This window comes from Grampus griseus, assembly GCF_964374135.1.
Source record: "Grampus griseus genome assembly, chromosome: 11".
NCBI lineage: Eukaryota > Metazoa > Chordata > Mammalia > Artiodactyla > Delphinidae > Grampus > Grampus griseus.
In genome coordinates, this window is record NC_139005.1 from 91272214 (window position 1) to 91399404 (window position 127191).

A 127191-nucleotide genomic window follows, 5' to 3' on the forward strand; every position below is an offset into this window, starting at 1 on the left:
CACATAGTAGGTACTCAGTAACTGAAAGGAACCAAGATTTATGAGACACTCTTAGCATCCTTGAATCTGGCCAGCCTGCCTTTCTGCGTGACTGTCACTCCCTACTGGAGCCTGTGCCCCAGCTGAGCTGCATTCCTGGAAGCTTCCAGAAATTGCACAAAGTAGGTGCCTGCTGCAGAAGCAAAGCACAGTCCCTTCTAGGTGGTCCAGGTACAGTCCCTTCTAGGTGGCCCAGGTACAGTCCCTTCTAGGTGGCCCAGGTACAGTCCCTTCTAGGCCACCTGCTCCGGCGCAGAGACACCCCAGACACATGGCTCGTAGCACAAGGTTGTCTTTATTGTGATGCTCAGTGGAAAACATCTGTAAACCAGCTCACTGTAGTGGTGGCGGCTGCAACCATGCTAAGGCACTTCCATTATATAAAAAAAGGGCAGGGGTGGGAGTTCTGTTCACTCCTTTGTGACAGCAACTGGGACCTGAATTCAGAGCTTTTTAGGCATATGTAGCTTTTATATATCTTCATGATTTCTTGAGAGTTTGTTTCCTTAAAAAAAAAAAATGCCTTTTTTGCCATAAGTAAGTCTAAATGCAGCATATACAGAACAGTTAGGAATACGGGGATCAGCCACCAGTGTAGACCAGTGTAGGACAAGCTACTCTCTTCTAGACGTGGTTCCAAAGGAAAGGCAGTGATAAAGACTTGGAATTTTACCATTTATTACAGTTAGAGGGAGAAAAGACAACTGTTTTCTTCTTTTAAAAATATCTGTGCAGATGGCAGAGTCTTGAATTATACTGAGTCAACGGTGCAGGTCAGCTACCCTCGGGCCCCAGTCCTGGAGTAGGTTCGAGATCACCTGGCCCTTTCCACTGCTCTGGCTGTCAGGCTCGGGACAAGTCCCTTAACCATTAAACATATTTGGTCCCCAAGAGTGTTGGAAGAGGCCACGGCTGGCCTCTCCAGCTTGGCCCCTGGGCCCTGTCTTCTCAGCCCAGAAGCCCTGCTGCAGCAGGGGTGGGCTGCCCTCGGCAAAGGAGGGAAAGGGGTCATCATTGCACTTGAGACATTTCAGAATCAGGAAGGTGGTGGTGGCGCTGCCCGGCAGGGGTGGGGAGGAACGCCCCTCCTTCCCCGCGCCAGCTTCCCGTGCCCTGCACAGAAGTGGACCCCCTGGGCCTGCTCATGCCGGACCACCCAGAGCCCACGGGAGTGGGGGGCCGCTGGGGCAGAGGGTGTGAGGTCACCGCGTGTGATTGCCAACAGCAAAGAAGGGAGAGGGTGGCGGAGGCGGGGGAAGGTGACAACTCTTCTGGGGCGTCGGGCTAGCAAAACTCCTTAGTCTGAAGAAAAATAGATTCGTAGAAAACTCTCTTGCCCATCCCCGGAGGCCCGCCCTCCTCACCTCACCATCTTGTGCCTTTCGGCAAGGGAAGGGGTGGGGGGATACTGCTGGTCGCTCTGTTCCTGGGCCAGGGCCCAGGACCCTGACTCTTTGGTATTAGATTCCGGGGGGCGGGGGGGGGGAGGGGAGCAGGCTGCAGCAGAGGAAGCCGGAAGCCCTTCAAGGAGGCCTGGCGGGATGGGTGGGGAGGTGAGGCCTGAGGTCCCCTGGCCTGGGGGGACGAGGTGGGGTCACGGTCACAGCAGTCCCAGGAGGGAGGAGGGGTGCTGCAGGGCTGGGAAGGGGAAGTGGAGTCGGTGCTGTCGTCCGTCTCGGGCAGCAGAAGAAGAAGAGGTTGTTACTCGGCAGCTTTGGCCTCAGCCGCGTCGGCTTTGCCGTCCACCTCCTCGTCCGAGCAGTCGCCGGCACCTTTCCGGGCCATTCGGCGGGGCACGACAAACGGCAGGTCCCCACGCCTGGGGGCAGAGGCAGCGGTCAGCAGTGCTGGCCAGGCGGCCGCAGTACAGCTCATGTGTTTCAAAGTGATCTTTAGAGGAAACTAGCTCCTGACATCCCACGGGGAGAAGCAACGGTGGGAGGGGGGCCTCCGGGGACACAGCCTCCAGCGGGGACAGGAGGGCTGTCCCCTCCTGCCCCCCCGGCCTGAAGCTTCCCACTTTCACCCAAAACACTAGCAAAAATCCGTCAGGTAATGGGGGCTGATTCAAAGCGGGGAGGCACAAGAGCAGATGAAGCTGCCCCTGCAAAATGCCACCCTCTGACCACACTGAGTACCAAACAGGCGAAACCAAGAGACACACAATGACTGTGTACAGTGCACAAAGACAGGCGTCTCCTTCCGGTCTCCGCTAAGAAAAGCGGTATCACACACTGACCAGACTGTCTGCTCTTGTTGCTTTTATGCTTTAAAAAACGATCCCTGGGAAAAGGAGGGAAGCAGTGAGAATCTCGACCAAGAAGACCCTCTGCCTCAACCATTTCATGCTGCCTGAATGTGACGTTCCTTTGAGAATTGCCAAGCAGCCCTTTCCATTGTTTCAGAGTTAGAAGATGCCCGTATTCACCCGGCGCCTAAAGCTGCGCCAGGGACCGGCCGGTTGCCTCAAGCAACTTCCAGTTGACAAAACCTGAAAATGTTCTCATCAGGTTTAGCGCTGCGACAGGAACAGACTCTTCAGGCAGGACGGGAAGAAATCACCTGGAGAGTTTATTTAAAAGGCAAGGCTAGGACCTCCCTGGTGGCACAGTGGTTGAGAATCCACCTACCAATGTAGGGGACACGGGTTCGATCCCTGGTCCGGGAAGATCCCACAGGCCGCGGAGCAACTAAGCCCGTGCGCCACAACTACTGAGCCCACGTGCCACAACTACTGAGCCCACGTGCCTAGAGCCCGTGCTCTGCAACAAGAGAAGCCACCGCAATGAAAAGCCCGCGCACCACAACTAGAGAAAGCCCGCGCACAGCAACAAAGACCCGGCACAGCCATAAATAAATAAATAAGTAAGTTTAAGAAAAAAAAAAAAAAGGCCGGGCTACAGCCCAGGAGGCAAGGAGAACGAGGAAGGGCTCTCTGACCGGCACTTTCTCGGCGTCATTAAGCACCTCGCTCGTTGACATCTAGCTGAGAAAGGTGACTGAGTTTATAGGAGCCTCATTTTCCAAATTCTGCTCTTCAGGACAAACTAACTTTTTGAAGGAGAAAGGGTCCTGTGAAGGGGCGGGTGGGGCCGGCGGGGCTCACCTGAGCTTGTTCTTGAGGGAGCTGACCTCGCGGTTCATGGCATCCGCGGTCTCCGTGGCATCCTCCAGCTCACGCTGCAGTTTCCGGCGGGAGGCATTAGCCCGCTGGGCCTCTTCCTCGGCCTCCTCCAGCTGCCGCTTGAGCTGCTTCAGGCGGGTAGACGCCTTGTCCGCCTGCGGAGACGCGTGGCCAGGGGCCCCGGTCACGACCCCACATGCCTGTGGCCCTCCCCGCCCTCAGCCGCCAAGGGGCAGGGCCCCGCTCCGCCGCCAACACACCTGGTCCTTGTACTGCTCGGCGCTTCTCCGCTCATCATCCACCTGCAGCAACACATCCTTCAGCTTCTTCTCGGCCCGACGCACCTGCTTGGAAGCCGCCTGGCGCTCCCTGAAAGGCATGAACACAGAGGCTCAGGGGGGCACCCTCTTTCGGAAGGTCTGGCCGACAAATCCACAGGCCGGGCCACCCATTCCCGGGCCTCACTGGTACTTCCCTTGATGCTAAGGTAGACTGCCTTTACTGAACACTCTTATGAAGGCACTGGGCTTAGCCCCATTTCACAGATAAGGAAACTGAGGTTCAGGGAAGGGAACTGACACATCTCAGAGAGCACATATAAAGCGAGGAAAAAGAGGACTTCCCTGGCGATCCAGTGGTTAAAGACTCTGAATTTCCAGTGCAGGGGGCACGGGTTCAATCCCTGGTCAAGGGAACTAAGATCGCACATGCTACCCAGTGCAGCCAAAGAAAAAGCAAAAAGGAAGACTGACCCCCATTACCCCCAAAGAAGTCTCCGTTTTGTTGAGCCCACAGATGGGCTGCCCAGGTGGGTGGGAACCCCACCTCTCGGATTCAGCCCTCAGAGAGTCATCAGGCTCCCCAACTTTAGAAGTGGGCTGTGGGTCCTATTCAAACTCCACAAGCCCCGGCAAAAGGCCCCAGGGAAAGGGATGAGAGCCCCGTCAGGATGGGGGGAAACAGTCTCAGGGATGGGCACACAGAGGAGCCGGCAGATGGTGCCAGGTGACGGGCGAGGGGCACCCACTTGGTCTCGTTGTCCAGCTGCTCCTCCAGCTGTGCGATCTTGGCCTCGAGGGCGGTGATGGAGGCCTTGTACTTGGACTTGACAGTGCCCTCCATCTCCTGCAGCTTGACCTTGAGCTCCTTGTTCTGGCGCTCCAGCTGCTGCCGCGCGTTCTCGTTCTTCTGGGCGTGACTGCGCTCCAGGTTCAGGTCGGTGTTGATCTGGTCGATCTGTGGGAAGAAGGGCTGGTGACCTTGAGGAAGGCGGGGATCCCGGCCGGGGGCAGAGGAGGGGCAGCTGGACCCTGCAGGGCCCCCGATCACTAGGCCTTCCCACAAGAGGGAGCTGCCCAGCATAAAGGGTCCAGAAGCAGCTCAGTGCCCGAGAGAGAGGAACCAAGGAGCCAGTGCAGGCACCAGGACATCGTCCCCTAAGCATCAGGGGGCGGCCGCCTCTGCCTCTGCCACTGGGGAGGCCCACCCGCGTCACCGAGGGGGCCCTGGTGCGCAGAGAGCCCCGCCGCTCACCTGCAGGTTGGCCTTCTTCAGCCTGTCGTTCACCAGCTCTGTGTTGCCCTGCTCCTCCTCCAGCTCCTCCTCCAGCTGTGCGATGCGGGCCTCCAGGCGCCGCTTCTCCTCCAGCGCCAGGGCACTGGGGAGTGGGGGGGGGGGAGGTGAGAGGGGCCGAACCAGAGCGGGGAACCCCGCACCCGCTCGCGCTCGCGCCGGCTCACCCTTTGCCGCTGCTGTTGGCCATCTCGTCGGCCAGCTCGTCCCGCTCCTGCTGGGCCTGGCGCTTGGCGCGCTCGGCAGCTGCCAGGTCCTGCCACGGGAACCCGAATGTGACCCGCCGGGGCCGCCCGCAGCCAACAGCCCTCCTCTGTGTCCGGCACTCTGAGCCCCTGGCCCCCTCTTCCCAAACCCCTTCCCAGGCCTGCCTCCTCCACGAAGCCCGTTCCCAGGAGCCCCTCTGAGGCCACAGCTGAGGCGCCGTATGATCACACAGCCCCATACCTAAGCGCTAAGAACTAAGCCAGGGCTTCCCTGGTGGCGCAGTGGTTAAGAATCCGCCTGCCAATGCAGGGGACACGGGTTCGAGCCCTGGTCTGGGAGGATCCCACATGCCGCGGAGCAGGTAAGCCCGTGCGCCACAGGTACTGAGCCTGCAGTCAAGAGCCCGCGAGCCACAACTACTGAGCCCGCGCGCCGCAACTACTGAGTCCGCGCGCCGCAACTACTGAAGCCCGCGCACCTAGAGCCCGTGCTTCGCAACAAGAGAAGCCACCGCAATGAGAAGCCCGTGCACCGCAACGAGGAGTAGCCCCGGCTCGCCGCAACTAGAGAAACGCCTGCGCACAGCCACAAAGATCCAACGCAGCCAAAAATAAAAATAAATAAATAAATAAATAAAATAAAAACTAAGCCAGGTGCCGGGGATGTTGCAATAAACAGGAAATCATCCTGGCCTGACGGGATGCTGGTCCCTCTACCTTCCAGGCAGACAGGAAGCAGGGGCGACAGGACAAAGACGTGAGTTAAGGCCACAGTGTGGGGCTCTGAAAGCCGGCGGGGGCAAGGGCTTCACCCTGAGGGTGAGGCGGCCTCACCAGAGACCCACGTGTGCAGGAGGGCACAGCCGGTCTGGGCAGGGCAGACGAGGAGAGCCTGGATGTCTGGCCCAGCTAGGAGCAACTGGGTAGCCAGCATCATCAAGGCAGAAGGCTGCCTAGAGCCTGGGGACGCTTTCCCGACCTGCCTCGTGTGAGGACAAGGCGCCGTAAGCCTCTGGGAGGGACCCCTCCTCGCCAGGCAGGAAGTCACCACAGGTGGTGGTGATTCACGCGAGGGAGCCGGCCCCAGGAGGTGACGAGTTAATTCACACACACACACACACACACACACACACACGTTCTAATCACACCAGGGAGCCTTGCTACTTCATGAAACCCCGAGGGGCAATTCTTTCAGAAAGCAAGAACCACACCGGCCCATCGCTGGAGCTTGGCCGTTCTTCCAGCTCTGCCCGGGTGGCCCCGGCAGGTGGGTGGAGGCCCCGAGCGCCCTGCTCCGGCCCGGCCCACCTCCTGCAGCTGGATCATCTCGGCCTCCATGCTCTTCAGCTTCTTCTCGTTCTCCTTGGCCTGCGCCAGGATCTCCTCGCGGGAGGCGCGCGTGTCCTCCAGCTCCCGCACGCAGTCCTTCATCTGGGCCTGAGGGCGGGGAGGAGAGACTTGGTGCCACTGTCCCACCGCTCCCGTGTGCCCACACAGTGCCCGCCGACAGGGACCGACGGCTGGGCCTCAGCCTGTGGCCACATTCAACCAACATGGCTATAAAAGGGCAAAAGAGGAAAGACACAGCTTCCCTTTATTCTATACCATCTTTACACGCTTTTAACTGTCAGGATCTACAAAGCACACCTGCGGCAGCGTTAGTCCCCGGGTGGGTATTAGTCCAGCTATGTTTTTGTTTACTTTCTACCGCCTCCTGTTGACTTGGATCCCGCACTCTGGGGCCATCCCCACTGCTCCAGGTCAACGGCCACCTGCCAGGTTAGTCCCGGCAACATGGCGCAGTCACGTGTCCTTTGTTCACTGGTGATTCGTTTTAACTCTGAAGATCTTGGGAAATAGTTGTGTTTTTTTCCCTTTTGGAGATAAATCCCAAATTGGGATTCCCCAGGCCAAAGGATACAACCCTTGCTGGGCAAGGCCAAGTGGTACCAGGTAGAGTGGCCACCGCAATGAGAGCACCTATGCCCTACGACCTCGCAAACACCAGTGTTTACACTCGTTCTTATTGTTGCCGGTTTGCTGGATATGATGTGGCATCTCAGAGCTGGTTTTTTAAACTTATTATTCTTTCATTACTGATGAGGCCAAGTATGTGTTCTGTGCTCCGAGCTGCTTCTCTGAACCATCAGCTTGGAAACTTCCACCATTGTCCGTTAAGGCTGGGATGGGCCACGTCTGGTTTATTCTAGAAATCTGCCACTAAGTGACTATAACGCCATTGCATTTCTAGGTTTACACTTGTTTGTTTCACTCAAAGACAACAATCTTACTGCAAGTTTGCTTCTGACTAGTTTGTTTCTGCTCAGCTTCTGGGTCTCCATCTGGGAGATGGAGCTAAAGGCACCCAAGACCTTCCTCGGGGAGGGCAACGCGGCACTTCCCAGCATTCACCGGCCACCCCACTAGTGTCCCAGCCCCGTGCTGAGCCCAGCGCTGCCATGTGCGGCCGGATCTGGTTGGGTCCAGCCTGAGCTCACCTGCAGCTTCCGCAGCTGTTTGATGGCTTCGTCCCGGTTCTTGTTGGCCGAGTCGATGTGGGCCTCCAGGTCCTTCAGGTCCATCTCCAGCTTCTTCCGAGCAGCTACGGCCATCGAGCGCTGCTTCCTCTCATCCTCCAGCTCAGTTTCCATCTCCCGCACCTGGGGCGATGCCAACGGCTCAGGAAACCGGACGTACCCACAGACCCTGCCTCAGCTCACGGCCCGGGTGGGCTTGGTCCAGTCCCGTGGCATCCACGGGGCGTCCAGGGACAGGGAGGACTCCTGACCATAAAACCCTAGTAGAGGGGGTCACTGACCTCCAGGCAGAGGATTGGAATGTGAGGACGTGGAGGGCGTAATCAGGGGACTCCCCCAGTCCCGGTGGAAGGAGAAAGGAGCCCCCAGAACCCGGGGCTCCCTGCCCGCCTCTGCCCAGGGGAGCGGGAGGGCCGTCCGCACCTGTCTGACCAGCTGCTTCTTCTTCTCCTCGCTCTGCTCGTCGCGGCCCTGCAGGTCCCGCTCGAACTGGGCCTTCATGGCCTGCAGGTTCACCTCCAGCCGCAGCTTGGCGTCCTCGGTGGCCTGCAGCTCGTCCTCCAGCTCCTCGAGCTGGGTCTTCATCTCCTCCACCTGCTGCTCCAGGGCCCGCTTGGACTTCTCCAGCTCGTGGACCTGCCGCCGAGGGGATGCGGTCAGGAACAGAGGGGTGCAAGGCCCCCAGGTCCCCAGCCTCAGTGTCCGTGAGCCCCTAATCCTTCGCGTCCTGAGGCCATCTCCCCACCCCCACCCCCGCCCCAGTGCCGGCCGTGGGCTCGGGGACTCACGCTCTTGCCGACGTCGTCCTTGGAGCTCATGAGGTCCTCCATCTCCGCACGGAATTGCTTGTTGAGCCGCTCCAGCTCCGCCTTCTGCTCCACGGCCTCCTCCAGAGCCCGGGCCAGAGACAGCGCCTTGGTCTCCTTCTCCCGGGCCTCGGCCTCTGCCCGGTCGCGCTCCTCTGCGTACTTGGCGGAGATGGTCTTCTCCTCGGCCAGGAGCTGGGAGACAGAAGGGCACCATGAGGCTCGAGCAACCGGCTCTCAGAAAGAGCTCAGGGCCTGCTGGCCTCTGGCAGGTAAAGCATCTGGGCCCGAACTCCCTGGGGAAGGAGGGTCCCAGGGGCCAGGACTGGGGGAGGGGGACCAAGGAGAGCAGCGAGCCGCTGCTTCCGATTGTGACACGTGCTGTGCAGCGTGTCCTCATAAGCAGACGGAGGTGGAGGTGGCCTCTGCCACAACCCATTGAGTCTGTGTAACTTTTATCACTTAGTAACCGAGGTTCTTTATGATACTCAGTGCCCCTTCCGGGAGAACCCACAGGAAGTAAATATTTCACCCTCAGGACCCGGAAAGCCCCTGGTTTTCCTGAATGACTGGTTGGTGTTTACCTTGAAAAGAAAGCAAATCTGGCTGCGCGGAGGCGCGAATCCCTTGTGGCCCCCCTCCAAGGACGTGCGGCATCTTTTCCCTGCGCTGGCCCACCCTGACCGTATCATCTTATTTTCCCCCCTCCCCCTTCCCTTTGCTGCAGCACCTCTTTATTCCATGGACTTATTTCTTAAATGGGAAACGCTTTAGACTGCACGACTCCATTTTTCTATCCCACCCCACTGCCTGCGTCTCGGTAAGCCGCCTCAGAGCTCCTGGAGTAAGCAAGAGTTGTGAACGTATAAAGAAAAATTCTAATTAGAGAAGATTCGAAAAACATAAAAAACCAAGAAAGGGGAAAAGTTGCTCCCAAACCTATCGTGAGCGCTTTCTTTCCAGGCGCCTCAACGAGCTGGAATCCGGGAGGGCCCTCTGAGCGCCTGCCCCTCAGGGCCCCCTCCTGAGCTGGTGACGGTGACCCCGGGCTGGGCTGACGGACAGAGGCCCCTGCCCGAGGCAGGGTGTCTGCAGAGGGGAGGACGTGAGGCGGTGGCAGCACCAACACCACCCACCTGGTCGAACTTCTTCTGCTTCTTCTCCAGGTTGGAGACGCTCTGCCGCTGGTGGTCCAGGTCCACGAGCAGGTCGTCCAGCTCCTGCTGCAGACGCGTCTTAGTCTTCTCCAGCTTGTCGTAAGCGGCCACCTTCTCCTCGTAGCGCTGGCTCAGCCCCTCCAGGTCCTTCTGGAGCTTCCTCTTGGCCTCCTCGGCCGTCTCCAGGCACCCCACGCCGTCCTCCACCTTCTTCCTCATGTCGGTGACCTGGGCGGGAGCAAGGGGTCAGAAGGCACCCAGCACGGCACCTGCTCGGGTAACGTGGCCACACCCGGGACAGCTGGGAGCTGGCCTGCCACCCGCCAGCGGAGGAATGGGGCACCAACCCAGTTACGGAGACGGCTCCCCCAGCCACTTCCCGCTCCCTCTGGGGCCAGGGGAATGGAGCTTCCGCAGAGGGCATAGCGCATAGAGCCCAGGGGGGGCGGACACCACAGGTCAGCTCGGCAAGGCCTCTCAGTCGTGACCCGCACCAGCCGCTCGTACCAAGACGGAGGCCTACAGTGGGAAGCCTCCTCCCCTCCCCCAGGCAGCAGCCTAGTGCCCCCTGCCTGCAGGCGTCCGTCTCGCAGCCCCCTCCTCGCATCTGGACACACAGCTGCCACCGTGCCCACACTCCCTACCGCCATCCAGGTACCCTGTACCCTCCCCGACCTGGTGCAGATCTTCTGGCACGTTTAAGTCCTAAGACAGGATCCGGAAGAGGGCCCTTGGTCTATCTTTGGCCCCGGACCCTTTCAGAGTCTAGAGAAGACTCTGACCTCCTTCTCATAACGAGGTTTGAACGTGCATAAAGCAAAATACGCAGGATTACCAAGAAACCAATATAGAAAAGTGCAGGTGTCGGGTATTTTTTAAGACTGTGGTTCAGTAACCATCGTGCTTCTTTATCAGCACAGCAGAGAGCAGGCTCCTGAGTGGCTAGGAGCACGATGACCTTCCCAAGGCCTGCCCTCAGCTCGGACACGATGACCGGTGGTTTCTACTGAACAGGCCACCGGCACTGCGAGGGCCACGGCTTGTTGCCTACATTCGTAACAGAAGAAAACGCCGAAGGCCAGCTGGAGATTGGTGAAATGACGATGTACGTCTCCTCCACCCAAGTTCATGGGTTCCTAAATTCTCCTTGGGGACCCCAGGCATGAGCCCTGGTCTGGGGAGGGCAGGAGCTCCCCCAGGGGAAGGTGTCCAGCTCGGGGAGGCCTGGGTGGACCCAGCGGCAGGGCTGTGCCCTGGAGTCCAGGTGGGCGCCCCGCCAGAAGCTCCCCAGCCTGCAGGCTCCAGCCCACAGTTCCCAGGGGTGTCTTGCAGGGAGCCAGCTCCGGACCTGGGCGTGGAGGGTGGCGATCTGCTTCTCGAGGTTCCGCTTGGCCTCCTCCTCCTCCTCCAGCTGCTCCTTTAAGGAGTTCTTCTCGTCCTCCACCTGCTTCAGCTTGGTGCTCAGACTCAGCTTCTGCCGGTTCTCCTCCTGCAGGAGCTCCTACTCCGAGAACAAGGAGGGCAGGGGCTCAGGACCCGCAGCGTCAGGGCCTCGCGGTCCCCATACCCTTGGTGGAAGAGGGGAGCAGTCCCTCGGATTCAGGGGGCAGCCTGGCAAGGAGCCGGGAGGACGCAGAGAGCCGCTGATGCAGGGGAGGACGCAGAGAGCCGCAGATGCAGGGGAGGACGCTCTGAGACAAAGACCCAGAAGCCTGGCAGCTAATGCCGTGCGGGCACAGGAGCCGTCCCGCCCTTACCTGCGTGTCCTGCAGCTGTGACTCCAGAGTGGAGAAGTCCTTGGTGAGCTTGCTGGACTTGCTGTCCGACTGGGTGAGAAGACCCGTCACATTGTCCAGCTCGACCTGCGCACGGATGGGAGACAAAGCCCCGTGAGCTCGACCACGACTGCTTGGGTCCCACCTCGGCTCTCTCGGCCATGCTGGACCTGAGTCACAGGCTGAACCCCAGAGGCCTCGCAGATTGAGCCAGGTTGCAGAGACAGAGACAGAGAGAGAGAGAGAGAGAGAGAGAGAGAGAGAGAGACAAGAGCGGGAGCCCTGGCGATGTGGGCCAGGACCCAGGAGGTCCAGCAGAGGCCTCACCTGCAGCTTGGAGACCTTGTCGGCCAGCTCCGTGCGCACGCGCTCCCCCTCGGTGAACTTGACCTGCAGCTCCTGAAGCTGGGCCTCCACCTTCTTGCGCTTGTGCTCGGAGTCCCCCTTGCCCTGAAGTAGCACCTTCACCTCGTTGGCCAGCTCCCCTCGCTCATTCTCCAGGGTCTGCTTGGCCTTCTCGAGGTTGGCTTTCACCTGGCAGCGGGGAGAAAAGCGAAGACGTGAAAGGGGGCACCTGTGACGTGAGGCTGGTCTTTCTAACATCATCGAAGATCCGGCGGGTCCAGACCCAGAATTGGCTGCCTTTGCAGCAAAAACGACACTGGGCAAGTCTGGGGGATGACGAGCTGGCAAGGATCCCAGACTCGGAAGGCTTGGGCCTGATGTGAACTCAGCACCCAGCTGGGGCCGGACACCCGGCACGTGGGCTCCCCCAGCTCTCACACCATCCCTGCCCGGCCTCCCGCACCAGCTTCAGGGAGCGTCCAAGGGCAAGATGCCATCATTGCAGATGTTAAGATTTTAGCTGTTCTTATAGGATGATGGAAATTATAATTGTTCGTAGGTAGACTTCCAGAAAAGCCTCTTGAAAATTTGATGTTCAAAGTAACACAGTGATGTTCTTCCAAACAACATAAAAGCCGAGTTTACAGAATAAACACGACAATCCCAATCTAGTCCGTACCGAGCCGGTCACAGCATCACGGGCAAGGTCAAGGGTAAACCGGACCCAGCGTGAATGCAAAGTCACTTTGGGTGAAAACAGCTAAAGGACCAGGCAAGGCTTCAACCTGCCCGGAACCAGGTGGAAATTGAAGGTAGACAGGTAGACAAGGCAGGTTTCTGAAAATATTGTACAGGTTGCCGTGTGGAAGAGCCTCTGCCTTCTCGGGCTGCCACCAAGGGTGGCCGTGAGCTGGAGGCCACCGGATGCAGGACTGGTCTTGTTCAGGAACTGCCCGGCCACAGCCGAGAAACCATCTGGGGTCAACGTCCCCAGGGTTCTCCCACGAAGACTCCAACTGACCACCTGTTGGGGGTGTTCTAGAGAAGGGACGGGCTTCAGAAAAGGGGACCCCGATGGCCCTCTGAAACTCAGAGTCGCTCCAATTCCATGAAATCTTCTGGTCTGGCAGGTTGATGAACAAGGTAATAATGAGAATAAATGATTCTTGAACAACTTACCGAGCCCTTACTATCCAAGTGCCTCACATGTTACCGACTCCAACTCTCACATTAATTGTAGGAGACGGGCTATCATCAGCCTCCCTTACAGATGGGGAAACTGAGGCACAGAGGGACCTACATCCCCAAGTAACACAGCCACGAGGGGCTGGAGCCTAGACCCTGCAAGGGCCCCCTGACCGTGGCAGAGCCTCACGGAGCCAGTCCTGGGGAGGCCCACGCACCCGCTTCGTCTGCTCCAGCTGCTCTGCCAGCTCCTCCACAGCCTGCGAGTGCTTCTGTCTCATCTCCTGGATCTGGGCCTCGTGGGTCTTTGCCTCCTCCTCAAGGGTCTTCTTCAGGATGTTCACTTCCTGTTCACGTTTGGACCTGGACAGAGAAACGCCCTCAGGAGGGAGGCCAGGGATCCAGGAGCGGTGCTGCCCTGGGGCTCTTCTGTGGCAGCAGAGAGCACCCGGCAACGGGCACTGGCCACCCCAGGAAGCTTTCTGCCCGCTGGCCTCTCTCCATGGCCATGCATCCTACAGCCCAGGCTCACAGACACACTTTTTTTTTTTTAAATGTACTGTAGGCCTTTTATGTAAGGAATTGGATTTTATTCTAAATACGAGGAGCCAGGAGTGCGTTATAAGCAGATTAATTAAATTAATTAATTTATTTATTTGGCCGCGGCACGCAGGATCTTCGCTTCCCAACCAGGGATGGAACTCGTGCCCCCTGCAGTGGGAGCGCAGCGTCCCAACCGCCGGACTGCAAGGGAATTCCCCACAGACACACTTGGTAGAGGCATCTGTAGCCTTTCAGCTTTAAAGCCCACCCTTGCCTCACCCCAACTCCAAGCCAAGCTCTTCTACTCTAGGGAGAAGCTGCTGACGAACCATCAGCTTCCGAGCTCTCTGCTCCATGACAATTGGCCACTGTGTGTATGCAGAGACTTGGGGTCCATCCCTCCCAGGCCACAGCCTCCCCTTCCCTGCACCACCACCCCTATCCCTCAGTGACTTGGGTGGTCGGTCCCAAGACACACCTGAGCTCCTGCTGGGCAGCCGTGGAGTCCAGAGTGTCCTCCAGCTCCGTTTTTAGAGCCTCCAGCTCCTCCCCGAGGTCTCGTTTCTGCTTCTCAGCTTTATTCCTAGCAGCACGCTCAGACTCCAGGTCTTCTTGGAGTTCGGAAATCTGAGATTCCAGCTCCCGGATCTTCTTTAGGGCCATGTTCTTCTGGGCGGCTTCTTCTTCCACTCTGCCAAAGAGAGCAACAACATCAGGACGAGGTCACTGTCACCTACGGAGAGCAGAGTCTGCGGAAAAGGCTTCAGAGAGGTGCAGCCAAAGCCACTTCTGGCAGTCATAATCATGGCCCTTAGGAGCTCTTCTCAGCGAAAACATCTGACGCATCCAGAAGACTGAGCGCTATTCCACTTTGAGAATTCAAAAACCTACAGAAGAATCATTTCATTTTCCAAATTAAGATTCAGTCCTTTAAACATTAAAAAAAAATGAAATGTTAACTGAAAAAAAAAAGGAAATAAAATGCTACAGTCCATGATTACAGCAACTAAGTAGAATTACAAATGTGCTCCGACTTTGGGTGATAATGACGTGTCAGTGCACATTCATGATTGTAACAAATGTATCACTCTTGCGGGGGAGGTTGCTAATGAGGGAGGCTGTTCACGTGGGGACTTGGGAATTCGCTGTAACTTCTGCTCAATTTTGTTATGAATCTAAATATGCCTGGAAAAATAAAATCTATTTTTTAAAAGCATGCCTGTAGCCATGAAATTTTAAAAAGGAAAGGAAAGAATTGCTATGATTGGATGACTAGGGTTGTGGATGAATTTTTGGGGGGATTACAAATGACAGAGAAGCCTTAGACTGCACTTTTAGTGAACAGAAAATGTTTTGTCATTAATTGGCTTCCAAGACAACAGCGGAGCGCGTGCCCGCAGTTCACTGGTGCACCGAGAGCCACAGCAGGGAGCACGCTGAGAGTGCGGGCACTGGCTGATGCTCTGGCCCTCACCTGGCCAGGGCAGCCTGGAGCTCCTCCTCTTTCTTGGCCAGCTGCATCTTGAGCTCAGCAATCTGAGCCTGCAGCTCGGCGATCTGGTCACTGAGGTCCGTGGAGTCTCCTTCTAGCTTCCGGCGGGTCTTCTCCAGCTCCTGACGCTGCTTCTCCTCTCTTCGCAGGCGCTCTGAGAAGGAAGAATGGAGAGATGCGAACAGACCCCTCAGTGGCTACAGATCTGTCTTTGTCTTCAAATCTTACATAAAATGCCAAATATTTGTTACAAAACATCCGTGCTGTTTAAATGATCATGATTCACACTCATACCCAACTCCTGGATGAAGGGCAAGAACGTCACCATAAGCTTCCAAGTCCTTGTCTCTCCAACCCCACCCACTGACCCTTCCCACCAAGGGAACTATTCCCCCAAAGTTCATGTTTACAGTTCCCTCGTTTCCCTTTGAGGCTCCACCATGTCTGCCTCCCTAAAAATTATAACATTTAGTCCTGCATGAATCTGAACTTACATTAGGGATCTGTCCTATATAAATTCTATGGAGACGGTACAGCGGGACCAGAGTCCAATGGGCTTTACGACTCCTGTTATGACGTCACCTAGGTGATGTCCTTAACTTTCTGTGCCTCATCTGAGTAGTAAGGCTATAAGACAAGCTACTTCCTTAGGCTGCTGGGAGGCTCAGATGCGTTGGTATCTGAAAGCACCTGGAACCGTGCCTGCCCATAGAGTGCGCAGTAAGGGCTGGCGACTCTTATTCCTCGTCTTACCTTGGTCGCTCAACATTAAAATCTTGACATTTAGCAACTTAAGTGTCACTGTAATCGACCCATTTGGACTTCTGTCTGTGTGTTCCACCATGTGAACACACCACAACTTACCTGTCTATCCTACAGCTGATGGGCACTTGTAGGATGGGCACAGCCTACAGCTGTGTGCCCTCCTGAGCCACGAAGCCGTGAGCATTCTTGCCCATGACTCCCAAGGCACATGGACAAGAGGGATGGGTTGCAGGCAAAGCTTCAACCTCACTAGCCACTGGCAGACTGTCCTCCGAAACTGTCTACCAAGTTATACTCCCACTGGCAGCGCGTGTGTGTTCTGACTGTTCTACATCTTTGGCAAGACTTGTTAGCGTCAAACTTTCACGTCTGCCAATCCAGCCGGCCTGCTGCCCCAAGACCTCCTGGATGATGGAGTCTTTCAGACTATTCCCAGGTGAAGAGATCTCTGTGTCAGGACGTCTCTTCCCCTTCATGGTCTGAACACCTTCACCCAGGAGGGGCCAAGAAACCAAGCTGGGAAAATTCTCCTAGCGACCAGCCCAGATGGTTTCAGCCCTACGTCCACTGGGCACTGACAACTGCCCTGCGCACCGGGCTGCCCCACGTCTCCCCAGAGGGAGCAGTGGTTTCTGGCTGGAGCTCAGAGCCCCCCCGGTGGTCTGGGCTCCCCTTGCCCCCTGTACCACTCCTCTCAAGGGGCAGGGGGACAAGGGGTCCCCAGATAGCACAGACCTGGGCTTGTGCCAACCTCCGAGCCACCACGGATCCCAGGGCACAGGGAGACGGAGGCAAGACTTGTCTCCCTGCCCCACGTGAAGCAACGGCCTCTCGCGATACCTGCCCGGCATCTTACAACACACACAGCACGTCCATGCGCATTATTTAGTTCATTCCTCACACTCACCCTTTCGCTGTGTCCCCTTAGAGGTAAGAGAAACTCAAGCTCACGGAGATTAATAGGTACAAGATGACACAGTTAGTAAGTGGCAGAGTCGCAGTCAAACCTAGACGCTCCTAGGAAGTCTCAGAAGCTTGGGAAACGCACGGTGCGCGACATGAGAGAAACGCCAGAGCTCAATTCTCAACACTCGTCACTTGGGGGAGCGTCCCTACCAACCAGTGCCTGGAGGTCCAGACTCCACAGGGAGCGGGCGCTGACCCCCATGTCTCGAGGGCAGCGGCCGGATACCACAGACCCCAGCCTCGCCCGCACACAGCGAGCGGGAGACCCGGCCGGCACTCCAGCTCCTGGCAGCAAGGCCCAGGCTGGGCCCCCGAGCAGGGGACACTCGAGCGATCCCGAGTCCGACCATTGCTGCCGCCACCCCCTTACCCTCCAGGTCGGTGATCATCGCCTCGTGCTTGTTCTTGAGCTTGGCCAGGCTCTTAGATTTCTCCTCCTCTTCCGTGAGGTTGGTGGTGAACTCGGCTATTCTGTCTTCCAGCAGCTTCTTCTCCTGGGGGGCGAGGGTGAGTCAGAGCTTAAAGTCAGTTGAGCGCAGAACACGTCAGCTCTCCTCAAGGCACGGCTCACCCCGACACTGAGGACTGAATGGCGGGGCAGGGCCTTAAACACCTGGTCAAGTTCATTAGGATTTCCTGGATCAAAGGAGTCATTCGGAAAGGTCACTAGCTCCCCTGCAATAGCTGGGCCTGCGTCACCCCTTTCTGCTCAGGTGAGAAGAGCCGCCAGGTGACAGTGAGCGTCAGCGAGGGAATTCAGGGCAGGCGGGATGACGCCACCTCCTGCATGCCTTCGACCTCCCCCGTCCTCACCCCCCAAAGTGCCCCTGCCCTTCTCACTTTCTGCTCTGTGTGGCCACCAGTGGAGTCCTAATCCCACAGTGGCGGCCACACAGCCAGCGTAACTCCCCACATCACAGGGTCCCGGGCAGCCGCCCTGCCCTGTCAACCTGGCCACCCCCATCCTCTGGAGATGGAGGTCAGCATCCTGACCTTGTCCCTCCTTCTCCTCTAACTTGATTCCCAGCTGTTATCTGTCGCCAGGCGGACGCTGACAGGGACCCAGCCGCAGCCCCGAGCCTGGAGCCGCTGCCCCAGCCGCTCGCCCCCGTGCCCCGGCTGCCGGGCTGCCGCCCCACCTTGGCCAGCTTGCAGTTCTGGTCCTCCAGGATGATCTGGCCCTCCTCCAGCTTCTTCAGCTTGGCCTCAGTGGTCACCTTCTCCAGCTGAAGCTTCTGCCGGGCGCTCTCCTCTTCCTCCAGCTGTTCCTCCAGTTCCTAACGGGAAGCCGGGGCGACGCCTGAGCAACTTGGATGCGGCCCGGCCCCCACGTGTGCGGTCATGTATTTAAAACCAGGGTGCGGGGACAAGAACCCCAGTCCAATCGCGGGGTCACGTGTTCCGAGGGGCCTCGTCCAGCAAGCATCCGCCCTCCGCTCCTCAGACCAGCCAGAGCCAGGACGGAGGAGGGGAATTAAATTGGCTTCGACGCTCAGTGGGGCAGGCATCTGACACGTCAGAAATAACCACCCAGGGAATTCCCAGGTGCTCCAGTGGTTCAGACTCCGAGCTCTCACTGCCGATGGGCCCGGGTTCAATCCCCGGTCAGGGAACTAAGATCCTACAAGCCGCGCGGCACGGCCGTAAAAAAAAAAAAAAAAAAATCCCCAAAGAGAACACGTCTCCAAGGCTGCCCCCGGGACAAAGGCTGTCCTCCCATGGCACTCGTGGCACCCCTGCTCCCCACGCAGCCCACCCCCCGCCCCATGCCTGAGGTCCGGCCCTGCCCCTCCTCTGGGCACCTGGATGTTCTGCTGCATCTTCCTCTTCTCAGCCTGCAGGTGCTGGCAGCGGTCTTCCTCCTCCTCCACCCTGGCCTCCAGGTCATGGCAGATCTCTTCGAGCTCCTGCTTCTTGGCGGTCAGGCGGGCCCGGAGCTCCTCGGCCTCAGCACACAGTTCCGTTTCTGCCTGGAGCTGCTCCTGCAGCTGCAACTTCTCAGCCATGAGCTGCGAGAACACGTGGGAAATGTGAGCGCTTACGGCCGCCTCGGGCCACTTGTACCCACAGGAGAACTGGTCTCCAGTGCAGGCTCCTGCAGGGAGAACCCTGCTGATGAGAGCAGCTCCCATCTGAGGACGCTTAAGCTGCCCCGCATGTTTAAACATCACGTCCACCGTCCCTCACCACCGCTCCGTGAGCTGTACGTCAAGATCCCGAGGAAACAGGCTCAGACAGGGGCTGGGCCTTGAACCCAACACTCATGAGCTTCCCATCCCATGGGGTAGCCTTCCTACATCACGAAACCCCGAACAGGGTCTGCAGAGAAATTAACCAGGCATGCCTCGCCTACTGGTTGCCAGCAGGTGGCAGCACTGCCTGGGCAGAGCCTGCAGACACCCACCTGGGACTGGAGGGTCTCCATCTCTGAGAGCCTGCTCTCAGCGGCCAGCTGCTTCTCCCGCACCTTCACCAGCTCCTCCTCCTTGGCCATCATCTCCTCCTCCTGCCGGCTCACCTGCAGCAGCGGCTTGACCTAGGAGAGGAGATTGAGGAGGAAACGTGCTCAGGGGAAGATGCCTGTCCAGGCTGAGAGCCGTGGCGCCTTCCCCTCACCTGTGGAAGCGCAAGCTCATGAGAGTGAGGGGCAGGTAGGACGCAGGGCAGAGGAGGTGCAAATGGGTACAATCTTTCTGGAAATCAATTTGGTACTGCGTGCCATAGGCCTCTGACCCACTAACTACGTTTCGGGGAAACTACCCCTATGTGTACGTGAAGATGTTCAGGACAGCGTTGTTTATAACAGTGAAAATTTCAGAGAGATAAACATCCACTGCTGGAAAAATAGTCAGATAAATTATGAAACAGCTCTAGGGAACAGTATGCTGACTTTTAAAAAATGATGCTCACAAAGGAATTTTAGATGCAAAATGCAAAGTACATGACTGTTTATACAAGTCAAAGCTCAGCTACGTAAGAACGTGTGTGGTTTACACAGCAGAGATTTACTGGGAGTGAAAAAAAAATTTTTTAAAAGCAGACTAAACATGGAAACATCTATTCAATATTGACGTTGGCACAAGGATGAAGGGATTATAGGTGAATTTTTATTTTCTTGTTTACCCTTGTGGTTAGTCTAACTTTTCGCAATTACCACAGATTACTTATCATAAACAAAAGCAGCCTGAACAACTTTACTAATGAACGAATTTTTTGTAAAGGCTAGGGAGGACCCATCCAGCGGGCGCAGATTCTGACCTGCCCGTGGTTTCTGGGTGGGCAGCTCTGTCTCCACGTGGAGCCGTGGTGGGCGGGCTGGGCCCTGACATCCCAGGAGCCGCCCTAGCCCAGCCCGATAGCACCGTGGCCGTCCACGCCGGACACGTGCCCCGGCTCACACCCCTCTAGACCCCATGGGCAGGATCATCCAGGGCTCCTGTGCTGAGCACAGGGACGCAAAGACAAAGTACCAGCCCCAGGGCCTGAGCCCTGCAGGAGGCCAGCGTGAGGCCTGCCCGTCCCCCGTGTCACGCGGAGGCCCTTCCAGACCCACCTTGGTGAAGAGCCGCCACCACTGCCAGTTGCGCAGCTTGAGGTAGGCGGCACAGTTCCTCTGCAGGACTTTCATGGCCGTCAGCTGCTGCTGCCTCTTGGCGAAGGCCCTGTGGGGCGAGGGTCACAGTCAGCCCTCCAGGTGGGGGACGGCACACCTCCCTCCCGACAGTCCTGACCTCACTTGTGGAGGCTTTTCCGGAGGGACCGACCCCTGCCGGGGGCACCACGAAACAGACGTGGCGGGAAGGAGGTCGGCTTCGGGTACAATCCTGTGGGTGACCTCACAGAGGGTGCCTGGGGCCGAGGTCACCACAGATCCGAGTCAAGTGTGAGCCCTGGTCATCAAGTCCGTCTATCGACCGCAGCTCCCCACCCTGGTACCACCCACGATCTTGTGGCTTTGGTTTAGAGGGAGAACGTCCGCAGCTGATGACCTACACAGGTCCATTTGTCCAAACTCCACAAACTCATGCTGCGTTCCCCAGCGCTCAGATCTCAGGCTGGAACAGATACCCCTGAGCACAGACACGGAGGGCTCAGGGGACAGATGTGCAGCTGCCCCATCCACCTTCCCGCAGCAAGTCAGCCCCTGACCCCCACAGGAGCTGCTCGGCTGGCCTCCTCCTCTGGGAGCACGGCGTCCTCTGGGGACAGCCAGCTCTGGGTGTCATCCTTACGTGAGGGACACAGGAAGGAATAGTGGTGGTAGGAGCTTTCGTGACGAGCAAATCCAAGCGCAGTCACCCCTCCCACCAGCTCACTTTAAACCTCAGGCAGAAATCCAGGAAGTAGGGGGGCAGGGAAGGCCACGGGGGCCTCCCGGGGCGACACCTGACTGGCACTAGGGCGCCCAGGCCACCGCTTCCTCAGTGTCCTCTGCTACAGGAGAGCTGGGAGGGCCCGAGCGCGGAGCAGGCTGGGTGGGGTGGGCGTCCCAGGACTCACTTTCTGGCCAGGTAGCCCCTGCAGCAGGCCTGGAAGCCGATGATGACGTCCGTGATCTTCAGGTCCCGTTCCTCCTCCAGGTGAGCCAGCACGCCGGCCCGGAAGAAGACCTTGCTCTGGCCGATGCGGTACAGGTTGCTGTCGAGCTCCAGGGCTTTGATCTAGACGGAGGCGAGTTGGCCACTTACCCCTTGCCACCCCTGCGGAGCCCTGGAGCAAGGCCAAGGACGGGGGAGGGGCCTGGAGCCTGGGTCAGGCCTGCTCTGTGGGCAGCCTTCTCCAGGTGCAGGGAAAGTGCGGCCGGGGGCACGCTGGGGAGCAGGCAGGTGGGGGCCGGCATGGGGCAGGTAACGAGTCAGACTTGCAGAGAAGCACAGAATCTCGGCCCTGAAGGGAGCCTGGAGGTCTCCTCTTCCTTCCCTGTGCCGCCCCGCACACTGCAGTCACGCTCTACAAATGCCCAGTCAAGTCTCCCTCCAAGCAGAGGTGGCCAAGCATCATTGTTTGGTCCAAGCCCAGCAGAGACTCCAGCTCAGGCCAGGATCAAATACTCACTAGATGACCCTAGGCCTTGACCTCCGTGAGCCCATATTTCCTCAGCTGTATAATGGGAATAACGGTTTCTTTAATTAAAAGAACAGTTAACAGACAAAGCAAATAAGAGCACCTCCTTTCTAGGCGAGCCGTGGGAGTCAAACAAGAGAACGCACAGCAAGCACCTAGCACAGGGTCAAGCGTGTGACCAGTGCCGAACGGGCTTCAGCCGTCACTACCATTACCGGGCTGTTCTGGTACAGGAACCAGGCTCTTTTACTAAGCCCACGGGCAAGGGTCTGTCTGTCCAACTGTCTGCCTGGGAGAGAAGAGATTTAGAACAAGCTCCAAGAGGCAGAGCCTTGAATAGGGTAAGTGGGATCGGGGGGCCTTGGTGTCCACGAACGACCCGGCAGAGGCCCTGTGAAGAGGGAAGCCCAGGGCAGGTGGAGCCACTGAGGGCATCCCCCGGCCACGCGCCCCACCTCCCTCCCGGCATGAAGAGCCCAAGCTGCCCATCTTCCCTGCAGGGCTGGACGGAGGGGACCTGCTTATGCCAGAAGTGGGGACACCCCTCACTGGCCAGCAGCTAACTCAGCCTCCGGAGAAACAGCGGCCCAGACACGAGCTGGAGGCACACCCTTCTTCCTTCACGCCTCCTCTCTGCCAGGTGACAAGCATCGGAGAGCAGGGAGCTGTGTCTTCTCCCTCCTTTTCTAGCCCCCATCTCCCTGTCCCTTAATGTGCTGCTTTGCACAGAGCAGGTGTTGAATTTTTCTTCCCTCTTCTCTTTCCTCCCCCACCCCCAAGCCCGGCCTATCCTCGGCTGACTCTTTGGAAAGGACGCGAAGTAAAGCAAGCAGGAGGTGGCGGCTACTGACTCTGGACACGTCAGGCCCAGCGGGACGCCTGCCTGCAAAGCAGAAAAACGACTGAGTGGGTACAGCCTCAGCGCGGCCACTGGGTCACCACAGGGCCTTCATTCGCTATGCAGAATCCAGTGCCCACTGCCCGTCAGGCACTGGTTCAGAGCTGGGGGAAAGAGCGGAAAGGTCCAGAAACTCAGACACCGGCAGCTTTGGGCTGGTCGTGGCGCCCTGGTGGCAAGCTGCCCCGCCGACCACACCGCATGTGAAGACCGGAGGAGACGTGCGCAAGAAAGAACCAGAACGTGCCCAAAAGGAAGAGGCCGTCTCACACCACAGCCTTGCCACGCCGCGGCTCTGGCCTCCTCCCTCCCACCTGGCTCCCACACGCTGTCCTGACCCCACCAAGGGCTAAGGGGGCTGCCGCTCAGGGCACCTGGCAGAGTCAGAACCGGCTTGTTGGAGGAACAAGAGAGCACGGTGCCAATGGATGCAAAGGACCCTGTCCAGTCACAGGGGCGCTGGCCACACGGATGCCCAGCAGGCCACGGGTCACCCAACACAGGAGGCGGGGCCAGCAGCTCGACTCACCATGAGCACACACGCCTGCTTCCCATCCATGAAGCCCTTAGGAATGGAATTTGGTGTCAGGATCTCGTATCTGAGGAAGAGAAGAGAAGGACAGCCAGGTCAGGTTAGCCCTCGCTTGGATTCCACGTGGCCTGGAACATACGTGAGAGATTAGGGTCGTCCCTGTGGTGTAGCAGATGTAGAATTCTTTCCACAGAGTCTCCTAAGGAAAGGGGATATTTGGTGAACCCCGCCCTGCTCTTTCCTTAGGCCAAATGGCACGAGGAAGGCCTGGTGCTTTCCAGAAAGCGAATGGAAACTCATGTCGGGCTGTTTCATTCACTCAAGGGTGAGTTTTGCAGTGGGCTTACTAACTGCTAATCACCCAGCATCCGCATCTGTAACCCCAGAAGGCCACGCCCACCTCTTCACTGAGACGCTGCAGGGAACCACCAATCAACGGGGTGGTCCAAGAAATTAAACCCAGGGCTGCATCAAGACGGCAACTGGCGCTAAACACAGTCATTAAGCAAAGAAGTCGGTGTCACTACTGTCCCCCTCTGCACACATAGCAGACTTCCATTTCCATCAAGTTCCTTTAATACCCAAGGCTCCAGCTGATCCTCCTTTAATTTCTTTCCAGAGCTCCTCTAACTGTAGCAAACAGCGCCAGGCTCCCAAAGTGACTAGGAGTGAAAGCCAATGAGATAACTTTTGTTTCAGAAACAAAACAGAGAAATCCCTCCTCCCGCAGACGGTGGCACAGAGAACCGTGTGAGGAGCCGGCCGGAACTCAACTCCATGTGGACGAGGAAACGGCTCCCCTACCGGAGGCCCCTGCTGGGATGCAGCCGGCCCAGGGCCCTGCTCACCTCTGCCGGAACTCCTGGAAGACCACGCGGTTGGGGAAGCCCTGGCGGCAGATTCGGATGCCCTCGAGAACCCCGTTGCAGCGCAGCTGGTCCAGCACCAGATGGGGGTCCAGCTTGCCAGCCTAGGGAGGAAAATACACGCACCTGCTCTTACTTCTGCACCCAGGAACTGATGGAGAGAGGGGCAGCCCCCTCTGCATGAAACAGGGCAAAAGCCCCCAAGGGAGTTGGGAGTCGCTGCCGCCCACAGGTTTTGACAGCCCAGTTAATTACGTGATCCAGGTCCGGGAGAGGCAGAAACACAGGCTACGAAGGCAGCTTAGCCCCTAAGGGTGCCTGAGCCACCCCGCCGGGGAACTTAACCGAGGCCACTGTGTGCGGCGGGGGACAGAGCTTCTGCACAGGGAGACAGACAAGAGTGGAGTGGCCCGCATGTGTGCCCGCCCACACCTTCTTCTCGTGGTTGGGGATGATGCAGCGGACGAAGTTGGGGTTGGTGTTCCTCAGTGTGGCCATGAGCTTGACCAGCTGCTCCTTGTACAGCTGTCCCACCGTGCGAAACATGCCCTTGCGTGTCTTGAAGGCCCCTGGCAGCGCCGTCTCCGACATGCCAGCCACCTGGTCCAGGCCGATGATGCGGTCCACTGCAGAGAGCACGCAGAAGCACTTGAGTACCCGGCGGTCCAGGTGAGGGCGGAGGGGTGGGAAAGACAGACAGACAATCTGGACAGAAAGAGAGGAGACTACGGAACAGCAGACTGTTTCTACTTGGAGTCTACACAGCAGGCTAAAGTCATCTCCAAATGTTGAGCGAAGGTGGCCTTGTGAGCAAGGAGCAGAAAGCAGGAAGCACTCTTTGGAAAGGGTGCAGAGCCACTGAGGGGAGCAGCGCACCTGTGAAGGCTAACTCCACATCCACGGCGCTCATCTCAGCCACCCTGGAAAGCTCCTAACCCAGAGACACAACAGAGCTAACACTGGGAGATTAGGATTGACGTTTATACACTACCATGTGTAAAACAGATAGCTAGTGGGAACCTGGAAGCACAGGAAGTTCAGCTCAGTGCTCTGTGACGACCTAGATGGGGGGGATGTGTGTGTGTTGAGGGTGGAGGATGGGGGTGGGAGGGAGGACATATAGGTGTACATATAGCTAATTCACTTCATTGTACAGCAGAAACTAACACAACATTGTAAAGCAATTATACTCCAAAACAAAACAAAACAAAACAGAATCCCCTTTCACACTAGCTGCGATTCAGATAAGTTGATAGGAGCTGTGTAGCCTTTTGGTGAGTGTTGTGATGGCTGGTAAATAACAACTCTTTGCTATGAGAATAACTGTAAAAAGAAAACAGACCTAATAACGCATTTTGGAGCGGCGAGCCAAGCTCGTCCACTTGCCTGGCTCCGAGGAGGTATTCAACTTGACTTACAGGAACCCTGTAGTCCTCGGATCCCAGATGAAATGAAAAACTCAGCACCCTGAATTCACGTTGACCTTTACCCGAGAGCACTGGGCTAGGAGTCAGAAGGCAGGAGCTCTAAAGCGACTCTGCCGTCGCCTGCAGGACTCTGGACGAGCCCCTCTCTGTCTGCAGCGGCCCCACGCAGGGCTCTCTACATCAGGGACCTAGCGCAGCAGGAATGGTGTCGGAGCAGAGAGTTCCAGACAACCACTTCTGCCAGTGACGACCCCTTCTCCCTCTCGTCTCCCCTGGTCTCCAAGCTCAGGGGTCTTTATCATCTAAGCCCACCCTCCAAGGAAGAAGCCCTCATCACCATGGCTCCCACCCAGAACAATGAAATGAACTGCTTCCTCCCAGGAGGAAACAAAACAACGAACAAACCCAACCTAAGTGGCCGGCAATTTGAGGCCAGTCTTAAGCAAGAGCCAATGTTAAATTTGAAAGCTTCCATTGCTGGCTACAAAAGTTAAGAATTCTGTGACAAAGTCGGTTTCCTATTCCTCTGCGGCCAGATCTCTTATTTTTTTGAAGGCAACACAAAGGACTGTTGCTCAAGAGGGAAGCTGGGAGTGAGGATGGACCCGATGAACCCTCTCAATTAAAACGGGAGGCATCTGGACCTCATGCAGCCACCGCAGGGCCCCTCTGGCCACCAAAGGTGTCCTGGGAGTGGGTGGCTTGTGACGGCCACTCAGGTTGCCCAGCGTGAGGTCAAACACGCCCCGTAACAACTCGCCGTTTCATGTAAGTGTGCCCTGCCCCCGGAAGGCCTGGCCCGGGAGGAGCAGGTGACTGCTGCGTACACACACAGGTGCACGCACGCACAGACACACGAACGTGTAACAGCAGTGCGCACAGCACCTCGTGCTGAGACACGGCATCCATGCAATCAATGAGACACCGCCTTCACGGGCGGGAGTTCTGAAGGGGATATAGATTGTAAAATGATTTTTTTTCCTTTTAAGATCTAACAAGAAGTGTCAATATCAAAACACGGCCCTGATGTGCCTGGTTTTCCACTGGAGGCCTGGAGGCGATGGGGAGGGGGAAGGGCCCTCCCCACAAGCCCGGGGCCGAGACCAGGGAAGGGGCACAGTCAGGCAGCAGCAGCCACGGCAGAGAACGCTGAGCAGAAGCTCTCGTCACGCAGCCCTGGGTGCACCACACACGGACGGACGCCGCACCGGGCAGCCAGTCACCTGGTTCTAGGAGGAGGAGGGTAGGAAAGCGCTGATAGAAATGGGCTCTCTGGGTGCTCTGCGTCTCTGCAACAGAGAGGTTAAAGCAACACCCAGGCAGAAGGGAGGAGAGACCAGCAGAGACAAGGAAAAGAACGACTTCCGGAGCTACCAGCTACCGGGGAGAGGCAGGGAGGCAGTAAGGAGTGGGACGGGAACCTGGGCGCCGGGCCATCACGCGACCCCCCCCACCCCCCGCGCTAGAAAGGGCTTGTCTGTGGCCGCGGAGCCCAGGGAAGCCTCTGCCCAAGAGCAAGTGGCTGCGCAGCATGTTCAAGGATGCTCGGGGCTCAAGGACAGGGTGACCGTAAGGGTCGGAGGATCCCAGGCTCCCGGGTGCTAAGCGGTCCACGTCCTGGGCTCGGCCCGCTGCCGTGGAGGGAAGAGGCCCAGCCGGGGGCACCGGGAGGCGGGGTGAGGGCCAAGGGCGTACCATCCTTCCACAGCTCTGAGACGAACTTGTCGGAGGACTGGTGCAGCAGCGTGGCGATGTTGTCGTTCAGCGGGTCCATATTCTTCATCAGCCACTCGTCAGCTTTGTAATCCACCTGCAAGACGGGACCCCAGGTTACGGGCTGCTTGGGGGACTTCGGCGCACGCAGCCTCTCCGATGACCAGCCGACCCCACAGGCGGAAACATTAAAAACTGTGAACCCCCGGCCCGGCATTTGCATCCCCAAGAAGGAAATGATGAGTGGCCAGGGCGGAGCCTCCATGAGATGTTCTCTGCGGAATCACGCAGAAAGCAAAAAATTTAAGCCACGCGAACCCCAAGCAAATGGTTATAGTTACACCACGGAATGTTCTGTTTTTAATTTTTTTAAGGTAACGTGAACATAAAGAAAAAATCCTGAAAGGACATTAACCAAAATGTGGTAATATTTCTTTTTAGTAACAGGCAAGTAAGTTTTACTTTTTCTTTGTCATTTCAGGATACCCAGGTTTTCCTGGATATGTGTTATTCTTATCTTTTTTTCTGTTTTAATTAATTTATTTTAGTTTTGGCTGAGTTGGGTCTTTGTTGCTGTGCGCGGGCTTTCTCTAGTTGCGGCGCACCAGCTTCTCATTGCGGTGGCTTCTCTTGTTGCGGGGCACGGGCTCTAGGCACGCGGGCTTCAGTAGTTGCAGCACGTGGGCTCAGTAGTTGTGGCTCCCGGGCTCAGTAGTTGTGGCGCACGGGCTTAGCTGCTCTGCAGCATGTGGGATATTCCCAGATCAGGGCTCGAACCCGTGTTCCCTGCATTGGCAGGCAGATTCTTAACCACTGTGCCACCAGGGAAGCCCCCTATTCTTATCTTTTTTGAAATATGTCCTTAATAACAAGAGTGGTACAACATTATGTATTCTAACAATACAAACAGAGCGGGAAGCTGCTGCAACTCCCGCCCTAAACCACATAGCAGTAACCGCCGCTCTCAGCCGGTGGTCCCCTCCTGGCCCCTCTCGACAGGTTTCCGCACACGTACTGCTATTGATGACAAGGTACAGGATGGTGGCTTCTTTCTCCCTAGGGGCAGAGTTACCTCCTGGGAGACGACAAACCCTGGAGCTGAGTGTCTCGGCCATCTGTCCCCCGGGCACAGGCAGCATCCTTGTCCTTTTAGCTGCTGTGGTGCAGCGCAGGCGAGGATGCACACGGTCAGTCTCACCGTTCAGGCCCCTCGGGGGCTTTTGGGTGTTCCCAGTTTCCGCATCACAGACAACAGTGCAACAAAAGCCCTGCTACATTTCTAACAGGGGTGGAAGCGGAAATGGGGCTTTAGGTGCCATTACCTTAGGTAACGAGAAAACAGAGGTTTTTTAAACAGGGAGTTTGTGGGAATTCCCTGGTGGTCCACTGGTTAGGACTCGGCACTTTCGCTGCTGTGGGCCCGGGTTCGATCCCTGGTTGGTGAATTTAGATCCTGCAAGCCGCACGGCACAGCCCCCCAAAATAAATAAATCTCATCACACACCCGAGTGTAACCAATAGTTAGATACTCCATGCAAGCAACACAGTTTGCTGAGAAAACCCAGCTTTAGTCTAAGCACGGACCTCTGCAGACTCGGGACATCCCTGTTCAGTTAGGTTCAAGCCCCAGGAACAAGCCAGCTGGTGTGAAGGCAGCTCTGCCACTTACTGGCCGGTGGCCTTGGCAATAACAAAGCCATCATCTACGGGTGTGTCTCACCCAGAGGACTGTGCCACCCCCATGTGGCAGATGTTCTGGGATGTCTGGAGACATTTCTGGTTTGGCAAGTAGGGAGGGTGCTGCTGACCTCTGGTGGGGAGAAGCCAGAGACACTGACAAACATCCTATAACACACAGGACGGGCCCCGACCACAGACTGACCCGGCCCCCGAGTGGGCAGTGTGGAGGCTGAGAGGCCCTGCCCCAGAGCACCGACCGCCGACTCTGGGCTCACAAGCTCCTTTAATCCCTGTTACCCAGTTCAGTGGTGGTCACCCCCACTTTCCATGTGACTCAACCAAGGCTCAGAGAAGTGAGGGAACCAGCCCAAAGTCACACAGGGGCAGAGCTCTAACACAGACTCCACGGCCTGCGTCTTTAGCACAAATCTCATTTCCGCGCCTGGAAAATGCACCTAATGATAACACACAACAGGACACCAGCCTGAGCACCTCACAGGATTGCTGCAAGCTTCTAACAAAACGGAACACGTGATGGTGCTTGGCGAGGTGGGGGAGTCCCGTGAATGCTGAAGGCACCAGGCACATTATCGGACGAGTCACGGGACAAGGATACTGCGCCCCGCCCCACACCTCGGGGCTCCCGGTCTTAGAATTGCCTCTAAGTCTCCTACGCAGGTCCGGCCGACACCTTCCTGTGCATGTGCGCCTCACCTTGCCAGCGTAGTGGATGATGCAGAAATCCGCTTTGTCCTTCAGCTGCTTGGGCTTCTGGAACTTGGGGTGGGTGCCCTGCTCCTGCACCACCTTCTCCACGAAACTCTTGTCCGTGGCTTTGGGGAACCAGCACTCCTCGTCCAGCAGGGCCAGGATGCCTGGGGGGCCTGCCTGGAGGAAGCACAGCGTCGCACGGGTGAGCTCGACCTGGAAACCCACCCATTCCTGCCCTCGTAAGAAGCCCAAGCCCAGAATCTCTCCAGAAGGTAGGCAGTGCTTCCCCGCAGGGAGGGAAAAAAAAACAGAAGAAGAAGAAGAAGAGGAAGAAGAAGCAGCAGCACTGCCGAAAGCACTCAATTTAAGAGCTCTAGCTCAAAAGAAACTGCTGGGGTCTAGGCTACAGCTGCATCAGAAGGGCTCTCCAATGAGTGCACTGGAAATCCCTTGGCGGGCTTGATGGGCCAAGCAGACCCCCGGCCCACGTCCAGAGGCTGCCCCCAGCAGATGCCCCGTTCCCCGAGTCCCTCCGCATCCCCTCCCCCGCCCTCCATATCCACACAGCTACATGGTGACAGGTGACACTTAGGACAAGCCCCCCGAGGAGGAGGAAGCACCCCAGAGCCCCAAAAGCCTTCCGTACACTGAGTTTATAAAACAAGAGAGCAGACTCGGACATCGTGGGGACTGGCTGACAGGCCTGGGAGCCACATGGGTTCTTGTTTGTTAGAAGATGCAACAGATGAAAAAAAAACTCATCGCAAAAGCAAATCGTTTCATGTCAGAATTCTGGGTAGTTCCAGCCCCAGAAGGGCAGAGCGGAGAGGGCGGGGGTGAAGCCCCCCCAGGTGTGGCTCTTACTGGCTTCTCGATGAGGTCGATGCAGGGCTGCAGGTCGAGGCCGAAGTCGATGAAGTTCCACTCGATGCCCTCGCGCTGGTACTCCTCCTGCTCCAGGATGAACATCGTGTGGTTGAAGAGCTGCTGCAGCTTCTCGTTGGTGTAGTTGATGCACAGCTGCTCGAAGGAGTTCAGCTGCAAGAGGGAGACAGGGTCACGGACGTGCCACCCTCCCGCTACACGGCCTGCAAGTCCCTTGGCAAGAACCTCCTGGGGCCCACGGACCTCGCCAGCAGCCTGTAAAGTCCCTTATCTCAGGATAAAGTTTTTAAACGCATAAAATAGATTCTAAAAGAAAGAAGTTATGCTGAAATGTAATTATCAAAATATTGTGACAGGAATACACGGTGCTCCTTCATTAAAAGGCACGAGCCACGGGCTTAACAACTTCCAGAATTTTGAAGGAGACGAACGTAACTGATACTATATCTCTTCAATGACTGCTGTGACGTGAAAACGTCTGATTTCTAGTGGTGACACATCCAACCACTGTTAATGCAACTGAGGTCTGCACACTCTGTTCAAGCCACAATTCAAAACACTGCATCATTTCAATGAAAAGTTAGTAAAAATAAAGAGGTGATTTTTTTTCCCCACCCACGTTCATGGTTCCTCTGAAATCTGCCATGGACCCCAGGATAAGAACCTCTGCTGATCTACTTTATCAGTTTTTCCTACCTGATGTCTTTATGGGCAGGGACCATATCTTGTCACAACGCTCATAATATTTGAGAATACATAAACAATGAATCAACAGAAAGCCCCTGTCCATGAGGCCTCCTGGAACCCCATCCAGAAGGTATCATTCTTGCCAGCTTTTCTGGTTGGCAAAGGGCATCTTTTCTTTTTTTTTTTTAAGTTTTGAATTTTATTTTATTTATTTTTTTATACAGCAGGTTCTTATTAGTTATCCACTTTATACATATTAGTGTATATATGTCAATCCCAATCTCCCAATTCACCCCACCGGGCATCTTGTTTAAGCTAAAAATACACCCAACCGGCGTCTTGTGTCTCCACACAAGCAAGGAGGTGGCCAGCTCGCTTTGCTGTGGGGCTATGGGAGAAAGGACCCCAGTCCCAGGAGAAGGCAGCCCAGAGGCTCAGGAGGCGGGAGGGGGCAAAAGGGAGAAGCTCACATCGAAGATCTCGAAGCCGGCGATGTCCAGGATCCCGATGAACGAGGCGCCCTGCCTCTTGGTCTTGTCCAGAGCCTTGTTGATGCGCAGGACCAGCCAGCGGAACATGCGCTCGTAGGTGGCCTTGGCCAAGGCCTCAATGGCAAAGTCAGCCTGGTGCAGGGGACACCCGGGGGGGCGGGGAGTCAGATACAGGAAGCCTTCAAGTCCTCATTCCCTCTGCCCCAGTAATGTCCCCTGTGGACCGCCCCCCCCACCAAGAGAAACAGCCCTAAGGATGGAAAAAAAGCTTCATGCACAAACACGTTCACTGTGGTGTTGTCTACAATGAAGGAAGCTGCAGTAACCTAAATATCCAACAATACAGGCAGAGTGAACTTAGACATCTGCAAAGACCTTTTTAAAATAAATGGAGATGAACTGAAGTATCTACAGAAGAAATGACAAGATGTCCGAGATTTGCTTCAAGTTACACAGTTAGGGGTGCAGGGCGACCAGATGAACCAGGAACCAAGCTTGGCCTTGAGTCAGTGACTCCTGAAGACGCCTGTGTGATGGGCACATGGGCTCCCTGCGCTATTCTCCACTTTACTGTGCAAATGTTCAAGAAGTTCCGTAATGAAAAGCCAAGGTGACAACTACGTTTAAAAAGGAAAAAAAGGGGGCTTCCCTGGTGGCACAGTGCTTACGAATCCGCCTGCCAATGCAGGGGACACGGGTTTGAGCCCTGGTCCGGGAAGATCCTATACACCACGGAGCAACTAAGCCTGTGCGCCACAACTACTGAGCCTGTGCTCTACGGCCCGTGAGCCACAACTACTGAAGCCCGCGTAGCTAGAGCCAGTGCTCTGCAACAAGAGAAGCCACCGCAATGAGAAGCCCGCGCGTGAAACGAAGAGTAGCCCCCGCTCGCCGCATCTAGAGAAAGGCCGCGCACAGCAATGAAGACCCAATGCAGCCAAAAAATAAATAAATAAGTAAATTTAAAAAAAAAAGAGTAGTTTAAAAAAGAAGAAAGAAGGAAAAGGCCTTGCAGGAAGGAAAAAGCTGCCCAGTAAGCATCACTGGGTAGGACTGGGGCAATTTTTTTCCATCTCTAGACTTCTTTGATTTTTCTGAATCTTAAGTGTTCATGTAGTATTTTCATAATGAAAAAATTAAGCTTCTTTAATTATCAGGGAAATGGACAGTTGGTCATGATCATGCCCGCTGCCTTCTGAAAACAGCTTTGGAGGGAGGGCTTTGCCCAGAACCAGCTGTCAGCCGCCAGCGGGAGGCCCAGTGGGCGGCACCCTTTGGAAAAAGAACTCAGCAACGTGAATTCAAAGAAATTTTGAGAGACGGGAGGAGCAGCGGCCTAAAACCACCCAGCGCCAGGGCCGTGAGAGAAACTAGAAACCACCCACAGAGGCCCTGCGGGCAGGGACTCGGGTCCTGGGCGGCGGGCACGTGCGAGCAGCACAGACCCCTGCCCGGCTCTCGCCACGTGCAGCAGGACAGCACGTGGGGGACAGACAGCCCTGAGGCCTGGGCTCCAAGAATGGCGGGTGCCGCCGCCCTGGCACCAGGATGAGTTGTGCTACAGGAACGCTCTGGGCTTGCCTCGCTTTATCCTGGAACAGGATACCCCTGCATCCTCGCCCATCCATCAGCTCAACATCGACTCCAGGGAACAGGCACATGGCAGCCCAGAGTTCCCACCGAGGGCGGCGCTTCCTAGGCGGGGGCCTTGGCCATGTTCCTGGACCCTGGGCCCAGCTTCCTTGTGCTCTCAGTGGGGGTAACACCACCTGCTCTCCGAGGTGCTGTGAGGACCCAGTGAGGAACCCAGGTGACAGTACCGAACACCGAGGATGCTGCAGCGCAGGCCTCAACCTGGCCACTGCAGCGGCCCTTGCAAAGGAGGCGGCCCGACCCCAGCCAGAGGGCTTACCTGCTCCTTCGTCTGAGCCTTCTGGACGTAATCCCGTCCCACCTTGATGCGAGGGGTGAGGATTCCTCTGGTGAAATCGGTCACGTTGATACCCAACAGGTGGGACACTTTTTGGGCAGCTGATGATTTTCAAAGGGTAAGGAGGGAACGGGTAAAAGGCTTGAATTAAACCCAAGAGAATGGGTCCCTCTGCTCACCCTGGGAAAGTTGTGGTTACTGGGCGATCGTTACCGGACAACCAGCCCGGGCCCCGGCCCTTCCCCCACGGCACACGGAACAGCCAGCTCTCCCCTCGGACAGGCCGGCAGCACGGGTCCTAACCGGGGGCCTGGCGTCCGTACCTCCGCACACCCCTGGCCATGTCCTGAGTGTGAAAGAGGGTCCTACCCACAAACAGGACTGACTTGAGGCAGCGCTGCCCCAGACACAGGGGACGGAACAGGGCAATCCACACGCGCGTGGGTCAAATTTTTTCAAGAGCCCCTAAGAAGCTAAGGGTAACGTAAGCCCCTAAGAAGCGCATGTGAAGGCTAACATAAGCGAGTCAGCTGCAACGACCCAAGGGACTAGCAGTGACCGAGGAGCTGGGGTGACGACACTGCTTCACGTCCTCGCGAGTTCACGTGCAAGGCAAGTGACAGCAGAAATGACTGTTTTACAGAGACAACCGGTCTGGTCTCAGAACAAATGAGGGGAAATGCTGGGCCATAGGATCATGGCTTTTCGAACTCATTCTGATGCTTACTCTGTGAAGCAGCAGCAGGGTCGTGTTCATGTGTGTTTCACAAAAAGTACAGAGTGACGGGCAGCCACAAACACACACGCAACAGAAAAGACAGGAGTGTGTGCAATTTCTCCAAGACTCTTTCTCCTAAGCCAGTGCAAGCCCAGGCACCTGCCCCTCTACCTCAGGTGAGGGGCCCATGCGGTCACCTGTGTTGTCGGGCATGGATGCCTGGTCGGTGTTACGCTCCTTCTTGAAGACGATGTTGCCGAGCTGGAGGACCCCTGAGATGACCCGCAGCAAGCCTTCAGGTGCAATCGAAGGCAGGTCAGAACCAGGCGGGGGGTGGAATAAGCCCCTGAGTGGGGTGTCTCCCCCCAGAGGCCCTCAGGCAAGACGAGCCACGTGGGGGGCGCCAGGCCTCGGCCTAAAGCATGTCTCCAGGGCCTCTGGCTGACCTCAGCTTAGATACAAGCTCTGTTAACATTCCCAACATCTCCAAGTCCGGACCAAGGATGCGCCTCTACCCAGGGGCACGTGGTCTATTTTTATAAAGTTTTATTGGGACACAGCCACGCCCATCCATTCACATGCTATCTGTGGAGCTAAGGTGACTGACCCTAACGCTAGAGAATGGAAGTCTCCCAATCTTCCTAAAATAAAGCCTTCAGGCCCTCCTCACCCTCCCTCTAGAGAAACGAGAAGACACAGGCAAGCCGCACACTGTGTTCACTCTGAGCTCCGCCAGCGCGGAGACCCCAGCCAAGCCCCTTCCACGCTCGCCCTGGACAAAGCAGGACTAGCCCACTTTTAGCAAATGGCAAGAGCACGAGTGGTGGACCCAGACCCTGGGCACTTAGTAGCCTGTCCTCTGTTCCCCTATGTCCCCAGGCAATACGACCGGGAAGAAATAATCCTGAGCCTCCAATCTGAGGGACCGTCTACCACACACTCAGGGCCCTCCTCCCGGCCGTCACAGACTCCCTAAGGGCCGGCGCCAGCAGGAAGTGCTCCCCAGGCTGCCCCGGGAGGAGCGGCCCTCACCCATCTGCTCCTCCTCTGGGATGCCCATAATCCGCATGGCCTCCATGGTCTCCTGGAACATGTCCTTGTCCTGCTGCCCGGGGATGGTGACGTGCCCGTTGGACAGGAAGCGGTATTTGCTGTACGGCTCCAGCAGGAGATCAGCTGTGGGGGGCAGAGGGCAAGGTTTCGTGAAGGTCAGGAGGTGCTGGAACCAGAGGCTCCAGTCAACACCGTGACCACAAAGGTGTGGGAGACCGGGGAGCGTCCTGAAATACCCCAGAAACCGCGGAGTGGCTGGAAAGGCCGACTCTCCCCAGCGTGTGAGAGGGGCACGCACGTAGACCCCCCCCGCCTGAGAGCACTGGGGCCCCGAGGTCCGCAGCTGCACAGGGACCTGCCAGGCGTTCCTCTGGCGTGGTCGGAAACAGGCCAAGCCGTCAGCCGGCCCAGGGACGGAAGTCACGCCCCTCTCTGGCCCACCCAAAGGCCGAGATTTCATTTCCTAACTGCAGTGTGTGGCCCGACAGCAGGGGGAGCCCCCGTGTCAGGCTGTGGGCCCACCACTCACTCTTGAGATGCTCCCCAGCCCCAGACAGCAGGTAGTAGAAGATGTGGAAGGTCCGCTCTTCCTTGGCTTGGCGGATGGCACGAGATTTCTCCAGGAGGTCTTTGCAAACATTAAGGAATCGTGCTCGCTGGAGAGGGGGCAGCCAGCCCTCCACATGCCCCCAGCCCTGTCCAAAGCCACGGAACTTCACCAGCAGAAAGTGGCAAAACAAGACAAAGGCCAACTACCTTGGCCCTACCCTCCACGGGTGTAGCCTGTGCGGCAGCAGCCCTCACACTTGGGAGCCTTATCTGTTTAAAGGGCCCCCTCCTCACAAGAGAACAGAGCTCAGAACACTCTCACCAGCACAGGCTCTAACACCAGGGAGAGACAAAGTAGCGTCCACCCAGTTCCACTCTCTGGGACCCACACTGGATGATCTTCCGTGGTTCCATCCCATTCTAAGCTGAACTTTTTCCCGCCCGTAAAGAGAAACCTGAGCTCTGAGCTGAGTTCTCAGTGAGCTTAATCCCGGTCCTCTTCCGGGCGGCACAGACAAGGTGTCATAACAGGCCCGGAGAGGGGAAACTGCTGGAATCAGGAAGCAGCTTCTTCTCCATCAAGGTCACATCTCTCCCCCCCAGACCCAGAACACTTGTTACAATTAACCACAAGGATACAAGTCTCAATGTTGGCTCCCACAATGTAGCCATTGACATCAAAGTTGATGCGAATGAACTTGCCCTAAGGAAAGACGGATGAAGAGATCAGAGGCCCCATCCTCCAGTCCCACCTCCAGTGGTACAGTCTGGAGGCAGAAAGCCAAGAGACTGAGCCTGTGTCCCCGGCCAGGGGCCCCGCACCCCAACGGCATGGGTGCTCGGGACTCAGAAGGGCCACACGGCTAAGCCTGAGCCGGACCCAGCTCCAGCGGTGCCCGAGTTCCGCCACAGAGGGGAAGAGGGGAGGAGGGAAGAAGTCATCTGGAGGTGTTCCTCCTGCCTGGTCTGGCCCTGCGTTCTAACCGGCTGCCGGTTACAGCAGGACAAGCAGGGCACCGGCAGGGACTCCCCACCGCCTCGCTGGCTTTACCACCTGAGCCGAGCAGGCTCCTTATACAGGTGCATGATCCAGCCTACTGCACGCGACAGGCCGGGAAGCGCCAAGTCCGACCCTCCTCCGCGTCTGGGGCGCGAGCAGCCGGTGGGGAAGGCGCCCGTGAGCGCCAGCACTCACAAATCTAGAGGAGTTGTCGTTCTTGACGGTCTTGGCGTTCCCGAAGGCCTCCAGGATGGGGTTGGCCTGCAGCAGCTGTCGCTCCAGCTCACCCTGGAAAGGAACCCAGAGGGGCAGTGTGGGCCAGGCAGCGGCGTGGGCTGGCAGACCTGCCCCGCCAGGTGGAGGGGAGGTGGCAGAGCTGTGTCCACACATCCGACCTGCCAGGGACTGGGGCTTCCGGATGGGCTCTGGCCACGCCGGTCTTGGCAGTCCCCGTGTCACTCCAGAGTGACCTTCCCGCCAGGCATCTGGAAACCCTGCTTGGTTTGAACTTACTTCCCTGGGCTAACCGACCAGGGATCGAAAAGGAAAGCAGGCGGCTCACCCAGCTAGCTCTGGGGACCTGGCCCAGTGGCCTGGATCAACCCTGGAGGATGCGTCGCGAAGTAGCACGTGAGCCAAAAAGAGACACGAAGGCGCCATTCCTTCCCCTGGACAGTTTCCTTCCCAGGTAGGCTGGCCTCCCTCTGTCCTCCTTGCCTCTAGGCCCCACCTGACAGACCGCAAAAAAATTTTTTTTTCCCACAGGACAAGGAGGGAGGGAACCAGATCCACAGAAGACACCAGCTCGTCTCGTCCGTGTCCGAATAAACTCTGCATTCCCCTTGCCGGTCCCCTGTCCTCCACTCCCCCCGCCCCGAAACCTGCTCCCAGCAGCTCAGGCATCTGAGCATGGGATCAACAAGGCCCACGTTGCGCTCTGAATCACTTGTCGAGAACACCAGTAAACCCGACTTGGGGTCTCATGACACCTGGTGGTTGACAACATGCCCCCTTATTTATGCCTTCTTAACCCTGGATTCTCACGATACTTAGGGTAGGAAAGACAGAATAGCCCCATTTCAGAGAAGAGAAGACAGAGGTTGAGGGAGGGGGAATGATTTGCCCAAGGTCATCCAGCCATCAACCAGCAAAGTAGGTCATCGAATTCAAGGTTTCTACCTCACACCTGTCAGTCACTGCCCTGTCTCCCCTGCATCCCCGGCCCCACCTGGGGGCTCTACCCTGTCAGGTGGGCAGGCCTTTCATCCTGCCAGCAGGCCAGGTAATAACTAACACTGCCTGAGGAAAATACGGCTCTTGTTCACCTGCATAGCCGGGCACCCTCTAGGGAGAGAGGACACCACGCAAGGGCCAGGTGGGGTTTTATATTTATCAGCGGGGCTGGAGTCAAGCCAGGACTTTCCGGAAATAAAGGCTGCCTGTAATTTGTGACGAAGGGCAGAACGGGTAGTAGCCGGGGCTCCCGGGAGAGCCGTGAACTACAGCCTCCCAGGCACACCTGCCACAGACGAGACCTGTCGGCAGAGCACCCAGGATGCTCTGGGGTCGGGCCGAGCCCACCAGAGACCAGAAGGGGCCCCGGCAGACGCTCCTCTTCCCACAGCCAGCCCCGGTCAGGGCTCCTCCCAGGGCTGGGGAGTCTTGTTTTCGGACCGCACAGATTAAGTGGAGGAGGGTCAGTGGAGCCACAGGCGGGCTCTACGGGAGTGCTTGGCACCAGCGGTCATAGGACACTGGGCCTCCATCCCCCGGGCTCAGGCGGGCCTGGGAAGGCGGCCAAGGCAGCCCATGGAGCCAGATTTGGATGCGCTCTGCTCACCCACCCGCTACAACATCCTCTCAAAGCACAGGCCAGGCTGCCAGGCTGGCCGAGCCACTCCCGTTCCCGCAGTCAGATGGGAGCTTGGCCCCTACCGGAGCCTGCCGCCAGCCTGGACGCAAAGCTAAGGCCTCTGTCGGGGACACGGGCTGCTACCGTGGAACGTGGGACCACCAGGCCAACCCAGGAGCGACCACCTCGGATTCCCAAGCCGAGCTCTCTGCTGACAATGGTGGCAGCTAACCTATGGGTTTCTCTTCATTGAGAACAGAAGAGACCTTTATTTTTCAATGAAATCCACATACTGTGAAATTACAAGGTAGGCAGTGCGTACTCACGAGGTTTGGAATTACCCACCCGGTTCCTGAAGGGCTTCACTGGGTGGAGTTTCTGCCCGGGGCTCTAACTAGCACACAGAAAACAGAGCGAGGAAGAGGAAGAGCGTGAAAGGCCACTGTTCAGCCTCTGGAAGCCCACCTGGAGAGTCCCTTCACCAAGCTCTGCTTTGCCAACCTGCTGTCTGGCCAAAGCCCGGTCCCCCACAAGGTAAGGTGTGGGGTGTCCCGACGGGCGGTCTTGGGATGAGCACCTGGGTCACGGAGGGGAGCGCACGCCCCCAAAGTATGCTGCGACAGGCCCAGAACACAAGGGCGCAGACCAAGTTCAAGAGTGCCTCGTGGCCCAGCTGTGTGTGGGCAATCCCTTCACAGCTTCAGGCAAGGAAATCAACCACACTGGTCAATGGCCTTCACAACTGAGGACCTGAGCAGTCACGGGAAGCCAGGGGCAGCCTATTCGATCGCTCGAGTTGAACTTGGAGCCGGAGACAGGGTGCCCGCCACAAAAAGTGACCTGAGAAAGGGGACGTGACAAGTGTGCCCCTGCATGTCACAGCCCTCACCTGCCGTCCTGAGTGCTGGGGGCCTGCCTTCCCCCCTGCAGCTGGAGCAGCCCATGACGGAAGGCGCGTGGAGCCCTGTTCTCTAACTGTGGTACCGCCTCCCATCCCGCAGGGCAGGGACTCCAAGGCCACCCTCCAGAAATCCAGGCACATACTAGGCATTCAATGAATAGTTGGGCAATGGATTTTACTGCAAATCCAGAGATGGAAAACCACAGCTAGAGAACTCCTAACCTCACAGCCCTGTTTTAAAAATAGGTCCCCTAACAAGAATGGAAAATGGGGGAGGGAGGTGGGTAGAGAGAGGGAGCAAAAGAAAACTGGATTCGTTTCAAAATATAACTCTTGGAGAAAGACTCAGAATGCCTTGCGAAGTTGGACACATGAAAAGTTACTTTTGGTTCGATTCCAGAAGACTGTGCTCTAGGACATTCTGCAGGACACACCCCAGATCCACATGCAAAGAGACACACACCACTACTTACTCATACAGGCTGCGCACGGCGCCCCAGGAAGCGGGGGGCACCCAGACGGCACAGTTCCCCCTGATGGCTTGAGGGGACACCACTGGCACTTAGATTTCACGGGGAAGTTTAAGAGTGTGTGCTTGAGAGAAAGAGAGCACCACACGGGCATGCTTCCGACTGACCACACCTCACTCTGGGGAAGCCTTGTGCGCGGCCTTCCCAGCACTGCTTCGGGCTGGCACTGTGGTGGCAGGCGGGAGCCACCCATCTCCATCTGGTCCAGAACACTGAGCGTGTGAGGGTCCAGGAGGGCAGATGACCACTCCGCTGTGCCTCGGTCAGGGTTCTGCACGGGGCCTTCCATGCCGTGTGCCCGTGGGAACTCTGGGCCTGACTGGAGCATCTGAGAACAGCTAGGTGGTGAGGCCTGTCCCCATTCTGCAGGAGCTGTCATTTCAGAGTGCACGCGAGGTCACCGTGTGTCACAACCCAGCCCCTCCTCCCAAGACAGTCAGTGAGCCGAGCCTACAAGAAGAGGTCTAGACGCAGAGAGTGACAATGGTGTGGGGTGAAAAGCTGCTTAGAAAAAAAAATCGTAATTCAAGGGCACACGATGGACAGAACACGCATTCCTGGTGTAGAACGTGCAGTAAACGTGCAGCTCACCTAGCGAGGACACTGCTGGGTTCGACCACAATCCACCAAGAGGGAGAGGGGAAAAAAAGGGAAGTGAGATGTCTTTCCAGCTGCCCGTTCTCTCTTCGCTGGGGGCTGTCCACCCAGAGACACTTCAACAGCAGGCAACAGAAGCAGGGGTTCCAGTGCAGGCCTGCCCGAGATCCTGCACGTCTCCATCAACTTGAGAGCCAAGTTTCGGAACCTCTCTTCCGACCTCAGAGGTGGGGGCCACGCAGCATTAGCTGCGAACCTCGGGCGGTCTCCGGTTTCCATAGCGACTCAAAGTTAGCAGGTCAAGGGAGAAACGGGCGGGCTACCACCAGACCCACTCCCAGCCTCAGTGAAAGCAGGCCTGGCCTCTGCTTCAGCCCCGCAAATACTCTCATTTTGAGCCAAACCACGAATCCTTGAGTTCTCTTCCTCGGGGAGGAAGGCCTGCACTCACCTGGTCCTTCTTGCTCTTGTGGGAAGATGCCACGTGAGCCAGGTACTGAATGACTTTCTTGGTGTTCTCCGTCTTGCCAGCTCCAGACTCGCCCCTGCCGGGACAGCCAAGGAAGTTCTCAGGGGAGAGGTGGCCAAACCCTCGGCGTCTGCCCCTTTCCCACTACGAGCTCTACTGTCTCCCATTCTGTGGGGTGCCAGTGAGGGACCCAACAGCCAGGAGCAGGAAAGGGGACGGGCAAACAAATGGTAAGCTCTGAAATCCTCACTCGGGCCATTTCCCATGGCCCTCCGCAGCCCTGACCAGAGTAAACATCTGTCCGCTGCCTGCCCTGGTCACTTAGCAGCCTTTGCTTCCAAATGTCTTAGGAGTCAGTTTTAGGCGGCTGTCGACTCAGGGGTCAAAGGCATGTATACATGTCCCCTCGAAACTTCACTCGAAGGAATGTTTCGTGCCGTTAACCTCCTTGGCTACGGGTTTATTTATCAGCTCCTCGTTAGGTTCAGAGGACGGAGGTGAGAAGCCCAGATAAAGAAAGCCGCGGTTCGGCACCAGAGTGAATGTGTCCTGGGGGCCCAAGCAGCTCCCAGCCCTGTCTTGTTGAGAAGATGCTTGCTTTTCCTCTCCGCACTGCCACCCTCATCCGCACCGCCTCCTCTGAGGAAGGAGATTAGATCTCTGGCCGTGAAATCAAGCCCATCCACGCTGCAGGACTACTAAGGAGCCACGTGAAGCCTGGCCCTTGGGCAAGCGGCAGGGCTTGAACTGGGCAGGGGCCTCATCGACCTAGGTTTTGGTAGGGGCCTTCAAGAGTGAGAGCAGATCAGGGTGACGCAGGACCTGCCACCCGGACAGAAACACTTACGTGCACAAAATGGACTGGTCCTCTCGGTCTGAAACAAAAGAGACATCAGGTTAACCTCCAGCAGACATGAAAAGCCTCCCGCTCCGACTTCTGAAGAGCCGCCCATCGCCCTGCCCACTTCCCAGGAGCGTGAGGCCTGGGACGCTGGCCCTCCATGCCACCGTCACAGGGAGGAGGGACATTCCTGGGTGGCAGCGACATGGGGCAGCTGCTCCCTCCTCCGGGAGCTCAAACTGCCCGCCCTGGCCGCCCACCTGGCCCCGTGACACTGAAAGAGTTCTGTTGCTCCCCCGAGAAAGCCAACCTCTGGAGAGCTCCCTGGAAGTCCACTTTCCTGCCCCGCGTGTTTCTAACTGGAGGTTGACGCTGTTAGAAACGAGGGCCATGGCAGGTGTTTTAAACACTGTCCCCATCTGGGTAAGAGGCACAGGTAAGACGTGGGCTGAGCGGTGAGGTCAAGGCTGGCTTTGCCGTGGGACAGGCCTGGGCTAAGATGCTGTCTCGGCACGGCCTTCCTGGAGCCCTGGGGGATGATGGTATGCGTGGAAGTCACACACGTGAAAGCACCAGTGTGGGGTCTGGCACGGGGAAAACTCTCAGGAATGGGAGTTTGGAGGCAGCTCGGAAAGAACGGCGGCTCATCAGAATCAGCTTCTGACCAGTTGCTGTGAGCCCTGTGGTCTCCAGGCCCGGGGGTCAGGAACTTTCAGCAACTCTCCCAGCTCTGTGAACCGGTCAGCAAGTATGGATATAAACAGTGCACTCCCCTGGAAGGCAGGAGGAACGGTGATGCCAGGCTTTGAAAGAGAAGTTTCGCAGAAACGCTTTAAGATATTAGGGCTGACCTGGCTCAGGACCGAGTGTGCAATTTTAAGCGACAGCTGAAAATATAAACTCATTTTATCCCATCGCCTGGGAGACCCCCACCTCCTGGAGGTCAAATCAGCCTGAACCCAGGACCAGGCTACTGACCAACACTGGGCTGCAGCGAGGTCAGTAATTCCCGAGTCTCGGTTTCCTTATCCATAAAGTAAACATGCTACTAACTCTCTGGCAGGATTAGTTTGAAAAACAGAAAGAACATGAAAAGGACCCAGCCCGGAGCCCTGTAGACAGAGTGAACCCCACAGGCGGCTGCTGTCTGTCCACTTCCCCATCATGAAGTCGCTGTGACGGGTGGCGACGGCTTGGTCAGGGCAGCGGGAGAACTAGTTGAGAACTAGCAAGGGTTCTGGTAGCTGTCAGTGGTGTCAGTGCTGGATAGACACCGATGTCGGTGATCTGGAAGGACACCCACACCGGCTCAACTGCCCAGCCAGGAACCTGCAGGGCGTCGGGAGGGTGACTCAGGGCTGCCTGTGTGTATGGCCTCGGGAGACGGACTTAGCTGTTCGGCACCAGTAGAGACACTGTGCAGCGAGGCCACCAGCCTCTCCGTGAGGGAAGCCTCCAGCGCACTGATCCCAGCAGCCTGCACGGGTGGGCATTTATGACCACCTCTTCTCCTGTCTCGGGAGGGAGAGAGGAAGTCTGGCCAGGGAGAAGTAAAAAGAAACCGCTCATCCAACACAAGCTGCAGCTGCCCCCGCCCTCCCTCCAGCCCCTGGAAATATCAACAGTGGGGGGCGGGGTGCGGAGGGAACCCGGCCACTCACACAGACACAGCCCACACCCTGCCCCGCACCGGGCAAGGGCTCAGAGCAGACCCAGAGGGTGACCTTGCTGCACCCTCTGGACTTTCCCACAGGACCAGGTCCTGCGAGGCTGCACAGCAGGGCAGAGTCTCATAGACCCGGCAGGGTCCCGATAAGGCAGCAGGGAAGGCGGGTGGTGGGGCGGGGGGTGGGGAGGCACGGCGGGAGCGGTGCTAAAGGCTGGGGAAGCCGTGGCAGCTTCCAGCACCCACCCCACCTTGATGAGTCTGGAACCAAAACAGCTACGACGGGGCTGCACCTCCCCCACTGCATGTCGGCAGAGGCCCAGCGGCAGGCAGAGGCCCAGCAGCGGGCGTGTTCCGTCCCCGCTGGGAGAGTGGCAAGAATGTACCTGTACGGGCCGGGCGGGTGGCAGGCGGCTGCCACTACCATAAAAGGAAACGTTCCCATCCCTCCCAGAAAGAACTGTTTTCCCAGGGCTGCCCAGGCCTGGTCCCCGGGATGGCTGGAATTCCTCTGATTGTGTGAGAAGGAGTCGGATGCTGAACTGCTGAACAACAGGAAGCAGAGCCCCCAAACACACACATGTGGGTGCACACACACAGACCCACGTGCGCACATGCAGGGACGTGGACACGCGTGCACACAGTGCATGTACACGGATGCAGGCATGCTTAGGAGCATGTACAGACACGTGTGTATGCACACAGGCACATGTACACACACACACGCCTGTGGGTGCACACACAGGTGCACGGCATACAGAGACGCACACACACAGACACGCACATACACACAGGCCTGCACACGCTGCAAATCCCAATTTCAGACCCGAACTCCTCATGTAACCTCCATCCACCCCACCGTCTCCAGCTCTCCCTCCCCTCTGACCTTCCACCTCCAATTCCTGAAGCCAAGTGACCACTGTCAACACAGCGTGAAAGGAAACCCTCCAATCCTTGCATGTTACACTTTAAAGAAGCCTTAATTTGCTTTGCCAGAACATTCATTTGGGCAAATGCTTTCACAGAGGAAAAGTGATGGGAGGCCTTTCTGATTTCCTCAACTCTGCCCCCGAATCCACCTGCCCACCACGAATGACACCGTGGCCCCCAGCGTCGCTCTTCGCAGTTTTTACAGTGGGTTTGGGTCTGTAATCTCTTAGGAGGTAGGTGAGGCAGGCGCTGTCCCTGGTCTGCCCAAGCCTGTGTCACCAAACTTCTGCTCGGTTCCTGAGCTCAGAAGCATCTTTTCTGGGTAGGGGGTGGAGGGAATTCTCAGCAGCCAGCCGGCTCTCCGCCTGGCTCAGTTCACTCTGCCAGAGCCCCGGTGCATTCCGGCTGGGACCCTCCTTAATGCTCACTCCCCACATGCTCAGCTCTCAGGACACGGACCTCGAGAGTCCAGACCTCTCCATTGTTCGCTCAAGTCCTTATTTGGGTCTACGTGGACCGAAGGCTTATTTGAAAACACCCTTCCTTCCTCCACAACAGAGGAGACAGACAGACAGACAGGAACCCGACAGCCCAGAACCAGGGGAGTGCGCCCACCAAAGACAGCCCTGTTCTGGGAAACAGGCTCCCCGCAGAATGAAGACGTTAGCCTGACTTAGGCCCCTGAACCCCTCCTGCCCTAGTACTGACTTGACGGGGACGGGGTAGAGACAGAATACGAATCTCTTCAGGGCTTTTCAACTCTTTTAAAAGCAGCAGCAGCCTTTCCTCAGGATAAAAGTCTTCCTGAGTCCCTAATATGAAGAGCAGGAGATAAAAATCAGAGTTGCTTGGGCAATGGAGATGGGGTTCCTGAGAGCACACTTTACAACCACCAGTCCATGTGTCTGGAGCAGCGGCAGAGAGAAGAAAGCCAGTGGCTGCGCACCCTAGAGCCCGGGGCACGATCCTCGCTCTGCACGGCCCCTCGGGATGCCTGGCCCCTTGGCCTCTGGGGAATCAGAGGGCAGGGCCGCTCCAAGGACCGAATGATGCGGGTGCCTGAAGCGCGAGGCACAGTGCAGGCGCTTGGAAACTGTCCTTAATGACCCCCAGCCCTTTGCACCTCCCAGCTCCCCCACTGCGCAGCCTCCTTGGAATGACGACAGCGAGATAGCTTTTAAGTTACATATTCGGTGATGAGGTCATTCCCTCCCCTGATTTTATTTTAAACCCCAAAAGCCCTGAGGCCTTTTGGAGCCGATTCAGATGTCCAAACAGACAGGTGTTTCCAGCCGGCTCAGAAGGCCCCGGCGCAGGTGGGCGGAGGGGAGCCCTGACCGCAGGTATTTTGGCCCAGGTACGGGCTTATGCGAGGGGCCTTCTGGCTCACTTCCTCTGTGAGAGGAGCTGCCGATTCTTGTCCATAAAAGGCCACGAGGCTTGCTCAGCCGCGATGTGACATCAGCCCCGACAGGAAGTACAGGAGGAAGGGAACGGGCCCGGTTCACCGACAGCGGCTGCCCGGGGCTGACTCACTAGAGCGCTCACTAAGATAACGCCCGCCGAGCTGCCGCGGGGCTGCTCTCTGGGGGCACCTGGAAGAGGGTCCTGCCCGCGGGACCTGTCTTCAGGTCAGCCGGGTTTCTCGAGAACTGACAGCCGTGCATACGGGCCAAGCAAAAACGAATGCAAGGGCAGCTACAGGTTGGACAACACACCTGCGTGGGGTGAGAGACGGCGCGACCCATGGCCAGCGGCCCTCAGACTGTCCACCACCAAGGGGGTTGTCTTGCGAAAACTGCACAGCAGACCCCTGTGGGACCCCTGCTCCGTGTCACCTGGGATGGGAGCCCCGGGCTGCTGGGGCAAACTCCGGGGCAGCATTTTGGTCCCAATGGGCCAAAATGCAAAGCACTTCGCCAGGTGTAAAACATGGAGAGACCTGTGGGTTTGAGCTCAGACCCTGGAGGCTGGGAAGGCTCTAGAGAGCATGCAGTCCAATCACCTGCATCTAGAGGTCAGGACACCAAGTCCCGAGAAACCCAATGACTTGGTCAAAGTCACGTAAGCTGGGCTAAGAACCCAGGCCTCCAGATGCCTGCCTAGTTCCCCACTTTGCTCCCACAGGGCAGGGCCCTCTGTGCCACGGGCAGCCCCGCCTCAGTGCTGCGCGGAACGGGCCATCCCCACTCACGATGTGTCACACCGGCCTCGCAAGCTGTCTGCCACTTTCTCCAAAGCCAGCCCAACTCACGAGCTTGGGTTACAAGTGCTTGGGAAGCAAACGGAGAGGTGAGGAAAAGCAGGTGCAAAATAATGCTTCCTGCTAGCAGAGGCTGCGGGTTGGTGCCACGCCTCAGCGGCCTCGTGTCGCGGAGCCCTGGCAGCCTGCCTGCCTGCCTGCCCCGCGGTCAGCCAGCGAGGAGGAAAGCCCGCCAGCGGCTCCCAAGCACACGGCGTGGGCACCAGCGACGTTCTTGCCAGGTACAAGGGTGGGCCCGGACCAAGCAGACGCTCAGTCAGCAGCTTCCAGGCCAGAAGCCAGCTGGCCCCAACCACTGCCTCCACCCACATGCTCCCCCGGGTAGGGTCGGGGTTTGAAACCCAGGTACAGGAGACAGAGATTGGGCAGCCCTCCCCAACCAGCGCCCCTGACAATTAGGAAGAAGCCCGAGGGACTGCTCTTTCATTCTGTTTGGGGGCAAACGAGGCCCCCGACAAGCCCTCTCTTGGCCAAAATGCACCCGGCGGCTCACACAGGTGGGCTCCCAGCGCACAGGCAAACCTGCCCAAACCACTGCTCGTTGTTTATCCACCTTCCTGCGGGCAGGGCCGGAAGCAAAAACTTCATGTGGGGTTGCTGCCGAGGATGAGCCTTCCAGGATGGAAGGAGATTCCAAAGCCACGTGTGAGTGTAGACGGCCCACTGCAAAGGCCACGAGGACACCGGGGGGACCTGAAAACCCCCAAGGCCAGTTCTGCCCTGCTCTGAAACAATCCCTCGGGGAAAAGAAAAGACAGGCAGGAGGAGGCCCTGGCTGTGTCTGGTACAGAGAGCACTAAGCCACAGGTCACAGCTCTGCAGAGGGCTGGGCTCTCGGGGGAGGACAGGAAGGAAGAACAAAGGGACACGAGCAGGAAATGAGATGGACACCGCCAGGCAAAGCTCAGGACAAACCTGGCTCCAAGTCGGAGCACAAACAGCTCTCCAAGGAGGACAGCAGGCTTTGCGAATGCCTCATTCCCAGGTTCGGTCAAACCTGGAGAACCAGGAACACAAATGCTAGGAGACGAACCACAGTGGCACGTGAAGATGCTCCCTGCAGAAGCCAGTGGCTCCGGTCGCCTTGAGAAGGGCGCTCAAATGAAATAAAAGATGGGCTGGTAACTGTTGGGCCAGATTTTGCTCCTGGAACAGGGCTTCTGTTCTTAGCTTTCAGCTTAGAGCTCTGCCCTATTTGCGTCTGCGGTCCAGCTCGTGTTGGAGAGACCAGGTCTTCGACAAGAGTAAGGAAGCCCAGCTGGAATGGCACCCCGAGCCCCAGTCAGCGCCGTTTGCCAGAAGAACGGAATTTATTACAAAGGTCGATACTGGGCCATTAGCCTTGGTCAAGACTAAAGGGATTTTACAGAAGCCACTTACATTATCCTGACTTTTAGGCCTGCAGACTCTCAGCTCTCTTTATCTCTTTAGTTTTAGGGAATTTACTTTGTTCTCCTCTGATAGCTTAATTCCAGAAATCAGACAGGGGAAGAAAGCAACCCGTTTCTCCAAATGCACCAATGTTCAGCCCTGACATACCAGGACATGCTCTCCTGGGGTCTCAGGGCCAGAACTTGGGAAAACAGGAAAAACGAGCTGCTAGGCAGTGTTCAGCAGGTAGTGAGAGAGGAACTAGGCCAGGGAAGTTAAAAGCAAAAAGCAGGGCTTCCCTGGCGGCGCAGTGGTTGAGAGTCCGCCTGCCGATGCAGGGGACACGGGTTCGTGCCCCGGTCCGGGAAGATCCCACATGCCGCGGAGCGGCTGGGCCCGTGAGCCATGGCCGCTGAGCCTGCGCGTCCGGAGCCTGTGCTCCGCAACGGGAGAGGCCACAGCAGTGAGAGGCCTGCGTACTGCAAAAAAAAAAAAAAGCAAAGAGCAGCTCAGCCATTAGAGACGATGCAGGTGAGTTTTTGTTGTTTGTTTGTTTGTTGGGGCGAGGGGGGTTACAGTAACAGAGACATGGGCCCAAGCTCTCGACCACCGCCACAGTTTCAGGTTCCGAGAGGTCACTTCTATCTCCTTTCCCACTTCAGCCGGCCCAGAGCAACACAGAGCCGCCCTGTTGGGTTGGATTAAAAACAAAACAAAAAAAACAAGCCGAAAGCTGAATCCTTGAAAAGGACCCATTAACCACAGATTCCTCTTCTAGAAAGACCGTTATATAGAAATGAGACTGACAGGCGTGACCACAATTAAGTAGCCTCATTCCGCGGGCCGACTTCCCTTCTGGGGGGGCCTGACCAATCAGCCTCCTTGTCCGGGCTCCTTGTCCGGGCTTCCCCCCCTTGGGGGCAGGGGGCCAAGGGCTGCCTGTCACGACGCCCCTCTGGTAGCCCACCAGCACATCAACAGAGGACGACTCCAGTGCCACGGAGGAACCGTCTCTCGCGTGCACAACATTCTCCTGAAGACCCCTGAGGCCACGTCGACCCCAAGGCCTCGTGCTGCCAGCTGAGGCCCATGGACCACATCAGACAAGCTAGAGGCTGCGTCTGCCACTGCACACCTGTGTATCACACGGGCACTACAGGGAATCAGCTACAACAAGCCACTTCCTGTACGTGCTGGTACCCAGAGCCTGGCCTCTGGAAGGATGCTCACCGAGGAGATTAAGAAGCCACCTGAGGAAGCACTTGGTCACCACTTTCATCACGCAAATGGGAGCGTGGATGGACAGGATATGCCGTGTGCAGGTCTTGCGGAAGGCAGGGACTGTTTAGTCAAGACACTGCATCTCCAGGTCCCACTGCTACCTTCTAATGGGCACCTGTCACAGGCCAGGAACCGTACGCACGGCCCCTTGTTTGATCCTGACAGTAAACCTGCCAAGTACGTTTATCCGGCCAAGAGGCAGATGAGACAATGAAGGCCCAAAGTGGACCCCAGTCGGTCAGGACGTGACGCAGCCGGACGCTGACCAGTTTGAACCCCACGCTCTCTTTTCTGCACACTTCTTGGTCACAAGGCAAGCTTCTCCCTCAAGCTAAGGCCGAGAGAGACCTGGCAGACGCCTTCTGCTGACCTACTCCAGAAGCGCTGTGTCATTTGTCAAGGCGGCCCCCGAGATAGGTGGGCCCCCAGGTGCTGGACCCTCACGCTCCTGCTGCAGTGTACCTGCCTGCCTCCCAGGCCGCCCCCGCCCCCAGCAGGCCCCAGAGGGGCTGCGTCCAGCATGGCCGGCCGGCAGGGGTAACCGTGTGGCAGGGGTGACAGAGCGCAGCCCTCGGGGTGAGCTGCTGCCTCCAGGCCTCCCTCAGACAGCGGGGCCTTTGTGTGCCGCCGGCTGGCAGGGCTCCCTGGCAGGGCCTTAGCCTCCTGGCCGGCACATTCCTGCTTAAGTGGAATCATCACATCCGCGGCCTCCTCGGCGGCCTGTCCCGGTGAGTCTGCTCAAAGGCATGGTTTACTGGACCCTCGAAGCACTTCCTAGCACCTCCCCAACATGGAGCTTTTCCTCAGAAAGACCTTGGAGGGCAGACAGCTTCACGGGGGCAACAGGTGGCAGGGCCGGGAGAACGACGAGAGAGGGGCAGGAGGGCCCCTCCGGCCCTAACCAGCCAGCAGGACGGGAGCATCCCTCCAAACACCAGCCAGGGGGAAGGAGGACCCACGGCGCCCTGGAGGATGGGCACCAGGGCGGGAGTCGGGGGACCGGGTTTCTGGGGCTGGCTCTCTGTGGGCCTTTGGGCAAAGTTAGTTAATGTTTCTGGGCCTGTCCCTTTACCTGTGATGCAGGAGGATCGTCCTCAGACGTGAAGAGAACGCTCAAATTCTGCCCTTCCTTGTTTACCCGAAAAGGTTAGTCAAGCACCAAGAGGCACGTGGACACTCACCGGGCCCTTGGTGACCAACCACTCCTGGGGCAGCTTCCGCTGAGAAGCAGAGGTGGGATTAGTGCAGAGCGAAGGGTTAAATAGTTCTTGGATTAGTTTAGGTCGGGAATGAGAGCAAACCCTGCTGCCACTCCCCCAGAAATGCTGGGAGCTCATTAAAATACCATAAAGTCACCGAAAGTGAACCAAACCTGGCATTCTAACTAATTAACAAAGAAGAGGGTCTTTTTCTTCTATTCCTGGGGAGATAACTGAGCTCAAATTCTTCAACTGGCCGGTTCTCCTGTGAGAACACACACACTCTTTCCCACGGAGGGTGGAAGTCAGAAGCGCCCTTTCCCCACCCAGCCGTGTGTCTGACAGACCACGTGCTGCTTCTCCCGAATTCCCCGGGCAGCCCTGGGTACCCTGTCCCCGCAGGGCAGACGATGCTGCTTCTCCCAAATTCCCCGGGCAGCCCTGGGTACCCTGTCCCCGCAGGGCAGACGTCTGCCTCCCGCTCTCTCATTTTCCCGGCCTTCCGCGCTTTACAGAATCCTAAGGAACGGTTCAACCACAAGGTAGGAAGACCCAGTAATGCCCAGGACAACAAATTAACCGAACGGGAAAGCCAGGGTTGGGAGGGTGAACCTACCAGGTCACCGCAACTTTAATTAAACCCAAGGCTGAGGATTAAAACAAACAAGACTGGGCCGGGCACGTCTGGGCTGTGCTGCAACCATTTACTGACATATACCTGCCAGTCTTTCCACAGGAGCCGACCTCCAGGGTGCCATTCCGACCACCCTAGGCCTCGGCGGCCACACCTTCCTCTGAATTCCCAAGACAGCCGACACCTGCCGCAGTCACACTGGCACCAGGTGGAGGTGGCAACTCGTCCTGTTAGACAGCTTTGGCCACAGATCCCTGTGTACAAACATGTCTGTCTCGCCACCTGGATTGCCGTCGCCTCCAGTGCCAGAGCAATGTACTCAACCTCTCAGTATTCAGGCACTTTCCAATCTCCTACCTCCGTGGCCTAATCCAGGCTACCATATGCTGCCATGCCCCAACCTGTGCCCACGGCAGACAGCACTAATCTATCTCAGCATTCCTTGGCACTGAGTCTCAGATCCTTTGTCAGCACAGGGTTAGGCAAGGCACTACTGACAGGAGCTGACACTTAGAATAAAACCAATCTGCAATGCTTAGTCCAGTGGTTCTGCAGTGGGGACAATTTTGCCCCCCAGGGAACATTTGGTAACAATGTCTAGGGGCCTTTTTGGTTGTCACAACTGCAGAGGGAGGGTGCTGCTGGCATCGAGTGCGTAGAGGCCCGGATGCTGTGAAGCATCCCATAATGCTCGGGACAAACTGCCCCCCCCCCAAAAAAAAAAAAACAGAGAATAGATGTCCAGGCCCAAACCGTCAGTGGTGCCAAGTTTGAGAAACCCTGGCTTCGTCCGACAAACAGGTAAAGTAACCATATAATTCATCATCTAAACGGGAGCGCTTCTGAAAGGGAGAGAGGGCAGTGTTAGTACTAACTGCAAGACGGCAGGCATAAATCAGGACTTACAGGCAAACCAGCGCATTTAAGAGATGAAAGACGGAGGGAGGTCCCTAGGAGAAGTCAAAGAGCTCATCTCATAAACGTCTCCAGACAAAGTCACCAACTCCCCTATTTGGCAGAATAAATGCTAGTATGTCATAAGCCACAGCCAGCTCAGGGAGGAAATCTTTTTCTAGTTCCTGTTTAAAGAAAAAGCAGAAAAGGAACTGTCTGGCTGTGGCTTTTAGGATGGAAGTGTCAGAGAACAGACCTGTGTTCCCCTAAGCCAGAGGGGCAGCATGTGCTAATAAGTAAGACACGCTCTCCAAAAGAGAGGCACTGATTCTAATAGCCTGCAGACCCCAAGGCTCCACTGTCCATACCTGACTCAGGGCAGGCACCAAAGGCTCCGCTCGAGACCTTCCTTTACTTTACTGGTGAACCATCTTGTCCTAACAGGGGCAACTTCTGTTAATTAACTTCCTCCCTGTCCCAAGAACAAGAAATCTGTTGCTGATTGCTTTGCGGGTCAACTGTGTGCGACAAGAGGGAACTTGGAAACGTCCTCGGTCAACATGGGGGCTGAAGAGCTGCACCGGGTCTAACATGAAGCAGAAACGGGCAAAAACTTCTCAGACTGAGGTTTAGAAAGTACACGGACCCAGCACCCACACAGATAATTTTAAAAAAGCAACAAGACCTTAGGTTTCCTGTGCCTACAGATGTCCAAAAGATGAAAACACCCACCCATTCACCCTCATAACTTGGGGTGGCTCCTCAGTTCCCATCAAGGCCATTGCATTATGGCCAAGACTTCCTGATCAACACACAGGAAAGCTCCAGTCCTCTGCAAGCTCCTTTTTTTTTTTTTTCCACAATTATATCCAACCTATAGCGCTGACTTTTGCCCCTCAAAATTCTTTGTGATTGTTGAACACACAATAATTGGGCGAAATCTCTTTGGGAAGAAGTCCCACAGATTGTCAGAAAAAAGGCTGGCAGTTCAGTTCCAGAGACTCCGACTCCTGGCACCATGCTGTACATCACCACATTATTCTTATCATAATGGCTTGGGAAGAAGTGAAAAATCCCACTTGCTAGAAAACCTTTCAGGTCTGGGATCCAAGTGTGGGAACATGCCCTAACTCAGTCGTGCGGAGCTCAAGAATACTCCAGGGTGCACTTCCTGCATGAGGCCAATTATGAGAGCAAGGAGAACACTGACTCATAACCTCTAGAGACAGACTCAGGCTCTTCCGGAATCCCACAGAATGTTCTCCTACCAGACTGTTCTAGTTAGCACTCTGAAACAGACATCCTACTTTAAAACGAAAGGGCTGACTTCTTCAACGAATTTTGATAGACGTGAACATGAGGCAAAGGGTAGGCCAAACGTGTACAACCTACGTAATTCACCAAGCTTGGCAAGGAAACACCTTCCACAGCACTGTGTGGATGGTACAAGACGGACCCACATGTTGCCATTTTAAACCACTAAACCAGGGACAAAGTTGTTAATACGATAAGACTCATCACCACCACAGCCTAGATTGACTACAAAGTTTAAAGGAAAAAAAAAAAAAGGATGCCCATGTAATAGGACGTGAAAAACCACTATCCATACAAGATATGAGAACATAGCCCTGTGCTAGGGAGTTGACTAAGCTCTGAGAATATAAAGGCAACCTGGGCCCAGTCCACACCTAAGTCAAAGTATTACTAGGGCTAGCCCAGACCTCCTCCCAGGCTGGCAGTAATGCTTCCGTCGTGCCTTTAACAAAAGACTGGAGACTTGCCAGCTATTGCAGGGCAGATGGAACAGGCGTGGCGGCTTCAGGCAGAGAGGCCTACTGGAGAAATGTAAGGAGTTCCATGTAGCCAGCAAGTTGGAGAGGTAGGCAGCAGGCCAATTACAAAGGGCACCGTATGCTGCTGGAGGGTTTAAGGGTTATCTCTGGGGCAATTGAGGAGACTTTTCAAGAGTTCAAATCAGGGGTTTGGTCAGATTTGCATTCCAGAAAGACGACTCTCTGATAGAAGCACAGAGAGAGGGCTCTATTAAGAGCAAAGGTTAAGAGGCACAGCAATAGTACAGGCAAAAAATTGTAGAGGCCTGAACTAAGGCCAGGGCCACAGAGACAAGAGGGGGAAGGAGGTCAGAAATGTTAAAAGAGATAAAATCTATAGAGAGCGCTGACTGGCTTGGAAAAAGGGGTGAGAGAGAAAGGGGACAGTGTAAGGTGAGCCAGGTTCCAGGCTTAGGTGACTGGGTGGATGGAGAAATGGCAGCTGGGAGCAAGTGGCTGGCAGCAATCAGCTAACAGAGCCGGCCCTCAGCTGGAAAGTGATGGCGAAACCACTCGAGTGGATGGGCCATGGTCCAGAGGACGAGACCTCGAGAAGCACCAGGTGTAATGGGGGAGAAGCATGCAGATGGGCAAGGCAGAGATTAGGGGAACCAGAGAGTCACAGGAAGGAAGCGCTTTCAAAAGGAAGTGGGTAAGACTGTCCAATCCTGGGAGAGGTTAAGTAAGATAAGAGCTCAGAGCTCCACAGAAGGGAGGGTGGCCTTTGTCACACAGAATGGGGGGCATGACGTGCAGGGCAAGGAGCGTGGCTGAGAAGTGGTGAACAGAGGTGGTAAGCACGGATACTTCCTCTAAAAAGCTCCACTATGACGGGGGAGAGAGAGCAGAGACAACCTACAGTAGGGCACAGAATCCAGGAGAGACTTTGTGTGTTTTTTTTTTTTAAAGATGTGACAACTCAAGCATGTTTCCAAACTGTGTAGAAGAGAAGAGGTGAAAAGAATGAAGGAAAGGAAGTAACTGGTGGAAAAGGGGGCCTGGAAGTCAGAGGACTGGCACAGGAGCTCCTGACAAGAATGAGAAATTGGGAAAATAATTAGGAAATGCATTTTTTAAAGCTTCTTGAACATTCTATCAACAAACAAACATCTCCTTTGATAGCCGCTGGTCTTGACTCTCACGCAATGGCTTACAGACCTCCACAATGCACGGCCCCCTCACCAGTGCCATCAACACCAATGCAGCCACAAGATCACCGTGAAGGAGCACCTGCAAAGATGCCAACAAGGCTAGAGGTAAAGACTCAGCCCTGGGAAGGCCACGGCGCTCACCTTGCATCATACTCCTGTAGGCGGTGTCTGTGATGGCGTAGATGTGGGGAGGCATCTCATGCCTCTTCTTGCCCTTATACATTTCCACGATCTCTTCGGAGTAGATGGGCAGGTTCTTATAAGGGTTGATGACCACACAGAACAGGCCTGAGTAGGTCTGAAAGAAAAGAGCGGCAAATAGGAATGGGTTAGCAAGTCTGATTCTCAACGTCGTGAACACTTTGTGGCAAAATGCCTGCTGCCCCTAAGGACCCCGAGTCAGCCTGATGTGAAAGCCCCCCCTGGAGCCCCCGGTTCTCCGGGCCCCACTCCGGCAGACCTGCCGAGGCGCTCGGGCACCAGCACCATCTCTGCTCTTTCAGTTGAGGGGAGCCTCCCTCGACTGCAAGACTGCTGCCAGCCGTGCACGCTGACAAGCGTGTGCAGCGGGCGAGATCTGGGGCAAGCTTCGTGGACAGTAGGAGTCCAGTTACGAAGCTCAGATCCAAGGACGATAAAGATGTGTTTGGCATCGTGAGAGATGCACAAAGGGAAAAGGATTCGGCTGCAGCAAGCAAACGGTGTGGAAATACAAATTATTCTACCCTTAAGGATCCACTGAGATATTCAAGCCTAAACTTTCCCAGCACTGGGAAAGACTCATGGCACTCCTCAACCATCTAGGATGCTTTGTGGGATGACAGATCGCTGACAGATACCTCTCTCCCTGGAACCTTCCAGAGACACTCACATGAAAATCTCTAAAAAACTTAAAGACCGGGGGGGCTTCCCTGGTGGTGCAGTGGTTAAGAATCCACCTGCCAGTGCAGGGGACACGGGTTCGAGCCCTGGTCCGGGAAGATCCCACATGCCGCAGAGCAACTAAGCCCGTGCGCCACAACTACTGAGCCTGTGCTCTAGAGCCCGCGAGCCGTAACTACTGAAGCCCGTGCACCTAGAGCCCGTGCTCCGCAACAAGAGAAGCCACTTCAATGAGAAGCCTGCACACTGCAACGAAGAGTAGCCCCCGCTCACCGCAGCTAGAGAAAGTCCGTGCGCGGAAACAAAGACCCAACGCAGCCAAAAATAAAAGAAGATAAAATAAAAATAAATTAATTTTTAAAAAAACCAAAAAACAAACTTAAAGACCACCTTCATGTCCCCTGTGAGCCTTCTCCAAGACTCAGGTCTCCTCTTGAAGGGGAACCCAATTCGTCAACACTCCTCGTGAGGCTCCCGAGAATATACCCGATACCCCAAGTCTGAGATGACCAGGTTAAAATCAGACCCCCCCCCAAAAAAAAAAATCAGACCCCAGAGTCAAACCTCAGCAAGGGCAAGTTTCTTAACCTCCCTCTCCCTCCATTTCTCAATCTGTAAAATGGGCACACGCAGACTAGTTGATCCTCACTGAGTGGTTATGCGGATCACAGCACCCAGCACAGCCGTGGAGAGAGGCTCAGAGTAGGTCAAGAAAGCAGTTTCCGGTGGCAACGGTCTAGGCAGATCTGCCTTTCTTCAGTGTCCTCTTTTTCTAATAATTTTCCCGCTATTTTTTTTTTCAAGATCCTTCTCCCCGACAAGAAAAAAAAGACAGACTCTTAATAGCTGGACGAGACCCCCTGAGACCACCCAGGTGACGGGTGCTCATTGTGGGGGGACAGCTTTCTTTAGGTAGCTGGAGCAACCCAAGCACCTTCTCCCTAGGGAAACAGGCCACAGGCCCAGAAGCCAGGCGAAGCAAGGCCCATAAGCTGTGACTCACACCTGCAGCCCCGACTGTTGAGTGATGGCTGAAGGCCACGAGGCAGTTCCTGGCAGAGCTGGGAGCAGACCTAGGTTCCACAATCCCCCCAGTGCAGACCTCCTTGGTCATGGAAGCTGGTTCTCCAAACTCCTCACATCTTTTTGTTTCCCTTGCTACAGGTGGCCTCGACCCTCACTGTCCACAGTGTTGCCCCCCGATCCAACAGCAGGCAACATCTGAGGGGCTGGGTGTGTGTCAGTCCAGTTCCTTCCACCCTGCCCACTCCAATCTCGCCAAAACTGAGGGTGGATCTTGTGGCTGAATCCAAAGACAGGGTCCACACAGGAACCAGTCGGGAGCACAGAGGCCCTTCCCAGCACTGGCCAGGGGCTACAGGTCTTGGACTTTTCAAGCAGAAGTCAGGCTGAAAGCAGAACTCGGGAAGGACCCACCAACCACGCACCGGCCCCCGTGCAAAAGAGCAGATGACCTTGGAAATGAACAAGGGTGCCTGACTGCCTCTTCTGCGTGGAGGAGGGGACGCAGGGCCCTGAGTTTCCTTCTTCCTGGGATAATCAGTCAATTGTTCTCCCTCCAACTACTCTCTTCAGGAGGTACCAGGAAAGCTCTGAAGCGAAGAAGTCTGCACGAGGTGTTGGCAACCTGCAGCTCGGGTATTATGGGAAGACGGGAGCACGGCGGGAAACCTCTGGTTTTCCCTCCATGACTGTCGGGTGGGGCTGAGACAGCAGGCCAGGGAGCAGCGAGGTCATCCCAGGAGCTCAGAAACAAGTGAGCTTTGTTCCTGGGGTTTGAGAAAACCCCCACTCTAGGAACTCCAGCCCGACGAAGCCAAGGACAACGTGGCCACACGTTTAGGGCGTGCCACGGGGCCAGATGTTTGGAAACAGCTGGTGGTGACGGCAGAAGGGGCCTGGGTTTTACTAGGACAAGCCTTTCTGACAGCTGGGTGGGCAGATGGTCCCATGGGGGGGTTCAAGAGGACCTCAAAGTTCTCTGGGCTAATCCCATCAAATCAGTGGATGATGAAACTAAGCCCCGAGGAATGAGCACTGCAGCTCAGGTGGGAGGAAGGGGCTGGCTGTACTGTGAGCTCATCCTGCTGGAGGCCCGTGGAGGCGCAGACACCGAACAAGTGGCTCTGCTCCCACACGGCCACACCAGGGAGCTGCTCCATTCACGGGCCACAGAAGCTCTTTGTGCCCGACTGCCCCCTGCCCCCGGGCCTCCCCCCACCAAAGAAACAGACAGAGCAGCTGTGGCGCAGAATTAGCCACGCTCCCCACAACGCCAGGCAGACACACCGCACAAAGGCTCCCGGGGTCGCAATTTGGAACAGCGTGTGCAGAGAGAGGGCCTGTGAATGAGGCAGCGCCCCCTGCCCAGGCAGCCCCATCGAGCGGCTCTGATCTCCCCGCAGCTCTGCACCTGCTGGGGGTCTCCATTAGGGCAACTGCACAGACAATCGACTTCCTTTTGGTGAGGATGCCAAGGAGGAGGCTGGACTGAAGCAGGAGGATCTGCGCACGGGAGATGCCAGCAAAGAAGCAAAAACGGGAGTTAAGGCCTAACGCCTCCAGCTGAGGAGCTCTGGAGAAAAGGCTCTGGTCCTGCCCACGAGTTGTAGGCGCAGGTCCATGCCTGCCTAGAGTAAAACCCACGCTCTGAGAGATGAAGCAACTAACGTCAAATGCACTTTCCTAATATTTCTGTTTGCAGCCAGCTGATAGGCAAGTGCAGGCCACCGACTTGTTTCACACTCAGCAATGCTCTAACAGGACCGCTGAACAGCGACACCCATAAAAGGCCGAGCAGAGGGTCGGAATTACCTTCACCTACGACAAAAGGGAGCAGCTACAGAGCCGAGGCTCTCCGCGAGCCCAGGGCTGGCTGGTGCTTTACAATGCTTTCACGACTCCTCATAGATGAGGAAGTGAGGCCCCACGTAGCCATGTCAAATGGTCAGGAAGGGCCAAGACTGGAACCAGATCCTGGAGGCTCCAATTCCCATGACCTGAATCACTCTGCTTTGCTGAGCAGGACCCATTTCTTAGAGCCAGCGGAGTGGTTCTAACGTAAGCAGTTGAGGATGCCAAGGGGAGAGTCCCCCTCCCAGACAACAGCACTTAGCTCCCATCTCCCCTCCACAGACAAGCAATGCTTCCTTTAAGGCTGTTTGTTTTTCTGCAGGTCACTAATGCTGAATTTAAGTGGTTAATACCCCGAGGGACAGGGGCTTTTAATTTGGTCCATACAATATTTTCATCAAGAAAGACAGAGATACTGAAACCCGAGTTCCAGTCTCAGGCCTGCCAGTACCTGGCCGTGTGACTCTGCATAAGTCCCTTGCCCTCTCTGGGCCTCAATCCTTCCTACCTGCCATATCAGAAGCCTGGGAGAAGCTGGTCTATAAAGGAGGACTTTTCCACGTAACACCAGTCAGTGTATCTCCTTCTCGTTAGGTCCTCCCTCCCGCCTACAGCCCCACTCACTTATGTAAATAAGCCCTGGAGCCTCCCTCCCGTGCAGAGCCCGCCCACTTTATGTAGATGAGCCCTGGAACCTCCCACCCGTGCAGAGCCCGCCCACTTTATGTAGATGAGCCCTGGAACCTCCCACCCGTGCAGAGCCCCGCTCACTTACGTAGATGAGCCCTGAGTAGTAGCGCTCCTTGAGGTTGTGCAGCACCGAGGCTTCGTTGAGGCACGTGAGCTCCGCCATGTCCTCCACCTTGGAGAACTTGGGTGGGTTCATCTTCTGGATATCATCCTTGTTCACCTTCACCTTCTTCCCGTTCTCCACCAGCTCCACGATGGCCTCCTCACCCATCTCTTCCTTGAGACTGGCGGGCTCAAAGCCACTCTTGTCTGAAGGCACCCATACCAGCTTCTTGGCGGCCCAGTCAGCCTGGGCCAGCGGGTTATTGATGAAGTTTTTATCCACATAGAGATACTTATCGGCAGCTTGCTGCGCCATGGTGACTTAGAGCCAGGACCGGGAGAAAAAAAGGATACAACGTTAGCTACAACTATACCAGCCACAGAGAGATCACTCGCGTCATGTGTTTGCAAACTGTACAGCATTATAATAAGTAAAATTATATATAACCAGATCGTACAATTTGTCAAAATTTTCTTGCCCTCTACTTTCGGGAGAAAGGTGTACATCACTGAAAAAACAAGTTGATATCAGAGATTCAGTAAGGAATTAATGGTAAGTTGTATCCCAGGCTTGATGCACAAACAAATCTATAAACAACGATTGTGCCAAATGATATGCATAATAAGTCTCAGACAGATGTAATTAGAGTCACACTAAGCCACACCTGCTAAGGCAGGAAAGTGACCACACAGTTTAAGAGGACTTCCAACAAGAACGCATTTCTAGTTAACCCAAAAAAGGCAACTGACTACAAGTGCACAGAGTGGAAGGCTCCAGTTTAAAAAACTTTTTCTTACTTCACGGAGTCAACCAAGAGAAGAAAACGCAACACCAATATGTTGCCAACAGATTTTAATTCCATCGCCGAAGAAATAAGGCGAGAAGAAAAGAAGTCAGGCTCCAGGACACATCGTGGAGAGTAATGAGTGCTTCCCTTCTGAGGCACTAATGTAAAAAGGCAACGCTCATAATTTATGGGCGAGGAGAACATAAGTCCATGTGTGTTTGCCTTTTTTGAAGCTGATTTGCAAAAGAAAGATAAAATAATGATCCCTCTTATCTGAGTCGTTTTATAGTTTATGAAATACTATCACACACACTTCACTATCTCAGAAGATCCTCCTCCTAACAACTCTGTAAAGTGGATAAAGTACGTGTTATCATCCCATTTTACAGATGAGGAAACAGAAGCTCTCTGGAGGAAAGGGGTTTAGTCCAGAGTTACCTAAGAAGGACTCTTGGTCTCTGTGGTCTCCCATAGTCTAACCACAGTACTTATTCCTGCTCACAGGCTCAGGCTGGGATCAGCGGGGAGGACAGCTGCTTTGAGTGAACCAAAAGCAGGACTAAGAAACCCTGGTCTAGGGACTTCCCTGGTGGCGCAGTGATTAAGAATCCACCTGCCAATGCAGGGGACACGGGTTCGAGCCCTGGTCTGGGAAGATCCCACATGCCGCAGAACAACTAAGCCCGTGCACCACAACTACTGAGCCTGTGCTCTAGAGCCCGTGAGCCATAACTACTGAGCCCGCATGCCACAACTACTGAAGCCTGCTTGCCTAGAGTCCGTGCTCCACAACAAGAGAAGCCAACACAATGAGAAGCCTGCGCACCACAACAAAGAGTAGCCCCTGCTTGCTGCAACTAGGGAAAGCCTGCACGCAGTAGCGAAGACCCAACGCAGCCAAAAAATAAATAAATAATTAAATTAAATTAAATTAAATTAATAAAAGAAAAAGAAACCCTGGTCTAGGACAGAGCCAGCCCACAGCCACCAGAGGAACAACCCAGAAGCTCACTGACTAGCTCATGACACCGGGAAGCTTTTCCCTTGTGAGATCAAGGCTCCCTCCCCAGGCCCAGGAAGCCAGGAGGACCCCAGATCCAAACCCAGAGTCTCACAGTCTTTCATGCTTCCTGATCCCAACAGGAATTTGGATGCCAAGGAGGCTGAAGGCTTGGGAGGCAGAGAACAAAAGCGAAAGTCTGGGCTGCCCAGGCCTTCTTATCTGGGCTCATTAAATGGTTTCCAGATCAAGGCTGAGGGGCTCCCCTGGACTCACTCCAGGAGAGGCTGTTTTCTAGGAAATCTGCCAGCTCCCACCCACCACAAGGGAAGGCAAAGCCAAGCAGCAGGGCCTGGCAGCCTCCCCAGCGAGCTCAGCCAGGGGCTTTGTTTACGTTCGCAGCACAAGCAAACCCTGGCAGCCCCTCTGGGGGGACCAAGGGGCGCCATCCACCTGCGAGGACCACCCCCAGAAGCAGCAGGCAGGGCCCGGAGTCAGGCAGCAGCAAACAAGGCAGGAATGGGATGGCTGCAGACCACCTGGCCGGCCTCATCTTCCGGGTGGGTCTGGAGGCTAGACAGGCCCAAATCCAGCCGTCCTCACCTCCACACTGGCCAGTCCGTTCAAACAGATCAAAGGCTTCTCTGTGCCAGAGTAAATACCAGTTGTCTTCTGCCTCTCTGCCGTCCATCTGACCACGGGGCAGTCGCCCTCTGCAAAGTCCTAGCACCCAGGGTCCCCAAACCGATCTCCCCAGTCACGTCACCACCGTGCTCGAGAGCTCGCAACAATCAGTGAGCACAGAGCCTCCCTGGCTGCTGGTTCCTCAGACTTGAAACCCGGAAAGGAGAGGACGATCTCCCATCGATATGCAAAAAGGGATTCACGTCAACCCTGTCCCCCAAAACCCCAAGTCCACTGCTCGTTAGGAGTTCCACCAACCCAGTCCGGTGAAGGCACCCTTTACAAGATCACTCCAAGAGAAGGGGGGAAGGGGCCAATCATTAAGTACCTACCTACCAACATCAAGTTCGGTTTATTCCCAACCTCACCTAACCATCAGTCACCCTGGGAAAAAAAAGCTCTTATTTTCCCCAGTTTACAAATGAGGAAACAGTCCAGAGAGGGCAAGTCGCTTGTCCAGAGTTGCCCGGCCCAGTTATGGGCTAACCCAGATCTGCCTGGTCCCCAGGCCTGGCCTCTTCCCAGCACACTTGTGCCTGGGGTCTTGCAAAAGAAGTCAGGCCAACATTGGGGCTGGGCTGAAACTGTCAGTAAGCTGAGGGGAGCACGGGCGGTACAGGGGAATGCATCCCACAACATTCAGCAGATATTCACTGGGCATCATCAGGCAGCCAGGGAGGCTGAGAATGAGCCTTCCTTGTATGGACCATGTGGCCTGTCAAAAAGCAGAGCAGGGCTTCCCTGGTGGCGCAGTGGTGGAGAGTCCGCCTGCCGATGCAGGGGACGTGGGTTCGTGCCCCGGTCCGGGAAGATCCCACATGCCGCGGAGCGGCTGGGCCCGTGAGCCATGGCTGCTGAGCCTGCGCGTCCGGAGCCTGTGCTCCACAACGGGAGAGGCCACAACAGTGAGAGGCCCGCGTACCACAAAAAAAAAAAAAAAAAAAAAAAAAAAGCAGAGCAGGGTGAAATCCAACATTCTCACTCCCTCGGCCTGAGACCGTCAACAGTGAGTGATCCCTCAGTGATGGCAGAATGACTTCTGGTCCTCATCAAACTCCAGTTCACCCCAGCAACTCCAACCCCGGGGGAACCTAGAGCAAAGAGTATGCGGGCTACCTCCAGGTTGCAGGCCCTGGGCGTTTGGCCTTTGGCCTACCCTGGGAATCTGGGTGAACTGCCAGGCCCTTTCATCAGTGAGCCTGCACTGGAGGCCATGAACATTGCAGCAGGTAGCAGGGGAAGACTCCACCCAACCCCCCACCTTCAGCTCCTGGTTCTACCCTACCTTCAGGCCTCAGTGGGGGGGCAGGGGGCAGGTACAGGCCAGCACGGTCTACCTCTGATAGCTATCTGAGATTTGCAGGCCAAGCCATACTTCCTATAAGAGGGAGGGGTACACCCCACCCCCTCAGAGCTGAATCGGGCTGCAGCCCTCTGCCTCCAGCGAGGCCAAGCCACCCCTGGACAGTGGGTTTGAGGAGTCCCGACTGGCCTCAGCACCCCTCTCTGAGCAGGACTTTTCATTAAACACGGCTGCTTGACCAGGCCAAGGACAGAGCCCTTTGGTTTCAGCGACTCTGCCGGAATGATGTGCCCAGATCAATACATGGGGCTAGACCGGTGGGGAGAGCTGCAGAGGTCACGATAAACAATGGAGTTTCTATTCAAGAGCCTTCTCACCAGGCCTGGACAGGAACATCCACATTCAAGGATTTGGGGGCCACAGGGCAGCAACGGAGCTCCTGTTTCCACCTGTGTCAGGTAGAGGCTCCTGGGCCCCAGTGGCTGCTGACTCTTGTGTCCCTGGCGGGGAAGCCAGCACACAGGTTAACTCTCACCTCTAAGGATGCAGGTGGAGCAAGCCGCCACCGTCCAGAGCTGTGAGCAGTGAAGGAAGGGGCTTTATAGAAAGGACACCAGGGAGGCGGCTGCCTGATTGCGGCCGCCAGCACCCGCCACTTCTCCCCGCCCTGTCTTGGGACCATGCTAAACGGCCTCTGAAATTTTTTTAAAACTGCGTGTAATAGAACAGTTTACAAGATGAAAGAAAAAGACGCACCACCAAATTCCTGACACTCTCCCCACAAAAATTAGTTTTCTCTCTCTTTTTTTTTTAATGGTCCCTTCTAGTCCCAGCTCATAGAAACACTTGATTTTTAACTATCTCAGGCAGGGAGTTTCACATTTTGTATTTTCTCTCCTCACCCTGACCACTTCCCCACAGGGCCATCGTCTGCTTCTTGATGGTTTTTATCCAAATGCTTCATCGTTACAGGGGACAAAGCAGAGGCTCTGAGAGGAAAGTAAACTGTTGTTGACACAGCTGGGGGCGAGGAGGACTCGAACCCAGGACCCCTGACCCCAAAGCCTCGTTAGTGATCACTTTTGATGGCTGCATGATATTCCAAAGTGATTTAAAAAAAAATACCACATACTAGCTCTTTTCCTCTTATCTAATGGACCACCTTGACATAAGTTCTCAAGTGGAGTTATGGGAGCAAAGGAACATCTGTCCGGGTGTTCTTCTGGCCCCCGAGGGTACACTGGTGTGCACGGCCGCTTGGGCAGGGTACCCACGTGGCAGCAACGACACCAGCACTAAGAAAACCGTCTGCAGGAAAGAGCTCGTGGCTCAGATCAGGGAACCGCAGAAGTCCTGGGAAGTTGTGGGACTCAGCAGGCCAGCAACGGGTTAAGGAGAAAGGAGGCGGCTCTGGCCCATTGGAGATCAGATCAGGCTAAAGCCAGCCCTTTCCATGCCGGCTTCCTGTGGGTGCCAGTCCAACTCCAAGAAACCCAAGTCGTTGCCTTTTTAGGCCATAATCGAGAGGACACAACCAGAGGCTAAATTAGGATTCTCAGGAAATGATGAAACTGAAAGTAGATAGGTTGACCAAAAACCTCTGCTTTTAACACAAAATGTCATTCCTCGATTCTTTGCCTTCTCCCCTCCCCCCCAAAGGTCCATTTGGATCTTGTACTCCTTCCTGTTTTCCGAAGGCATCCTCTCCCTCCCCCTCCCTCCTTCCTCCCCTCCCTCCCCTTGGTTGGTTCTCTTTGTACTTGCTTGTGTGCTTGTTTGGAAAAGAATCTGCGAGCCCCTTAGAGACATAATTTATTGTACTAGGACAAATCAGTGGTCCAGACACTGTGAGCTTTTCCATTCCTAGACGGTAGGATTTATGTAGCCTTCCACGGGCCAACTTCTAGGCTTGGAGCTTTCAAAGTCATCACAACTCATCTTAAAGCTACCATCTTAACTCATCTTAAAGTAATGAGAGCCTGCTACTGAGCTCTCCGTTTTCTCACTCAGTCCTCACAATCATTTCATAAGGGGTATGTCATCATATGCATATGACAGGTGGGGGAAATGAGGCTCAGACAAGTCACAAGAGCCAGGTTCAAACTCAGAGCCACTCGGCTGCAAGGCCCTGCTCAGTTTCCACTTGAGACTGCCTTCCCGCGAGCTCTCCGCGGCCATGGGGAGAACACAACCCTAGAACCCCGCTGGGGAAGCAAACCAGTGAAACGGACATTAATTATGCCAGCTCTAATTATGCCAGCTCGGGGCTGCAAACCCCATCCCCTTGTGCTGGTTTGTACAAGGGACTCCACATTTCCACCTTAAATCGGCGGAGCTAAAAGTAAGGTGAGGGCCGTGACCTTGGGGGAGCCATTCAAGTTCTCTGAGCCAAGGTTCCAGTTCAGAGACCCAGGCTGCCTCAACCCAGACAGCAGAGCCCTGTTTCAGCTCAGTCACTGATGTACGCAAGCAGGCCCCTTTAATTTTTTTTTTTAATCCCCACCCCCATCCCAGAGAGCACAGGTAAACAGGCCCCTTCTCTTTCTCCTTATAGTCATTGCTTTTGAGTGAAATTAAACTATCGAGGTGCCTGAGTTCCATTGTTAAGGAAAAGAATTTGAAAAAGAATAGGTACATGTATATGTATAACTGAATCACTTTGCTGTACACCTGAAACTAACACAACATTGTTAATCAACTATACTCCAATATAAAATAAAAAGTTAAAAAAAAAAGAGCTGGGCTTCCCTGGTGGCGCAGTAGATAAGAATCTGCCTGCCAACGCAGGGGACACAGGTTCGATCCCTGGTCTGGGAAGATGCCACATGCCGCGGAGCAACTAAGCCCGTGCGCCGCAACTACTGAGCCTGCGCTCTAGAGACCACGAGCCACAACTACTGAGCCCGTGTGCGTAACTACTTAAGGCCACGTGCCTCGGGCCCATGCTCGGCAACACAGAGAAGCCACCGCAATGAGAAGCCCGCGCACTGCAACGAAGAGTAGCCCCCGCTTGCTACAACTAGAGAAAGCCCGCACGCAGCAGCAAAGACCAAAATTAATTAATTAATTAATTTTAAAAAACAAAAAGGCCCAGGTGATTAATGGAAGACAGAAAGCAGCCACGCTGAGGGCAGGGCAGGGGGGAGCGCGTCCATGGCTGGGCCAGCTCACCCCATCGTACTGCAACCGCGTGCAGCAACGAAGACCCAACACAGCCACAAAATAAATAAATAAAATAAAAATTAAAATTTTTAATAAAAAAAAGAGCCTATGAAAGCACCTGCTGAAGTAATATAGAAATTTTCAAACTCATGAGATTTACTTATTCAATCAACTAATACATACTGAGGCTCTACGTGCAAAAATACTGTGACAAAGGTGCAGAGGACCCAAGGAGCTTGTAATGTAGTGAGATGACAGGATAGACACATACCACTAGTGACAGTGCCAATCTGGGACTTTATAGAGAGTACAGAGTGGACAGAAAGCAAGCTCCTTGGTCTCCTCTCCCTTTCACAGCTGCACCCAGCACCAGATATGGTGGGGGCCCAACAGATAGGTTGGCTGTATGGATGAAGAAGAAGTACTGCTGGCCCTTCAAATCCGCAGATGCCACCAACCACGGATCAAGACTCCATGAAGGAAAACAGAGGAACAAGCAACTTGCTTGTAGGAACAGAGAAAGGGGTGATTCAATGGAAAACTTGGAAACTCAAGGCAGAGTTTCATGGAGGAGATGACATTTAAGCTGGGTCCCGGAAGATGGGTAGAATACTGATGGGGGAGGAGAAGGATGATCAAAAAGTATTCCAGGCCAAAGGAGAAGGTATAGTTTTTCATGAACTACGAAATTATGTGATCAGTTATGGCAAGGTTTCTCAGCCTCAGCACTGTGAACATTGGGGACCAGATAATTCTTTGCTGTGGGGCCTGTCCTGTGCATTGGAAGATGTTTAGCAGCATCTCTGACCTCTATCCACTGGATGACAGGGGCACTTGGTCCCCAGTTTTGACAACCAAGATTGTCTTCAGACATTGCCAAAGGTGGGGAGTGGGGGGAAACTGCACCCAGTTGAGAACCACTGATTTAAGGGATTAGTATGAACAAATATTGCATCAGGGACCCAGACCTCTCCTTAGTAAATCCTCTCCCAACTCTCAAGGGCACAAGCCAACTCTCAAAACAGAAGTCCTCAGAGTGAAATCATTCCCAGGACCCAAACAATGACCATCATGGATGGTGCTGTCACCGAGGAAGGACTGTCCCTTGTAATACACTGTATTTTAAGGGATACGACCACTACTGGACTGTACTTTAAAGATTCCTAAATGCCCAGTTAAAAAAAATAAATCAGGCAAAGGAGGCTGATGTACTTCCCCAGACAGGACATGAATCTCCCTCAGAGCCTCCAACACGGCAGCTCAGGCAGTGATTCATAAGCAAAGTTCACCAGCATCAAGAGGCCCCGGTGACGGGCTTCCCTCGTGGCGCAGTGGTTAAGAATCCGCCTGCCAGTGCAGGAGACATGGGTTTGATCCCTGGTCTGGGAAGATCCCACATGCCGAGGAGCAACTAAGCCCGTGTGCCACAACTACTGAGCCCACGTGCTGCAACTACTGAAGCCTGCACACCTAGAGCCCATGCTCCACAACGAGAGAAGCCAGCGCAATGTGAGGCCTGTGCACCGCAACGAAGAGTAGCCCCCGCTTGCCACAACTAGAGAAAGCCCACGTGCAGCAGCAAAGACCAAAATAAATAAATTCATTAATTAAAAAAAAAAAGAGGCCCTGATTAATGGAAGACAGAAAGCAGCCACATTGCGGGCAGGGCAGGGGGGAGCGCGTCCATGGCTGGGCCAGCTCACCCCATAGTCCTGAGAAATCCATCAAATGCTATTTACTGGATGGTTTTGGCAAATCAGAATTAGTCCCAGGGAGGGAATTCCCTGGCAGTTCAGTAGTTAGGACTCTGCACTCTCATTGCCGAGGGCACGGGTTCCATCCCTGGTCAGGGAACTAAGATCCTACAAGCCGAGCGGCATGGCCAAAAAAAATTTTTTTTTTTTTGCGGTACGCGGGCCTCTTACTGCTGTGGCCTCTCCCATTGCGGAGCACAGGCTCCAGACGCGCAGCCTCAGCGGCCATGGCTCACGGGCCCAGCCGCTCCGCGGCACGTGGGATCCTCCCGGACCGGGGCACGAACCCGCGTCCCCTGCGTCGGCAGGCGGACTCTCAACCCCCACACCACCAGGGAAGCCCATGGCCAAAAATTAAAAAAAAAAAAAAAAAGATAAAAAGAAAAAAGAAAAAGGATTAGTTCCAGGGATGATACCCAGGTGAATGTTTCCCACCTACCAGAGGGACGTCTCCACCTGGTGGACCCACAAGCATCATCACACCTGAACTCCCCCCACCCTCCTCTCCCCAAACTTGCACCCTCTTCTAGGTCTCCATCTCCAGCTAAGACACTGTCCTTCTCTTCACCCAAGACAGTCACTGTCAATTCCTCCCCGGTGGATTAGCAAGCCCTCCACCAACCTCATGGCCAGCACCCCTTCCATACCAGGCCTGCCTCCAGTCCTTTCTGGGCTGTTACAGCTACTCCTTGCTGGTTCTTCTTCGAAGCCCTGCATCTTCCACCTCCTTCAAATCCAGCCTCCTCACTGCCTTCAGGATGACTCAGCAGCTCCATTTCTAGGCATGCTACTTTCTATTTTATTGGTATTCCTAGCCCATCCAACAGTTCAAGGGCTCTGCGACTTCCCCCAAATAAAATCAAATCATCTCTGCACGGTGAGTAGGCCCTTGTGACCCTACCCATTGATCTCCTCTGTGCTCCTAGCCCTTCCTTTCCCCCTGCCCTCCCTTTGTGGTGCAGCCTAAGCCTTTCCCAGATCCTCATAAACAATTCCTTCACATCCCACTCTGCTTACGCCTCCGGGCCTTCGAAGAAGAGGTGTCCTCTGCACCAGGAACCCTCTCTCAAATAGCTCCACACTCCGTCCTCTGATAGCTGTGAAAAGACTTCCCTCACGTCCCTCCCCTCTGGGCTCTGTCCTGTATCCACTGCAGTAATCCAGCAGCTGGATTGTCATGATGTGCAGTTTTATCTGAGGACAGGGACCAGCTCTCATTCATCTTCAAACGTCTAGGGCAATGCCCGACTTGGAGCAGGTGCTCAGTTAAAGTTTCCTGAATGAATGAATAAGGAACAAGATGAAGAGGAGGCAGGAGGAGTAATGGGGAAGGTTTTCGAAGCGCTATGCAAAGAAGCCAGAGAGTACAAGAGCTGAAGTGACAGGGAGAGCAGAGCTGAAAGCACACACCAGGGTCGTAGCCACCTTATCTGTCTTCTTTGTTACAAAACCCGAGCCATTTGTGGACTAATTTTTATATCCCCCAAGCAAAAAGGGAAATAAAGCATATTGGGGCTTTCAACCCACAAAGAGAAATAGTACTAAAGATAACTTACTGGACCCCAAGAAGCTCTGCATAAGGCTGAATAAACCATCTCAGTTTTCTGGAACCATCTAGCGCCCCCTGATTAACCAAGATGGAGGTGCCTGCCATCTACCACCAGACATAGCAGAAAGGACCTCAGCTGCGGTGGCGTGGCCTCTGCCCTCATTGGGAGCCAGGAAAAGCCCTGGGCCATGCTTCCTGCCTCTCCTGTCCTTGGTCTGCATCTGCTGAGCAAGTGCCTCAGGCACGTTCTCTGGTATCAATTCAGAACAAAGAGACAGACAGGACTTGGAGAAACCACTGCCTGGTGGGGCACCGACTCTGCAGATCCCAAGATAAAATGTTTGTAATGCACCATGATGGAAAGGAATGGAATGGGCACGAATTTGGAGTCGGACGGCCCTGGGTTTGATCCCCAGTTCAGGATTCCTGTGATCTTCAAGCTGGGAACACCTCAATTTCCTAGCTTTAGAAAGAGAAAAAAGTATGGACCGTCAACCATTGGAGGAGCTGTAACTCAACTTCCCAGCAAAGAATCCGACATTTACTAGGAACTGCCTCCCAACTCCTCTGTCTTGTCCTCCTGACCTGATTAATCCTAACCCTTCCTGGAATGATACCTAGGACTTACGAAAAAACCTTCCAGAAGCTTGGTGACTTTCTCCAGGTTACGCTACTCCACAGAGAACAAGGTGGTACAATCCCGTGACTCTTAGCCACCTTAGCCTCCTAAGTGATTTGCCCGAGGGGAGGGGGTTTTCTGGCCAAGGAAGGTTGGAAATGCTGCATCCCATGGCCCTTCTGCTGAGCCGCGAGGCACACAGAAGGTTCTGAGAAGCCTGCAGTAAGGAAACCCACTTCATTTTGCCCATTCAGGCTTAACGCCCAGGAATATCCTTCATGAAAAATATTTCTTGATGCTGGCCTGGGAAATGCTGGTCTGGTGGGATGTGTGCAGGAGGCCTGTGGCAGAGGAGCAGGGGTTGAGTCCGGCTTGGCACTGACCAGCTGGGTGACCCTTGCTGGGCAGCTGTTGTCAGGCTCAAACAAGATAATAGACACAGAAGCCTTCCTGCATAAGCACGGGGGCTGTTCAGCCACTGAGCCGCCCAGGGCCAACCTCACAGCAGCCCCCACCCCGAGGTGCTCACTCTCCCCAGGCTATGAAGGGGGGAGGGGCCCCCCAGCAGCCCAGAGCCCAGAAGCTGCTGAGGAATGGGAGAATGGCGGATGGGCCCCTCCCCTCCCCACCTCAGGAATGTTGTTTGCTTACAGAAGAAGCTGGGACTTGTTTCCATTAGCAGTATTCCAACCCAAGCCCGTACTGATGCTTAGCAGATAAGAAAACCAGACCAGAGACAGGCCAGAGAGGAATTTAGCACCAGAGCCCCAGATCCCATCCCCTTCACCCTTCCCTCCTCAGAGGCCATCTGGAGGGGCTTCCCAGGACTCCTGAGTTCCCCAGGGAACGCCGAGATACACGGCCTGCACCCAAGGAACCCAGGCCATCAAAAGTGACACCAGACTTGAGTATGCAGATTTCCTCCTCCTAGAGAGGCACGGGGGGAGGGGCAGGGGGCGTGGGAGGGAGTAGCTGGAGACTGGGGGTGGAGGAGGAGGGTGCACAGCTGCTCACCCAGTATCTTATCAGCCAAGCTGAGGAATGTGGACTTTACTCTAGGGACAAGGGGAAGTGGGGGAGGGTGACATCACTGGATTTGTTTTTTTTGTTTGTTTGTTTGTTTTTGCGGTAGGCTCTCACCACGATGGCCCCTCCCACCGTGGCCCCTCCCGTTACGGAGCAACAGGCTCCAGACGCACAGGCCCAGGGGCCATGGCCCACAGGCCCAGCAGCTCCGAGGCATGTGGGATCTCGCGGACCAGGGCACAAACCCGTGTCCCCTGCATGGGCAGGCGGACTCTCAACCACTGCGCCACCAGGGAAGCCCTGGATTTGTATTTTAAAGAGATCACCCTCCTCGCTGCGGGGGGGGGGGGGGGGGGGGGTAAATAAATAAATAAATAAATAAATGAAATAAAGAGATCACCCTCCCTGACCTCAGTTTAAGAGGGCAATGAGAGAAGTCAGCAGCTGGAAAGTACCATGGACCAGCCAGGAGGGGGCTTCCAACCTGAGAGGAGAAAGAGTTCCTTGATAAGGCTGGGGAGAAAGAGATCACATGCCACACGAGGGGGGGCAAATGGAGGCAGACTTCACCCTCTGAGCTACCACTCCGAACAGCCCAGCTCAGGGAGAACCCAGGCAAGGAGAACCCTGGCAGTCCATGCCCACTGCGGTCACTTCCTCCTAAGTGAGAAGTGACCCAGCATCCCAGGAACTCTCTGGCCAGTGGCACCAAAGTGTCCTGGGCATAGATCTCCTGCATCATGTGTCAGAGACCAAAGTGCCCAACTGAGTCTCCTCCACTAAGATACCATCCTGTCCTCAGGGGCCACAAGGTACATTTTTTTTTTTTTTTTTTTTTTGAGGTCCGCGGGCCTCTCACGGTTGTGGCCTCTCCTGTTGCGGAGCACAGGCTCCGGATGCGCAGGCTCAGCAGCCATGGCTCACGGGCCCAGCCGCCCCGCGGCATGTGGGATCTTCCAGGACCGGGGCACGAACCCGTGTCCCCTGCATCGGCAGGCGGACTCTCAACCACTGCGCCACCAGGGAAGCCCCACAAGGTACATTTTTAATGAATGAATCAAGCAATTAATCAGGGCAGGAAGCAGAGCTTGAAAACAGCTCTGCTATTTAAGAAATCCACCATTCAGAATGACGACCTTTCCCACCTAAAGAGAAAGATCCCTATGGCCTTTAGAGCCCAACCAATTCCCGCAACCAGTGCCTCCAACTACCTTTCCAGCCCCATCTCTCCTGTACCCTGCCAGACACTCTCATTCAAACCAGGACTTCCCTGGTGGCGCAGTGGTTAAGACTCCACCTGCCAATGCAGGGGACACGGGTTCGATCCCTGGTCCGGGAAGATCCCACATGCCACGGAGCAACTAAGCCCGTGGGCCACAACCACTCAGCCTGCGCTCTAGAGCCCGTGAGCCACAACTACTGAGCCCGCATGCCACAACTACTGAAGGCCGCGTGCCTACAGCCCGTGCTCCGCAACAAGGGAAGCCACCGCAATGAGAAGCCCACGCACCACAACAAAGAGTAGGCCCCGCTCGCTGCAACTAGAGAAAACTTGCGTGCAGCAACGAAGACCCAACACAGCCAAAAATAAAGAAAGAAAGAAATTTATCAAACAAACAAAAAAAACATACAACTCCCCAGAAGACAGTCTTCGCTTCATCACAATTCTCCACTCACCCAGGCAGCCTTTCCTAACACCCGGTATATTATTCCTCTTTCTCTCTCCTCTCCCCAGGCCTGCTCCAGCACAGTCTGCCTTATACCAGAACCAACAGAACCTCTCTGCCTGTCTCCATAGTCCCCGGAACTCCTTCAGGTGCTGACTGAGCCCAGGGTTCAGAGAGAAGGTCCTCAGTCAGTCGGTGCCTGTGGACGTGAACTCGCCTATTCAGAATGCTCGGGTTAACAGCTCACGTTGTGTCTTCTGGAACCTGGCTGTCCAGCAGAATCACCATTCCCTCCTAACCCCTCCTGTCTGGTGTCAAAGGACAGGACAGGCACAGCAGCAATGCAGCTCTCACTCAATGGGAAGAAGCTGGGCGAGCAGCTGCCAGCAGGTCTGCGGGTAAGTTGTCTGCACTGGATGTTGACTTTGCTTTTAACTGGTTCAATATTTGTGTAGTGAGATCACACAGGTGCCTCACCTACTCGGTAATGAGCTTCCTTCCACTCGGCTGCCCAGGAGAAACTGTAGAGAAGCAAGTCGTTTCAGACGTGGTGGTGGGGTCCCCCCCAAAGAGCAAGGTGCCCATTATCCTCCCAGATGCACCCCCGGGTTTGACAGAATAGCTTGGCTGACTTCTCATCAGGAACTGTGCACGGACACACCACCCTGTCCTCCCGCAGATCGCATCTCCTGAACCCTCAAGAGCTTCCCACACTCGCACAGGGGCGACACAAACCTTCAGATTCCTGCAGTCAAGTTATTCCTTCCCTTTGGTTCTGCTGATAGGACGGTTTTTCTTTCCCCAAGCACGCAAGCACAGTTTGCTGAAGCCCAACACAGAAAAATAACCATACTGAGAAGATTTAATTATACGGCCGCAGTCTCAATGGGAAAGTGCAGCACGCGGGTTTCCTGAGTCCACATCACGATGGCTGAGAAGCCCAACTTGAGGTCAGAAACGAAAGACAAGTTTGAAGACCCCTCAGTCCAGGGCCCACCAGGTCTTCGGCAGCTTGTTATTCTGAGTGATGTTCAAATGACACAAAAAACAAACAAAATCCCTGAATATCGTAGCCGCTGCCACCAATAGCCATCCCGATTCCATTCTGCTGGGCTGAGAGCTCTAGGGCCACGGTGGATCCCAGTCACCACCAGGTCCCTGAGGACGGACCTGCGTAGGTGCTGAGTAATCCCTAATGAACTTTAGAAATGGGGAAGGTTCCAGTCTCCCGAAAGGTCCAAACTCCAAGGACCAAGCCCAACCGATTCTCTGCCACCCATTCTTAAAGTGCCTGAGGATAAGCCCAGTAATCCTGCATCTTATTTTCCAAACCTCAGTGGTTCTCTTTAGTAGACAAGGCAGTAAAGGCCCAGAATGGGCTGAGCCTTCTCTGTGGCCATACAGGATCGTATCAGCAGCCTCATTCTTCTCCACCGCCCTTCCAGCTAAATCTGATGTACACTAATCTCTGTTTTGTTTCTAACTGACACACGACTGGCTAGAGGTCAACAACGATCTTCCTGTATTGATCAGGCAGTCATTTAAGTAAGGCGGCCCTGAGAGGAGAGAGACCTTCCAAATGGTGATAACTTAATTCATGACCTTTATGGAAGGCGTCTTAGAAAATCAGACTCAGGAGACAGCCAAGACTGGCTGGGGGATTGCAGACCCGTCACTTTACTAACAGAACAAACTGGGCCAGGTTGACTGGGCCCCTAGGCCTCGGTTTCTCCATGCATCAACTGGAGATACTACCAGTTGCCCCCCCACTCCCCGGGTCAGCTGGGAGGACAGGAGGGCGTGGAGCTGTGCAGCCCCCAGCGGAGAGCTGACAGCCCCATCTCTGCAATGCGGTCAGAGCATGGCTCAACTCACAGGACTATTGTGGGGACCAAAATGAGCTAAGGGAGGAGCGGTGCTTGGCGGCGCCCCGGGCCCGCCGGTGCCCCTCCCGGACAGTCTTGCCTCTTCTCTCAAGGAGTTTGTGTCGCTGCTGAGCTAGCTCATAATGAGTCAGTCACAAATGCTGCCCTCACAAAGCCCACTCGGGGGGTTTGAAGTCACATCCTGCCTAGCCTCACTCAGCATGATTTATTCCACCCCAGGAATGCAGCTCACTTCCCAGAATTTTGTGAAGAACTTTAGTTAAAGAGTTTGATCCTGCAGGGAGCTCCATTTACGGGCTCAGCTGCAGGGGTGGAGGAGACCCAGTTCAGCTCAGACCTGTGGGCAGGAACCACACAAGTCAGGGCTGAAAGACCCCACCTCACCCAGCCCCCCGCAAGAAGCATCTCATCCTGGGGGCGCCAACATTTTTTTTAAACTCTCAAGTCGCAGTAGAAAAAAAAGATTTAAAAGCTTTTTATCGCGAATACGCAAATGTGTCAAACAAAAGCTTTGCAAAATGATATGTGCACGCTATGCACTCGAGTCTATTTAATTCCTAACACTACTGGTTGCCACCGGTAATCTCACAACCCACCAGCGAGTCTCAACTGACAGCCTGAGAAACACCCATCTGCCCTCAGCCTTCACTGGGTATGTGAGGCTCAGACTAGGCCAGCGACTTGCCCAAGATAACAGTGAAGTTCACAAGCAAAAGTTAAGTCCAAAGCCAAAGCAAGGCTGGGGCGGGGCGGGGGGGCGGTGTCAAACCTCCAGCCTGTAAGGTGGCAGCTGTAGCAGCCCAGTCACCTGACATGGGCTGGACTGCTGGTCCCCTGCCGCTCCCATCATTTGATCCCGACACCCTCAGTAAAGCCATGGCAGGTATCCTACGGCCCCTGCCCCATTCCCTGCTCCCCACCGTCCCCCTTAAAAAAGAGGGAGACCGATGCTCAGGGAGGTGAAGTGACCTGTCTGGACCTGGGGTTTAGGAAACATCTTTTGAGGACCTGGAGCCCAGGTGGAAAATCACAAGGACAGAAAGAAAGAAGAGCCCAGTTTCTTCTGTATGCAGAGTAACAACAGATCAAATCCACTACTATCAAAACATCACCACTCAAAGCTCCAGGCAGAGCCCCACACTGAAGAGATGCCCAGAAGTGCTATATAAAAGGCTTCATACAGATGAGATGGGAGAGGAAAAGCCCACTGCCCCAGGAAGGGTACTCTCCTCGCATTTATATCCTGGGGACAATGTCACCTAACCCTATAATGAACAGACCTTGCTGCCGATAATAGCCTGTGTGTGTGTGTGTCTGTATCTGTGTATAAACAGATATGCCTCTGCACATCTGTTTATACACAGACACACACACACATACACACACACTCTATAAACAAGAAACCCAAAGTCCCCATTTCTCTTGATCAGTGGTTTTTAACACTTCCAGCCATCAAAGACCCCTTTGAGAATTGGTTGGAGGCTGTGAACCCTTTGTGTATCAACTTAGGGGGTCACAGAGACCCTCAAGTACAGTCCACGGACTTTTACGAGCCCCCTGGTTACCAGCTCAAAGGCAAAGGGGCACTGGAGTGGCCTCCTTCTCCACCAAGGCAACGTGAACTGACTTCAGAGGGTTTTCTTCCTTCATCATCTCCAGAGGGGCTGCGGTCGGGATGGCCCAATAGTGAGAGTTTGCCTGGGAAGCAGAGGACCCGGGATGGTGACAGCAGGAGGCCATGTCCCCTGGGCCGCTCTGATCACTCTGGACGGCAGAAACAAAACATCCAAAACTGGACGGCAAACCGTCTCCCTTTCGTTTCCATCCCTTGGGCCTGTTCACCACTGAGCCAGCAGGGAGCCAGCCCTGGGCACACAGGCTGGAGGGCGGGCAGAGACAAGCCCTCCAGAGAAGCCAGTCTGCACAAGCGGCATCCCAGAGCCTTCGCCCTCCCGGGAGAAAGTGACCCAAATACGAGCCACACACGGGGTGAAGATAAAACCCACTTATTTCACACTTGACACAAAAATTGAATGACAGCTCCTAGAGCATAGTGTGCTAGCACCCGTGTCTGAAAGGTCGGCCAGCCCAGCTGTCCTTGAGCAGGGAGCCTGGTCGCAGGGATGACCTCACCACATCTGTCACCAGAAACCTGGCCGCCGCTTGTTTAACCACCCGCTGAGAATCATTCCTTTGCCCGGGCCACAGGCTGGTCCCAGAGGGGCCAAGGCTGAAGCTGTGTGAGAGAAACCGTGGTGGACCCTGCCTTAGGGAGTGGCCAGATGCGGCCATACCAGCCTGCCCTGGGCGGAGCCTCCCCTCCCCCACACACAGACGTGCACACGCAGACGTGTGCACACACACCCCACAGAGGCTGTGGGATCAGCGCAGGATGGGACACATCCGGCCAACCTGGATGTGGGCACTGGAGTCTCCATTCACTGGCTGAGGGATTCTGGGAACATAATTTTTTTTTTAATTTATTTTTGGCTATGTTGGGTCTTCGTTGCTGCACGCGGGCTTTCTCTAGTTGCGGCGAGCAGAGGCTACTCTTTGTTGTGGTGCGCAGGCTTCTCATGCAGTGGCTTCTCTTTTTGCAGGGCACAGGCTCTAAGTGCGTGGGCTTCAGTAGTTGTGGTTCGCGGGCTCTAGAGCGCTGGCTCTGTAGTTGTGGCGCACGGGCTTAGTTGCTCCGCGGCATGTGGGATCTTCCTGGACCAGGGCTCGAACCCATGTCCCCTGCTTTGGCAGGTGGATTCTTAACCACTGCACCACCAGGAAAGTCCTGGGAACATAATTTAAGCATTCTGCACCTCCCTTTCTTCATCTCAGGAATCACAAAGCCCCTAGTACAGGACCATGCTGACACTTAGTTCTGGGTGCTTCTCACATGAGACCTCACTACTGCACACAACAACGCAGAGGTAGGTTCTGTTAGCGTCCTGCTTTGCAGATGAGGAAACCAAAGCCCAGGGTGCAAGAAGTAGCTGCTGTTGCCTGTACCGCGGAGTCTGCGCCTACCCAGCAGGCTCTGAACATGCAGAGAGGCAGCAGAGGCACAGAGCAGTAGGCAAGGCTGGTGAGAAGACCTGGTGACCGGCCGTCAGCAATGGGTCAGGAAGGGGACGGCCCACAACCTTCCCTGCCACCCCGCACCCAAGCGGCCGACGCAAGCCCCCTCGCATCAGGCAAGTTTCACCTGCAAACTCCTTTAACCCGATTTCTCTCAGATGTGCTTGTCAGAAGGGGAAGGTTTCCCTCCCCGCCCCTCCCAGCTGTCCCCTGCGGATCCCACTGAGGAGGCAGGAATTTAACAGGCCTGTGGTTCACACTCCCGACCACAACCAGTTTGGAATGTCCAGGTCCAGGAGCACAAAGGCGGCAGGCGAAGGCAGGCAAAAGTCCCCGAAGGGCCCAGAATCCTGCCCCAGCCCCCATCTTTGCTCAGGTCCTCAGTGGAGTATCACATTCTTCAGATTCTTGTCTGAAAGCCAGGAGGGGACGGGGGCTTGGCTACTTCAACCTAAGGATAACTAAAGCCTGAGACTTGTCTTAAAGGGGAAGAGAGCCATCCTTTTTCAGCCTCTGTCACACTGGTCTGCCCTAGGTGTGTAGACTGTGGAGATCTGCACACGGGGGTTTGCAACCCGGAAGAGCCCTCGGCCCAGTGTCCCCAGCGTGTCCGCACTTTGAGGACAACCGGGCTCCAGGGCACGTGGCTGGTAAGAGGCTGGGAGGGACGTTGCCATGCTGCATCTTCAGTCTCGGCCTTGGAGGCCACTGTCTGTTCCTTCCTCACTGATGTGAGGTTTCAAGTGCCAGCCAACAAGTGGGCAGAACCAACTCCAGGGAGGTCTGGAGGGAGGTGAGAAGCCACAGTGCGGACGGGGCCTTGGGAATTCCACCCGGCTCGGCGGCCAGTGATGTATCCCGTGATGAGGCATTTTTCATGAGCGCTCGGGGCAACACAGCCACTTCCTCCACACCCTGGCAGGCGCAGGAGATGGTTGGGGGGCAGCGGGCCCAGCTCTGGGCAGAAGGCAGGCTGGTGGGCTAGGAGGCGGCCAGGAGGCAGCTAGGAGGCAGGAGCAGTGCTGGAAGGCTGAGGGGGAACAGCTAAGATTCCCTGTAGGAGCCATGCTGAGCCCATCTCACACACCTGGCCGCCCACCCACGCCTGCCGCCCACGGATGTGTGTCTCCAGTGGAGCAGGGAAGGCTGTATTTCACACCTGGCACCATAAGCCAGGGAGGCACCGGGCCGACAACCACTGCATTAAGGTTGTGTACAAAAGCGTGAAAGTCTACAAGCCCCCAGCTTCACAGACACTATCTACTTAAAGGGTTAAGTGGGATGAGAGGGCAAGAGAGGCAACGGAAGCAGATATGGACAATCACTGGCCTGAAAATTAGAGGAGCGGGGAGAGGACCTGAGATCTCTCCCGTACTACCTGGGGTGAGGCACTTAGGTTCTTTGAGCCTCGATTTTCCTAGCTCTAAAATGGGAACATCGATACCGCCACCCTCGTGGGATTGGGAGACGTCAACTGCAGTAACCTGAGTGTGACTTCAAACTTCACGGTGATAGAAAAAGTACATGAAGATCGGTTTGTTAAAAATGGATAAAATAGATATATTTATAATAGACAGCCTGGCACTGGGCTGGAGAAACTGTATGTTAATAAAACAAATAAACAATAAAGCTAAACTTTACTGAGCACCAAAACGCTCATGGTAGTTATTTTCCCCATTCCACAGACAAGGAAACATATGCACAGGAACGATGCATGACTCCCCCAAGAGCTGGCACAGGGGAGAATCCGAATTAGGACAGAGGGTCTGACTCCAAGTCCCCTGCCTATGTACACAAGTACCAGACAGAACCATGGCACAGTGGTTAAACCTCAGACCCCAAAGAAATAAAGCCATCTACCCAAGGTCACACAGAGCTAAGTGACAGTGCTCATGCTGAACCAGGTCTGTTTGGTTCACGCTCCAGTATGAATATATTCACTCCTCTCTGAAGCATGTATTAAGTGCTTACAGTGGGCCACATACAGTGCAAGGGTTCCAGTGGCAAGTCCTCTAATAGGGCAGGGACACCAGCAAGTAGGGTCGAGAAGGGCTAAGACAGAAACCAGTGGGGGGCGTGGGTGCTGACAGAGCAAGGGAAGCTCTCCCTGGCAGGCAGCCACCCAACACTTCGGCCAGCAACTGGGATTTTCTAATCCTGCAGAGTTTTCCGCAAGCGTTTCCTCTTGCTCACGTAAAAGCAGTGTTTATGGCTCCTCAGAGGGGAGAAGTCATCTCCAAGAACACTTGCTCCACAAGAATGGGCGGAGGATGCCATCACCCCTGTAAGGAAGGCAGAGCGACCTAAGAACTGTCCACCCCTGGTCCATTCTGGGGGCCTGGTTACTGCGGCACTTTGATGTCGAGGAGTGGAACTCAGGAGCAGAGAGGATGAAAGAAGACAGAAGGCAAAGGCGCTCTGTGAACCAAGGGCGGGCGGGGGGCAGAAGAGGGTATGGGGACACATTTACTGGGGGTCCCCCATGAACCAGACAGTGCACGGAGTGACTTCCACACTTTAGCTGCCCAAAGGACACCACAAGATGGGTTTTATTAACCAGATTTTACAGGTGAGCAAACTGGGGCTTGAAGCAGTTAAAGGAACAACTGGTGAAGTAGGGAGAAGTCCTAGAGGGACCGTTAGAGTGTCCCTGGGTTAGAGAGGCCTCCTCTGACACTGACACATACCCACTCCCCTCTCCCCTCATATGGTCTGCACCCTGCCCCCCAAATTCACATATTGCAGCCTTCACCCCCGGTACCTCAGAATGTGATTGTATTTGGAGAGAGGGTCTTTAAAGAAGTCTTTAGGTGAAAATGAGACCATGAGGGTGGGCCCTAATCCAATCTGACTGGTGTCCTAGTAAAAGGAGGGGCTTTGAACACAGCAGGGATGTGTGCAAAGAGGGAAGACTGAGTGAAGAGGCTGCAAGAGGGAGGCCATCTGCAAGCCAAGGAGAGAGACCTCAGCAGAAACCAACCCTGCAGACACTGTGATCTTGGACTTCCAGCCTCCAGAACGGTGAGAAATAAATTTCTGTTGTTTAAGCAGCCCAGCCTTTGGTGCTCTGTACATGCCTTCACCTGACCATCATTCTCTACAGCATGACCGCCACCCTGACCTGCCACGGTGAGCCTGTTTGGCTGTCTGCTGTCTGCTCCTCCCCACTGGAACGTCAACCGCAGACTTTGGTTACTTTTACCCAGTCATGTATCCCCAGCACTGAAACAGACTCTAGCAGACAGCCAGCATTTGATACATACTTAATGAATAAATAAACTGAGTAAAAATGGGATTTAAACCCAGCTGCCACTTCTAGAGTCACCCACTCCCTTCCCCACGCCCCGCTGCCTCCTTCCGCTTTATCTAATTCTCTATTCCTGCCCCACCTCTCCTCCTCCAATATAAAAGCTGGTAAATAATTTTAAATCGTATAAATTCAAAGATAATCTCTAGTCTATCATCACCGCCAAACAGTAGTGTAAATAAGGTGACAGGAGATTTAAAAAAGATACACACTGGGGCTTCCCTGGTGGCCGCAGTGGTTGAGAGTCCGCCTGCTGATGGAGGGGACATGGGTTCATGCCCCGGTCCGGGAAGATCCCACATGCCGCGGAGCAGCTGGGCCCGTGAGCCATGGCCGCTGAGCACGCGTGTCCAGAGCCTGTGCTCCGCAACAGGAGAGGCCACGACAGCGAGAGGCCCGCGTACCACCAAAAAAAAAAAAAAAAAAAAAAAGGGCTTCCCTGGTGGCGCAGTGGTTGAGAGTCCGCCTGCCGATGCAGGGGACGCAGGTTCGTGCCCCGGTCCGGGAAGATCCCACATGCCGCGGAGCGGCTGGGCCCGTGAGCCATGGCCGCTGAGCCTGCGCGTCCGGAGCCTGTGCTCCGCAACGGGAGAGGCCACAACAGTGAGAGGCCCGCGTACCGCAAAAAAAAAAAAAAAAAAAGATACACACTGGACCTCACCTTGACCACCAGGGAACATTATGATCTAAGTGCTGAAATCCCCAGCTAATGGTTTATTCTCATTACTAATTTAAAGTCAATATGTAAAAAATAAGGTTAGGTGAGGTTTAGGGTTTGTTTTTGGTTTTCTGAGTGTGTATTTGATGGAGAGGGGAGCACACTGAGGACGACAGAGCTCTCCTACTCAAACCTCAACCCTGCGGACCTGGTACTGATCCAAAACGCCGCTGCAGCCTGGAGAGGGGACCCGATGAGGTCGGCAAAACCTGAAACAGACAGCACCACGGAGGTGTCCCAGTGACCACGGCCCGCCCTGGCCCTCTCATCCCCCCTCACTCCCTCGGGGTGTGGGTACGGGGATGGGGCTGGCTTCTCTCCTGCGCTCTAGGAAGACTGCAGCATTCAGGCCAGGCTCCCTTGAGCCAGAAGCTGGGGCTGGGGGACAGGGACAGTGGGCAGCTGGAAAGAGGCAAGAAGCCTTGGCAAGGAAGCCATTAATCTGGAACGAAAGAAAACACCAGAACAAAGACACTGTAGCCCAGTTTCTAGGCCCTTGACCACCCGCCTTCTCCCCTCACACCCAGCCCCGCCCCCCAAAACTCCTTTACTGTTGTAAAGATCTGTCTGCTTAAAAGCAGCCACTAAGATTCTGCAACTTCCTCTTTACAACAAAACTACGCTGTTGCAACTTGTTGCCACAGTTGGTTCCTTCCCCAGAGGCAGGAGCCACAGCACAGCCCAAGTGGCCTGCCTGGCTTTGGACGGTTCTCAGATGTCCCCACCCTTGGCCGCCTCCCACCGTGGTCACCAAGGGGCCTCCCTCAGAGGGCCAGAACCCCCCCCCCCACTGACATGGTCCCTCGGAGCCGCTGTCCCTCACTACCGCCCACCGCCACCCCACCCCAGGCGTTTTCTGGTCCAGACCTGCGTGAACCAACCACTCGGGGAGGGAGGGCATAAAGATCTTCCTCCAATGAGCCCAGAAAGATCTCCCAGGTCCACGTTCCTGCGCTTTCTCACCACTGATGACAAAGTGGTTTTACCTTTTCCATCAACTCTACCAGGGCATCTAAGCTGCCACTTTCTCCAGGGCTCACCACCATCACAACCAACGACACCCAAGTGAAGTGATTCTTCCCTGGGTATAGACTGTGAGCCCCCTGAGGGCAGGATCTGGGACGTCTCATTCATCTACACCTAACCACCCAACAGTTTCTGTATTTGCTGCATTAATGAATTTCCAAAAGACTCAATAAAACCCATGGAACTTTCTGGCAAAGTCAATAATGGTTCTTTCCCACCGTGGACCATAACATAGCCATTAAAATAATAACTGTGGAGACTGCTGCAACATAGGAAACTTTATATTACAGCACTGAGTAGTCACAACACACGACAGTATCTAATTTAATTTTAGCATTTAATTTTGTAAAATATGCAAGTATATGGACAGGAAACCCAGAAAAATGCAAACAGTGGATGGAGTGAGGGGCAAATTTGCTTCTTGCCAGGTTTGTTATTATATCATTTGTGCTATAAACAAACCTCCCCTCCTCGCTTTTCTTTTACTTTAAAAAGGGAAACGAGGGGCTTCCCTGGTGGCACAGTGGTTAAGAATCCGCCTGCCAATGCAGGGGACACGAGTTCAAGCCCTGGTCCGGGAAGATCCCACATGCCGCGGAGCAACTAAGCCCGTGCACCACGACTACTGAGCCTGCGCTCTGGAGCCCGCGTGCCACAACTACTGAAGCCCACATGCCACAACTACTGAAGCCCGTGCTCCTAGAGCCCGTGCTCCACAAGAGAAGCCACAGCAATGAGAAGACTGCACATTGCAACGAAGAGTAGCCCCGCCTCGCCACAACTAGAGAAAGCCCGCACACAACGAAGACCCAACGCAGCCAAAAAAAATAAAATAAAATAATAAAAATTAATTAATTAAAAAAAGAAAAAGGGAACCTATTCCAGGAACAATTGTCTCTCTCAACACTCCATGAAAAATGTCATCCCAAATCCTTCAGCTGGGAACAGTGTCCTTGCTGACCACATAACCAGAGGGCACAGGCAGAATTCCCAGCAGCCACCCAGAGGTTAAGGGCCTGGGAGTGGAATCCCGGACCGCCACATTGCCCAGGAAATGGCACAGGGAAGCAGACCTTAATGGGCCATTTGGGCTGCTTAAGGGGCTTTGAGATGGGGCCGGGGCCTGGAGCCACTAAGGAGAAGAAATCTTTTACTAGCCCAGGGTGACTCAGAGGGCCTTGGCCACCTGCATCACGCTTACAAAGCTCCACCGAAAGTCTGAGTGAATGAACAAGGTCCCAGCCCTGTTCCCTGGATGCGCTGTGCCACATCCCTACCTTGCAATCAGCTCAGATGCTACCTCCTCCAGGAAGCCTTCTCAGATCCCCCTGGGCCCCCAGCACTCTGGTGGGACACCAACAGCTCCTGGAAACAAGGGCCCCTGATTCCTTCCCCTCCTTATTCCCAGCACCCAGCATACACTGTAAAGCTCTGAGGAGTGGTTACTGAATGATGATAGACAGATGGACAAAGGAAGCAGGAAGGAATGCAAGTCTGCAAGTGGGCTGATGTCAAGAAGAGCCCACTATGGAGATGGTGGCGGGCCCTCTGGCTGGCTGGCTCCCAGTGAGGACCAGCCAGGTCCCCGCCAACAGCAGGCAGGCACGGCAGCCGGGATTTACGCTGCCCTCCCTTAGGACAAAACACACACACATTTGAAAAATGGTCGGTTGAGGTTAAAGGTGAAGTCAGTAGCCAAGGCAACACTATCGAACTGGCAACCTCGCTCCAAACAGCTAACTGCACTAGGGGTGAGGTGCCCCATCCTGCCCCGGCCCAAAGCCTCTACTCTTTTCATTAATTCTCGGCCACTGGCGAGGAAGGAGGACTCAGGGACCAGTCCGACCCTTCACTGCTAAGTGAGAACAGGCAAGCCCAGGAGGGAAGGGCATCTGTAGGGACACACAGGGGTCAGGGCGCCTGAGTCTGAATCCCTGCTCAGTCTCATCTGTAAAATGGGGATACAACTTCCTACCTCCTGGGAATGAATTGAATGAGAGAATTCATGTAAAAGCACTAGCACAGCACCTGGCAACCTAGCAAGTGCTCAATAAAATTTATCTCTTATTGTTATTACTATTACGGGCAGGGCTGGGACTTCAACCTAGATATCCTGATTACCAGGCCAGCGTCCCTCCACCAGAGCCTCTTCCCTCCTTCCTTGCCCACCTTCCTCATCTTCCCTCCTCCTCCCAGATGATCCTAGCCTCCAGGAAGCTGGCTCGAGATGCCCAGAAATCCCTGCTCACTCAGGGTGGCACGGGCTGCCTCACGTCCCAAGTCTCCGTCCCAGTGTCCCAACTCCCTAATAAAAGGGTAGGGCTCCTGAGGCCAGGGATGGGCTCTCTGCCCTTGTCCCCACTGAAGCCCCAGCAGGCCCAGCACAGGGCAGGCCACACAGCAGGAGCCCAAGGCATCTCTGACGACTGACCTGGCCAAGAAATTTGGGATCAATACCCAACAGTTGGCTCTTCAATATTAAAAAACAGACAAAAACTTTAAAACTTTAAAACTTAAAAAAGGCTCCCTGCCACCAACTTTCTTATCCCAGAGACTTCCAGACAAGTACCGAGCATCCGCCTTTTATGAAATGGAGAGATCACTAAACGGCAATCTAGAGCTCTGGCTGCCTGGCCCCCCGCGTCCCCAGGCTTACAGGCACAGGTACCAGTGAGACCTGAACTCCACTCGTGCAACAAGGACGAGAGGTCAAGTCCATGCCCGGCGCTGGCGAGAAACTGGGGATGGAGAGATGAAAGAAGACCCCACCTCTGACCTCTCAGTTCAGTGGGGTCTAAAACCTTCTCCCCCATTCCAGCCCAGTTAGATTAAGTCACCCAAATGGTTCCAAATGCCTCGTCTTTATGTTTATCAGACAGGAAGCTGCCTTCTCCAGCCCTGTGACTTAATGCAAAACACAGGAAATGTGGCGGCTTTTGAACATAGACAACTCAAAAAAAGGTGCCCTGGCAGCTTTATAATCGCTTTTTTAAAATGCTTAAACCGACTCAGATCAGTCACCAGTTGAACTGTACGGTCTGGGGAGAAGAATGCAAAGGCTGCAGGCCTGGAAACCTCAGCCTCCAAGCCCAGGGAAACTTTCGCAGGTTCCTCAGTCATCCCTCCGCACCACGTTATCGAGGGACGGGCTTGTTAAGCAAATTCAGAATCTTTAAAACCTGAACATACATCTCCAAACACCGGAGGACAGAGGATGTTGGCGACGACCTGCAAAAGGGAGGAAGAGGAGGAGGAAAGAACTGGCCCACTTGGCGTATGTTTATATATAAATTACAACAAGCCTACAAAAGCGACATCTCCATGTGGTAGATGAGGAAACTGAGGCTCCAGCCTAGCAGTGGGAGGAAAGGCAAGGGTCTGGTCCTAGCTCCACCAGATCCCAAAGCTCTGGTTTGGTTCCCTCTACGTGGGTTTTGTATCAAAGATACAACACAGCGATCACCCAAGACGTTAAGTGAGTCTAAAATTACTAGAAACCAGGACTGGCTGAAGGACCGTGGAGAGCTGGGTGGTTCTCTGAGTGGCCCACCCGCTCGCTGCCTGGCGCTGCCCCATGTGAAATATTGATTTTTGAGCTGCAGGAACTTCCAGCCCAAGTGGAACTGTCCAACTGGAAGAAGTTCAGAGAAACCCGAAACACTTCCCACCCCATTTCTTAACCCTTGGGCCCCTCCCCCCCACCCCCCAAAAGAAAAAGATTAAGGGTGTGGAAAAACAGACTCTTGAGGGAAGATTAAAGGAGCTAAGTACGTGTTGCTGGGCTAAACAGTGCATAAAGTTGAGGAAAGGCATGATAACAGCTCAAAACCACTTTTAAGCGAGGCCACGTGATTTTGAGAGAAAGGCACTGGGGTTAAGGGAAACCAGGGGCCAGGGCCTTCTTCTACCAACTCACAGAATGAGCTTGGGCGACTCACTCCTCTAACTGCGGGGGGAGGCGGCAAAAATTACACTATCCCTAAGACCCCTTCCAGCTCAGACATTCTATAATCCTAAGCAAATTCAGTAGGGAGGACTGTCCTGTCGCTGTTGATTTTCCTTTTAAGCGGGGCATCATTCAGGATTAGAGTTAAATGAAAGGAAAAGAAAACCTGAGATGGAAGTTCCTAAAATAACATCCATGGAGGTGAGAGAGGGACCTCCCCTGGAGGACCCCTGGTCCTCTGGGCAACACGGTAAGGACCATAAGGACCAAGGACCTCTGAGAGGCCCCAAGGAAGTGACCTGCAGGCGGGGGGAAGGTCGGTTGCACCTTCGACTTCCCTGCAGGCCACAGCCCAACCTGCCCAGGCAGGAAGCCATACCCTTCAGTGGCAACTTCCAGAAGGCCCTGCAAGGTTCCCTCCAGCCACAGCGGGAGGCTTCCGCACCCAGGCTAGAGACGAAGACAGCTGCTGAAGACACCACGGTGAGAACCTGAGAGTCAGGCTGCAAAGAAACTCCCTACACCGGCCTCGCCCTCAGCCAAAGGTCGGCCAGGAGCCTTCTCTGGGCCCACCTGCCCAGGCCCGGGTGTGCTGTGTCCCATCCTGGGTGCTGAATCACCTCAGGCTGGAGAAACCAGTCGGCAGAATGGGGGCCTGAGAAAGTCCAACTGCAGCCTGCCTGCCTCAGTTACTTTTTAAAGAGACCCGCATCAGACGCGAGGGGGCAGCTCCCCAAATATCTGGTGCCCCTCAAAGCCTGAGGGGCAGGTGCGGGCAGAGGGGGCAGATACAGGCTGGCATCCAGACTTCAAACCGCCCGCCCACGGGCTGGCAGGCCCATTTTAGACGCAGGCTCATTCTGGGTGCTCCTGTGTGACTCACGCCACTTTCCAGGAGGCCTACAGGCTGCCTGGGAGGGACACAGCCCTGCCCGAGACCCTGAAGGGGTCTTCCACCGGCTGAAAGCACCAACTCGGTGGTGAGCAGAGCCTACGTCTTCTCGGGGGCCCACATCATGCAAGACTAAGGCAGTCCTCCTTGAGAGGGGGATCGGGCCCCTCCAATTCAAAACACCCCTCTGATCACATCTTCTCAAGAATTTGGGCTTTTCCAATGTTATTAATACATAAAAACCACAGGCCAGATGTGTGAGGGACAACCGGAGACGGGGTGGGTTGCAATGACCCCAAGTTTCCAAATGAGGAGGACCCAAGAGAATAAAGGTCTGGTCTTCTGGTCAGGGTGGTCTCCCCAGGCAAGGACAAGAGGACCGTTTGGAGCCAGGGGGATTGTGGGAAAGCTGGCAAAGGGGCATCCTGAAATACTTTCCAGACACATCTTGCAGTCTTCCTTTTCTCACACTGCAGAGAAAAAGCAATCATCTACCATCTTCCAGAACACGAGGGAGTGGATCAGAGTAGACATTTGTCTAAAGGGGTTACTCTGGTGATAATATGACATCATGGAGAAGAAAACAGGCCCGAAAATGGTCCAACCACAGAGCAATTCAGCCCATTTTTAAGACCCTTCCTCCCTCCCTGCATACAATAGGCACTCAGTGTGCAATCTGGAATCCTGAGCAAAATGCATTTTAAAGCGGAGACCTCTGAGACTGGCCAGCCGACCACTTATTTGTATAGATAATAAAACTAAGAAAATTTTGAATTTTTGACTATTTAAGGGCAACGCATGTGAAAAGGCATTTAGTGAAAAAAGTAACGCTCACCCCGGACTCCGGCTTCCTGGGCCCTATCTAGAGACAACCACTATTACCCGGGTTTCTGTAGCTTTCCGTGCATAGAGCCCAGGCGACACACCCTGTTTCACCCAAAAGGGAGCAACACGTATCCTACTTTGCTTCTAGTTTTATCCACTTACAATGTATCTTGAAGAGTATGGCCTATCGGTACCTATAGGTCAGCCTCATTTTTTCAAGGGCTGCAAGGATTCCCGCTGTACAGCTGTGCCATGATTTATTTGACCCTCTTAATGGACAGTTAGCTTGTTTCCTGTCTTTTTCTATGACGATGCTGCGAAGAATGTCCTCGGACATTTCCTTTTGCACGTTTGAGTTTATCTGCCGGGTGAGTTCCTAGAAATCAGTCAGAAAGACAATGCTTTGACAGATATTGCCAAACTACCTCCTCAAAAGAGAGTTGTTACAACCTAGACTCCCACCAACAGGGCATGAGAGTGCCTAAGAAACTGGGGCATCTTGGAGAAATTAAAATTAATCTTGGAGAAATTAAAGTGCATGTTTCAGGTATAATTGGTGGACACATAAACTGGTATGATGCCTTTACGGAGCGATACGGCACCTCCTACCAAAATCAAATGTTCCCCCAACCGGAGCCAGAGCCAGAAGCCAGGCCTCCAGACACTAAGTCCAGTGCTCTTTGCATGTCACCCCTTGGCTCTCTCCTAGATCACGGAAACCGTGTTTGAGAACTAAAATCGCAGTGAGTTTGTGTACCTTCTGCCTGGGCCAGGGCCCTGCAACAAGGCTAGTGAGCACAAGCTCATCACCAAGAGCATCCAAAAGCATCAGCAGATGGGACCCGGAAGCACCTGTGTTTTCACCACTCGGGCTTTGTGGTCAATGAGCACTGCACACACACAAGCGCACCATTTTTAGAAGTACAAACAGCACTGCGCTAAAAGCCGGGAAATCCATCTACCCCGCCTCCCGTTTCCTCACCGGACACCCCAGGAGTTAAGTTAAAAACGTACATAGTCACTATATATCAGGCCCTTTATATCCTTTATTTCTTTTAGTTCTTACATCTAACCCTGCAGGAGAAGCACCATGATTCCCATATTACAGATGAGGACACTGAGGCTCAGGGAGGTGACATGACTTGCCTACAGTCATAAAGTGGCAGCGTCGGGAGCTGAACTCTGCCTAGTGCCAAAGCTCACGACCCCACTCTTCCCAGCTCTCAAGAACGGGATTCCATAAGTCACAGGCTCACCGCTTCCCAGGGGGCAGCCGGGGTTCCACGCCATTGTCACCAGAGGGCTTAAGCCCAGGGGCTCAGCACACCAAGGGTTAAAGCCGAGAGGCAGTGACTCTCTGAGGCTGCACAAAGGGAAAATGCACTTCCTGCCCCTGAGGGCAGAGATGCTGTATTATGCTCAGCAAATTAGGACGTTTGTTTAATTAAGAAGACACACAGATTTTGTTATTCTAAATATTTTTGGAACATGATGCTTGGGAGGAAGCTGTCAAGGCACGGATTTTTTTTTTTTCTTTTTTCCCTTTGCCTTGGGTTTCTCTTTCTCCCCCTCCAAGAGAAGGGTAGGGCCAGGCTCACAGGAAAACAACAGCCAAGCCCTCCTCTCCCTTTGAAATAAAGATGTCAAGCTGGTAAAGGCTGTCTTAAGTACTTTATGGAAGGATTAGCTGGAAGAGGAAGTGAAGAAAGCACAGCTAGCCTGGCTTCTAGCAATACCCTCTACCAGGCAACACAACAATGCAGCATTTTTGAGTGCGCTTTTCTCCCTTTAAAAAGCCCTCAACAGATCCTTGTTTTGTTTTTTTCTGGAGCAAAAACGGGCAAGAGGCAGGCTGTGATTAACATGCGTCCTTCATCCTGTAAGAGGGAAGTTGTCCCATCTCCAACCCCTTAGGTTAAAAAGTTTAAAAATAAAAAATAGGGCTTCCCTGGTGGCGCAGTGGTTGGGGGTACGCCTGCCGATGCAGGGGAAACAGGTTCGTGCTCCGGTCCGGGAAGATCCCACAAACCGCGGAGCGGCTGGGCCCGTGAGCCATGGTCGCTGAGCCTGCGCGTCCGGAGCCTGTGCTCCGCTGCAGGAGAGGCCACAACGGTGAGAGGCCCGCGTACCACAAAAAAATAAATAAATAAAAATAAAAAAATAATAAAAAATAAAAACCAGAAAGCCCTGCCCCTCTCTTTCCTCTACCCTCAAATGCCCTTCAGACTAGGAGCCCCACAGAATGCACCTCTTGGGCTGCCCTTCCCCAAACAGAGCATGCCAATCCCAGCACCTGGATCTGCCCACGGGCACTGCCGGGACTTGCTGAATGTGAAGAGTAGAGCTTTTCAGTGTCACCCTGCAGCCATCTGGGGGCACAGCAGCTCTCAAATTACATGGAGCAATCTCTTGATGTTTTTAATTACCCCTCAATTATCCACTAAATGAGTCCTCACTTTCCCGACACTGAATGCTTGCCTGGTTTGCCAAACCTGCAACGTCCTCCTTCCTGGGGGCGGCTTCCCTCCTCATCCCAGACAGTAGTGGCCCCCTCTCAGAATTCCTCGAGTCCTTTGTCTGCGGCCTGCTTGGGACACTCATCACAGGCTGCTTTTGTATTTCAGTCACTGGGCCACTATTTCCCCCTGAGGACTGTCAACTGCCCCTGGGCAGAGGCCTCTGGGTTCCCCCACGGATAGGCTGGCTCCCTTCTCCCAATCCCCATGACTCACAGCACCCTTCTAGAGTCTCTGTCATCTCTGCCTCACATTAGAGTCATCTGAAGATTTGTTTCAGCTCTCCCCTAGATGCCCCAGGGCAGGGGCCAGGTCTTGCTCAACCTCACCCCCCTACCACCTGGCAGAGTCCCTGGCACAGAGAAGCCAGTTAAATATTTGCTCAGTTACACATCTGTGTACCCGCCCCCCACCCCTAGCAGCCTTGTACGTAGATTGACTAATATTAATCAAGTGACTGTCTAAATAGGCCTTAAGGCAGCCTCCCTCCCTACCAAAAAGGGAATAAAGCACCCGGTGAGGTTACAGGCTCAGATAGTCAGAAATGGCCACAGTGTTGCAGGAAGGCGCTAAGGCTCTTCCCCTTCGACAGTTACTCGTTACTTTGCGATCCTGTTAAACCCAGGAAAGGGTGCACTGAACCGAGAAGCGACTGGGCCTCTCAAGTGCCCAGCGGAGAGAACCGCCCGTCCCCAGGACCTGGGACTTCCCGGGAACCTTCTCCCCACACCGGCTGGGTGGGGCCGCAGACAGCAGCCCCGACGCTCGCCCTGCCCCCGCCTCAAGACAGCCGACAACCTGGTCCAGGAGGGTACCTGGCCTGTTTGAGACACCGGGGTTCTCGGGAGGCATGCGATGGGGGGGATGCAGTCCCGCCCTCGGCGTGGCCCGAGGATAGCGTGGGGTGAGGACCCTGCACAGGGACAAATGGGGCGGGGTGGGGGTGGGAGGTAAGTAGAAAACCCCGGATCTGGCCCAAACGGGAACGATGCAATAGCCCAGGCCGGATCCTAGAGGAGCAGGGCCCAGCTCTCCCCGCCCCCGCCCTGCTGGGGCGGCCCGCAGGTGCGCTGGAATCAGGTGCGCGCCGGGCCGCGGACATTGGTGCGGGCCTTCCTCTCCCGGGGAGCAGAAGTCAAAAGTCAACGGATGAGGATCTGTGGGGGAGGAGGGGAGTCTTTCCTGCCTCGAGCCGCGGTCTCCGCCGGGTACCCCTTCCCATGCACCCACCCGCACCTCTCCCGGTTCCCCTCCTCCGCCCAGCCGATCGCAGCCGGCCGAATGAGGAAGTCTGGAGCGGAGGGGTGAAACAGCAGAGCGCAATGTCTGCAGCAGGATTCTCCGATTCTGACTCAGGAAGACGCCCTGACAGTTGCCAAACGGTCCCCGCCTACCCGTTACCTCCGTTTCGAAAACGCCCGGCAACTTCCAAAGGAACCCCCGCCCCGAGCCTCCCACCTTACCCTCACCCGTGCGGCTGGGTCCAAGGGACAGAGGCTCCCCAGAAGGGGTTAAAAAGTTTGCCCAACTTGGGCACTGGGCGAGGCGAGGGCGGGGCGCCTGCCCCGACAGCAGGGGGAGGTCGAGGCTCCCGGGTGCCCGGCTGGCGGAGTGCGCCAGCGGGAGGGGGCGGGTGGAACGGAGGGTTTCCGGGGAGCGCTCGGCCCCGAAGCCTTCCTCTGCTCCACGAGGCCTCGCTTCCAACGGCGCCTTCCCGGAGCGTCCGCGCAGAGGTCCCGGAGACCCTCCCGGAGCGAAGGATGCGGTGCCCCGGACCGGCCCCGCAGCTTTCGCGCCCGCCCGCGCCGGTCGCCGGCTGCGCGGAGGCCAAGAACCACACATCGGCCCGCTTGCCCCAGACGCCGCGCGTCCCGTAGCCGCCCGCCTGCTTGGGGCGGGACCCGCCGGTGGGGCTCGCTCACCTGAACCTGGATCTGCCCCGGGGAACAAGCGCTGCTTCTCCCGAGAGGTCTTTCTCGAGCGCTCGGGCGACTACGGGATGGGACGAGCGCCTGAGGCGGGAGCTGCAGCAGGTCAGCCTCGCTCAGCCTTCGGTACCCTGCTCAGGAACCGCGGTGATATGCGCGCCTCACCGCACCCTGCTCTGCTCCTCGCCTCCTTCCCGCCCCGCCCTCTCCGCGCGGGCCCATTCCGAGCGGGGCGCCGGCTGCGGGGCGGAGCCTGGCGGGATGAATCCGCCTCCCGAGTTGTCTCACCCACTCCAGCCCGCTTCTGGTCATGATGGACAGACATATTGACCTGTGGGAAGGCAGCGGGCGGAGCCTATGGGAACAGAGGGGTGGGAATTCATTCTCCCCATTCGCCCCCACCTCCACCCTCTCCACCTTCCCCCGCGCTTCCTAGGCGGGAGCCCCGCCCCCTAGGGCGGGCCCAACAAACAACCAGGTTCCAGGAGGAGGATTGACACAGAGAGAGTCCAATCAGGAGGATTAGACTCTCAGAGGCCTCCCGGCCGGGATTTTGGCGCATTGCCTGACCCAGGGCGAGGCCAGGCGGGAGCAGACTGGGGAAGTCCGGGTTTCTGACACCCCGCCCCGCGAGCTGTTTTCCCTGACCCATGTCATTCTACCAGAACAGACATTAAGTACCATATATGGGAAAAGTGCTATTTTACAATTAAGAAGGTCTGTGGGGGCGGACCTGGACTCAGCCCCGGATCCGTTTTGTGCTCCCTAAGTTCGATTTCTGACCCGCTCTTTGGAGTGGGCATGCTGCCGTCTTTCAGCCTCCAGACCTTTGCACGAACGGGTTCCCTGAGCCTGGAGTGCCCTTCCGAGCCTCTCTTTACCTCCACGTGGTTAACTCGCACACTTCCTTTCGGGTATTTGTTGCAAAATGTTTTGGGGGGTTTTTTTTAGGTAGGCAAAGCGCATTTTTTTCCCCTGGTTACTGCCCACACAAGAGGATTAATTTTGTTTTTTTAAGATTTTTTTACATTTTTAATCCATCTGGAATTCATTTGAATTCTGGAGTGGGAAAGAAATCGAATATAATTTTTGTAATAGCCAGCTATCCACACACCACCATCACCTACCGAACTCATATATTCTTGGATCTGTTTCTGAGTTGTATCCAGTGACCCTTCTGTGTGTTCCTGTGCCAGTTCCACAATACTTTAAGGATGGTAGCTTTATAATACATTTTATATCTAAGAGGGCAAATTTCTCATTACTATTTCCTTTTGGAATGTTCTTCCTATCATGACTATTCTCCCAAATGAGCTTCAAAAAAAGTATGATCTAAAGGCAAGAGAAAACTGGAAAAAAGATTTTGCAACTCTGTGACAAAGAATTATTATCAACAATATGTAAAGAGCTCTTCTGCTTCCATAAGAAAAACCCCCAATACTCCAAAATAAAAATAGCCCAAAAAGGAACAGGCTATTAAAAGAGAAGAAATATAAGGCTTCCCTGGTGGCGCAGTGGTTGGGAGTCCGCCTGCCGATGCAGGGGACACGGGTTCGTGCCCCGGTCCGGGAAGATCCCACATGCCGCCGAGCGGCTAGGCCCGTGAGCCATGGCCGCTGAGCCTGCGCGTCCGGAGCCTGTGCTCCGCAACGGGAGAGGCCACAACAGTGAGAGGCCCGCGTACTGCAAAAAAAAAAAAAAAAAAAAGAGAGAAGAAATATAAATGACCCGTAATTATGAAAAAATTAGTCATCTGAAATACAAACAAAACTACACGGGATGCCATTTTCCACCTATCAAATTAAAAAAATAAATAAATAAAAATGTCCACTGTTAGCCAGGTTTAGAGATACAGGTGGGAAAATAAATTGATCAATTTTCTCTGATAATTAATCATAAAATAATAACTGGAAAAGTGCACCAAGATGGGTTTAAAAGTTCTTTATAACATTGTTTATAGTCATTAAATATTAGAAATAAATGTACAGTGTAAAAGGTTGAATAAATTTTAATACATCCACATGTTGAATACTACCCAGAAAGTCATCAAAAATTGTATCTAGATTTGTATTTACTGACTTAAAATATACTAAGTGAGGAAGAGCAAATTATAGAATGCTATGATAGCAGGATTTCATTTATTTTTTCATAATGTTTGTGTGTGTGTTATGTGTGTACATGTATGTATGTCTCAGAGAGAGAACGAGGTTTAAAAGGCATTATATCAAAGTGTAAGTAGGGGTTATGTCTTGGCAGAAGGACTGTGACTGATTTTTTTCTTTTTCTTATCTGTATTTCTAACACATATATCACTTGCATAATTTTTTCAAAACTGGGAGAAAAAGACTCACCCCCACGTCACCTTTATTTTTAATTAATTTATTTTTATTAATTTATTTTTATTAATTTATTTTTGGCTGTGTTGGGTCTTCATTGCTTTGCACCGGCTTTCTCTGGTTGCAGCGAGCAGCAGCTACTCTGTGCTGCAGCGCGTGGGCTTCTCATGCAGTGGCTTCTCTTGTTGCGGAGCACAGGCTCTAGGCGTGTGGGCTTCAGTAGTTGTGGCACGCAGGCTCAGTAGTTGTGGCATGCGGGCTCAGTAGTTGTGGCTCACGGGCTCTATAGCACAGGCTCAGTAGTTGTGGTGCACGGGCTTAGTTACCCTGTGGCATGTGAGATCTTCCCGGACGAGGCCTCAAACCCATGTCCCCTGCATTGGCAGGAGGGTTCTTAACCACTGCACCACCAGGGAAGTCCACCCCTACATCATCTTGAATTTATCTCTCATAGTATTTACACACTAGATTTTTTTTTTTTTTTTACACACTAGATTTTAATTGTCCATGTACTTAACTGTTTTCTCTGCTAGGAGCTGCCTGAGGGCAGATAGGAAGTATGACTTATTTGTGGACCCAGAACTGACACAAGGCTTGGCATAAAATGGTCCTTAGTGGATGCTTGAAGAGGAATCAGAGAGCATCTGTTTCCTTATCTGTAAAATGGTTGTAGGGACTTCCCTGGTGGCGCGGTGGTTAAGAATCTGCCTGTCAATGCAGGGGACATGGGTTTGAGCCCTGGTCCGGGAAGATCCCACATGCTACGGAGCAACTAAGCCCATGCACAACCACTGAGCCTGCGCTGTAGAGCCCGCGAGCCACAACTACTGAGCCCGTGTGCCACAATTACTGAAGCCCAAGCGCCTAGAGCCTGTGCTCCACAGCAAGAGAAGCCACCACAATGAGAAGCCCGCGCACCTCAACGAAGAGTAGCCCCCGCTCGCGGCAATTAGAGAAAGCCCGCGTGCAGCAATGAAGACCCAACACAGCCAACAATAAATAAAATAAAAATAAATACATTTAAATAAATAAAATGGATGTAATCACGGGGGCTTGCCCAGTCCGCAGAACTGTTGGGAGGAACACAGAAGCAGGCTTATAAGTGTTTTATAAACCGCTAACAATGTGTACTTACAACACAACATTATGGAAAATGATCATTTCCATTTTCCTCACCCTCAGTCTCCAACACCACCCTTTCCTGGAAACTGAGGTCACTCAGAAGATAACCTGTCAGATAAACTCTGAATTCTCTCCTCCCCATCTACTAGCCTGGATTCTTCCCTAAAGCAGGAAGCCCTCCTACTTACTGTCCAGCCTAACCCTTCCTCTATCTCCCAGAACCTGCACCCTCAATGGTGTCTACCCTCGTAATATTTTAGAAAAATATTTTATCTCTTTTGTCTGAGTATTAAAATAGTATTACGGTTGGTGTAGAAAAACACCAAAAAGAAGACAAATCAAAACCACCCACAACCTTACCACCACACTGTAGCAACTGTTAACAAATCTTATTTCCTTCAAATCTTTATACACACACATATTTAAAATAAAATTGAGAGATCCACATATATATATGGTCATCTGATTTATTACAAAGGTGCCACTGCAAAATAAATGGGGAAAAGATGGTCTTTTTAATAACTGGTTCTAGGTCAATCACCTATCTGCACATGGAAACATGAATCTTTACCCCTTGTCTTATACTTTTGAGAGAAATAGTTTAGGCTGAATCCAAGACCTAAATGTGAAAACTAAACAATAAAACTTCTAGAAAAAAGTTCTTCATGACCTTGAAGTAGGCAAAAAGATTTTAAGACACAAAAATTATGAATAGGAACCATAGGAAAAATTGTTAACTAAAACTTCATTAAAATTAAGCACTTTCATTCATCAAAAGATACATTTAAGAGAGTGAAAAATCAGACCACAGACTAGGAGAAAATATTTACAGTACATTATATATAACCAAGGGTGTGTATCCAGAATTTATCAAGAACATCTATGTTAAGAAAAAGACAGACAACCCAATTTTTTTTAATGGGCAGACTTGAATGAGTACTACATAAAAAATAACTAGCCAGTAAGCAAATGAAAAGGTGCTAAACATCATTAGTTATAAAATGCAAGTTAGGGCTTCCCTGGTGGCGCAGTGGTTGAGAGTCCACCTGCCGATGCAGGGGACACGGGTTCGAGCCCTGGTCGGGGAAGATCCCACATGCCGGGGAGCAACTAAGCCCGTGCACCACAACTACTGAGCCTGTGCTCTAGAGCCCATGCTCTGCAACAAGAGAAACCACCGCAATGAGAAGCCCGCGCACTGCTCACCGCAAATAGAGAAAGCTCGCGTGCAGCAACGAAGACCCACTGCCGCCAAAAATAAATAAATAAATAAAATTTAAAAGAAGGAAATGTTCACAGCAGCTTAACACAGCCAAAAACTAGGAAGAGAAAAGGCTATCAACAGTACAATGGGGCTTCCCTGGTGGTGCAGTGGTTAAGAATCCACCTGCCAATGCAGGGGACACGGGTTCGAGCCCTGGTCGGGGAAGATCCCACGTGCTGCGGAGCAACTAAGCCTGTGTGCCACAACTACTGAGCCTGCGCTCTAGAGCCCGTGAGCTACAACTACTGAGCCCGAGTGCCATAACTACTGAAGCCCGCGCGCCTAGAGCCTGTGCTCTGCAACAAGAGAAGCCACCCAATGAGAAGCCCGCGCACCGCAACGAAGAGTAGCCCCCGCTCGCTGTAACTAGAGAAAAGCCCGCGCGCAGCAACAAAGACACAAGGCAGCCAAAAATAAAATAAATAAATAAATTTATTTTTTAAAAAAACGGGCTTCCCTGGTGGCGCAGTGGTTGAGAGTCTGCCTGACGATGCAGGGGACGCGGGTTCGTGCCCCGGTCCGGGAAGATCCCACATGCCGTGGGGCGGCTGGGCCCGTGAGCCATGGCCGCTGAGCCTGCGCGTCCGGAGCCTGTGCTCCGCAACAGGAGAGGCCACAACAGTGAGAGGCCCGCGTACCGCAAAAAAAAAAAAAAAGACAAAGACCTTAACAGAAAAAGATATACAGAGGGCAGATAAGCATATGAAAAGATGCTCCACATCATATGTTGTCAGAGAAATGCAATTTTAAACAACAATGAGCCACCGATACACACCCATTAGAATGGCCAAAATCCAAAACACTAACAACACCAAATGCTGCTGAGGATGTGGAGCAACTGGAACTCTCGTTGATTGCTGGTGGGCATGCAAAGCCACTTTGGAAGCCGGTGTGGTGGTTTCTTACAAAACTAAATGTACTCTTACCGTATGATCCAGCAATTGTGCTCCTTGGTGTTTACCCAGAGGAGTTGAAAACTTACATATACCCAAAATCCTGCACACAGATGATTATAGTAGCTTTATTCATAATTGCACAAGCTTGGAAGCAACCAACATGTCCTTCTGTAGGTGAATGGATAAACTGTTGTACATCCAGACAATGAAATATTAGCACTAAAAATAAATGAACTCTGGAGCCATGAAAAGACGTGGAGGAAGTTTAAACACATATTATTAAGTGAAAGATACCAATATGAAAAAAACTGCCTGCTATATGATTCCAACTACATGACATTCTGAAAAAGGCAAAGCTATGGAGAAAATGAAAAGATCAGTGGTTGTCGAGGGGTTGTGGGAAGAGGGAGGGCCAAACAGGGCAGAGCACAGAGGATTTTTAGGGCAGTGAAAATACTCTAATGGGCGATACATTCCTCGTTCTCCCCTCCTTCTCATCAGCAGACTTCTCCAGAAAGCGAGCCTTAAATCGCAGCATCTGCATGAGGTTCCCTGATACCTCACCTTGCTCTCATTCACCTTGGGCCCCTCCCTCTCTCCGAAAACTGCCCGTCCGTGGTCCACAACCCAATGCCTCACTCAGGTCTTGCCTTCCTGGATGGATTTTGAAGGTGCTCAACATCCCCTCCTCCCAGCACAGACTTTCTAGAAACTCCCCAGAAGGACTGGTCACCTTCCCTTTTCTCTCTTCCATGATTGCTGGAATGCACAGGTTTGCGCTGCATCTGTTTTTTGGGTTTTTTTAATTTTTATTTTATTACTTTTTTGCAGTACGCGGGCCTCTCACCGCTGTGACCCCTCCCGTCACGGAGCACAGGCTCCGGACGCGCAGGCTCAGTGGCCATGGCTCACGGGCCCAGTCGCTCCATGGCATGTGGGATCCTCCCAGACCGGGGCACGAACCCGTGTGCCCTGCATCGGCAGGTGGACTCTCAACCACTGTGCCACCAGGGAAACCCCTGCATCTGTTTTTTGAAGGTGGTATTTCTTCCAATTGGTTGGTACCTGGGTTGTATCTGTCCTTAAATACTTTTAATAGCGCCTCTGCCAGAGGCTGACATTTATTGAGTGATTTACCATGTGACAGGCACGGTGCTAAATGCCTTGTTTAAATATCATCTCATTTAATCCTCGCAAGGATACTGTGAGGTTAGAGATGAATATTATCTCCATTTTACAGATGAGGAAGAGGAGGCTCAGAGAACTTAAGTGACTTGCCAAGTTCACACAGTGGTGGGATCAGAGTTCGGCCCATGTCAGCGCAGCTTCAGAGCATATGTGCTACCTACTATACTGAGGTTCCCCCTATTTCCAGCTCTCTTCTCCCCTCTTCTCCTCTGTCCTAGAGCTGGGCTTCTAACCCACTCCCCCACTTTTAAATATTATAGCCATGTGAATGACTTGCAAATCCGTATCTCCAACACCAGCCTCTTCCTGATGTTCAGTCTCCCTTTTTTTTTTTTTTTTTCCGGTACGCGGGCCTCTCACTGTTGCGGCCTCTCCCGTTGCGGAGCACAGGCTCCGGACGCGCAGGCTCAGCGGCCACGGCTCACGGGCCCAGCCGCTCCGCGGCATGTGGGATCTTCCCAGATCGGGGCACGAACCCGCGTCCCCTGCATCGGCAGGCGGACTCTCAACCACTGCGCCACCAGGGAAGCCCCAGTCTCTATTTTTTAATTTGTTTTTATTGTGGTTAAAATACATACATAACGTAAAATTTACCATCTTAATCAGGTTTAAGTGTACGGTTCTGTGGCATTAAGGACACTCATATTGTTGTGAAACCGTCACCACCATCCTGCTCCAAAACTCTTCTGATCTTGCAAAACTGAAACCCTATACCCAGTAACTAGTAACTCCCCATCCTCCTCTCTTGCTCTGCCCCCACCTCCTGGGAAACCACTATTCTACTTTCTGTCCCTATGAGTTTTTTTTTTTTTTTGCGGTACGCGGGCCTCTCACTGCCGTGGCCTCTCCCGTTGCGGAGCACAGGCTCCGGACGCGCAGGCTCAGCGGCCATGGCTCACGGGACCAGCCGCTCCGCGGCGTGTGGGATCTTCCCGGACCGGGGCGCGAACCCATGTCCCCTGCATCGGCAGGCGGACTCCCAACCACTGCGCCACCAGGGAAGCCCTGTCCCTATGAGTCTGACTCTAGGTCTGTCACTCCTGGTAAGTGGAATCAACAGTATTTGCCTTTTTGTGACTGGCTTACTTCACATAGCATAATGTCCTCAACTTTCATCCATGTTGTAGCATATGTCAGAATTCCTTCTTTTCTAATGCTGAGTAATATTCTATTGCATGTACATCCCATATTTTGCTTATCCTTTTAACCATTGATGGATACTTGGGTAGCTTCCACATTTTAGCTATTGTGACTAATACTGCTGTGAACATGAATGCACAGATATCGCTTCTGTTTTCAGTTATTTGGTATATGCTCAAAAGTAGAATTGCTGAATCATATGGTAATTCTATTTTTAATTTTTTTAGGAATACCATACTGTTTTTCACAGCAGCTATATATTTTACCTTCCTACCAAGAGTGCACAAGGATTCCAATTTGTCCACATCCTCCCTTCTGCTTATTTTCTGTAATAATAAATTGTTTTTTAAGTACTGTCAACAAAGACGATATATGCAACAGGAAAATAGGTGAAAAAATTTTTTCTTGGTAGTAGCCGTTTTAATGGCTGTGAGATGGTATCTCATTGTGGTTTTGATTTGCATTTCCCTGATGATTAGCGATGTTGAGCATCTTTTCGTGCGCTTATTGGCCGTTTGTATATCTTCTTTGGAGAAATGTCTATTCAAGTCCTTTGCCCATTTTGGAATCAGACTGTTGGGATTTTTTGTTGATGAATTTTAGGAGTTCTTTGTATACTCTGAATATTAATCCCTTATCAGATATATAATTTGCAAGTATTTCCTCCTAATCTCTGGGTTGCCTTTTTACTCTGTTGATACTGTTTTTTGTTTTGTTTTTTTTTTTTTGGCTGCATTGGATCTTCGTTGTTGCGTGCGGGCTTTCTCCAGTTGCGGAGAGCAGGGGCTACTCTTCGTTGCGGTGTGTGGGCTTCTCATTGCGGTGGCTTGTCTTCTTGTGGTGTGGGCTCTAGGCGTGCAGGCTTCAGTGGTTGTGGCGCATGGGCTTAGTTGCTCTGCGGCATGTGGGATCTTCCCGGACCAGGACTCGAACCCAAGTTCCCTGCAGTGGCAGGTGGATTCTTAACCACTGCGCCACCAGGGAAGCCCTCTGTTGATAGTGTTTTCTGATGCACAGAATTTTTTTTCATGAAGTTCAATTTGCCTATTTTTTTCTTTTGTTGCACGTGCCCTTCAGTCTTTTTTAATCCACATAATTTTTTATGCTAAGATAATACATTTTGGACTAAACATAGAGTATCTTGGGAAGGATATACAAGAAGTAACACTGGCTGTTCTTAGAAGAGCTGGCTGATGGGGAAACAGGAGTAGAATTTTCACTGAAAAAAACCTTTCTCTCTCTTAAATTGAGACTCATATGAATGTATTATCTATTTAAATAAATCAAATTTAAATATAAAAAGATACGCTACAAATTAAAATATAGGTATAAAATAATACATTCTCATTTTTTAAACCTAGAAAACAATTTTAAGCATAAAGAAAAACATCTAAATCACCTACAGTTTTACCCAAGATTCTTGGTGCATTTCCTATTGTTTGGTTGTGTGATGATGAGGTTCTCGCCAAACCTGTCTGCACACCTGACTCCCAGCTCTACTCACGTTGCCAGCCTCTCCATGCCAACCAGACCCAAGCCCAGAGGCCTCTCTCGCTCCCTTGTCCTTTCTCCTCCCTGACTCCCTGACTTCACTCCTCACTCCCCTTACCCCCACCTCACCCAGTCTTCCTTTCCTTCTCCCCAGCATCTCCTTGCTCTCGGGCACTTGCCCTCCCCTCCTCCCCTCCAGACCGTGACCTGAGCTTCCCAGCAGGGCTCTCCCCCACTGTCTCTTCCCATTTCCACTGGTATTTTCCACATCCCAAGATTGATGTCCTGGAGCCCAGCTATGAGCATCAGCTCAGCACAGACTTACTGAACTCTTACTATGTGTCAGGCATGGAGCTAAGCACTTGGCACATCCATTGCCTTATTACATCCTCATCTCAGTCTTTTGATGTGGGTACTATTATTCTCCCCCATTTCACAGATGAGGAAACCGAGGCTCAGAGGAGTTAAGTAATTTGTCCAAGATTATACTAGATCGCTCACGTTCTGATAACAACTTTAGGATTATTATTGGTTCATTACTCTCAACGACCCAATCATCATGACTTTTGCTCCTCATTTTACAGAGAAGAAAATAAGCACAGATCGTTAAGTGACTTGATCAAGGTTGTTCAGCTAATAGGTGGTGAGGCTGAGATTTGAACCCAGGTGTGCTCACTGCACAAAATCCAAAACCTCTCATTTTGATGCTCTGTCTTCGTAGACTCTGCTCTGGCCCTCAAAGAGCCTAGATTACGTTCTGCCCTTCTCCGGCCAAAAACCTTTGCAGTGCTTTCCTTGTGAAGCCCAAACTCCTAGCCTGGTTTCCTGGGCTGCATGCGATTATCTCCAATCTCCTGATAAGACCTGTCACCTTCTGGTCCTCTGCAGGGACTCACCCCGCAAGCAGCAGCAGCTCACTGAACCTGCCCATTCTACGAATTGGCCACTGTCCCACCACTGCTTTCATACCTTCTCTGGCGATTCTGCCCGCTGGCCCCAACCCATCCGTCCAGACCCTGATCCCCCTCTAGCAAGAGACCCCTCCCTCCTCCTGACATAGAGCATCCTCTGGCCACACGTTTCCCCTTCCATCGTGTCCTGTCTTTTGCCTCCTGGGTCACAATCCAGACTCCAGCACCTACTGTGCCTCAGTATCCTCATTTGGAAAATGGGGATGATGATAACTCCTTACAGAGCTGGGTGGTTGTGAGGATGAAACGACATCATGTACGTCAAACACCCACAGGAGTCAGGGCAGAGTAAGTGCTATCCCCAAGTATTTCCTGAGGGTGGGTTATTTGCCAGCCCCTGTGCCAGATGCCGGGATTTGGTGACGGACAAGCTTCAGTCTCTGCTCTGATGCTGGTGCTAACAGAACAGCCTGGTAAGGGCTGCAAAGAATAAGCACTTGAGGGGTGTGTGGGGGCAGAAGGAGGACATCTAGGGGAAGCGGGAGGAGCGGCTTATTCCAGGCAGGAAAACTGAGTGCAAGCCCCAGTGGGGAGAAGACACAGACTGTGCAGGACTCAGCAGCTCGGTGCCTGGGTGGGAAGTGTCAAGGAGGCAGGAGGGGTAGGAAAGGACGAGGACCTGCTGCAGAAACTCGGGTCTCCGGACCAGCAGCGTAGCGGCACCAGCCTCACCTGGGAGCTGGTTAGAAGCCCGGAGTCTCAGGACCCAGCCCAGACCCACGGAATCCAAATCTGCATGTTAACAAGCCCTCCAGGTGCTTTGCATCATCTTTAAGTGGGGCAAACACTGGGCTTAATCAGGTGACCTGCGGTCCTACAGAGGAGCTTCCACTCCAGTGGACGTTGGAATCTCTGGGGAGATTTGCATCCAATCAGTATCCGAGGTGGTGGGTCCTGAGGGTCCTTATTTTATAAATTTGTTATTCATTCAACAAATGATTACTGGGACTTCCCTGGCGGTCCAGTGGTTAAGACTCCAGGCTTCCACTGGAGGGGGCACGGGTTCAATCCCTGGTCAGGGAACTAAGATCCCGCATGCCGCACGGCATGGCCAAAAAATAATTAATTAATTAATTAAATAAATAAAATATATCACATCTTAAAAAAAAAAGATTACTGAGCACAGGACCATGCCTTCTCCTTTCCTGGAATAGTACTCAGGGCCTCTCTCTTAGCACACACTCAACAAACATCATGCCAGGAATCTGGTGCATGGGCTCCCAAGCCCAATTTACCTTTTTCTGTCTAGGGTCCACCCTGGTCTCCCTGCCGTCACTCAAAGATGCACACACACTTCTCCCCATTCCTCTTCAGCCTCTGAGTGTGTTGACTCCTTCAGGAGTCCTCTCAGATCTTCCTACCTGGTACGGAGGTCCTCTTCCCATAGCACACTGGGCTTGTTTCTGTCATAGCATCCTTGTACTATCAGCCTGCCTGCTTCCGAACAAGGAGCCAGGAGCTTCCTCTGCACAGATCACTGCTTTGTTTGTGCCTGTATCCCCATGACCCGGCACAGTTAAATGTTTGTAAAGTGAATGAACAAATAAATAACCTAATAAAAGTTAAAATAGACACACTACCATATAGGGGGTAGATAACCAAGGAACTACTGTTGGGAACTATATTCAATATCTTATAATAACCTATAACGGAAAAGAATCTAAAAAAAGAATATATATATATATATATATATATATATATATAACTGAATCACTTTGCTGTACACCTGAAACTAACACAACATTGTTAATCAACTATATTTCAATAAAAACTTTTTAAAAAAGAATAGATGTGAAAGCATGACATCAATGTTAGATAATACAATTATTCATTTGTGTTTGTTGCATGGTGTCTTTCCACAGATGGGTGCTGGAGAATAAATAACCATGCCTCTATTTTTCTTAAGAACTTTTTTGAGATATAATTCACATACCTTTCACCCATGTAAAGTGTACAATTCAGTGATTTTGAGTATAGTCATGGAGTTGTGCAACCATGACCACTATTTAATTCCAGAACATTTTCGTCATCACTCCAAAGAAACCCCATATCTATTAGCAGTCAATCCCCATTTCCCCCCAACCTCCTCCCCCTGCCCTAGGCAACCACTAATCTACTGCCTGTCTCTATAGATGTGCCTATTCTGGACAGCTTATGTAAATGGAATCATACAATATATGGTCCTTGGTGTCTGGCTTCTTTCACTTAGCATCAGTGTTCCAGGTTCATTTACGCAGGAACATGTATCGGTACTTCATTCCTTCTATTGCTGAAAGATATTCCGTTGTATGCATGCACCACATTTTGCTTATCCACTCATCAGATGACAATAACCAACTTTCATGCAGGTTTACAGCGTTTAGCTTTTGCATCTGCATTCTCATGCTGCCTCGCTTCATCTTGACATTTACTGTTTGAGGAAGGTTGTGTTTATCCCCATTTTGCAGGTGAGTAAACTGAGGCTAGAATGAGCAGTTTTGACTTGCCAGAGATCACAGGCTATTAAACAGCAGAGTCATAATCTGAAGCCCTTTTCTCTGTGCCATTCTGCCTCCCTCCCCAATCCAGTTTATGTCACATCTCCCTTTTCCCTTTATAAATCCACTTTTCATGGTGTCCACAGTGCCCTATGGCTACCGGGCCTTGGATACACAGAGGTTTGGATGTATGCTCAGGAAGGGTGTTGAGCCTTTATCTGATCTGGATTTATAAGCCAAAGGTCTGCCCTGTTTACAGCCTCAGTGTAGACAGGCCACTTCTGGCTCCTGGATGGGGGCAGGGGAGGGGGAGGGGTGTTAGCTGAGAGGAGACCAAGTTCTGGGAGTATATTACCCCACCATCCACCCTGTAGAAAGCGGCCTCCCCCACCGGCCCCAGCGCCACCCAGACCTTCCTGTGGCCACTCCGCCTGCCTGCCACGCCCCTTCCTCTCCAGTCACAGAGAACTTTAAACACGCCTCTTGATAGCCCTGGTCACACTGTCACACAGTTCTTTGTTTATTTGTCTGGTCCCCCAAACCTGTGAGCGCAGACCTGAAAATCACCTTAATATCACAGCAACTGACAATAGGATCTGGGTCAATGCTAGTGGAATGAATGGGTCTTCCGTGTTTTAGTAATAGTGCCTATCAGGAATTCCCTGGTGGGCAAGTGCTTAGGACTCGGAGCTTTCACCGCCATGGCCTTGATTCAGTCCCTGGTTGGGGTAAGATCCTGCAAGCTGTGTGGCGTGGCCAAAAACAATTAATTGATTAATTTAAAAATAGTGTCTGTCATCTACTGCATGCTGACCACAAGACGTTTTATCCTGACAACAACCCTGGGATGTGGTGTCTAATCTCCTTTTCACAGAAGAAGAATTGGCGAGTCAAAAGGTAAAGTTTACAAGCCCAAGGCCTCCTAGACTGTAAGAGACAAAGTGGGGATTTAAATCTAGACCCATTTGTCTTCCAATAGGCTGCTCTTTACCACCAGTGGGTCCCTCTTAGGGCAAGGGTGACTTTAGAATCAGGCCTTTGGGAGTAGATGATTTGTTTTAAAAAAGAATAAGTTTCAACATTGTAAATCAAGTATACTTCAATTAAAAATGAAATAAAATATTCAAGTGATATTTTAAAAATATAAATATAAATAAATAAGTAAAGGACAAGGTTGCCCAAAGCTCCTCAAACTCTACTTACCTGTGATCTCTACTACTAGATCCCACTTCAGGTCTCAAGAGAGAAAATCAGCTCAGAGAGGTTAAGTGACAATCCAAAACACACAGCTCAGTGGGAGGACCAGCCCTCAAGGCCAAACCTGCTTGTTTCCAAGGGCAAACTTGCTTCAGCACAGCACAGTTGCTGGGTGTTTATTCCACATTGCATCGCCCAAGTGAAAGTCTCAGTTCCCACTGAGAAGCTTTACAAGGAAATGAATGAATCCAAATACCAGAGAAATTGGAACCCTGATGCATCACTGGTATCGTAAAATGGTACAGTCACTTTGGAAAACAGTGTGGCAGTGCCTCAAAGTCCTAAAATGAAGTTACCACCTGACCTAGAAATTCCACCCCTAGGTATGCACCTAAGAAAAATGAAACATATGTTCACACAAAAACTTGTACATGAATGTGCATGCATGTTGATAGCAGCATTATTCATAATAGCCAAGGAAAGGAAGCAACTCAGATGTCCACGGACTGAGAAATGGATAAATAAAATGTGGCATTCCGTACAACGGGGTGTTATCTGACAATGAAAAAGAATGAGGTTCTGGTACGTGTTACAACATGGATGAACCTTGGGAACGTGATGCTCAGTGAAAGAATCCAGACACAAAGGGTTACATATTGTATGATTCTACTTCTCTGAAATGTCCAGAATAGGCAGATGTATGGGGTCGGAAAGTAGATTAGTGGTTGCCGGGGGCTGAGGGGAGGAGGGAAAGAGGAGTTACTGCTCACGGGGATGGGGTTTCTTCAGGGGATGACGAAAATGTTCTGGAATTAGATAGTGGTGACGGTTGCACAACTCTGTGACTACAGTAAAAACCACTGAATTGTACACTTTAAAAGGGCGGATTTTATGGTATGTGAATTATATATATAAAGTTGGTATAAAAGGAAAAAGAATAAAAATGATCTCTGCCTTTTCCAGTCCCATGGAAGCAGGTATTTGAAGGTGCCCTGGTCCCACGCCCATGCTGTGACAGAGCATGGCGTCCACTCACTGGGCCCAGCACGGCACCCACCGCCAAGCGTGGCCTCTTTGATTTGGTGTGGGAGTGTCTCTTAGCCTCTCTTCCCCTTGAGGGTGCACCCTTAACATTGGGTCTTCTGTGTGGCAAAGGACTTTACGGTCATAACGTATCCATTCCCAGATGGGGAAGCCATGGTAGGTAGCCGCCCAGCCCAGCTGGGTGATGACAGTCAGGTGACGTCATAGGGTGTCAGCGATCTGGAGCCAACGATTTGACCCCCCGTGTGAAGCAGCTGGCATATAAAGGCAGGCACCCTGGATCGGGAACCTGAATGCCCGGGTTTGAATCTCAGCTCCACCACCTGCTAGCTGGGTGGTCCGGAGCAGTCTCTTAACCACCTGGAGCCAACATTTGCTCACCTGAAAGAGTGAGGGGGGTGATCCCTAGGTCTGAGGACACTGAGAGGACCCCAGCTATTCAAATTGGAAGTCCACTTAACCCAGCAGCTTCAGTATCCCCTGGGAGCTTGTTAGAAATGCAGAATCTCAGGCCCCACCCCTGACCTGTTGGATCAGAATCTTCATCTAAACATCACGACCAGGGGATTCGGATACATGGTAAAGTTTAAGAAGCACTGGTGAGAGTTAAATGAGATTATGCAGGTAAGACCCTGCCACAGTGCCTGGCACACCATAGGTGCCACACACGTGGATTATGGTGGTTTATTGTTACATAGAAGAGAGGGCTGGACTGGTCCCGACTCTGCCACCTCCTCGCTGTGTGGTCTTAAGCTAGTCACTTGACTATGCTGGGCCTCAGTGTTTCCATGCCCTGTCTATCTAACAAGATTGTTTGCATGAGGCTCCTCTGATACAATATGTGGAAAAGTGCTTTACAAACTCAAGAGGCCTAAGTGCGGACATGGTTGTCTCGACCAAAGTGGAGACAGGGTGACTTGCTAGATTCTGGAGATAAGAGAGGGTTTGGAGCACGGCTGAGGCAGCCAGGGCCAAAGACCCTGGCAAGCAGAGAAGACCGATTGAGGAAGCACTGCTCTTGCCCAAGAGAAGCCTCTGTACCTCAAAGACATGTAACCAAAGGAAATGGAGACAAAACCACAAAGTGCTTGGGCAAGACAGGGAGATGCCATCAAAGGCACGTGAGGTGGAGGCTCACAGCTGGTGCCTCCTGGTAAAGAGGTGGCAAAGTTTTCGCGCTGCTAGAAGCACCCGTGCGGGGGGCAGGTGCTGTGAATGGCAGTGTCTGGCTTTCAGGTGGTCTCCAGGGGGCTGGAAATTCCCTCCTTGCTTGTAGTCCCTCCATCGGTGGCTTCCCATGGCCTTTAAGAGGACAGTAACAGGTGATGTTTATATGTGCCGGGCACTTTCTGAGAACGTTTCTTATATTCCCTCCTGTGATCCTCGCAACAGCGCTACGAGGTAGGTCTCTTTACATTCCGCACGTTACAAATGAGGCCACTGAAGCCCAGCGAGATTGAGTAACTTGCTCAGTTTCACAGAGCTAATAGTGATGGAGCCAGACTTCCAGCCCAGGATGCCTGACTCCAGGGGCCCAGTTCTTAGCAACCCTTCTCCTGCCCTTTTTTTTTTTTTTTGCGGTACGCGGGCCTGTCACTGCTGCGGCCTCTCCCGTCTTGGAGCACAGACTCCGGACGCGCAGGCCCAGCGGTCATGGCCCACGGGCCCAGCCGCTCCACAGCATGTGGGATCCTCCCGGACCGGGGCACGAACCCACGTCCCCTGCATCGGCAGGCGGACTCTCAACCACTGTGCCACCAGGGAAGCCCCTCCTGACCTTTTTTAAACTGACTTTATTTAAACATTTTAAAAATACATTTATTTATTTATTTATGGCTGCGTTGGGTCTTCATTGCTGTGCACGGGCTTTCTCTAGTTGCAGTGAGCAGGGGCTACTCTTCCTTGCAGTCTGTGGGCTTCTCCTGTTGCGGAGCACGGGCTCTAGGTATGTGGGCTTCAGTAGTTGTGGCATGCCGGCTCAGTAGTTGTGGCGCACGGGCTTAGTTGCTCCAGGGCATGTGGGATCTTCCTGGACCAGGGCTCGAACCCGTGTCCCCTGAATTGGCAGGTGGATTCTTAACCACTGCGCCACCAGGGAAGTCCCGACTTTATTTTTTAGAGCATGATTAAGTTCACAGAAAAATTGAGGGGAAGGTACAGAGATTTCCCGTATACCCTTTGCCTCCATATATGCATAGCCTCCCCGTTATCAATGTCCCCCACCAGAGCGGTTGAGACATTGTGGTTTACAAGAAACATGTATTTGGTCATTCAGATAACCAAAATATATTTTTCATATATATATTTGGCCTTCATCCACAGTTCTTGGCTCACAGATCTTAGAACCCTTGGAATTTCCTAAGTGAAGAGCGCAAAAAGGGTGTCTTTTGTCATGACTTTCGGACCCCACTTAAGGATGGGACTGGTTGTCAGGGGAGCCATCCTTGTGTCAGGGTTGGAACTTTCTCTCCCAGCCCCCTGACCTCCAGGGAGGGGAGAGGGGCTGGAGGTTGAATCAGGCCACCAATGGCCAGTGAGTTAATCAAGCAAGCCTTTGTAATGAAGCCTCCATAAAAACCCAAAACGGACAGGGTTCAGAGAGCTTCCAGGCTAGGAGACACGTGGATGGTGGTGCACTCAGAGAAAGCATGGGAGTTACGCCCCCTCTCCCCATATCCAGCCCTATGCAGCTCTTCCATCTGGCCGTTCCTGACTTACGTCCTTTCATAACAAATCAGTGGTCTAGTGAGTAAATGGGTTTCCTGGGTTCAAAATTAATTGAAGCCAGTGAGGAAGTCATTGGAACCTCCGAGCAGTTGGTCAGAAGCACAGGGGACAACCTGGAGTTGTGGTTGGCATCTAAAGTGGGAGAAGGGAATGGTCTTGTAAGACGGAGCCCTTAACCTGTGGGATCTGACACCATCTTCAGGTAAATAGTGCCAGAATTGAGTTGAACTGTAGGGCACCCAGCTGGTATCCAGAGCAGTGCTTCTTGGTGTGGGGACACACACACACACACACACACACACACACACACACACACAGAGGAATTGATAACTAGAACCCTTTTTGGTGGTACATTTGTTACAACTGATGAACCCACACTGATACGTCATAATCACCAAATCCACCGTTCGCATCAGGGTTTCCTCTTGGTGGTGTACTTTCTGTGGATTTAGACAAACGTAGGATGACACGTATCCTTCATTATAGTATCATATAGTTTTTTCACTGCCCTAAAAATCCCCTGTGCTCCACCAATTCATCCCTCTCCCCCACACTTTCCCCAAATCCTGGCAACCGCTGATCTTTTTACAGTCCCCATAGTTTGCTTTTCCCAGAATGTCATATAGCTGGAATCATACAGAATGTAGCCTTTTCAGATTGGCTTCTTTTGCTTAGTAATAATTCATTTAAGGTTCCTCCATGACTGTTCATGGCTTGATAGCTCTTTTTTTTTTTTTAGTGCTGAATAATATTCCATTGCCTGGAGGTACCACAGTTTATTTATCTGTTCACCTACTGAAGAACATTGTGGTTGCTTCCAAGTGTTGGCAATTATGAATGAAGCTGCTATGAACATCCATGTGCAGGTTTTTCTGTGAACATAATTTTCACTTCTACTGCTTTTTAGTCTGGAGATGGAGACAGTGGGTAGAGGCTGGCCTGAGAGTCCTCAACAGAGGGATCAGGCTGGGTATGGTCTTCTAGGGCCTTCATCATCATCATCATCATGCAGGCGTAATAAGAACTATGAATCCAGCAGTCCTGCTGTTAGCATCGGTCCAGCATGGAGGTCCTAGGACCCAGGGTCACTGAGCAATTCCAGGTGTGCTGCCTAACTCATTACATTCCCATAGCAACCCTGCATGGAGCAAATCCTGCATGCCAAATGCTACAGAAGGCACTTTACCCAAGGCTGTTTTAGAGTTTTTGTTTTTTACCCCCAACCCACTGGAAGAAATATATTTCGTAATACAAATACTCTTACATAAATGAAACAGGTACCCCCCAGTACTCTGATATTTTCTAATCTCTTTCAGTTTTGAAAGTACCAGTCATGACATTACCTTCATGGCACGTCAACGGAATCCTGCTGCAGAATTTGGCAAGTTACTGAAATGTTGTTGTGAGTAGTAAGTGAGGTAAGGTATGGGAACAGTTTAACACAGGACCTGGTTCACGGTTAGGGATGAAGAAATGGTCCCTATGTCAGCAAGATGGGTGTTATCACCCTACAGATAGGGTAGAAAATGAGGCTTAAGGAGATTAAGTGGCTCCTAAGGTCACATAGACAAGGGCCAAAACCAGGACTGAGCTGAGAATCAGGCTCTTTCCAGCAGTTCCACGCTGCCTTCCTAGAGAAGTTTAACTTGTTTGGTGTGGCTTCCAAAGGTTGTGCTACTGGTTACAGCTCAGTCACTTGGGTCGAGACCAAGTTCGCTTCTCCTGGAGACGATAAGAAGCTGCCCCTACTCTCTCCTGGGTCTGTGACTGTCTTCTCTCCCCCTACTCCATTGTCCAGTTCAATTCAATGTCTATTTGCTGGGCACTGACTGGACACATGGCCATTCCCTCTCTCAGCCTGGAACACTACTGATGCTGCCCTCCCTACCTCATTCAGGTCGCCCCTAAAATGTCACCTCCATACAACCATCTTTACACCCCTAATCTGAATGAGAACAAGCACCCCCTGTCCAGGGCAGCCCCTTTCTCCTGCTGTAGCTTTCTTCATGAGTGTGTTTCAGCCTGACAAATGATACACTGCCTTGGTTTATCCATTAACACTTATCTTCACTAAAACATAAACTCCAGGAGAGCAGGAACTTATAGGGCTGGTTCTCTGCTCTATTCTCAGGGCTTAGAACAGTGGCTGGCACAGAGGAGGTGCTCAATAAATGTTTGTTGAATCAATCAATGACACTGGGCCCAGACTGCGGCGCTGGGCTAATGAACCAGTGGGGACCATGGCGAGCCATTCTGGTGGACATTCTAAGTACAAACCAAGTGCCCTCGGGTCACAGAGGAAGCAGAGATCAATTGTGACTGTGGGTCAAGGAGGAGGAGGCCTCTGAGTGATCCCTGAAGCTGGGTGGAATGGCAAAGATGGAGCTGTAAGTAGAGAGAGAGCATCCCATGTGGAGGGAGAGGCAAGGGCAAAGATGCAGGGGTAGAAAGGTGGATCGGGCACACAGAACAATCCACGGGCTGTAGCTTTGTGTTCAGGTTTGATGGGCAGGTGGGAAGATGGCTAGGGTGGGTTGCAGAGGGCTTTGAATGCCAGGCTAAGAAGTTTGGAGTTTATAAGTCTCTGGTAGTGTCTTAAGATGATCTATTCATCTATTATCTATTATCTATATCTAAAGGCATATCGATTTCTAACGATCTGCACACACATATGTGGAATACATATACACAAATACCATGGGAGCCTAATAACATAAATTTTAAAAATGTATATATTTAAAATAAAATTAAATATAAAATTAAAATTATACATACAAAAATTACACATACACACATGTATGGTTTTGTTGGTTTGTTTTGCGGTACGCGGGCCTCTCACTGCTGTGGCCTTTCCCGTTGCGGACCACAGGCTCCGGACGCACAGCCTCAGCGGCCATGGCTCACGGGCCCAGCCGCTCCCCAGCATGTGGGATCTTCCCGGACCGGGGCACGAACCCGTGTCCCCTGCATCGGCAGGCGGACTCTCAACCACTGCGCCACCAGCGAAGCCCCTATATTTTTAATTTATATTTTATTTTTACTAAATATGTGTATGTATGTTTTGATAAGCTTCCAAGGTTCACAGTTTGGGCATACAAGGTTTTACAATAAAAATCTCCCTCCCACTCCTGCCCTTCCCTAATGTTACTGTGTTTTTATTTATTTTCTAGTTATTTTATTTTTGGCTGCGTTGTATCTCCGGTGCTGCACGCGGTCTTTCTCTAGTTGTTGCGAGCGGGGGCTACTCTTCGTTGCGGTGTGTGGGCTTCTCATTGCAGTGGCTTCTCTTGTTGCGGAGCACGGGCTCTAGGCACGCGAGCTTCAGTAGTTATGGCACACGGGCTCAATAGTTGTGGCGCACGGGCTTAGTTGCTCTGCGGCATGTGGGATCTTCTGGGACCAGGGCTCCAACCCGTGTCCCTTGCATTGGCAGGAGGATTCTTAACCACTGCACCACCAGGGAAGTCCTGTTACTGTGTTTTGTGTCTTGCCCCAGCAGATTCACATTTACAGCGAGGCCGCACTTGCGGAAAGGCTGTAAACCGGGTGCAAGCGGTTGGCACCTCTGACCCACAAACGCAGCCGGGCCTGTTTCACCGGGTGCGGTGGTCCTTCCACCCCTCCTGCCCGGAAGTCCTGGGCGCTCCACCCTCTGCCAGGTGGATTGATTGAGCCTGCCCACTTCTGTCTCATGAACCAATGAGCACATTTATGTAAATTAGATCGATTCTCCGCCCCGCCCCCACCCCACCCCCACGACAACCAATGGTTGCTGAGGTGCAACAGGTCCGCCAGCTTCCCGTTCTGACCGAGCTCGGAGTAGTCTGTAAAATTTCTGCCAAGGGTAAAAAGAGTTTAGAAACTTCAGGAGCTGGAGAAATGAGGACTGGGGCATAAATGGAATGCCGAGGTGAGACTGACGGCATTGAATCACAGAAACTGAGGCTTGAAGGGTTGCTAGAGGTCATTTCGTCTGACCTCTGGACTGACTCCCTCCCTCCGCGTGACTCCTGACAGGTGCTCACACGGTCCGGTGAAATCACTACCCGCAGACGTGAAAAAAGGACGCGGCTTCATCAGAAGGAGCAGGTCCCAGATCTGGGAGTGGGTGTGGGGGAAAGCCCCGCAGAGGGTCAGAAGCAGGCTCAAATCCTGCCGCTGTTATTTCTTAGCTGTGTGACTGGGCACTCCGCCTCAGCTCCCTACGCCTCAGTTTCCTCACCTGGAAGTTGGGATTAATAACACTACCCTCCTGGCTTTGATGTGAGGATCAATGGGCTAGTCAAATGGAAAACGCAGGGGGTTTCCATCTCTGCAAGTCATAGTGCTTGATGATTTTAAAAGTATCACTGTGAGGGCTTCCCTGGTGGCGCAGTGGTTGAGAGTCTGCCTGCCCATGCAGGAGACACGGGTTTGTGCCCCAGTCCGGGAAGATCCCACATGCCACGGAGCGGCTGGGCCCGTGAGCCATGGCCGCTGAGCCTGTGCGTCTGGAGCCTGTGCTCCACCACAGGAGAGGCCACAGCAGTGAGAGGCCCGCGTGTATCACAGTGAGGTTAGACCCACCAGGGTTTAAATTCTGGTTTCCCCAGTTATTTGTGATACCCGCCTTAGGAAAGTCACCTTTGCCACTCTGACTCTCGCTTTATTCAATTCTAAAGTCAAAAAGTCTAAGGGCTGTTTTCAGGATTAAATGCGTTAAGGTTTAATAAGGCCCTTGGCACAGGGCCAAGACACGTGTGGTGGCTAGAAACAAACATGGGACCTCCCGGACCCTCAGTTTCCTCATCTGTCTTCGGGATACAACCAGAATGTCTTCCCCATATGCCTCAAAGGATTGTTATGAGGCCTAAATATCTTGTGACACAGTTTAAAAACATTACCCCAATGTTAATTAGTGATAATGCAAGGCAGCCAGCACATTGGGAAAAAGCATGATGTTGGCCCTGGCTCTGCCTTTTATTCTCTGTGCGACCTTGGACAAGTGATTTCCCCTGTCAAAGGGTCAGTTTCCTCTTCTGCAATATACCACCTTTATAGGGCCATTGTGGACATTGGTAAAATGGTGTATGGAAAATGCCTGCTATACACCCAGTACACAACAAATTTTAATAAACGGTCTCTAATATTACTAGCAAGTTTTTCTTTAAATTTCCCTGGATTCTGTTTCTGGAACTGAGGGACTGAGAGACAGGATTGAAAACACAACTTGCTTCTCATTGTACATCCTTCTGTATCTTTTGATTTATATTATGGGAATGTATTATTTTTTTAAAATAAATAAAATTTAAATTTAAAATGGAAATATAATGCATTGTGTCTGTAATAAATAATAACAATCAAAATGTAATAATTTAAAGCTAAATTTTAATCTCATGGGTAGAGGCCTTCTCTGCAGTAAGAAGATCCCCAAACGCAAAGTATAACCTGGTACCCACACAGGCCAGAATGTACCACGGAACAGCAGAGTCATGTTTTTTTCTAAGATCCCAGGGAAAATTGCCAAATCCAACAAAGGGTCACCTCTGAAGGGACTGACCATCCGTTGGTGTAAACATTCTCAAAGCCACTTGAAGTCATGCTCTATGGAAGGAAATGACCTCGATCTGGAAGCCCTCTGGATAGATTTTCCTTGGCATCAGGGGTATTCAGGACTCTGGGTGACTCACTCCTCCCTGCGGGGCTTTTCCTCCAACCTGGATAAGGTTGAACACCTCATCTGGGAGCAATAGCTCTCCCCAGACCCTAATGCCTTACATGAATATCAGCTAGCTCTGGGCCACCCAGCCAATCCACACCCAGACTTCTCCAATGTCCTACGAAGCCTCTGGCCTTGGACAGCCTTCCTGCTTCCTCCCCTGGGGCCACCACTGCTCTACACTGGAGGCGCCCATTCAGCTGAGAAAGGAGGGCAGTTAGAACCTCAAGGCCCAAGCCCACAGGGCAGAAACCCCTGTGTCTACTGTCACATCTTTGCTGTGTGTGGCAGTGACCTAGCAGTTCAGGTTCTGCTTCACAAATGATCAAGGCAGACAGGAGAGAGCCTGACATCTGGGGCCTCAGCTTTAACTGCCGTAACCCGAAAGTGACACATGTCACTTTCACACATCTCGTTGGCCAGAACTAGTCACAGGCCCTGCCCAAATGAAAGGGTGCAGGCTAGTGCTGGGGAGTGAGTGGAGTATCTGGGGGACATTGCTGTGTCTGCCTGCTCAGCCTTTTAGCCAATATTAATTGACTCTAAAATCAGAGGACATAAGAATGCGAGAGATCTTGGGACTCATCTCATCCAAAAGCAAATCGGAACCCTGTGAGGTTTTTGTCCAAAATGCAGAGTCCTTGGTCCTACCCCAGGCCTGCTGAATCAGAACAGTCTAGGATGGGGCCAGGGAGCTACATTTTTAGTATTATTTTATTTTATTTTTTATTTTTTGGCCACATGACCTGCAGGGCTTGGGGGAATCTCAGTTCCTCGACCAGGGATAGAACCCGGGCCACAGCAGTGAAAGCCTAAATCCTAACCACTAGGTCACCAGGGAACTCCCTGGAATCTACATTTTTAAAAGCTCACCAGGAGGGACTTCCCTGGTGGCGCAGTGGTTAAGAATCCGCCTGCCAATGCAGGAGACACGGGTTCGAGCCCTGATCCGGGAAGATCCCACATGCCACGGAGCAACTAAGCCCGTGCGCCACAACTACTGAGCCTGTGCTCTAGAGCCCGGGCTCCGCAATAAGAGAAGCCACCACCATGAGAAGCCCGCGCGCTGCAACGAAGAGTAGCCCCCACTCTCCGCAACTAGAGAAAAGCCCGCGCGCAGCAATGAAGACCCAACACAGCCAAAAATAAATAAATAAATTAATTAATTAAAAAAAAAAGCTCACCAGGAGATTCCAGCAGCAGTCAGGCTGGGGACCCAATGATGGAGTCAAACCCCCTTTTATAGATGAGGAAACTGAGGCTGGGAAGGACAGTGACTTTCTCCAAGCCACACAGGGATAAGTGATCAAGCTTAGACCAGAAACTAGGCTTCCTGACCATGGCTCTTAACACCTGTATTCGTCACCTGTAGTCTCTGCCCGCCCTGCTTCTGATAATAGCACTTCAGTTCTCTTTTGGGGAGACACGGGTCATGGCTCAAGTTTCCAGGGTTCAAGTGGGGCTGAACCACCCAAGTCTGGAGTGGGTACATGACATGGAACTAACCAATCAGAATCCCAGGATATGTTCTGAGATGGTCTGAGATTAAGTTCAGAAAGTGGGAGGCAGCCCCAGGATGTTTGCTGGAACTATTTAAAGAAAGAAACTCTCTTTCCACTGAGGTTGCTCACTGGTTCGCTGTGAGCCTGGAGCAGCTCACTGTCTTTGCCATCATGTAGAGACAGCCTGCCTGGAAATAAGCCCTGAATGGAGGGAAGCAGAGCTAAGAGATAGAGAAGGGTCCTGAGAGCCTCATCAGACGCTTGCATCCAGCTCTACCTGGACTTTTCCCTGTGTGAGCCAGCAGATTCCCTTTCAGTTTCCTGAGGTTGGGGCTCTGCCCGTGCAACTACAAATGGCTGGGGACAGAGCTCTGGGGTCCAGAAGCACCCCATCCAGTTAATGAGGGAAGTGTCAAGTGTGAGGCCCTGCCCCTGCCCCTCACACACTGGAACACAGGACCAACACACAGGCAACAAGGGTGCCTAAGACAGTGAGGTGACTAGATCAGCATCACAGACATCCAGGGTCTCATCTGATCTCCTCCCCAGGAGTGAAGCAGGGGAAGTATAATCATCTCTAAACGATGAGGAAACCGAAGCTCAGAGAGATGAGGTCGCTTGCCCAAGGTCATACAAGAAGTGGCAGAGCTGAGGCTTAGGTGTTCCAACTCTCAGCTGGAGGGCTTGGCGCTCCACTGGGCTCTGCTCTACCTGTAATTACAGCCAGACACTGTTGTGAGCGCTTGCCATGTTTTGCTCATGTGGTCCATACAATAAGATACTGGCGGGTATGGACTCCCCTGGTGGCGCAGTGGTTAAGAATCCGCCTGCCAATGCAGGGGACACAGGTTCGAGCCCTGGTCCGGGAAGATCCCACATACTGCAGAGCAACTAAGCCCGGGCATCACAACTGCTGAGCCCATGTGCCGCAACTACTGAAGCGCACGTGCGTAAAGCCTGTGCTCCACAACAAGAGAAGCCACTGCAGGGAGAAGTCCAGGCACTGCAACGAAGAGTAGCCCCTACTCGCCACAACAAAGGAAAGCCCATGTGCAGCAACGAAGACCCAACGCAGCCAAAAATTAATTAATTAATAAATAATAAATAAATAAATAATATCAATCTCATTATTATTAAAAAAAAGATACTGGTGGGTATGATGCCGGCGATGATGACACCATCACACAGTTGAACAAATAAGGGAAGTCGGGAACTTAGTCAAGGTCACAAAGCCAGGCAGCATCAAGGTTGGATTGTGGCCCAGGGAGTCCGGCTTCTGAGCTCTCTGTGGCTGGAAGTTCACGCACACTCCTTGGTCCACCACATCTAGGCAGATGGCTCCCCAGCTTCTTGTCACCTTCATGAGAATGGCTGATTAGAAACCAATCTGGGGAGGTGGGAGTGGGGGAGGATGGACAAGGGCATCTTCTCTGATCACATTGACTTCCCTGAAACGGCCCCTGGCCAGACTCACTACTGGAAGGCCACAGACAAGCCCCATGGGGATTCTGCTAAGAGGCAGGAAGTGTGGGGTTAAGAGTGGGCTCCGGACTCCTATGCATTCAAAAGAATTGAAAGCAGGGTCTCAAAGAGACATTTGTACATCGACATCTATAACAGCATTATTCACAGTAGTCAAAAGGTGGAAGCAACCCAGTATCCATTAACAGATGACTGGATAAATAAAATCTGATATTTACATATCATGGAATATCATTCAGCCTTAAAAAGAAGGAAATTCTGAGACATGCTGCAACATGGATGAAGGCATTCTCCTTTGTGAAATCAGCCAGACACAAAAGGACAAATACTGTATGATTCCACTTATAAGAGGTACCTGGAGCAGTCAGTGTCATACAGACAGAAAGTAAAATGCTGCTTGCCAAAGGTTGAGGGGAAAGGCAAATAGGGAGTTATTGTTCAATGAATACAGAGTTTCAGTTTTGCAAGTGAAAGAAAGTTCTGGAGATGGATGGTGGCACAACAATGTGAATGTACTTAATGCCACAGAACTATATGCTTAAAGATGGTTAAAATGGTAAATTTTATATTAGTTTTTTACCCCAATTAATAATTAATTAAGGAGAAAAAAGAGTAGTTTCCAGAGACAGCCTGCTCTCAAATCCCAGCTCTGCCACTCATGAGCTGTGTGACCTTGGGCAAGTTGCTTTCCATCTCTGTGCCTCAGTTTCCTCACTTATCAAATGAGGATCACAATAGCACCTAGCTCAACAGAACTGTGGTGAGGTTTAAAGGACTTCATACCAATAAAGTCCTCAGAACTTAGTTCTTAGTTCCAGTGCCTGGAACTAAGTAAGCACTCAATAAGTTAGTTATTGTTATTTTCATACAGTCACTTCGGACCAAGACTAAATGAGAGAAGAAAAATGATGATTCTTTCTTCTGTATGTTCTGTGTCTCTTCCTCCAGGTTCCACCAACCTAAAGACATTGGACTGTCCATGCTTCAAGCCACAGGGTGGGCTAGTGGAAAAGATGAGTGTCATAGCCAGTCAGCAGGGTGATTCAACCCAGCCCCTCCATGTGCTACTGTGCGACTTTGGGCTGGTTCATTGACCTCTCTGTGCCAGATTTTTCTCCTCTATGAAATGGTTAAACTACTGCCTATCTCACAGGTGAAGCAAGGGTTAAGAGAAAGAATGGACCACCCCACACATGTCCATCCCTCCCTTCTTCCTGGATCCATGGCAGGGGTGGGGCCTGGGGGGTTGGGGCAGTGTGCCCCTCACTTCCCAGGCTGCCGCTGGTTTGTAAAGGACCAGAGAACTGTTGTCTCCAAGGACGGCCGCTTCAGGCCACGTGACTGGGATGAGAGACGTTAACAAAAGGCCACCCACCCTCCAAGGGCTGCAGAAGAGCCTTCTCCCTCCCCCCAGGGCCTCAGATGGGGGTCAGGGAGATGCCCAGGGAGATAAATAAAGAAGGAGCAAAAATAAAGCCCAAAACATGTTTATTTTGGGATGAGAGTGCATTGCTCAATACTACCCACAAGGCCTGATGTACAGAAACTCCATGCTGGGGTGCTCTGGAATGTCACAGGCTGCAGCAGTGTGAGCCTGGGTCTGAATAGCTGGGCTGGGCCTCAGAGGCAGGACCAGGACTCGGCCCGTGCAGCCCTCCCAGGCACCCTGGCACCTTCACGTCCAGGAGTTCGTGATCTCTTGCACCTGAGCCCACACAGCCTGGGCCACCCACATGGACACTCATGCTGCCCCCTCGCTGTTCCTGCCACCACCCCTCTCCTCTGTAGGACCCCTCTGCCCACTCCACCCACCTTAGTCCCACTAACTGCAGCTCATCCTTTACCACTGTGTTTAGACACCACCTCTGCTGGCAACCCTTGGTTGACCCCATCCCACCACCCAGACCCACATAACCCCTGCGTTCATCTCTGTCACAGCCATTCTAAAATGCATTGCAGTTATTTGTGTACTTGCTTCTCTCCTCTACGAAGCGGCAAGCACTTAAGGGTAGTATAGGATGATGACTAAGGATGTGGATTTGGAGCCAAACTGCCATGGCTTGAATCCCAGCTTCCCAGCTATGTGACCTTGGAGATGTAATTTAACCTCCTAAGCCTCAGTATTTCCCTCTGTAAAATGGGGATGATAATGACAGTGTCTGCCTTATAGGGATTCTGCCAATTGCTGAGTAGGTCTGTTCCAGTTATGCATTCTAGAACTGGAGAAATAACCACAGGATGGGTTACGGGGACCCACTTAGCCAAGTGTGGGACAGAACTGAGTAAAAACTCCATTGATCACCCGACTTCCATAAGCCCTTACTCTGGTGGTGGACCACAACGACGTTTTGGGTCTCCTGGAATTAGGGTCAATTCAGAGCCAGAAAAGTCTGATTATCTTCTTCTCCCTAATACACTGTCACCCAGGTATATGGCTGGAAGTCCCTTTGGGGAAGGCTGGGAGAAGGATAAAGACGGTAACTTTCTGACGGTGTAGCGGGGTCCCTCCTCAAGGGGAACCAGCACCCTCCTCATTCAAGTTGTCTGGGTCTGTAAACTGGTTCAAGTCTGGGAGCTGGTCAAGGGCAGTGATTGTTTTGGTGACTCAAGTTAGGCTCTGTTCACTTGAGCTGGAATTCTGCCACTTACACTGATCAAGTAAAGTTTAGTAGACCGCCCAACCATTGTTTTCTAGGGACACGGTGATCAACTAACCAATGCCACAAGTGTCTACAAGTTTAAATGGATTTGAGGGGGTTGATATAAATGAAGCACTAGGATAGAGCCTGCCACGCTGCACGCAAAAGAGAAGTGCTTCTCGTCATTGCCAGTCGTCTTTATGCTGCCTGTTCCTGACAGCAAGCAGGCACCCAGTAAATGATTACGGAACGGGGTGGGGGTGAATGGGTCCGTGGTTCAGGTGCAGCTGGAATCTCCACTTGAGACCTAAGTCAAGTTCACCTGTGATTCAGGTAAGACTGGAGGTTCTGGGGTATCCAACATGGTCCTGTCTGCATGGGGTCCAGGAGAGTTCTGGGAAAGAAAACTCACTGGAAGGTAAAAGAGAGTCCAAACATGGAAGGCTGGTTTCAGGGCACCGGGCCAAGGCCAGAAGGGAGAATTAGGAACACAGAGTAGCCCGGGATGTGACCCTCAGATGATCTCTACTAGGCTTAGTTATTTGTTTTTATTTAGCATCTATGGACCACCAGCTACATAGAGTTGAGTTGACGTTCTTTCAGGGTATAGCAGTTCATTTTGGTGGTTTATATAAGACCACGTTCTTATTCATTTTATGTTTTCCTGCTTCCCTGATCCCCACTCCTATTCACTTTCCCCAAATACGCATGAATCTTGTAAATTTCCTTTTAAGGACTTCTTGCATGCATTTTAATTTTCAAAAATGAAATTTTGCTCTCTTTACTATTGATACTTCGTGATCTACCTCTCCTCATTGTTGTATAGACATTGTATGTTGTTTCTTATTTTTTATTTTTTTGTGGTACGCGGGCCTCTCACCATTGTGGCCTCTCCCATCGTGGAACACAGGCTCCGGACACGCAGGCTCAGCGGCCATGGCTCACGGGCCCAGCCGCTCCGTGGCATGTGGGATCTTCCCGGACCGGGGCACGAACCCGTGTCCCCTGCATCGGCAGGCGGACTCGCAACCACTGCGCCACCAGGGAAGCCCCTGTATGTTGTTTCTTGATGCTGCTCCAGCTTCCCTAGCACGGATCTGCTACATTCTGCCACTAGCAACGTTGCAGTGAACATCTCTGCCCAAGTTGCCTCAGGGAGTTTTAAGAGATGATTATGTTTACGGGATGATTGCCCAGAAATAAGATGTCTGGGTGACAAGGTATTCCCAGATTTAACTTTGCCAAATACTGCCAGGTTTTTCCAGAATGGCTGCACCAATTCACATGTCCACAGCAGTACTTGGGGTCTCCCGTCTCCCCACATTGCCACCAACACTTGAGAGTATTGGCCTTTCTGATCTGTGATGGGTGTGAAGTGGTATCTCACTGTTTTAATCAGTGTTAACTTAACATCTGTCTTCCCTGCTGGATTGTAAATCAGTGAGGGTGGCAGGCCCACACAGAAGGTACATCTATATCCCTAGCATTCTGATCAGTGCCTGCCGTGTATGAGGTGCTTCAATTTATACCTCTGAACGGATGAATGGATTACTCCCGCAAGCAGCCCTCCTGAGTTCAAGCTTGACTCCTGGGGAGCGGAGAGGAGTGAGTGAGCCAAACAGGAAGATCTGCTTCCTAAAGTCTCAGAGGTCACTGGTCAAGAGGAAATTCCTTAGGGACTCCCATACGCAGCTGGAGGAATGCAGAGGAGTGAACATTCCCACAGAGCCAAAGAAAAGCCAGGGGGTGCGGAGACTGGCGTTTGTATTCATCTAGAAAACATGAGTTCTGCTGAGATCCCAGAAGACTCTGGCAGGAGCCGCCAGGCAGAATCTCCACAGACAGACTTGAATGTCGAAGGAAAACAGGTTTGCTGCTGGGTGGTTGGACCACATGGACCTTTCTCGTGTGTTATTATGAGTTTTTTTTTAAATTTGGGATAAAACAGAAGTCACATGCCTCTGAACTACTTGGACCAAAAGTCTCCCAGTGGGGCCTGCACAGAACCACTGACTATCCTGTCAGAGGTCTAGGAGAGGCTTTTCTGCTGGAAGCCTTAATTTCCTCATCTGTGAAGTGGGTACAATAATGGCACCTACCTTATTGCCCAGCTTGTAGTAAGCCTGGAGTGAATGCTGGCTTTGGAAAACTTCTCGAAGGCTCAGGCTTGGCACTAATGAGGGCCAGGAACACGGTAAGAGGCAAGCAGCCTGGCCTCCCTATGGCCTCACTTTTTTGGCTCCTGTAGGCCCCCTCCTGTGACTTATGTATCTATATACCCTCACTCATTCAGTCAGCAAAATCCCACAGGAGCACTGAGAACACAGTGACAAACCAGACACCCCCTCTCCCCCCACCCTTCAAGGGGCCTGCAGACATGGGACAGAGTGATGAGGTTATGATGAGGGAAAACACAAACGTCCAATGGAGCAGAGGAAGCCACCCACCCCATGCATCTTCCCCTCTCTGTCCCTTCCAGCTCTGTTGGAGCCTCACTTTTCCCACCTACAAAATGGGACTCACAGGGTTGTTTTCAGGTTCAACCCTGGATCTTGAGCGAGAGAAATACGTTTTGAAAAGGAAGGTAGTAAACAGGAAAGCACAGGCACCCCAGGACCAGGGCGGTAGGAGGCGGGGCCCTGTGATGATAACTTGCTGTCCCATCCTCTGCACTGACCAAGTCACTCAGGGGCAGTTCTCGCTATATCTTCCCTTTTCACTCAAGACTATGTTCCTCTTCTGACCAAGAAAGTGACCCAAAAAGGACTGTGGTCACTTTCTTATCGGGCCTGCGGTGGAGGCAGAGGGCACACACATCAGACCCTTCCCCAGCTCCCAGGGCCCCAGGCGCCTTCTCCAAGGAGGATATCCCAGCTCCACTGGGGGTCACCACAGGGCACCCGCAAAAAACACTGAGCCAGAGAAGGAGCCCCAGGTGGTGCCCTGAGGTTGGGGTCCAACGTGTGCCGGGCCAGGCAGTCCTGGGAGAGAGCACGGGCAAGGGAGTTCCGCTGCTGACTTGTAGAGTGGCCCCACCCAAGTGTCTATGCTTCCGAACCTCCGTCTCTCCAACAGCACCCACACTTCAGGGTCACACAGCGCGTACACAAGAGGGCTTCAGAGACCAGAAACTGTCATAAGTTACCATCCCAGGGAGCACAAAGCCCTGGCCTTACTCCACCCAGTGTCCCGGCACCTGGCACAGGGCCTGACGCCCCGGAGGGGCTCAGTGAATGCTTGCTGAATGAATGAGAGCTTGAATGTGTCACCTAGGTTTTTTTTGGTTGTTTTTTTAAAATAAATTTATTTATTTTATTTATTTATTTTTGGCTGTGTTGGGTCTTCATTGCGGTGAGTGGGCTTCTCATTGTGGTGGCTTCTCTTGTTGCAGAGCACGGGCTCTAGGCATGTGGGCTTCATAGTTGTGTCATGCGGGCTCAGTAGTTGTGGCTCACTGGCTCTAGAGCACAGGCTCAGTAATTGTGGCGCACAGGCTTAGTTGCTCCGCAGCATGTGGGATCTTCCTGGACCAGGGCTCAAATCCGTGTCCCCTGCATTGGCAGGCAGATTCTCAACCACTGCGCCACCAGGGAAGCCCTGTCACCTAGTTTAACAATTCAATCCAACACGGTATTGCTAAGGGCTGACTATGTGCCAGGAGCCGGGCTGGGGACTGAAGAAAATCACAAATAACAAATGAGATTTCTTTTTTTTGTTTGTTTTATTTTTTATTTTATTTTTGGCTGCGTTGGGTCTTTGTTGCTGCACACGGGCTTTCTCTAGTTGTAGCGAGCAGGGGCTGCTCTTCATTGCAGTGCGCGGGCTTCTCATTGCGGTGGCTTCTCTTGTTGCGGAGCATGGGCTCTAGGCGCGCGGGCTCAGTAGTTGTGGCTCTCGGGCTCTACAGCACAGGCTCAGTAGTTGTGGTGCACGGGCTTATTTGCTCCATGGCATGTGGGATCTTCCCGGACCAGGGCTCAAACCCATGTCCCCTGTGTTGGCGGGCAGATTCTTAACCACTGCACAACCAGGGAAGCCCAAGATGAGATTTCTTACTCTCAAGAGATCATGGCATACGATGGGAACAGGGGATTCCCTGGCAGTCCAGTGGTTAGGACTCTGTGCTTGAGGGCCCAGGTTCGATCCCCGGTCGGGGAACTAACATCCCACAAGACTCACAGTGCAAAAAAAAAAAAAAGAAAAGAAAAGATGGGAACAACTTTCCTGTATGGGTCTCATGTCCTCTTCTCATTTAACTTGAATTTCGACTCTAGGAGCTGCTCAGGCTGCTTGTGGTGGCTGAGCCCTAGAGCAGGCCCATGAGCCCACCTCCAGGTGGTCGCATCCTTGTGGAATCCCCTCCCCTTGAGTGTCGGTGGGACCATGATTTGCTTCTAACCAACTGAATGTGGCAAAGGTGACAGGATGTACATGATGATGTGACTATGAAGCAGACTGGGCACTAAAGTATGTCCAGAACTTTTGAATAGGCTGCACTAGTAACTCTCCAGATATTTAGAGACATCAGTTCCGTCAGGGCACGCAGCGGCAAACAGTGGAATCCATGCTGCCTTGAAACGAGAACGGGAATTAACTAGAACAGTGATTCCCAAACTTGAGCCAGCAGCAGAATCCCCCGGAGGGCTTGTTGAATACAGACTGCGGGGCCCCACC

The 127191-nt window shown here is 53.2% G+C and overlaps 1 protein-coding gene across 1 annotated transcript; it reads right to left on the reverse strand.

The window, feature by feature from the left end:
- Positions 1-315: 315 nt before the first annotated feature.
- On the reverse strand, positions 316-93523 carry MYH9 (myosin heavy chain 9). The gene is made up of 41 exons (XM_082666068.1): positions 93338-93523; positions 59659-59996; positions 55269-55425; positions 41913-41940; positions 41048-41141; positions 36912-37004; positions 36356-36419; positions 35697-35795; positions 35147-35290; positions 34312-34407; positions 33379-33497; positions 31446-31598; positions 30268-30441; positions 29407-29580; positions 26995-27109; positions 24305-24498; positions 23855-23976; positions 23004-23073; positions 21013-21173; positions 20066-20174; positions 18917-19048; positions 18315-18521; positions 17652-17789; positions 16883-17006; positions 14764-14935; positions 13768-13980; positions 12965-13109; positions 11544-11750; positions 11199-11303; positions 10790-10942; positions 9421-9669; positions 8267-8479; positions 7902-8114; positions 7440-7601; positions 6250-6378; positions 4903-4991; positions 4697-4820; positions 4191-4399; positions 3424-3532; positions 3146-3318; positions 316-1858 (listed from the first exon to the last, which is right to left on the reverse strand). Exons 2-41 carry the CDS (start codon positions 59989-59991, stop codon positions 1741-1743), a joined length of 5883 nt encoding a protein of 1960 aa, XP_082522194.1. The 5' UTR covers positions 59992-59996; positions 93338-93523; the 3' UTR covers positions 316-1740.
- Between the last annotated feature and the right edge of the window lie 33668 nt (positions 93524-127191).

Bases quoted from the DNA above. Each gene is read 5' to 3' on its own strand.
- MYH9 (XM_082666068.1), bottom strand. From the start codon at position 59,991: ATGGCGCAGCAAGCTGCCGATAAGTATCTCTATGTGGATAAAAACTTC. The intron at 41,142-41,912 runs GTAAGTGTTTCT...CTGTCCCGGCAG, and splicing joins GACCAGTCCATTTTGTGCAC to GGGCGAGTCTGGAGCTGGCA. The intron at 29,581-30,267 runs GTAAGAGCCACA...TGCTTCCTCCAG, and splicing joins TCGACCTCATCGAGAAGCCA to GCAGGCCCCCCAGGCATCCT.